Source organism: Malus domestica, chromosome 05, assembly GCF_042453785.1.
Source record: "Malus domestica chromosome 05, GDT2T_hap1".
Lineage (NCBI taxonomy): Eukaryota > Viridiplantae > Streptophyta > Magnoliopsida > Rosales > Rosaceae > Malus > Malus domestica.
The window spans coordinates 42,429,851-42,572,604 of NC_091665.1; the positions used below are offsets into that span (position 1 = coordinate 42,429,851).

General features: G+C 39.2%; 12 protein-coding genes and 1 long non-coding RNA gene across 18 annotated transcripts in view; 5 read left to right on the plus strand and 8 right to left on the minus strand.

Moving 5' to 3' along the window:
* Positions 1 to 7,759: 7,759 nt before the first annotated feature.
* LOC103435097 (pentatricopeptide repeat-containing protein At1g28690, mitochondrial-like) lies at positions 7,760 to 9,190 on the minus strand. Its single transcript, XM_029103591.1, has 2 exons — positions 8,885 to 9,190; positions 7,760 to 8,695 (listed from the first exon to the last, which is right to left on the minus strand). Exons 1-2 carry the CDS (start codon positions 9,188 to 9,190, stop codon positions 7,760 to 7,762), a joined length of 1,242 nt encoding a protein of 413 aa, XP_028959424.1.
* Positions 9,191 to 14,858: 5,668 nt separating this feature from the next.
* Positions 14,859 to 18,479, plus strand: LOC103434861 (GDSL esterase/lipase At5g45920). The gene is made up of 5 exons (XM_008373226.4): positions 14,859 to 15,284; positions 15,386 to 15,619; positions 17,615 to 17,682; positions 17,818 to 17,982; positions 18,194 to 18,479. Exons 1-5 carry the CDS (start codon positions 15,186 to 15,188, stop codon positions 18,351 to 18,353), a joined length of 726 nt encoding a protein of 241 aa, XP_008371448.1. The 5' UTR covers positions 14,859 to 15,185; the 3' UTR covers positions 18,354 to 18,479.
* Positions 18,480 to 28,255: 9,776 nt separating this feature from the next.
* LOC103434859 (uncharacterized protein At4g18490) lies at positions 28,256 to 95,495 on the minus strand. 2 transcript variants are annotated; one of them, XR_011580845.1, is made up of 5 exons: positions 94,259 to 95,494; positions 93,682 to 93,870; positions 93,496 to 93,597; positions 93,146 to 93,277; positions 79,378 to 79,428 (listed from the first exon to the last, which is right to left on the minus strand). XR_011580845.1 is itself a non-coding variant. In XM_070821476.1 (4 exons), the coding sequence occupies exons 1-3, from the start codon at positions 95,350 to 95,352 to the stop codon at positions 93,498 to 93,500; spliced, it is 1,383 nt and encodes a 460-aa protein (XP_070677577.1). In that variant the 5' UTR covers positions 95,353 to 95,495; the 3' UTR covers positions 28,256 to 28,310; positions 93,496 to 93,497. The 2 variants fall into 2 exon arrangements, 1 of the variants encoding a protein (XP_070677577.1); XM_070821476.1 differs by lacking the exons at positions 79,378 to 79,428; positions 93,146 to 93,277 and adding an exon at positions 28,256 to 28,310 and having other exon boundaries at positions 94,259 to 95,495.
* On the plus strand, positions 64,343 to 65,533 carry LOC139196275 (uncharacterized). The gene has a single exon (XM_070821961.1). The coding sequence runs from the start codon at positions 64,343 to 64,345 to the stop codon at positions 65,531 to 65,533; it is 1,191 nt and encodes a 396-aa protein (XP_070678062.1).
* On the plus strand, positions 65,870 to 66,302 carry LOC139195985 (uncharacterized). The gene is made up of 2 exons (XR_011581078.1): positions 65,870 to 66,028; positions 66,208 to 66,302. It is a non-coding gene; the product is annotated as an uncharacterized lncRNA (long non-coding RNA).
* Positions 95,496 to 96,700: 1,205 nt separating the features above from the next.
* On the plus strand, positions 96,701 to 98,897 carry LOC103434858 (magnesium-chelatase subunit ChlI, chloroplastic-like). Its single transcript, XM_008373223.4, has 3 exons — positions 96,701 to 97,079; positions 97,288 to 97,394; positions 97,659 to 98,897. Exons 1-3 carry the CDS (start codon positions 96,974 to 96,976, stop codon positions 98,709 to 98,711), a joined length of 1,266 nt encoding a protein of 421 aa, XP_008371445.2. The 5' UTR covers positions 96,701 to 96,973; the 3' UTR covers positions 98,712 to 98,897.
* A 241-nt stretch (positions 98,898 to 99,138) lies between these two features.
* Positions 99,139 to 101,079, minus strand: LOC103434857 (nudix hydrolase 15, mitochondrial). Its single transcript, XM_008373222.4, has 4 exons — positions 100,635 to 101,079; positions 100,389 to 100,531; positions 99,531 to 99,650; positions 99,139 to 99,439 (listed from the first exon to the last, which is right to left on the minus strand). The coding sequence occupies exons 1-4, from the start codon at positions 100,978 to 100,980 to the stop codon at positions 99,215 to 99,217; spliced, it is 834 nt and encodes a 277-aa protein (XP_008371444.2). The 5' UTR covers positions 100,981 to 101,079; the 3' UTR covers positions 99,139 to 99,214.
* Positions 101,080 to 104,936: 3,857 nt separating this feature from the next.
* LOC103435096 (transcription factor TCP5-like) lies at positions 104,937 to 105,659 on the plus strand. The gene has a single exon (XM_008373487.1). The coding sequence runs from the start codon at positions 104,937 to 104,939 to the stop codon at positions 105,657 to 105,659; it is 723 nt and encodes a 240-aa protein (XP_008371709.1).
* A 233-nt stretch (positions 105,660 to 105,892) lies between these two features.
* On the minus strand, positions 105,893 to 109,026 carry LOC103408863 (protein IQ-DOMAIN 9). 2 transcript variants are annotated; one of them, XM_008347682.4, is made up of 6 exons: positions 108,831 to 109,026; positions 108,178 to 108,290; positions 107,619 to 107,750; positions 107,040 to 107,267; positions 106,737 to 106,850; positions 105,893 to 106,608 (listed from the first exon to the last, which is right to left on the minus strand). In XM_008347682.4, the coding sequence occupies exons 2-6, from the start codon at positions 108,250 to 108,252 to the stop codon at positions 106,273 to 106,275; spliced, it is 885 nt and encodes a 294-aa protein (XP_008345904.2). In that variant the 5' UTR covers positions 108,253 to 108,290; positions 108,831 to 109,026; the 3' UTR covers positions 105,893 to 106,272. The 2 variants fall into 2 exon arrangements, with proteins under 2 accessions (XP_008345904.2, XP_017180610.2); XM_017325121.3 differs by lacking the exon at positions 108,831 to 109,026 and adding an exon at positions 108,482 to 108,688.
* A 1,518-nt stretch (positions 109,027 to 110,544) lies between these two features.
* On the minus strand, positions 110,545 to 111,030 carry LOC103435095 (aspartyl protease family protein 2-like). Its single transcript, XM_008373486.2, has one exon. The coding sequence runs from the start codon at positions 111,028 to 111,030 to the stop codon at positions 110,545 to 110,547; it is 486 nt and encodes a 161-aa protein (XP_008371708.2).
* An 873-nt stretch (positions 111,031 to 111,903) lies between these two features.
* LOC103435094 (aspartic proteinase nepenthesin-2-like) lies at positions 111,904 to 113,535 on the minus strand. Its single transcript, XM_008373485.3, has 2 exons — positions 113,065 to 113,535; positions 111,904 to 112,659 (listed from the first exon to the last, which is right to left on the minus strand). Exons 1-2 carry the CDS (start codon positions 113,533 to 113,535, stop codon positions 111,904 to 111,906), a joined length of 1,227 nt encoding a protein of 408 aa, XP_008371707.2.
* Positions 113,536 to 121,112: 7,577 nt separating this feature from the next.
* Positions 121,113 to 124,216, minus strand: LOC103434855 (sodium/calcium exchanger NCL2-like). Its single transcript, XM_008373220.4, has 7 exons — positions 123,661 to 124,216; positions 123,052 to 123,240; positions 122,766 to 122,947; positions 122,476 to 122,597; positions 122,112 to 122,382; positions 121,592 to 121,900; positions 121,113 to 121,399 (listed from the first exon to the last, which is right to left on the minus strand). Exons 1-7 carry the CDS (start codon positions 124,031 to 124,033, stop codon positions 121,151 to 121,153), a joined length of 1,695 nt encoding a protein of 564 aa, XP_008371442.2. The 5' UTR covers positions 124,034 to 124,216; the 3' UTR covers positions 121,113 to 121,150.
* Positions 124,217 to 130,562: 6,346 nt separating this feature from the next.
* The window catches only part of LOC103435092 (probable pre-mRNA-splicing factor ATP-dependent RNA helicase DEAH9), a 12,971-nt gene continuing 779 nt past the window's right edge, over positions 130,563 to 142,754 (minus strand). The window contains exons 3-23 of one of the 4 annotated variants that reach the window (XM_070821477.1): positions 142,292 to 142,376; positions 142,054 to 142,138; positions 135,742 to 135,811; positions 135,543 to 135,628; positions 135,201 to 135,270; positions 134,921 to 135,016; positions 134,671 to 134,776; positions 134,447 to 134,493; positions 134,263 to 134,346; positions 134,104 to 134,157; positions 133,712 to 133,812; positions 133,574 to 133,624; positions 133,218 to 133,308; positions 132,761 to 132,925; positions 132,357 to 132,446; positions 132,040 to 132,111; positions 131,844 to 131,942; positions 131,675 to 131,761; positions 131,387 to 131,440; positions 131,181 to 131,260; positions 130,563 to 130,965 (exon numbers count right to left, since the gene is read on the minus strand). In XM_070821477.1, coding sequence (XP_070677578.1) covers positions 130,818 to 130,965; positions 131,181 to 131,260; positions 131,387 to 131,440; positions 131,675 to 131,761; positions 131,844 to 131,942; positions 132,040 to 132,111; positions 132,357 to 132,446; positions 132,761 to 132,925; positions 133,218 to 133,308; positions 133,574 to 133,624; positions 133,712 to 133,812; positions 134,104 to 134,157; positions 134,263 to 134,346; positions 134,447 to 134,493; positions 134,671 to 134,776; positions 134,921 to 135,016; positions 135,201 to 135,270; positions 135,543 to 135,628; positions 135,742 to 135,811; positions 142,054 to 142,138; positions 142,292 to 142,376 — 1,821 coding nt within the window. In that variant the 3' untranslated portion in view covers positions 130,563 to 130,817. The remainder of the gene's footprint in view (positions 130,966 to 131,180; positions 131,261 to 131,386; positions 131,441 to 131,674; positions 131,762 to 131,843; positions 131,943 to 132,039; positions 132,112 to 132,356; positions 132,447 to 132,760; positions 132,926 to 133,217; positions 133,309 to 133,573; positions 133,625 to 133,711; positions 133,813 to 134,103; positions 134,158 to 134,262; positions 134,347 to 134,446; positions 134,494 to 134,670; positions 134,777 to 134,920; positions 135,017 to 135,200; positions 135,271 to 135,542; positions 135,629 to 135,741; positions 135,812 to 142,053; positions 142,139 to 142,291; positions 142,377 to 142,754) is intronic. The other 3 variants (XM_070821478.1, XM_029103165.2, XM_029103166.2) reach the window with 3 other exon arrangements.

The window sequence follows — 142,754 nt, forward strand, 5'->3', positions numbered from 1 at the left end:
TAGAGTTCATGCTCCCGAAGGGTCTTGAACACTATGCGCAAGTGCTTGACGTGCTCCTCCAATGTCTTGCTATAGACAACGATATCATCAATGTAAACCACGACAAACTTGTCAAGATAAGGATGGAATACCTTATTCATCAATGTGCAGAATGTTGCGGGGGCATTGGTTAGACCAAATGGCATGACTTTATACTCGAACGCTCCATATCTGGTCACCATCGCCGTCTTCGATTCGTCTCCAGGGGCTATCCTCACTTGGTAGTATCCCGATCGAAGATCTAATTTTGTGAAGTACCTTGCTTCACCAAGTTGATCGAATAAGTCGGCGATCAACGGAAGTGGGTACTTGTTCTTGATGGTAATCTTGTTCAATGCTCTATAGTCGATGCACAACCTTAGGCTACCTTCTTTCTTGCGTTGGAACAAGACGGGTGCACCATATGGGGACTTGGAGGGTTGGATGTAGCCAGCATCAAGCAGCTCGTTGAGTTGCTTCCTCAATTCCTCCAACTCGGGTGGCGACATCCTATAAGGTGATTTGGAGGGAGGCTTAGCACCAGGCTCCAACTCAATTGCATGGTCGACCTCTCTCCTTGGTGGCAACTTCTTTGGCAGTTCCTTAGGAATCACGTCCGCAAACTCCACAAGGACGTCTTCCACTTGTTTCGGCAAAGGCCCGTGCTTCTCCTCCCCTTCATTCAACATTAGGGTTGCAAGAAATGTGGCCTCGCCTTTCTTCCAAGACTTGGCAAATTGAATTGCCGACAAGTGCTGGGTACACTTCTTGGCTTGCCTTTCCAATGGCACCAGGCAAGGTTGTCTTCCGTCGGCTAGGATACAGAAAATATTGTAGAAGGGAATGGGAAAGGCTCGTACCTTGTCCATGAACTCTAACCCAATGACTACGCCATAGTCGTCCATCTTGACTACGGTGAAGTCGATCGTTCCCTTCCATGTGCCAATGTCTACGTGCACATTACGCGCAACTCCAACAATGGGGGTGGCAGCGGAATTTACCGTCTTCACGCTACCGGGCTCCTTTGTGACTCGGAGGCCAAGCCTTGTGGCTTCCTCCGACGTCATGAAGTTGTGTGTTGCTCCCGTGTCCACCAACACACGCGTCGTCTTGTCACCAGTCTTGACGTCGACGAACAATGATCCTCCCCCAACTTGAGCCTTAGGTTGTGGGAGGGTTGTCTGGATGGCATTCAGTAGACGAATGCATCCCATCGTTGCATCGTTACTCTCCTCGGCCTTGTCCTCCTTGAAGGCCATGGCCTTAAGGGCCTTCTTTTGTGGGCAATCTCGCATCATGTGAGGGCCGTCGCATAGGTAACAAGTGGGTTGCCAAGACTTACCCTTGCCTTTGTCATGCTTATCGGCTTTCTTCTCCTTTGGTTTGCTTGTCTCGGCCTTGTCCTTCGGCTTATGTTCTCCCCCACTTCTCTCATGGTTACCCCTCTTCCCCGTGGACTTGGAATCACCTTGGTGGCTTGATTTAAACTCAATCAAGGATTCAGCGGCGGCAATGGCATCAGACAATGTTTGCACGTGCCTCCTTTGTAGTTCGAGTTTTGCCCAATTTTGCAGTCCACTCATGAAGTACATGAGCTTGTCTTCCTCTAACATGTTGGGCACCTCGAATAACAAGCTCACGAAGGCGTTGACATAGTCTTTGACGCTCCCCGTTTGCTTGAGCCACCTTAGTTTCTCCTTGGCTTCGTACTTGGCATTTTGGGGATAGAAGTGCAACATAAGATCTTTCTTAAATTCATCCCAAGTGGTGAGAGAGAACGTACCTTGCTCAATCTCCATGCTTCGGCGACGCCACCACATAAGGGCATTGTCAGCTAAGAACATGGTTGCCGTTGAGATTTTGGACTCGTCATCTTCAAGCTTTAGGTACTTGAAGTATCGCTCCACGTTCCACACGAATGTGTCGAGCTCCTTTGCTTCCCTCTTCCCATTATAGGATTTGGGTTTAAAGGAGTCTATTACCTTGGAGTCCAACGCCTTGATTTCCCTCGGCCCTTGCACGAATTGCTTCACGACTGCTTCTTTACAAAACGCCACATCTCCCTTAAGTTCCCTTGTGTCCTTTATCTCTTCTTGAAGCGCCACAAACCTTGCCTCTATGTTGTCAAGGTGAACTTGGACTTCCCTCCGCATCTTGTCTGCCATGGTGTTGAGAGCGCCAAGGAGCTCATCTCGTAGCCCTTCCACCAAGCCACGCAGTTCATCCTTACCATTGTCCACCATGGTTTGGATTTCCTCCTTGTCGACAACGTCCTCATCGAGTCGAGTATCGAACTCGAGTATGGTTCGTTCCACCTTCTCGAGTCGCTCTTCCATGGTCTCCATCGATGCTTGCAAGTCTTTTAACTTTGGCTTGCTCTTGGCAACGTCTTGGACCTCTGCAGTACGCTCCCTTAGGTCGGAGACTCCGGACACCATCTCTCCACTTGCCATATCCTACTTTCCTTCAAGTGATTCACGAGCTTGGCTCTGATACCAGCTGTCACGGGATGACTCTTTAAGCCTTCCGCCCGTGCGGCACTTAGACTTGAATACCTCGATGAACAAGCTAAGTAAGCCTTCGAAGCCTCGCTTCCCCGGATCGAATCACAAAGAAAGCTAAGATAGCTTGGAGAATGCTAAGATCACTTAGAAGATGGGAGAAAGGAAGCTTTGTATTGAAACTTAAGAGAACTTTACAATTGCTTACAATTCTTGGATGGTTTGGCCAAATGGCCTTACCTCCTATTTATAGGCCTAAGTCACCTCCTCAATGGAGGGTTCTAGAATCCCCTACTTACATCCAAAAATATCTAGCATAGTTCTAGATACAACTTGCCTAATCTAGATTATTCTAGGTGAGGCTTAAATATGTACACTTGTGTGGAATGTTCCGGAATGCCCTAGATTATCTTGAATGCTCCGCCACGTTCTTGATTTCTCCGGGACGTTCCAGAAGCTTCCATGAAGACATGGCTTCATGGGCTTAGATATATGATGTCTTGGGCATTTTCTTTGTTTTTAACATGCGGCCCGTGACACTTGGCAGCTATATTTTGTTGGAATTAAATAGAAAAGTGTATGTGTAGTCTCATAAGACAAGTGTATGCTTTAGATCTTTGTTTGTGAATCAAGGGCTGAGATTGCTCTAGATTAGCTTGTAAGGAAATATCCTATGAGTTGATATTTAATGAAATATCTGTGGTTACTTCACAGATAAGAAACCTTTCACATTCCTCTAATTTTTGCTCTCTGTTTCTTTATTCCTGTCTGCCTTCAGAAATACACCATCCGGGAACCAACTAACTCACCGGAATTCATCATGGCCTCAGAGCTTAGGTTCTGATCAAATTCAGGACTGGGCGTTTTGTGTGTGCTTCGTATCTCTAAAAAGGAAAGGGGGAAAAACATACCCAGATCGTGAAAATCTCATCTGTTCTTACAAAGCCTCACATGGTTACTTCGGGCAGTGGAGGAGATCTGAGGGCTCCTATTTTCAATGGGATCAACTACGATTTTTGGTCCATCAAGATGAAGACCATATTCAAATCACATGATCTTTGGAATTTGGTGGACAAGGGTTATGAAACCGCAGAAACTGAAGATGATTCTAGCGATGAAGATCAATAGTCTGTGAGGAAGATAGCAATGAAAGTTAATGAAACCAGAGATGCAAAAGCTCTTGGTATCATTCAAGGGGCAGTGTCTGATGAGATTTTTCCTCGAATCTCAAACTTTGAAACCTCCAAGACTGCATGGGATGTTCTTCAACAAGAATTTCGTGGTGATAAAAAGGTTAGGTCTGTCAAACTACAATGTTTAAGAAGAGATTTTGAGTACACTAGGATGAATGATGGTGAAGCTCTATCTGTTTATTTAACAAGATTGACTGACATTGTGAATCAAATGAAAACTCTTGGTGAAGAACTGACAAACCAAAGATTAGTACAAAAGATACTTATTAGCTTGCCTAAATCCTATGATTCCATCGCATCTATTATAGAAGAAACTAAGGACCTTGACTCCATTGAGGTTCAGGAGGTGATTGGTACATTGAAAGGCTATGAGCAGAGGTTAAATAGGCACTCTGAAAACTTAGCTGAAAAGGCTTTTACTAGCCTAAGTGTGACTGAGAGAGATAGCAGTTACAGGGCTCAGGGAAACAACTCAAATCAAAAGAAATTATGGAAATGAAAAGGGAAGAAATGGGACAACAACCATACTTCACAATCAAAATCAGAAACTAGCAGTGAATCTACCAAAACCAAGTGTAAAATTTGTGACAAATTACACTATGGTGTTTGCTGGTTCAAGGGAAAACCCAAATGCACCAAGTGTGACAGATTTGGCCATCTAGCAAAAGATTGTAATCCAAGAAGGAACCAAGCTGTCAATTATGCACATAGAGCAGAAGAAGAGGAAGTAAATGTCTTTTATGCTTGTAGTGTTGCAAAAACTGAAAACAAGAGAGGAATCTGGTATATTGACAGTGGATGCAGTAATCATATGATTGCATATGAATCCTTGTTAATCAACATTGACAGAAGCTTTAATTACAGAGTTAAAATGGGGAATGGACAGCTAGTGGAAGCTACTGGAAAAGGAACTCTTGTTCTAGAGACAAAGGGTGGAAGAAGATTCATCAAGGATGTAATACTTGTACCAGGTCTTGATGAGAATCTCCTTAGTGTGGGACAGATGATTGCTCATGGTTACTTCTTACTTTTTGGAGACAATATGGTGGAGATCTTTGATGACAGAAGCCTCTAAAACTTGGTAACACAAGTTGGCATGACAGAAAACAAAAGCTTTCCACTTATGCTAGATTACAATGATTCAATTGCTCTAAAAGCAAGTGTTGCAGAAAACTCTTGGTTATGGCATAAGAGGTTTGGACATCTCAACTTTCACAGTTTAAAGAGATTGGAGAAACTACAAATGGTGACTGGTCTTCCTGAGTTACAAGAGACTAAAGAACCGTGTGAAGGTTGCATATTGGGGAAGCATCACAGGGACTCTTTTGAAACTGGAAGTGCATGGAGAGCAAGTCAACCTCTAGAACTCATACACACAGATGTGTGTGGTCCAATGAAGACACCTACACTCAGTGGGAACAGATATTTTCTGCTATTCATTGATGACTGCACCAGGATGGTTTGGGTATATCTTATGAGAAACAAGAGTGAAGTTTTTTCAATCTTCAAGAAATTCAAAATGATGGTTGAACTTCAGAGTGGTCTCAAGATCAAAAGACTAAGAAGCGACAGAGGTGGTGAATTCACTTCACTTGAGTTCCAAGAATTCTGTGAAGGAGCAGGATTACAGAAGCAATTGACAGTGGCCTACACACCACAGCAGAATGGTGTGGCTGAGAGGAAGAACATGATCGTGGTTGAAATGACCAAGTCAATGCTTCATGATAAGAAAATGCCATTTTCTTTTTGGGGTGAAGCTGTCAATACATCTGTGTATCTCCTAAACAGGTGTCCAACTAAAGCACTTGAGAAGAAAACACCGTTTGAGGCATTTAGTGGCAGAAAACCAAGTGTGAAGCACTTGAAGGTGTTCGGATCAATCTGCTATGCACAGATACCATCTCAATTAAGACACAAGCTTGAGATCAATAGTGTCAAGTGTGTCCTTGTAGGTTATGGAAGCTGTGAAAAGGGTTATAGGCTCTACAATATTGAGTCACATAAAGTGATTCTCTTAAGGGATATGGTGTTCAAGGAGAATGAAGCATGGAATTGGGAAACCAATAACATAGACACTATCTCATTTCCACTAGCAATGGAAGAAACACAAGCGGAAGTGCAAAATGTGAATGAACCTGTTATACAAGATGGGAGTCAAACTGACTTTTCAACTCCAACACAAGGATCTCAGTCCTCTACTTCAAATGCAGAAGGACAAGAATTACAGGATTCCTCCCCTGAAACAACTCCATTGAGAATGAGGAGTTTAAATGAGATCTATGCAGTGTGTAACTATTGTGTTGTTGAACCAGAGAGTTTTGAAGAAGCTGAGAATGATCAATCCTGGCAGAAAGCTGCCATGATTGAGAAAAACTCTACTTGGAAATTGGTAAATAGACCAAGTGATAAACCTGTGATAGGTGTGAAATGGATCTACAAGACCAAACTGAATTTGGATGGATCAATACAGAAGAACAAAGCAAGATTAGTTGCCAAAGGCTACTCACAACAACCTGGGGTAGATTTCAATGAAACCTTTGCCCCAGTGGCAAGGTTAGATACCATTAGAACCTTGATTGCTCTTGCTGCCCAAAAGGGATGGAAACTTCACCAGTTAGATGTTAAATCAGCTTTTCTAAATGGCATTCTGGAGGAAGAAGTGTATGTGGATCAACCACAAGGATTTGAAGTGCTAAATAAAGAAGAGAAGGTTTATAAGTTAAACAAAGCACTGTATGGACTCAAACAAGCCCCCAGGGCTTGGTACAGTGAGATAGACTCCTATTTCAGCAAGAGTGGATTTAACAAAAGTCCTAGTGAAGCTACATTATATACAAAAACTGGTGAGAACTCTGAGATGCTTATTGTGTCTATATATGTTGATGATGTGGTCTTTTTGGTAATTGTGAAGAAATGATTGAAGAATTCAGAAGGGACATGATGAGACAATATGAGATGTCGGATCTTGGGTTGTTGCATCACTTCTTGGGAATTTGAGTAATACAAGAAATTACTGGGATTTTCATACATCAACAGAAGTATGCCCAATCATTGCTTGAAAGATTCAATCTGAAAGGATGCAAATCTGTGGCAACACCATTGATCACGAATGAGAAACTTTGTAAAGTGGATGGTTCTGAATCTGCTGATGAATGCTTATACCGAAGAATGGTTGGAAGTCTGCTTTATTTGACTGCTACAAGACCTGACATTATGTATGCAGCCATTCTCTTATCAAGGTTCATGCATAATCCCACAAGAATTCACATGGGAACTGCTAAGAGAGTACTAAGGTATATCTCAGGGACCTTGGACTATGGAATCAAATATGAAAAGGGAGAAAAAGCAATACTGGTAAGCTTCTGTGACAGCGATTGGGGTGGCAGTGAAGATGACATGAGAAGTACCTCTGGATAAACATTTACATTTGGTTCTGGGATATTTTCTTGGGCCTCTGTCAAGCAACAAAGTGTTGCATTGTCTACGGCTGAAGCAGAATATGTGAGTGCTGCAATGGCTACCTCTCAAGCTATATGGTTGAGGTTTGTGTTAAAGGATTTTGGTGAAATGCAAGTGGATGCTTCACCACTTATGTGTGACAACACATCAGCAATAGCTATGACCAAAAATCCTATTTTTCATCAGAAAACCAAGCATATCAAAAGGAAGTTTCACTTCATAAGGGAAGCCTTACAGGAGAATACCATTGAATTGATCTACTGCAAATCACAGGATCAAATGGTCGACATCTTTACCAAAGCTCTACCAAGGGAAAGATTTGTCTATCTCAGAGGAATGCTTGGGATCAAAACCAGAATTCATTTAAAGGGGAGTGTTGGAATTAAATAGAATTTAGTTTTGTTCAAGTGGTTAAGAAGGAAGAAACCAATAGAAAAGTGTATGTCTAGTCTCATAAGACAAGTGTATGCTTTAGATCTTTGTTTGTGAATCAAGGGTTGAGATTGCTCTAGATTAGCTTGTAAGGAAATATCCTATGAGTTGATATTTAATGAAATATCTGTGGTTACTTCACAGATAAGAAACCTTTCACATTCCTCTGATTTTTGCTCTCTGTTTCTTTATTCCTGTCTGCCTCCAGAAATACACCATCCGGGAACCAACTAACTCACCGGAATTCATCATATTTGCCATATCAACATCACCATGTAGTGTGCTTGAACTAAGAAGAGCAGCCCAAACATCGGAGTTGGGCTTCTCAGGCATCTCCATTGCAAACTCCCACGCTTGACACAAACTTCCTGCACGTCCCAAGAGATCAACCATGCAAGCATAATGCTCCATCCTTGGTTTTAAGGAGTAGTCCCTATCCATGCTTTCAAAGATCTCCATGCCTTTGTCTACTAGCCCAGCGTGTCTGCAAGCTGAGAGAGCACTGAGGAATGTTACAAAATTGGGTTCAATTTGGTGTTTTCTTTGCATCATACGAAAGAGCTCAAGTGCTTTGTCAGGATATCCGTTCTTCCCATAACCATCGATCATTGAAGTCCATGAAAACACATTTTTTTCAGGCATGTGGTCAAAAACTCTCCGAGCATCCTCAACTCTTCCGCATTTTGAGTACATGTCAATAAGAGCACAGCCCATCTTTATATCCAAAAACAATCCAGCCTTCATAAGATGACTTTGGAATTGTTGGCCAACTTCAAACGATGCCAACACTGAGCAAGCTCCAATAACACTAGCAAATGTAGAGAGATTAGGTAGGAAATTCAACCGTTGCATGTCAATATAAACCTCAAGTGATATCCTCGCATATTCAACCAATTTGCTGTAACCTTCAATCATTGCGTTAAATACCACCACATCTTTTTCAACCGTTTTCCTAAATATATCTTCAGCATCTTCCACAGAGCCCCAATTCATGTATCCAGAAATCATGGACGTCGAACATATCACATTCTTTTCCAACGTCATATCAAACAGTCCTCGCATACTGGACCTTCCCATTCTTAACGTAAGAGTCTACAAGCGCAGTATAAAGTACATCATCAGGCTCAACGTCTTTTCTAATCATCTGGCCATGAACTACTCGTCCTAAACTACACGGCAATGCAACAGTACCAGCACAAGTAGAGGCTCTCAAAACGTATACCCATCAGGCTTTTCACCAGATAAAATCAGTCTCCGAACCAAACTAAGCGATTCTTCTACCTTCGCACGTTTGAGGTAACCACCAATCAAGTAATTATAAGCGGAAAGAGTTTGTGCAGGCAATTCATCAAACACTTTGCGTGCATAAGCCAATGAACCGCATTTGAGGTGGAGGATAAGGAGTTTGATGGAAATATTGACATTGGGTCGGAACCCAGATTTGAGAATATGGGTATGGATCTTTTGGCCATGGGAAGGGTTATCTGAGTTGATGAAGTGTTGCAGAGCAGATGATAGAGTGGTGGCAATTGACTGAGAGACGGAGCCTTGTGGTGGCGGGAGAACTTGATTTGGTGGGGGAGGCATTTTCTGGTAAATCGACGGTCTGATTGTGAGTAGTATTCCCCTTTTCATTTACACCGTTGGATCTGATATCAGGTGTTCATGGAACACTGAGTAGGATATTCTCGCCATGTCGATCTTGTTATGTAATTTTTGGGTCAAAAGTTATGGCCAATAGGCCCATCAACTTCAAAGGGTGCATGTCATTTATGAGAAATACTGGGCTCCTTAAGAATAGATGACCAACTTTTCTTTAAATATTTCATGGTTTATTTACAAAATTTTGTGTTTATGATCAATACAGTTCATATTATAAATTATTATGTAAAGATTATCTCTACATAAAATCAATTAAAACTAAGATCATTTAATCATTGAACTATTTAAACAGATTGACGGATTCGGTAAAAGTATTATGAATTGTCTATTTATTTGCTACAATTCAGTAACTAAACAATCTTGGTTTTAATTGATTTTTTGTAAAGATGATCTTTACAAAGTAAATTATAATATAAATAGTTCCCATCATAAACAAGATATTGTGTATATAGGCCACAAAGTGTTTTTAGGAGAAACTCCTCCTTAACCTTAAGGAGCCAAACTTTTCTCTTTCTCAAATATGAAAAAGAAAAGTTGTTTATACAAATATAATCTCCCCTTGTTCAGGCGTATGTGGATTTAAGAGTAAATTTGATATAAGTTTAATTTCATAAAATAGAAAAACTGAACTAAATCCACTAACTCCTCAAAATTTTTGACCTGAATCAAAGTACCCCTTAAAATACCAAAAACAATTAACACAAATTTTTTTATGAAGCGGTTACAATGTTAAAAGGGATGGCTTTAGTGTGGTGAATTCTATCGTGGTTGATAATGGGTTATAAATGCCCCACTCCTGGCACTAATATTTCGTCCGGCCAACAATCATTGACCCATGCTTCGAGTCCGCCTCTTTTCGAGAATTCATGTAAGACTTTTCGTTGACATTCTTCAGAGTGAAACACTATTTTGGCAACGTTTTGGGCATCGCTCCTATTTATTCCACTTATTGTTTAGTTTTCGACTTAAATATTCTATTAAAAATACATTTTGGGCTCCATATATGGTAAAATAAATTCCATGTGCCTTATAAAGTTTTCTTTAATGCTTGAGAAAAATATTTCGTGAAAATAAAAATTTGGATTTTTTCCCAAAAAAAATGCGTGTGTTAACTCTCACGATTTTTAGTCGAGTTTACAATTTTGTACAAAGTTCATCATAATTACCCATTTGCTTTCACCTCCGCCTCACCGTGAGATTTTGAGAATTCATGTAAGATGGAAGTGACAACTTTAGTGTGAATTATATCGTGGTTGACACCAGCTTATAAATTCCCCAATCTCCGCACCAATGCTTCGTCCTACCAACCATGGTTGACCCGTGCACCGAGCCCGCCTCGCATTCCATGCGTTGACCCTCCTCGTTTTGCATGCAATTTTTTGGTGCATGGAGCCCGTCTCTTTTTGCGTGAACAAATTTGCCTCGTTTATGTGCCACCTCGCCTCATTTTGCATGCGCGGAGCCCACCTTGTTTTGCATGCGTAGACTCAGCCTCATTTCTCATGCTAGAAGCCCACCTCGTTTTCTATGAGCAAACTCAACCTCGTTTTGCATGCACATAGCCCACCAAATATCCGCTTTGGTGGCTACTCTGCCTCTTTCTACTTCGGTACTAGACAAATAAATAGAAGTGTGCAAAAAAAAAAAAAAAGTGCTAAATTCATTTTTATAAAATGTATCTAGGTATAATTTGTTCTTGATGATTCTATTACTTCTTCTTCTTTTTTTTCTTTTTTTCTATGTTCTTTTTTTTAAACAACTTTAGGAGTGCGGGAGTCCAAACATATAATGCTGACCCAATGGCCCCATATTCAAAAGAATTAGCATATTATGGAGTGGTTTAAGAGTTCTTGGCCATCACTTCTTCCAACCCAGTTTTTAGGTGCAAAATCTATAAATCGACTCCTATCAAAACCTTGTTTCACCATGCGAGTTCTACAATCGAGTCATTGAGCACTACTAGAGGACTGAAACCACCTCAAAGGGAAGGAAATGGCTACCACTAAGTCAGTGCCGATAGAGATGAACCAATATTGATGTTGGGTACGTTAGCAACTTAGCATGGTGGAGTATTAATATTCAATTGCTCACATCTAAATAATTAGCATAATTTGAGGTAGCTTTTGGAGACCCTTCTTTTACAAGTAAGTTTTTGAGAAAAAATCTACTCATGATCTCAAAAATCGAATACATATTCTTAACCAACTGAGTCACAAACATGTTATCATAATTTTATAGCTTTAACGCCACTGGTGTAGCTACTTTGGCGCAACCCCACTTGCAAGTTGCAACTGTCATTTTAAGAAGAAAAGTGACTACGCATGAGGAACTTTTCTTCATTGTGGGGATAGGGAAAACAACTTCCATTTTGATTCTAGATCATTCACACACAAACCCTTATTGAGTGGATTGGTTGGATTTCAAGAACCTTTTGCTTTCCCACATTTAAAAAAGAGTAATGTTAAGTAAATCAATTTTTTAGACCAAATTTAAGAGAGATTTTTTAGTATGATTGGTACACGAGATGATACACCACATGTTACTATACAAATGATGGGATTTGTGTGTCAAAAAGTTAATAACTTAAAAAATAAAAAATTTCACCACTTACATAAAAACACGTGGTGTACCACTCGTGTTCCCGTTACAATTAAAAATTTCTCTAAATTTACAAATCATGTGAACTTTCACCAATAAAAAATCAGCACTTTAATCAACACGTAAGTAATAATCAAATTATCAACAATCACGTCATATATTTTTATAAAATTTAATCTAAATAATTTATCTCCTTAACATTACCCTTTATATTACGTTACATTACAAAGCTACGTAAATTACAAACCAATTGGCCGGTTTTGCTTTACTCAAACTTTTGGGATTGCACTAACCAATAATTATAGCTCTGCTGATCATTGATATTAAACAAGTGGGGCTGTTGTGGACTTTCTTTCATAAAACCTAACAAATGAAAACGAGATCCACGAATCGACATTGGAGTAAAATATCATATTCAAACAAAGCTATCACTCTTGAGTCCCACTTGTGCGCCACAAACTTGCATGTATTTGTTGATATTTCAACTCTACATATGTCGATAATTGTTGATATGCAATATTCATTTACTTAGCAATGCATTACGACCATTCATTTATGCTTACATACACTTGAGTAATAGAGATGTGATGCCATAATTACAGTGGCTTTGTGGGCGTGCAAATTAGTAAATCCTAAAACTAGACAAAAGGGCATTCGTTAATCATGCTACTGAATCATTGATATGTGCATGTTAATAGTATGATGGGAAAGGCATATAAGAGGAAAGGAAACTTTAGAATCTTGCAAAAAGGCCGTTGATCTCCACACGTTCAACAGATGGTTAAACACTTTTTTCAATTGGAAATGATGAATATTAACACAGATTATTTTAACATCAAATTTAATCGTTCTTTCAATTAGTAATCATACTTTCAAGGTGTGCAGAGCTTCATCACCTGTTATTAAATTCTTATACACCTTTTGTGTAAAAAGACAGTGCCAATTCTAAATATTAAATCCATTTTGATTTATCTGCATGTATCTACTGTGATTCATGCATATGATAATTTTCTTTTTGCAGATTGTATTTCCAATCCCTGGCTTCTAAACCCTAGTATGGCTTTACGCAGTGTGTCAGTAGGTTTACTAAAATAGGTCAAGAGAGTTATTCTTGCCTCTGCAGATGCCTCAATAGACAAATACATATTGAACTTGACGATGGCATAACCATATCGATCAGTTTTTTCATCAACATGGGAGCATGGAGTCGAGCTGGAGACCTTTTTCTACGTTGGGAAGAGAAATATCACTAAATAATTAAGAGATAATTGACCATCTCGATCAATATTAGTATTAGTACTGCTAGATGTAGAATGAATGTATGTATTAATTGTTTGGTAGATCTTACCTACCTTTGCTTGCTAGCATTTGAGTTGCTCTCTTTAAAGTTGATGCATGGTCCTTCAGTTCATTCCCAAGTCGATGAGTTGAAGTCATTGATAAAGTTCTTAATTTTGCCGCCGGGGGGGTGGGGAGAGAGAGAGGACAGGAGGAGAGGCCAAAGGACCCACGAATGACACCACGCATTACAAACAATTTAATGTAAAGTCAAGCAGGGTCATGTCACCAATCCATCAGTAGCAGTTCAGAAAATATATCATCTCTGAAGACTGTTTAACTATCCAGATTGGAACACAAGACTTCAGTGCAAGAATAAATAATCATGTTTACTTGAGCTATAAATTCTTTGTAAGAAAAAGACAAAGCTTTTGACTTCTTGATGTAAGTCTTAAAAAGCTAAATAAACAAAATAGAGAGATTGAGCGAGTCGTAGTGAAAAATATGTTGATAATTTGGTCAGAGATCGATAACGTGCTAGATATTGTAGATTAAAACTGTTAACTTTGACACACTTGTTTAATTCTATCCACTCCTTTTGTAAGTGCATAGAGAAAATAGTAAGGTTTTTAATTTGAAATGTAGACTAAATTTGTAGATTATATTTATAGGATAAGAAAATATAGGAGGGTCTCGATTTGTATACGCTTAAACTAGCAATCGTATACAATAATCTTTCTAAAAGATGAGCACCGAGATCGTTACTCTAATACTTGTTGAGAGTGGAAGACCACCAACAGAGAATTAAGGGATTTTGTGTGTTATAAGAAATTGGGATGTTCTTCATATTGTCAATTGATTTTATGATAAAAACTCAATTTTTTTTCTTCATGGTAACAAAGCATGTTACCTGATTGTTGAGCCAACGTACGACTCACGTGTTCCCACATCATTTAATATAAGTGTGTGTTGTCGACATTAAGTTTAAATGACTCTACATCTCTGATAGAGAGTGCAAATTCCACATTTAAAATCATGACTCTACATATAAAAAATCACGTTGAGAACATAAACCTCACGCCGAGAATTACTAAATCTTATGAACTCGTTTGGATGTACTTTTAAAATGATTGAAAACACTTTTGGTGAAAATGTTTTTTATACCAATTTTTAGTAAAAATCCAAGTTGATCCTAAAAAAAACACCTTAAGTGTTTCCTGTAAAAAGTACATAACTGGTGTTTATTCCAAAAAAACACTTAATTAGTGCTTTTGGAACTCAAATCAATTTAACCAAAAATGCTTTAAGTCATTTTAAAAGCAATTCCAAACGAGCCTTATATGTTCTTATTACTATTAGTTGATTTTAGTGGTACCAAAGCATCCTTTGATACCATCAGTATCAATCACTCCACAAACGAAAATGCTAGAAAAATTATGTTTTTAGATCAAATTTTGTAGACCGCATGATGTGATTGTTGATGATTGAATTTTTTTTTATTAACTTAAAAAAAATAACTCAACCAACTATCATATTATGTGATTTACATAATATAATTCAAATAGTGAGACCAAAATTTAAACTAAATTTACAAACTAGATGTTACCAATAGAAAATAAATATGTTAATTAATATTTAAGTAATAATCTAATCATTAACAATCACATTATTAACTTATAAATTTAATTTAAAAATTTGACCTACTTAACATTTTTCTAATTCGAATAAATCCACAAATAATGTTGTTTCCTCTTTCTCTCCCACCCCTCCATACCAAACTTTTTGGTTTGGGTGCGTTGCAATTTATTAAAAAGTCTATCGATCTATGAGAGAAGAGCTAGGAGGCTAACGCATCAACAGTCAGTCATCACAAATGGATGTAGCTGAGGTTTGAGCTGTCGTCTTGCATGCCACATGAAACTTGACATCAACAAGTACTAGCTATCGTCATATTTCTACATATAATATAACATCCCCTTGGAAACTACAAACTTCGCAAAAACGAAGGTTTCAATTTTGGTCCGCGATCGACTCTTCCCAAAATATGAGGCCAAAGATTTACCTTTTCGGCGACTCCATCACCGAGGAGTCCTTCGGCGACGGCGGCTGGGGGGCCTCTCTCGCCCACCACTTTTCCCGCACGGTATTTCTGACTCGTCAAATTTACATCTGGCACTGCAGTTTTGATCCGAAGTCGGAGCCTTTGACTTTTCTTGTGCGATTTGTGAATTGGGTTTTGATTAGGTGGACGTGGTGCTGAGAGGGTACAGTGGGTACAACACCAGGTGGCCCTTGAAAGTTTTGGAGAGGGTGTTTCCAGGTGGCGGTGTAGAAGGAGGTGAGGAGGAGCCGCCGCTTGCTGTCACCATTTTCTTTGGCGCGAATGACGCTTGCCTTCCCGACAGATGCTCTGCTTTTCAACACGTGCCTCTCGACGAGTACAAGCAGAATCTCCTCTCGATCGTCTCATTTCTCAAGGTACCCTCTTTTTGTCTCTTCACACACTCAAAACATAATAAGGGTGCAGATTTTCAGTTGAATCATATTATAGCAGAGTATATTGATTAGTTTCCTTAAAAAGGGTTTACAAAATCCTCATTTTCGGAGTTGAAGATGTATATTGGCTTAGAATATTGTTACAGTACCATTCAGTTTTTTTCGGATTTTTTGGGATAAGAGAAATGGACACGAGAAAGCAATCATTGTTTGTTAAAGTGATAATATTTGTAGAATCAAGGTTTTGCCCTTGACTAATAAAATGGGATCATGAATTTGTTATAGAATCAAACATAATGATCCGAAGAGGTGGTATAAATTGTATAAGGTTATCGAAAGATGTATGGTTGTGTCTTTTGCCTTCTAGCCACTTGGCCGTTGTTGCACAGAAAAATGGATCCTTTGCTGCTGAGTTTACTTCTTCCTCTAGATGGTTTTCTTTTTGGAAAATAATTTCCGTCCCAAGTTCCCAACACTCGTTTTTTTTTTCTTTCCTTTTTTCCTGACATTTGGATTGCATACACTAAAAAAAAAAATTGACAAAAACAAAAGAAAAAGGCCAAGAGAGAAAACGAGAAGGCGAAAATAGTTTTTCTTTTTCTATTTAAATAAAAGGAGGAGGTCATTGCTGATTGCGCCAACAGGAGCAATGGATTGGTGGCCTTTCTTAATTTCTGCCACGTTAATAATAGTATACGTATTGTATAGTATAGGGGGGAGTATTATATTTTGTTTCAAGGATTGGAAACTGGGGACCCTAAAGTTTACCTTTTTATTTATTATTTCTTATCTAAGTTTGGGACCCTAAAAGTTGGCACATAATTCAAAAAGGACTTGAATGGTATTTCAATGTTGTTTTAGCTTTAAGACCCTCAGTTCCACAAGTTCCGTGGTTGTTGGGTTTTGTATGCCTTTAGTTTCCTCCCCATTTGCCTGGTTGTTTCTTCATTTTTTTTTTTTTCAATTCTTGTGTACCTTATTGATTTCTCATATGGCATAACCTTTGATATTATACTTTCAATGGGTCACTTCCAGCATGCTTAAACGAATTCACCCGGTCCTCGGGGTGCTAACCTTGCGGGGAAGTTCTTAGAATCGTGGGTTGTTTGGATGGAGACGTCAGAAACTTGACAACCAACATTCGTGAGGCTTTTGTTTCTCATGCTCAAAATCCTCTATTATAAAATCTAGTCTGGGAGTACTAGATTTTTTCGATTCGGTGATGCATATTGTTCATTGACTCATCGCATGTGGTCCATGTGAATCTGATGCCTAATAGGTGTAACCTTAGCAGAAGTCCTGCTGTTAGGTATTGCTTTTGCATGATCTATCTGAGAAATGAAGAAAAAAAGGGAGAAAAAAAGGTATTGATTTCTATTTCATATTTTAGGCCAATAGGGATCGTTTATATGTAGGTGGTGGTTGCAATCATAAAGTGGAAATGATAGAAGAAACGAAGGCTGCAAGCCTGCAAGTTATGAATAAATTCTCGCAGGATTAGGTTGAATCTGATCCTTTTCTTTAGGTTTCCTTCTTAGTCACAAATAATGAACCTAATATCCACATCAGTGTAGGCACCTTTCGATTTCGTACCGTAAGGCAACTTAAACATGGTTGATAGTGATGGTGGGATCATCGATTTACTCAAATGTGGTTTTCATTTTCTTGTATGACATTTGAGGACGTTTGTGTAAGTTTAAGACCGTTACATGAGAAACAATTGGAAGCTAAGTTGTATATTTTTGTATGATTGCTATCGTACGAGTGCACCTGCACTCGTATGGAGTGACCATTATTCAGAACTTGTGAAGCACGTGTATATTGAAGCTTCTCTACTTCGACCACACAAAATTGTGTTTTTCTTTTTCTTTTACATGAAACAGAGGTTGTTTGCTGTTGGTGTCAGCACATAAAACTACCCTTTTGTTCATGCTTTGTACATATGTATATATTTTCTTCATATCTATTCTCTTTCAGAAGCGATGGCCTTCAACTCACATTCTCCTTATCACCCCTCCTCCAATCGATGAAGATGGGCGCCTCCGGTATGGTTTTACTATTTATGGCTTTCGTAATATTCTCTCATTCTTGAACCAAATGTAAATAACTTTGCTATACATTAAGATATGAAATTTGTTGACAATAGAAGAGTTTGATTTCAGTTTGTGTTTATGGTCCAGATTTCCCTATATTGATAATCCATTGAATCAGCCTGAGAGGACAAATAAAGCTGCTGGGGCTTATTCAGAAGCATGTATTTCTGTAGCTCGAGAAAGTGGGATCCCGGTAATAGATCTCTGGACCAAAATGCAGCAGTTTCCTGACTGGGAAAAAGCTTTCCTGAGGTCTCTCTCTCTCAGCCGTGATATTGGTCTACATGCAGTTTTATATGCATCAACACACAGCAATTTCATGTATACACATCTAAGTATCTATGATAGGTCTACATCAAATATGCCATCACATTTTAGCATCTGATCTTGCTTACATACAAATCGTAAACTGTAATTTTGTGCATTACGAACATGTAATTTGTTTTGGTGATTGGAATTGCAGGGACGGTTTGCACCTCTGCCCGCGGGGCAACAGGGTTGTGTTTGACGAGGTGGTCCTAAAGCTGAAGGGTGAAGGCTTGAGTCTAGAAACATTGCCAGTAGATCTCCCGCTTATAGCAGACATCGACACTAAAGACCCTCTTAAGGCTTTCCAAATGTGAAAGAAAAATATTGTGTATCATGGCTAGGATCTTCTATTTTGAGTCTTATTTTGGCTCTGGTTGTTTCAAATCCGGTTCTGTTGGTGTAAAAACACGCTTTCGTTGAATTAATTTTAGTTTCAGTTATGTTAGTTTTATACAATAACAACTTATCTTTCTTTTTCCGCCAAATCTTGTTTCAGTCTACAGTTTAGAGTCTTACCTGCAAACATTTCGATATTCAATGAATCCATGGCGAGAAATATCGATAAATATACTTCCTAAAAATAAAGTAATCAAATAAGTTGCATGTTAAAACTTGAAAGAAAGCAAACTCCCTTTATTCATGCAAGATTAGCACACAAGGGAATACAAGAACTGAAAGAAGCAGAAAATGAAAAAGCTCTAACACCAGGTTTCTTTTGTCGCACACGTTCTTCTCTCCCAATACCACCACAACTCTTTTTAACTGAAAAACTCTAGAGAAGGTGCCATCCAACGCAAGTAGTCCGTCAAGCCATAATCCTTGACGAGCTTCGGAGAGCATTTGGATAGTACCTTAAGATGCTTGAGACTAGGTAATGGTGGGGAGAGTTCCTCTCTCATGCTATCCGGAAAGATGGGAGCCTACATCAATTTCACAACCACAGCAAGAAGATTAACAAGAAATACACAATTAGGATTGATAAATACATATACTGTTAGTAATTATAGATACCTCAGGGTCAGTCACATATACTGTTTGTAACTTTTCGCAGCAACTAAAATTTGCTAGGAACTTTCTTATACAAGAACTCGCTTGGAAGCTGCTAGTGGTGTATCGATCCCAGTCCTTCTCGAGCATGATTGTAGCCTTCGATAAATTTGGAGCATTTATACAAATTTTGCACTCTGAAATAGTTACCTTGCCCCTGAACCAAAAATAGCGTAGATTTGGGAGTATCGATTGTGCCATTCCCAAGGGGACACTGCCTTAATTTAAAACATTTCATATTTTGACTAGTGAAGCTATATGTCCCCAGATGCAGCATTTTTTTTAAGGTCAAACTCTCAAGGAGGGTAATCCTGAAGCAAAGCCTTCAAACCATTGGCCTTCAAACTCGGTGTAAACGAAGTCTAGATTCTTAAGTGCTCCAAAACAAGCAAACATGTTGACATTTTTGCACCTCAGAAGACCAATATATGGAATGCAACTGAATCTACAAGGTTCAAGATTCATGGCTTCAACTTCAGTATCAGTTCAAGGTTCATGGGTTCAACTTCGATATCAGTTCAAGATTCATGGCTTCAACTTCAATGTCATACTCTACAGAAATCAGTTACCTTCAAGGATTTGAGATGCTGACTCTTGATGCCCATATGTCTCGAGGCATGGCATGCATTTAAGATCAAAATCTCAAGGAGGGGAAATTTTTGAATCGAATCAAAGCATCCGTGTACAAACTTTGTGTGCATGAAATCAAGATATCTAAGAGCCCCACAAGAAGGAAAATCGATATTGTTGCAGCTCACACTAAGATAATAACTAGCACTTTCCAATCTAAAAGATTCAAGATTCACAGCTTCAACTTTATGAGTCACCTTATCACCTATACTCAAGGTCTTAAATATCGATATTATCGGCGATATTTCGTCGATAATATCGTTTTTTTGGGAGGGGGATATTTTCACACGTATCCACCTTATTTTCGTCAATATATCAGGATAATATCGATAAAATAAACATAATAATTCATTGTGTGTGTCAGTGTGTGTGTGTGTGTGTGGTGGTGTGTGTGTGTTATGCTAAGTTACATAATATAATATATAATATATATATAATATAAATCCTCCAAATGGCCAACTTTTGACAACTTTTGACAAGACAAAAAGTAGTGGTGGTTGGTTTCATACTCAAAACCGTGTGCCACTTCCAACTCTTTCATATTCGAAGTATCAGATCATCACACCTCTATTACACCTTTTCGTTTCTTCTTCTTCCCTTAGCCCTTTTAGAGCCTTTCCATAGCCCTTTTAGAGCCTTTCCAGAGCCATTTCAAAGCTTCAACACAAAAGGTTCCATATTTAAGGTAAGTTTACAAACTTATATTTATATTATTGTAATTTATACAACAACAAAAAATTTGTGTGGACCCGTACATGTGATCTAAGAACCAAATAATACTTGCATGTTAATTTTTTGAAGTAATTAAGTAATGTTGTATAATTATTCCCTAGGATAATTTTAATATGTTTAATGTTATTTATTATTTTATTAATATTAGGTTTTATTATCAAATTGGATTATTATTCATTAATATTAGGTTTTTTTATTATCAAATTGGATTATTATTCATTAAATTGGATTATTATCAAATTGGATTATTCATTAAATTGGATTATTCATTAAATTGGATTATTATCAAATTGGATTATTATCAAATTGGATTATTATTCATTAATATGTTTAATATTAGGATTATTTTATTATCAAATTGGATTATTATTCATTAATATTAGGTTTTATTATTCCATATTATTTTTATAATTACTTAAATTCTTTCAATCATTTTTTTTACTTCGTATTTAATTCTTATGTAGAATAACTTTATTATTTAGGTTCTCTTATATAACCGTCATCACTACTATATTTTTTGGCCAAAAAATAATTGCTTAATTTCCATGAAAAATAAATATAGGTACGTTTAAGATGTCTAGTGGAGTTACTAAATGTGATCCAGCTTGGGAACATGGAGACCCAATAGACGGAAACAAACATGGCATAATTTGCAAATATTGTGGTCGGGTAATGAAGAGTGGCAGAGTGACACGACTTAAGTACCATCTTAGTGGATTAAATCCAGGAAATAATGTCCAATGATGCGATAATGTCCCCCCAGAAGTAGTAACTATGGTTATACTCATAACCAACCATTTCCCTACCCTTCATATCCCATTCCTGTTGGGATGGAATCGAGCGACTCATGGAAAGAATCCGATATTCAATCTTCAAATGATTTTGCTTATAGACATCATCAACCAATCTCGGATCCATATGGGTGGCATATTAACAATTACATGCAAAACTATTTTGGGGATTTATCATTTGATGACTACTCTTCACAATACACTTACTATACACATAGAGATGATGAATATAGTGAAAATTTTGAACCTCACAGGAACTCTATGTGGTACTAAGTCACTCATGTATCTTACCATGCAATGTATAAAGTGTAAAATATTGTACTAATTCATTATATATAAATGATTATGGTGTGTTTAAACTTCTTTCATTAATTACTACATATTTTCTACACTCACAATGTTTGCCAGCTCGCTATATAATCAACTTAAATCAGTTAAATCCATCATGCAATGCATTTCCTTCCAATTTTTTGTGATAAACTAATAGATAATTGACTAAATAAACATCCTGCAAAGTTTCAATAAAAATTTCCAAGTTTTTCTTACAATTTCCGTGGTTTTTATTCAATTTTTATTGATATCGATAATATCCCAATATTTCCATCGAAATTTCCATGTTTTTGGACTACCGATATTTCCTATATCAGCGATATTTTAGACCTTGCCTATACTATAACATTGGAAAGACCAGAACCTACTTTTCTATGGGGCATAGACTTTAAATACGGAAGGCTCGCTGATTCATCCAAATTCCAAAGATTTGAGGAAGGAACTTGAAACTGTATGATTAGAAAAGCCAAAGCATGAACTTACCGAAATATTATCAATGGAAGGGCACCGAAAAAAAATGAAAGAATCCCAAGTCACTCAACTGTACTTTGTCCAGGGACAGAGATTTCAAGGATGGAAGCCATATTGAATCATCTGACGTCGTTGTCACATACTCCAGATTTAAAATAGTTAAAGACTCGGCGTTGAGAACGGTATCGGATAAGCAGGAGCGACAACCCCAATAATCCCACGAGGAGTGGTCCACTGAAAGCATGCTTAAGTGTTACGTTTCTCTCAAATGAAAATTTTAAACACGGATCGACGAGATTAGGGTCGACAAGGTATCTTATACGAAGCCTGAATTTATCTATGAGATCATCTGTATTGCGGCGCTTCAAACACTTCTGTCACAAAGTCGATAAAATCTTTATGATAAAGCTTGTCGAGGGGGTCGTGCTCTTCCTCGTCGAAATCTAATGCATGAACAAAAGACCACCCGCATTCCCATTGCTTGGAAAGAATGCTGGCTCCAATTGCATCCCTAGTGGAAAGGAATTTGACGATGTGGTGGCTAGCGATGTCGGGTAAGTGGGCGGCCATGACATTTTCTTTTGATCTTCTTGTGGTTTCTTTTTGTATGTCATTGTTCCACCGGCCACTTCTTTCCTAGACATAAGGGTCTAGAAACTCTCAATTTCTGCGATGTTTATGGAGACGGAGAAACCTGACGAAGATGAAGAGGTGAAATACGAAGAACACAAAGAAAGGCCTAGAATATCTAACGGACAAAGTTATTCACACATCCATTTTTTATTTTTCACACACCCTAGTTAAGTTTTAGTCATTGATCTTTTTTAATTCATTAATTCGACGATCAAAATTTGAGAAGAGTGTGTGAGAAGTAAAAATAAATATCTAGATAGCATTACACTGTATAATATTCTTCCGTTCCTGCCCTATTAATTAACCCTAGCTTACCTTAGCCTCTAATTCTATGAGAAGGAGGATTCTCTTCCCTCTTATTTCTCTCTCCTTCCCTCCCCTTCCCTCCCATCTTCTCACATAAACCACAACTTTTCTACCACGCCAACGTAAATTGGGCTATTGTACCGAGGATGAAATATGGATACTGAATGGTGAGTAGTCACCTTTTGATTTGTTCAGTGATATTTAACACATGTTTTATTATTTTAAAAATTAATGGGCGTGTCATTAATTTTTCTTAGGATTTAAAAAACAAATCACTTGGTATTACGGTCTAGAAGTATTTATCTTTACTTGTAAATAAGATGTCTTATGTTCAATTTTCACCAAAGGCGAATACGAACCACATTATTGCTAGTCTATTGTGATGATGAGCCCACCCTCTCTTCTTTAGTATAGATAATAAGGAAACTAATGAAAAGTAAAAAAAAAAAACTTTAATTTTAATGAAAAATGACAAATGTGTAGTGAATGGCATCAGAGAAAGATAAAAATATAGTTTTTCGTTAAAAGTGAACAATACTATAAGTGTTTCGTTAAAACTCCCTAAATAATATAGTTTGTTCAAATATATATATAAAAGAAACACGCGATATTTTTTTATTAGGCCAAATCAGATAGTGAATACATAGCATACTCACTATTTTCCTTTTAATTATTACTTCTAATCAGGCTCTACAAACATATTACAGGCATACCGGTCGACTGATTAGTACATATAGTGTATTTTATTTTCTCTTACACATGCAGGCACTGCACTTAAGATAACAAACTCATAGGATCTCTCATTGAAAAAAAAAAACAAAAACAAAACAAACAAACATGAAAACGTTCCCTCGTTTACCATATGATCTTGTACTCAAATAAGTTGCACCTAACACATATCAATTGGTCCAGTGAACTTCATGAATGATCTGGAATCAGCACCTACGAGTAATAAACTTCCCTTGAAGATCATCTTTGCAGTCCAGTGCCGGAGGACTACTGTTGTGCTGGTGGTCTGGGCCTCCTGGTGAGACTCTGTCAGTCAAATTCCTCATCCTCTTTTTATATTGCTGCTGATTCATTTTAGACAAATCATAGCGTAATCCACGTAATATATAAGCGCTATTCATCCTAGTTCTCTGCATCGACTTGCGCCCGCCATAATATTGTGTCGCTTCCAAGCCGCTGACATGCAATGACCAAATAAGTATGATCATCAGCACTGATGCTCTCATGAAGACACTTGAATCTGCAGACATTATATTAGCTAGCAACGACTGTGATAAGCGATTTAGCTGATCAAGTGCTTGTGAACAGAAGTGGTGGAACTCCTTGCTTCACAAGCCCAAATTTATAGCACTACTTGACAAGCTGACAAGCTGACAAGCCCAAATCTATAGCACTACTTGACAAGCTGACAAGCTGACAAGCCCAAATCTATAGCAATACTCGGATGTGGATTAGACTATTTTGCCAATGTGGAACTTTGTCTTTCTCTGCCCTTTTGCTTCTAATTTGACCCCACTTTTCGAGAATCTATCACGATCATGTTGAAACATTTCTTTTATCATGTTGCATATCCAGTTGAACCATACTCATTAATTTTGGTCTAGTCACCTCGAATATTTACAACCGCAGTTTAATAATGGAAATCTTCCTTTTAATAATCCAACGGTTCTTGACAATAATCATGGATGAAAGTTTACCATAGACCTAAAACAAAGTGAAGGAGAGTCTTGAGTTTATAAGTTGTTACATCTTGGGCCTGCTCCACCACCGTAGCATGATATTGTTCGCTTTGGGCCCCGACTACACCCTTACGGTTTTGTTTCTAGGAACTCACACAAGAACTTCCCAGTAGGTCACCCATCATGGGATTGCTCTCGCGCGCTACTCGCTTAACTTCAGAGTTCCGATGGAACCTGAAGCCAGTGAGCTCCCAAAAAGCCTTGTGCTAGGTAGGGATGAGAATATACATTTAAGGATCACTCTCTTGGACGATGTGGGATGTTACAATCCACCCCCCCTTAGGGGCCCAACGTCCTCGTCAGCACACCACAACTAAGGTTAGGCTCTGATATCATTTGTCACATCCCGGGCCCGCTCCACCACCGTAGCACGATATTGTCCGATTTGGGCCCCGACTACGCCCTCACGGTTTTGTTTATGAGAACTCACACGAGAACTTCCCAATGAATCACCCATCATGGGATTGCTTTCGCGCGCTACTCGCTTAACTTCGGAGTTTCGATGGAACCCAAAGCCAGTGAGCTCCCAAAAGGCCTCGTGCTAGGTAGGGATGAGAATATACATTTAAGGATCACTCATCTGGGCGATGTGAGATGTTACATAAGTTGACTTATTTTTTGTGTTGTCAATTGATTTTATGGTGGAACTTTAACTTTCTTCATAGTAATAGAGTAGGTTATCCCATGTGCGAAACTCAACGCTACATGTGCTCCATGTCACCCATTTTGTGTTGTCAACGGTTTGAAAATTGGCCACACGTGAGGGGGTCTGTTGAGAATGTATTACATATTGGTAAGAATAGAGATCCTGCATGAATTTGTAAGTAAATTAAGTTACATCTTGTATTGCCAATTGTATAATATAAACTCGATTTTCTTCGTGAAGTACACTTGGAGTAAAAACAGATAAGCATATACCAATTTGTCAAGGCTCTTATTTGAATTGATAATGTGTTTAAATGTTTTAGATAATTGGCATTGCCTTCTAAGGTCTTTGGGTAGATATCTACCAATTCCCACTTTGGATGTTGCAAATTTTCTTTCCACGTGGTTATTAATAAACAAGTACCATCTGCTTTTCTTAAAATTGGCATTATACGTCTTTATGTCGTTTTATGATATGGTGCTCAATTTCATTTTTCAGCTCTTCCTCAATCTTAACAGTTCTCTTTTGATTATTTTAGAATATATTTCTCTATCAAAAGTGTACAGATAAATCTTCTTAGGATGATTTATAAACAATGCGCACTAGCTAAAATGCCACTTGCACTTGACAAAAAAATAAAAATAAAGGATAAGACCTTTGGCTCTTTCTTTCCCTTCTTTTCGTGGGGTTGAGGTTAGGAATATATTAGGTGTGATATTCACACATTTTTTAAAAAAAGTTTTATAGATTTTTTATTTTATTTTTTATCTTTGAATCGGATGAATTGAAAAAGATTAAATGACAAAAATTAATAAATAGTGTGAAAAGTAAAAAAATGATGTGTGGATAGCACATCCCTATTTTTATCAGGCTTTAGTTTATGGTACCTTTTGAAAAAAATGTACTGGTATCCTTTAATTTGAACGATTGTTTTATAATGGAACCATGTCTGCGCGTAATAACTTATTTGATAGTGTGAGAGTTATTTTTGTTCACGCACTAAAGTGGTGAAAATGCTCATCACTTTATTAATTATTGTTAGATTAATTTAAATTTTAAATTTTATGTAATAGATAGATTAAATCAAACTCATTAAACGGTAATAAATAGGGATATTTAGAATCACCATTAATTTAAAGTGGTGAACAAAAATATTTCCTAGGACACCCACAACATAAACACTAACCTTGTTACACTAATAACAATATCATTCTTTGTTATTAACTACTATTTTCCATTATTATAATATAACATGACCTTTCTTGTAAAGTTTCGAGGTTGAATGTTAATGCTATGTTGTAATACTGCCAAAATGAGGTAGTGAGTCCAATAATTTTTTTTAATTTTTTATATTCTATATATAGTGATTTATTGTGAGGCTAAACCCCCATCCTTTTGATTAGTGTAAATATCATTTGCTAAAAAAAATTTATTTAGTGAGTCATGATTCTTTTGACCACGGATTAAGAAAATAGATTAACCCTTTTCATAAAGGTCCTTTTGCCATGCGTGTAGTGGTTCTTTTAATTAATACAAGTGAGGCGCCGCATATTAACGTATCTTGGCCACTGTTTCTCTCCGCTTTTAGGGTTTCGGAAGATTTTATGTCTTTCCGCCACTCTTTATTTGCCGTCGTGTCCACAAGTTCGTAAAAATATAAAACTCATTTTTGACGTTCAACATTTGGCAGTTTGCTGTCATCATTCGTCTTCAAGTCCACGGGTAGCCTTGTGCACGATCCTACACAAATTTCGTAAAATATTCAGCTAGTGATCCGAGACATAAAAGCAAACCTCATTCGTTAACCAAAACTTAAAGTCGCTTTACTTTTCTTTTCAACCATAAGCTATTCACTTCTTGCACCACATTTCTAGTCGGATTCTTCAACTGGTTCACCGAGTATCTAATTTAAGCCCTTTTCTCTTCTTGATGCCGATCGAGAAAGAACATCAAGGAATTTGACTTCTGTCCACCAAGCATCAAGCATCCAAAGTCCTTCCAAGTGGTGACATATCGGTTTATTTGACAACACATCTTCTGCACATTTGAAATTAACTAACATTGATCAAAATTTGACTAGCCTCTTGTGCATGAATTTCCACATCTCCCACCATGAGAGTTTGCCATTCCTCTTTCAACGATGACGTGATATTATTTCACCGTACAAATACATAAGTGGAACAATTTACTCTGTTTTATTATGTAAAGATAATAACTAGAAAATTTCATTTCATATGAATTAAACAAATTAACAGCTTATCAAGAGGGTGCTACTTTTATCATAATCTGTGATTTGTTCCACACATGTAGATGACAATGCCATCTTCAAATTGAATGATTTATTTTACAAATAATATTCAAATAATAATAAAGAAAATTAACAGTTCCACCCATGAACTTAGTATGGTAACATGATATCATGTTGTCATTAAATAAAAAATCATTACTCACATGTACGAAGCCAAACCCAAATTATACATAAGGATACATTGTACAAATTAAAAAGTATAAAGAAATAACTTGGGTAACCGTAACCGAATGCAAACCCAACCTGAACTTGGGCCAACTCAGCGTCTAGTTTCAGATTTTGTCGGATTACAAAGGACCCATGCCAAAATTAGGTAGTCAACGCAAGCCCAATAATACACAGTTCTTTGCTAATTAAGTTGCTAACTTTTAATAATTTTCCAACACTCCAGGGAAAACATTAACAAAAGAGACAAAACCAAGACTAATATTGGCTCCATATGAAATATAGAGGGATATTGTATGTGCTTATAAGTAATTAGACTATTTCTCATATTGTTAATTGATTTTCTGGTGGAACCTCAACTTTCTTCATGGTTTTAGAGCATAGTATCTCATGTGTATTAGTCGTACCCAGTGCACAAGGCTCCCGCTTTACGCAGGGTCTGGGAGAGGTGAATGTCGGCTAGCCTTACCCCCATTTATGGAGAGGCTGCTCCCAAATAGTATCTCATGTGTGAAGCCCAAAAATCATACATATTCTACGTCATCTGATGAGGTGGTGGATAGATATAGTGAATTTTTGTTTTTATCTGATTAAGGGCTGGTTTGGTATTGCTGTGCTTTGAAAAAAAGCTGCTGTGAGAATAAGCGGCTATGAAATAAATCAGCAAAGTATTTGGTAAACTTTTTTGTAAAAGTGCTTTTGGAAAAAAAAAGCAGTTTGATAGTGGGTCTTTTTATTAAAGGAGCATTGTAGCTCCGTGTGCTTTGAAAAAAAAACCAGTTTTCCAAAACTGCAAATAGCAGCTTCAGCTTTTTCCTTTGATTTCAGCTTATTCTCACAACAGCTTCCAAAATAAGCCTATTTTTTTAGTTTACCAAACACCTAAAACCCTCACAGCTTTTTTTCATGAGTGCTTTTTTTTTAAGCACCTCACTCCTAAACCACCCCTAACTCAGTGGATGAGGTGGTGGACATATCATTGTTATGTAATCAGTTGTCGTGTTATCTGATTAATTTTTTCAGTTGCCTGGATATCACTACATATCATATAAATCCAAGCCTGCCATACATATTTGGCCATGCAGATGATGAGGCTTAATTTAATTAAAAAACCAGGGATCCAAAAAGTAACAGCTCCCTTCTGATCTTAATGACGATTGGTGGATCTAAATCCAATGCAATAGTGATGTGGTTGCCATTCTAATCCCATGCAAATTAAGTAGAACTGCCACCGTCTCTGACAGTTGATGTCAGCTGAGGTAAACTAGAAAGATTATTGGGTGGAGTCTTTTGCTAGCTAACTAGGTGATGCTGCTGATTGCATTCGTTATCTGTCCAATGGACTCCACTTTGGATGAATTAACCTAAGGTGGATTTGGGATAAGCCATAAGATCAATTAGACATAGATTGAGTACTTAAAGGCGGTGTATTCACTTGGAACTTTTATAGGATGTAGAAAAGCTGAAAAATTCAAGAGCATTCAGTCAAAAATTTTAAAGAGTTTATAGAAGTATATAAAAATTCAGGTGTATTTAATTGTAATTTTTAAACGAATGTATAAAAACTACATATTTATTAAATTAAAGGGTGTAGTATATTAAGATTTATATGGACTATTGTTGATAGCACCAAAATAATGGGTTGGAATGTTATGTGGAGGGCCAATGCCATAAGCCCAAAATAGCACTAACCAAATGACCAAAAGTACGTCCAGTACTACAAAAAATTATTCAGCACCCTGCCGTTATTATCACCAACCAAGTGACCAAAAGTACGCCCAATACTACAAAAAATTATTCGGCACCCCGCCTCTATTATTGCCAACCAAGTGATTAAAAGTACGCCCAGTACTCCAAATTATTCGGCAGCCTGCCGCTATTATCACCAACCAGGTGATCAAAAGTACGCCCAGTACTTCAAATTATATATGAGCATTACTCATATCAATCATACATAAACATTCATGAGCATTACTCATATCAATCATATATAAAAATTCATGAGCATCACTCATGTCAACGTCCATGAGCATTACTCATGTCAACGTCCTTGAGCATCACTCATGTCAATCAACATGAACATTCATGAGCATCACTCATGTCAATAAGCTTCAAAAGCTTCATTTACAAAGCTCCAGCTTCAAAAGCTTCATTTACAAAAGCTCTAGTTTCAAAAGCTTCAGTTGCAAAGCTTCACCTACAAAGCTTCAGTGCAGGGTATACAAATACTGCCTCCGAACAACCGCCACTTCGGCCCATACATGGATTCAATTTGAAGTCTCCAGCCAACAGACTCTATTGACCGAAGACTTGGAGGACTACATTATGTACCATATATTGGGCCTCATGAAAAATACTTGGGGGACTTAGCCCATTATTTATGTACCGAGGAACGAGCCCTTATTTTATAAAAGGGACTCCCTCATTTTCATTAAAGAGCACCCATTCTTTATGTACTAAATGTACTGAGGAGCGAACCTTTATTTTATAAAAGGGACTCCCTCACCATCATTAGAGAAGCATCACCGCTTACCGAGCAACCGCCTCGCCACGAGCATCAACTCTAGCCCATCACTTATGTATTGAGGAGCGAACCCTTATTCTATAAAAGGGACTCATTTACTTTCATTAGAGAGCACACATTCTTCATGTACTGAGGAGTGAACCCTTATTCTATAAAAGGGACTCCCTCACCATCATTAGAGAAGCATCGTCGCCTATCGAGCAACCGTCTCGCCGTGAACATCAACTCTAGCCCATCACTTATGTATTGAGGAACGAACCCTTATAAAAGTGACTCCCTCACCTTTATTAGAGAGCATCGCCGCCTACAGAGCAACCGCCTCACCGCAAGCATCAACTCTAGCCCATCATTTATGTATTGAGGAGCGAGCCCTTATTCTATAAAAGTGACTCCCTCACCTTCAACGTCACAAGTCGAGCTAACCAAGGCAACATAAGCCACAAGCCATGCAACCTCGCAACATGTGTTACTTTTAGTTAAGCATCATTTCAGATTGAGCACCGCCTTATATCGAGTATTAGTCTTAGACGACATCTAGTTACTTCGGCCTTATATCGAGTATTAGTCTTAGACGACTTTTAGTTTGATGCTAGAACGTTTTAAAATTCTATACATTTTAATGACCAATTTAGTAATAAGCATTATTATTTTACTATTGAAATGTGGTGAGGACAAAAGTGGTCTGGTGATGGAAGTGTCACATGGTGATTGTCAGCAAGATGGTGGTATTAAAGTCCATGTCTTTAGTGGCAGCAATAATACTAGGGGTCGTGATTAATTGTGGTGGTGGGGTGTTGGAGTGGTGGAAGAGTATGATGGGGGAGGTGGTGACGATGGTGGTAAATGTGACTTTTAGGTGGTGTCAGTGGTGGTCATAGTAAGGTTGGTGCTGTATGCCCATTGCAGTGATGGTGGTGGCCATGGTGACAACAGAGGTTGTGGGGATGAAGGGTAGTCATGGTAAGGCAGTGGTGGTAGCTTGATGATGAAAGTGATAATAATAATAATAATAGTTATTGCGTAATGGTGAGTAGTGTAGTTTATGATTGGAGAATTGAGAAACAATGAAATCCATCAAAATCTTACATTGAAAGCAATACAAGTTTATCAAAATCCATGACATATTAAAATCCTTAAATTCAATAAAATTTTGAATACACCTAGATTTTTGTAGGAAAAAAAAAACATAATTGAATACCACAAGATTTTCATAGACTTTTTAGAAGGGATAATGCTAAAGAGACTAAATTTGTAAACAAAATTTGCAAACTAAATGATGTGTCACCAATAGGAATGTGCACGTTTATCAACACTTAACTAATAAACTAATTATCAACTTCCATATCCTTTAATTTTCCAAATTTTATTTACAAATTTAGTCTCCCTATCATTATACTTTTAGAAGTCATAAAAACTCTTTATTTAATATTAGGTGATTTTTTTTTTAACAAACGATATTATCTACACTATAGAGTGGGGAGTGGGCTAAGCCTAGCAATAATGTTGTTCAAATTTTCTTTTGGCAATAATCAAATATAAGACTTCTCACTTACAAGTGAAGAGGAATACAATTAGACCATAGTACAAAGCGGCTATACAAGGTAATTTTTATTGTCTTCTTAAATGTATATATTGAATACACTTGAATTTCAGAGTCAAGCAAAGTCCATCAAACTCTATATCCAATACATCACCCTAAAATTTGCTTTTAAAGAATTTTGGTAAGAATTTTAAAATGTACTTTATGTTTTAACAAATTCAGCTTCTCTGAATTTTAAATTGTAGTTTACTCCAGTCCTTGCAAATAGGATAAAAGAAGCCCATGAGAATAAGATGGTTTGAATATTCTTCCCCCAATTAAGGTTTGTTTAAAGTATGAATAGTTATGGTATTTATAGATTTTTCATCTTCATTAGAGCAAGTCCATCCATGACCCAAAAGGCAGGTGAAGGCTTTGATATTTATAACCGTCCTTGTCATTGTCGAAGCTCAATGGTGGAGTTGCATAAATGCAATCACATTTCAGAAGGCAATTACATGCCATTTCCCTTGTTTTGCCTTTACAATCCTAAAATGAGTGGACTTTCTTTTAGAGTAGTTCCAATGTAGCAAGGCCCCTCTGGACAATAGGCAACTCAATCCTCTTGAATGAATATAAACTGCATGTAGTGAACAGTAACTACATAAGTGCATCTCTACCCCTAGACATAATAGTCTAGACAATTCGTATTAAAATATTAGTAATTTTTATTTTATAAAATAATTTAAAATAATTTTATTTTTAATTTTGGATATGATATTTTAACCAAAGGCAGATGAGCATGGTTAGGTATTTTTCTGTATTTTTATAATTTTTTAAATAGTTTTTTTTTTTTAAATTTAAATTGAGGCTGACGTCAATTACATGGATTAGGTGCCAGGCCCGTGGAATTTCGCTTGATTGAGTCCTCGGGCTCACCTTGAGCCCAATTACCCGAATGAGCTAGAGTGTTTTAGAGGGAGAGGGAGTGGATTGGGTTGCCTATCAATAGGGCTATAGACTATAGTGAAAGTGTTCTTAGAAGGGTAATGACAAGGCAAATGCAAGAGCATTTAAATTTCCCTCTAAAAGTTGAGTCCTTTTGTGCAACTCCACCTATTGGGTTTGGGCAAAGGTGAGTACTATTCACAAATATCTTTTTTTATGCCTTGTAAGTGTGTTTAAGCAGGGCCAGCCCAGGCCCAGTGCAGGCAGGGCGACCGTCCAGGGCCCAAAAAAATTAGGGGCACCGAAATTATTAGGGTGGTATATTTATATATGTTTTTATAAGAGTATAAATTTATAAAGTTTGGTTCAAATACACAAAAATTGAACTAGAAGTGGTGGTTTGTCATTTGAAAATAATGAGGAGGTCTTGGGTTCAAAACACCCCATGTGTGCTTATTTACTTTCCATTTTTCAATGATTTTTGTTGTTTAAAATTAACAAGAGGTCCTAAGTTCGAAATGCTATGTGCATGTTTATTTTTTTCAATTTTTACAAATTTTTGTTTGGTTGTTAATTTATTTTTAGTTACTATCTAGTAGCTATGTGGGTTGTTATTTTTAAATATTCGTTTTAATTCAAGTCTAATCTTCAACAAAAAATAATACGTAGACCAAATTTGCAAATTATATGATGTGTCATCAAAATGTTTAATTTAGTGCCCATTCATTAATAAGACATATCAATTAAAGACTCAAAAACATCATTATTGTTTAGTCCCATATTGACAAGGTTATTAAATAAGAAAAAAACATCTCACGATTTATTCAAAAACACATTCAAAGTTCAGATGGAAAACAAAACTCATCATCTATCTACTTGTAAGCCCGAAGGTTTTTTGTTTCCCTCTCTCAATACAAAATAAATTAGTCTTTCAGTGTTTCTAAATTATTGAGTTTGAAGTGTTTTTCTAAGTATAATTTTTTCGATGTCTTATGTGTGAAAATAAATAATTTTCTTACATGAAGTTAGGGCACTTTTTTTTACGTCGCCCCTGGCCTCAAAAATCTCTGGACCGGCATTGTGTTTAAGTATGAACTTTATAAAGTTTGTTCTTTGAAAATAAAGCTCTATGTTTACCTATGATAGTTTGATTTTAAATACAAAACAAAGCACCACATTACATCAAGCATAATTAAAATGTGAATGAAAAAGATGATTGGATATTATTAGGGGTGGGTTCGGTACAGTTACCGTACCAAAACCCTCGTACCACTTACTGTACTAAACTTTCGGTTTGCTAAAATCTATTACTATTACCATACCAAACTTTCGGTATACTAAAGTTCGGTATTGCAAAATAGTTTGGTTGACATGGTATGGCAATGGTAATTGCCACTTTTTTTTGGGATAAAATCTGTTTTTGCTTTTTCAACCCAATTCAAGGGCAAAACTTTTTTATTGTACCTTTATCTCATACATTGTAGCATAAATTCATCTATTATTGATCATTCACAATTCACACACACAATAATTCAAATGATGCATCAAGATTTATGATTATTTATGATGAAAATTAAGCTTACAATCCAAATAGAAGTTACGAACCAAAACAAATAGAAGTTAATAATCCAAATAGAAGTTAAAGTTTCAAATCAAATGAAAATTGAAACTAAACTTCAAAAAGTAAAATTCATTGATCAATTCTTCAAGTTTGAGATGTCGAAGCTTTTGGAGGAGACATTGAACTTGTAGAAGATTGAGCTTGTGTCAAGCCTACATTACAAACAAAGAAAACATATTAGTAGCAAGAAGAATTAAAGTTAAAAACCATTTAACAACAAATTTACTAAAAAAATTAAAGCATATCTTACTTGTTTCCACTTCTTTCATTTCCTTGTAAAATTGAAGCATATATTCCGTTGGTTCCTTTTAGAAGTTTACTTCATCCACCTTAAGCCAATCACTAGTACACACTAGTGCCTCTACCATTTTAGGAGTCAAAGATGCCCTAAAAGGGTCCACAACCCTCCTCCCTAGGCTAAATGCATTTTCACTAGCAACGGTGGAAGTGGGGATTGCAAAGATATCCTTAGCTATTTGTGAAAGAATTGGGAACTCTTTTGTGTTTGATTTCCACCAATTCAAGAGATCAAAGCCACCAACAACAATGCTAATATAAAGAGCGGCGAAGTACTTATCAACTTCATTGGATATCTCCAAAAGGCTTTGCGCCCTCCTTTCTTGTATAAGCTCCTTCATTATTTCAATTTTGTTCTCATCACCCCCACAAGCTTGAATTATGTACTCCTCATTTAGTTCCACATCTCCCAATGGAGCCCCAATGGTAGTAGAAGAACCCTTCCTATACTCATTATACAAATCAAGCAAGCATTTTTTAATCTCCTTAAGCATCCAAGCTATCTTTCTATCATCCCATCCAAGTGTTTTGAGGCTAATGGTAATCATTTGAAGTTTATAACAAGGGTCTAGAACTTGGCCAAGAAACATAAGTGGGTTCACATTCTCAAAACTTCCCTAATACTTGTAAATTTATACATCATTATAGTAGCCACCCTTTGCAATGTAGGATTGATAGGATCTTTCCTTTTCTTCTCAATCTCTATTTGTAAAGAAACCACTTGATCCATAGCAAAGTTGATGTAACATTTTTTTGTTGCATTAAGCTTCAAAGTAGAATCATGAAACTTCTTAAGAAAGTGCGTAAAGGCTAGTGATTTCTCCCAATCCTCCTCATCCGGAGACCCCACTTTCTTTCCCAAATTCTTCTTTGAATCAATCTCCATTTCTTCAAAATAATCACGAAATTGCACATTCCCTCCGCCATCCTAAGAAGCATCTTCCTAAACTTGTATGCAACGTCAAGCATTTTATATGTTGCATTCCACCTTGTAGACACATCAAAAGGCACATTTGACATCTTGTCCATCTGGAATAAGATAGTAAAATCCCTAAACTTATCCAATCTAGCTTGTGAAGAATGAATGTACTTGACACAATTTCGAATCCCCTCAACCGACTTAGCAAGCTCCTTTAACCTACTATTGACAACTAAATTTAAGATGTGACAAAAACACCTCATATGTATGTACTTCCCACCAACCAAGAGAGAATTCATTTCCCCTAGCCTCTTTTTCATGTAGTCAACCGCAACATCATTGGCGGAAGCATTATTAACCGTAATGCTAAAAATCTTCTCTATCCCCCATTGGTTTAAACACACATCTAGAACTTTCCCAATGTCTTCTCCCTTATGACCCGTGATTTTATGAAGTTTATGATCCGTTTGTGCAACTTCTATTCATTACCCATGAAGTGAGCTACCATATAGTTAATGTTTTGTACTGATGTCCAAGTATCGGTTGTGATACTTACCCTTTGATTATGCATTGCTTTAAATAACTTATATTTCTTCAACACATATAAATCCTACACACTGGCTGCAATCTTCTTCCTATTTGGAATCTTGAACCGAGGTTGAGCCTCTTTCATCATATCAATGTACCCACTACCTTCAACCACCTTAAATGGTTGTCTATCCTTAATGACAAACATCACAACCTTTAACTCAAGTTTTTTTTTTGGTTAAAGTGTGGGGGGCCAATCCACTGCCCATAGACTCATTTATTAAGACTAGCTGATTATTATCCGCTTTCATATAAAGAGGTGAGTCTTTATAAGCTTTTCTAAGGTGATGTCCTATGCTTGATGTCCCATTTTTCTCAAGATCGGCCAGAACCTCTTTTTTGCAATATGAGCAAATTGCAAGGTGAATGTATTTCCCTTTACTCAAGGTTCTTTTCACTCTCTAAGCATGTAACCAACACTCTGATCGCAACCTACTTACATCTTCATATTCATCAGACACATCTCTCTTACCGCTTCCAACACTTTCATCCCTTTCTCCTTGATTTTGTTGTTGTGGTTGTGTTTCCAGTGTTTGGGGTTAAGGTTGAGGTTGGGGTTGGGGTTGGGTTGAGTGGTGGAAGGTGTACTAGTAGTAGAGCCACACAAAGATTGGCTTGTCCTAGACTTCATCTTGATCTAATACCGAAAATAAAACACAACATTATATCGTATACACATCATATCCAAATATAGTAGAAGCTAATTCGTATACACATCATACCAAAAACAGCACCCATTCCAATTGTATCAATTAAAAAGAAAATAAAAAAACAAGTCATGATCAAAGTAATTAATTAAAGTTGTTCGAAGTAAGCAGAATCATACATCACCTTTAAAAAAGTCATGATCAAAGTAAGCAATTGGATTATGGAAAAAAGAAACTCCCTTTCCCTATATTTATCTCACTTTTATATATGAAATGATAGTAGGCATGATGCATGCATCCCACACAGCTCCAAATCTCACACCTTTCTATCACACACGGACACACCCAGCTAAAGCTAATCCCTCATCCCTTCACATTTCACACCCAAAACCTCGAAACTAAACCCAACAAAGCAAATTATACAAACCCAACAACCCAAAAGCAGAAAAGCATAAAAGAAAAAAAGATATGCATCATTGACAAGTGATAACTCAATCAAAAGGTCATGCAATTCCTAATTGATTGAGTCTAATTCCATTTAACAAATCAATTACAAATCCTCAATTTATCAATTTAGGGTTTCTAAATTTTTTTTATCTAACTCTAGAGAACTAACCTTGATAGACGAAGTGTTGGGAGAGACGAAGATGAAATGGATGAGACTGTTCGACGGGAAGTGTTCAATGGTAGAATCTGAGATGGGTGGGTGAGTTTTTGTCTTCAGCATAGAGAATAGAAGTAGAACGGCTGAAATGAGAGAGAGTGAGTAGTTTGTGACTCTGTGTCTGTACGGTTTTATTTTCAAATTATTAGAATATTATAAATATATATTATAAATATGTGTTATATAATTTATAATTTATATATTATATTATATTATATTTTCGATACGGTACGGTAATACCTTGGTAATCGTATCCATTACCAATACCGTACCATGAAATTTCGATACGGTGCAATACCATACCATTACCGATTGACACAAAATCGGTATGGCACGGCAATTTGGCAAAAAAATTCACCCCTAAATATTATAGAATAAAAAAAATATCAAATTTCTTTTTTTTTCCCCAACTTTTTTTTGCATTTTAACGATTGGATTTATCATGAGTCCCATTTGATTTTCCTTATTATTGAATATGATGCTCTAGAATGCTGAAAATCCAACGGCTCTCGGCGTGCCACGTCAAGCAGCCATTGGGATTTCTTTTGGGAATTGGATCCTCGCCGGATCTAAATGCTGGGATCCTAGGGATCAACCCACGTGGGCCGTTGATAAAAAATCGTGCGGTCACAATTAAATATTTTAAAAGTAAAATAATTTCATTTTACGTGAAAAATATAAAAAAGAAAAAATTATGACCGCACGATTTTTTATCAACGGTCCACATGGGTTGATCCCTAGGATCCCAATGAATTAGATCCGGCGAGGATCAAATTCCTTTCTTTTGCACTTGCAACAGCTAAGGCCCACGATATTAGGAGCCACCAACCCACTCGCCCAATTCCTGTGTGTATTACCCGCACGAGATAAGAAAAATAAAATAAAAGACGTGACTGATGTCATGAAGATGTTGGTCTTGCACGCTGGCACAAAACCAACCTCAAATTCCGACATTTGTTGGCCATCAATTACCCTACAAAAAAAGACCTGTGGAAGTAGTTTTTTGGAGTAAAGGGTAATTTCAGTCTTTGTTCTGCCTTTTGGGTCATGGGTGAACTTGCTCCTATGAACACCCATATATGATGATGGTGCTTCAACTTATTGTTATCGTACGTGGACTGGATCGTCTGTGTCGTTGGCCTCATGCACTGTCTACATTGTTAATTGTAACCTAATAACCTTTTCTCTGCTGCCAATCAAAATATGGTTTGTTTATCCTTTGTTCTGTCATCACCTATTGTTTACATGCAATTTTGTCTGCAGATGACTTTCGATCGAGGTAATTGTTAATTTTTTGTCCTTTTCCTTGTCTTAATACGTTTTGGGCATGTTAATTAATACTTAGCCTATTATGGAATCAAGTGGCGCTAACCTTTTCCTAGAAAGGGCAATGGGGGCTCAAACTAGGAGGGAAAATTTTGGATATGATTAAGAGTATATTGTTTGATAATAGAAAGGCTTTTTTATTCACCACGGTGACCATAATATATGTTTACTCTTCTTTCGATTTTGAATTCAAAGAGAGGCAACCATATGAATTTTTGGTCATTAGGTGACCAAGAGAACAAGATTATGTATAATAAATGTCGAGTTTATTTTTCTTTTAAGTCTAGCATGTTATATTGTTAAAGTTGTGAATTTTATGTTAAATTTGTGAATATATGATTTCCAGCTAAAATTAGATCTTCAATAACATGGTATGTGCCCTTGCCATGCACGCGTGCTAGTAATGAAGTGGTGATAACGATGGTGGTGGAAGTACCACGCGGTGATTGTAAGCAAGATGGTGGTATTATAGTTGTTGTCTTTAGTGGCAGCGATAATAGTAGGGGTGGTGATTCATTCTGGTGCATGGCGGGGCATTGTTGGGGTGGTGGAGGAGTAGGGATGGGGGAGGTGGTGACAGTGGTGGTAAAGGTAACGGTCATGGTGATGGTGGCGTTGGTGGTGGTCATAGTAAGGTTGACAGTTATGCCCATGGAAATGATGTGGTGGCCATAGTGACAATGGGGGTTGTGGGGTTGGAGGGTGGTCATGGTAAGGCAATGGTGGAGACATGGTGATGAAAGTGATAAAAACAATAGTAATTGGATAATCGTGGGTGGTGGAGGTTTTTTTGTTTTTTTGTTTTTTTGTTTTTTTGTTTTTTTGTTAAGCAATGGATTTTGTTAGATTATGTGTTAGTTTAGCTATCGACAGGGTTCAAACCCACGCCATCATGCAATAACTCAACTTTTTTCCACCAATGTGGTAAAGGGCCATCTACGGTGGTGGAGTTTATCATTGGAGAATTGAGACACATTGAAATCCATCAAAATCTTAGGGAAGAGGTTGGTTTTGATATGACAAAAAAATTACCATAAAAGCAGTAAAAATTCATCAAAATCGATGAAATATTAAAATCTTTTAAATTCAATGAAATTTTGAATACACTGGAGTTTTTGTAGACACACAAAAAATCATAATTGAATACCACAAGATTTTCATAGACTTTTTAAAAGTCATAAAAACTTTTTGTTCAATGCATGGTGATTTTTATTAACTCCTTAAAAGTATATATTGAATACACCTGAATTTCAGAGTCAAGCAAAGTCCATTAAACCTCATATACAATACATCATCCTAAGATTTGATTTTAAAGAATTTTGGTAAGAATTTATAAAATGTACTTTAAGTTTTAACAAATTCAACTTCTCCCAATTTTGGAGAAAATTCACTCAAAAATGTCTCTAGAACCAATGAAAACTCCATCAAACTCCAATAACCAATAGTAATAAATTCCTAATAATCTATATAGCTTTCAAATTTTCAACACTGTCCCTTGATCCAATTTTCAGTCAACGGTAACCTATGGATAGGATCAGAGGGTTCTCTCTGCAGCCTTTTGCTGCAAACCATTGTACAACTTTAACCCTATTATTCAAAGGGATAAAACATCAATCGCTCCATTTTCAGCATTACACTTTCTACGCGACTTTCTCAGATTATTTTCATTTGAGTTAATAATTATGGGGTGAGACTCAGTTGAAATCGACTCCATTGAGTTAAAATAGGGATGATCAGGGCAAGAAAAGGAATGCCCTAGTCTTGAGTTTAGGGCCAAAACCCTTACCTTAGGCCTAGGTGTTTCTGTTTACTGAAAATTTGATATTAGCCATTGAAACTATATTTTCCTCTACTAAAACCCATCTCTTTTTGTTTTTTTGAATAAAGCTCATTGACTAGCCTCCAATTAAAGAAATTCTTTAATTATGTTTGACTTTTTAAATTGTATATTTTTTGAATGCCTAAACTACCCCTATTAATACTTGGATGGGGTTTTTGGATCAGTTACTTGTTTTATCCATTTAATTAATTTTATATATTTTACAAAATAATTCATGTCATTCATTGTATATTCAATGTATTAACTTTCAAATTGTTATAATGTGCCAATTGAAAAATAATAATATTAATTTCATAATTTTGTGCATTAAATATATAAGTTAATTTACCTACCAACACAAGAATAAACCTAAAACAGCTTCGCTAATACTCCAATCCCTAATACACAAAACAAAAGCGATATGTTCTACGCAATTTTTACCCACAAAATAGTCTAATTTACCTATTCTATCAAACCAAAATTTAAAGGGTCTAATTTACTTCCAAAATGGTCTAATTTACCTACATGATTTATGTGCATTAGATTAAAAGTTTATTTAATTGCCTACAAGCACAAACCCACAACATTCGAACATTATCTAATATCACTAATTTTTTTGTTGGAATAGGTAAATTAATTTAAATGTAGGTAAATTAGTATAATATTAATAAGTAGGTAAATTAATTTAAATGTAGGTAAATTAGTATAATATTTGTATGTAGGTAATTACATGATTCAAAATGCAGGTAAATTAGTATAATATTTTATAAGTAGGTAAATTAATTTGTATGTAGGTAATTACATGATTAAAAAAATATTAATTTTTCCATACAAGATATGCCTTTTCTTTTTTAATTTGGTAAATTAATTTATATATGTTGCTAATATTTATGATACAAGAAAGGTAAAATATCCATATGGATTTAATTGCTCATCATAATTAGGATGAGTAATAACATTTATTGACCAAATTAGGATTTTGTGGCATAAGTTGTAAATGTATTGTAATAGTTGGTCATATATTTGTATACATGGTAGGCTATTTGAAATTTGGGTTTTATTTGAATGTTTAAATTTGGGTGGGTTTTTATTTAAAAAATAGGAGTTTCAAGGGCCTATATCTAAAGAACCCATTCTAAATTTACACGTTATTAACAATATGACTGGCACTTAGCAATCGCCTTGGTCAGTTTTTATTTTTTATTTTTTTTGTACTTTCTGTTTTTTATAATTACTTGCTTCCGTAATGAACAACGTTGGCAATAAACTATCATAACAAAACAAACACCATAAAACTGATCCATAAATAATTACATGTGGGATGGCGTCCTCCATCAAAGGACAAAAAAGCATTGGGGGCTAACGTTCGAGTGCATTCTATTGATTCCTCAATGGTGTGGTTAGACTAAGCCTCGTGCACATAAACAGTAATCTAATCTTGTCCTCAGGAGATTTTGGTTTGCCCTTTCGCGTTTCTTAAATTGCTCCAGCTAATGAAACGGAGGCTTAAAGCTTTCTCCTCTTAAATCTTAATGTTTCCCTATCTGTTATGGGGCATGACAGAGACTTTGTAGTTTTGGTTTCTTTCCATCTCCACGCGAGCTCTGTCTCATACATATACTTTGCACAAGCTTTAAAATTTGTTCATATATGTGTTTTGCTTTTAAGCTCCTTGACAAATTCTTGCGGACCTACCATGCATGCTTGGGTTTCACAAGTTATAGCATTTAAACATTTGAGACTGAGAGTTTTGACCATACAGATGTAACACGCAAGAATGTGCGGCGTGCACATGCATGCATGTCCATGTAGGAGAAGGCTTGCATACATTATATATATTTGATAGCTGGTACTTAGGGCAATTTAGAAGGGTCTTAGAAAGACTGTAAATGTGATGTAGATCATATATTGCGGAATAGACCGTTGATCAAGTTAAAAGATATAAATTTGACAGCAAGAAGAAAACTTTGTAAATTTGAATTCTGATGTCTGATTTGGGTCATAACCTGTTGTTTTGAAGCCAACAGCGTCACTGGTCCAAATCCATCTCAGCCACAAGTCTTCTAGTGGATTAATGATTCCATATACACATGTATCATGCATTCGAACTTCAAAAGGACAAATATATATATATATATGCTTTTTTTTGTGTGTGTGTGTTATTGATGGCCACTTACTATATAGTTTAAAAGTAGAAAAGAGTTTTGACTTTTGTTAATTTATACATGATGGTTGCATTTTCCCTGTATAACACTTGCAGCTTAATTTAATATATAAAGGTGCTTCAAGCATAAACACAAATAAAAAAATGACTACTGAACACAATAACATATATGAGCGTACCTACTTGCATTTCATATGGACTGAGAAACGACAAAGAAAACAGATAAACCCTGCAACCCAGAACGAGTTCAACTTCAAGCTTTGTAATTGTACGTAGAAATTAGAAGACTTTGATCATTGATCAAACCCTAATGCCTTGACTTTCTAACTGTGATGTGACTTCAAAATCTATGTGAAGTCAATGTGAGGAAATTAATATTTGGTTTGATAAGAGAAACATTCCACTTGGGAAAAGCTAAATACCTTTTTAAATATAATTAGTACATTTTATCTTAGGGTATTTTAACAAAAAACTCCCGGTACTATTTATTTTAATGAAAAATCATATTTTTACATTAAAAAGTCAATCCTAATACTATTCATTTTACTATTTATTTTATCTTTATCGGTAAAACTCAAAATTTTTAAATTTTTTCAATAGTTTTCCTTTTATCTCCTAATATAAGAGCATTAGCTATCATTTTTTGTTCACCAATATAAAACTTAAAAAGTGCATGTTGCATGTGAGCCAATCATGTATCCAACTACTTTTCAACCCTTCCGGTTTTTTTAATTTCTTTCCCATCATCATGATTTTGTGGAAAATGATACTCCTTTTACTCTTTTCCGTACCGTTACAACTGAAAAAGATATATTTATCGACCTGCTTCTGGATCATGAGCACGTTACATTATATGTCATTATATGAATGAAGGGACATTTCAAATAAAAAAAAATTCCTCAACTTGATGAAAAACATATAACGTACCGTCCGTATTCTTGTTGCATTAAAAAAAAAAATCCTGAATAATGAACAAAATTAGGTAAATATATTGCTCAACTGCTGGTATATTTTTATTTCAAAAACCAGAATTATGGTTACATATAGTACTAGTAACTTCTCCATGCCACGATCGATAACTAACGATCATAACAAGTTCCTCGAGGTTTCAAGGTTCTGAGTACATGCACTCATGTAAAATACACTCAAAACCGAAACATACTTATGCTAGTGTAGATACTGATTTTTTTAATGATGTCTGGGATCAGGACCTCCGGGACTCAATCGCTTCGGGTGGTAACGAGTTTGGTTCGCGTCTTTTCTCAACCAAACGTTTAGTAGTTCCCTAGCATTTCCGGCCAATGCTTGTCTCGACCTGGTTAAATTCCTTTTCTCCCGACTCGGACTGAGACGCCGAGTTTCAGCACTAGAAAATAGCAGCAGCATTAGTACGATGCAGGCACAACATCTCCAGTTAATGAGCATTTTTCTGGAAGGGGTTACATAAAAATGCTAGGCTTGTAGAGACTCCCCAAGTGAGTATGGTATATATATAGATTAGACACCATCAAAGTTTTCGATTTTTGCTATAATATTATTCAAAGTGGGTGGAAATGGGACCTCACAAAGCCCATAATATAATGCTTTTTTTGTTGTGTCTTGTAGTTTTTTTTTTTTGGTCATAGGTTGTGTCTTGTAGTTGAGTTCTTGTACCTTTTGACCCCTTTTTCACTAATCGAAAATAACAAATACCGACCCCCCCCCCCCCCCCCCCCCCACCACAACCACCACCACCCCCTCTACCCTCTACTATTAGATGAAGTCTATAACCTGGGACATTTAAACTGAATAAAATTTCATCTCTTACAACCTCTCAGGCTGTTTGTTTAAGTGAGCATTTGCCTTGGGTGCTCCAATGATAACATTGATTAGGGTTTCAAGGCACCTTTTGAAAATCAAAGGGGAGTAGGTTAATAGTTTGGCCGGCTTTAGTCGGCTAAAAATTATAAGTGTGGCCCGCCGGATTTCTTTCTCTATACTTGAAGTAACATAGAGTTATAAGATCTCCATGTCCATATTCTCCTTGTAGCTTTCCATCAACGAAGGAATAGACTAAGGAAAGCAAAGGTCCATAGGTAGTTACCAATTGATGCCACCGAAAGTCCTCTAAATATTCGTAAGATGTTATGATGTCGAGCGGCATTGAGATCTCCAGTGTCGTCATTTTATTTTGGGAATTCACAGGTTTGGAGAGGAGTTCACGAGCTTAAACAATCGATGTTCTGAGTATTGTACTATATTTTTCAATAATAGGTAGATTATGAGCATCTTGGATAAGTTGGATAGGTGATTTTAGTTACATGAATTTTAAATTATGTAGTGGGTGTTTTCGGCAGAGGGTGCCTTCAAATCAATTGGGGGTGGCAGTGAAGCCTTTTAGAATAGAAAGAAGACAATACCATTTACTTTAAGAATGGGGATAGAAGGAAGCTATGATTTACTAAGTCATCAATCTTTCATGACTATCATTCAGATGACGATGGTTAATCAGAAGCAACTTGGACGAAATCTAACCAGAACACCCGTATATACGATCTTTAGACGTGAAATTTATTACAGAATCGAGTTAGAAACCTGATTGCGTCCTAATAAGAACGTAGTATATGTATTTAGGAAGGAAAATATGAAAGACAGATGCCCAACTAGATTACGAACGAGGTTATTGACTAATTATTTACATCACTATGAGTCGGACCATTCATATATAAAGCTTATGCTAGATTACGAACGAGCTTCTGAAGATCACTCAGTCCAACTTTGGAATAAGAGAGAGCGTAAACTCAAGGCCTGATTCAACTCTGAAGCATCACATTTAGGTTTCAGATGATCCTTCGATTAGCAGGTTCTCGTTGTCTGAATGAAAGCAGGAAACAGAAAGCGTAACACGATTCTGACATTCAGACAACATAGTAAATCATGACTATAACAGTACAACCGGAGTTCTACATGCATTACTTTAAGTTTGTAAAGAAAAATTAAGGCAACCCAACCTGTCATTGCATATAAGAAGCTTTTTTATATAACAACTGTCGGCAATCTTGAACATGTCTGAAGCTCCTTGAACACCAGTTTTGCGGCAAATTTCTGAACTTTATGAATGTGATTAATTAATTATTAAGGAAAATGAAACTTTATCTCAACGAACAAAACGGTAGACAGAAAAACAGGAAATTAACATCTAAAACAGTCTGAAGGATATCTTTGCTTCGTAAATGGGATGGTTAAGCATCAGTAGATTATTGTTGTTATTGTTGTTCACAATAGCTCTAACTAGCAATTTCTTGGCTTCCTCGTGTTTCTTTCTCAGCACGTTGAATATCTGCAAGGAAGACAATTAGCGATGCACAATCACTCGAAATGGCGCTATATACTCAAATTATGACAGAAGATCATGATGCCTTGCAGTCCTATTTCTCTTTATAATGCACACTCAATGTTACAGTAAAAGTAATGATAATTTACTCACATCTTCAAGCTCCTTAGCGTACGCTTCAGCCTTTTCAACATTTCCATCATTTTCCATTACTGAAGGAATATCAAGTTCCATCACATTGATCACACAAGGCCTACCGAGTTCAGAGGTCTGATGGTCACCAAAAGTGCTGTTAGTCTTGCTCTCCATATGACTCTCATGAATGCGAACCTAGCGAAAACGTAAAGAATATTTTAGTAAGTTTATCTAGTACAGGCTCCCACCTATAATTCACTTAATAGATACACATAGCATTCATTATAAATCATTAATTCTAAGGAAAACTAATGAAAAGGGCTTGAAAACTTTGAGTTTTAATGATAAAGACAAAATAAAGGGTAAAGTGAATAGTACCAGGATTGACTTTTTAGTGTAAAAATATGGTTTTTCGTTAAAGTGAACAGTACCAGGTGCTTTTCGTTAAAGTTCCCTTAATTCTATAGAGTTAGTTGAGAACCTGTTCTGCAACAACTTCTTTTGAAGTTTCTGCACGTATTATTTGAAAAAGAAAGTGAGATGTCAGCAGATTCCCAGTAAACCACTTTAGAACACGTAAATAGGTATAGGTTGGAAAAAGATTTAGAACAATAAGTTAAACACATATCCGCTAGTAAAAGAGGACCTGGATTCCTGACTGAGAAAGGCGCTTTAGAGGCTTTAAGGATGCTAAACCTGAAGCAGATCCCTGCAAAATAGCTTCGTGTAAGAAATCGAGAAAGTTTAAGAAATTTTTCACAAATCATTTGAATAGAATAGAACAGAGCTTCAAATAAGAATGCTAAAGTCATGATATCATTCCAAAGAGAACTCAGGAGTTAAAGGAATGGGTTAATAATAGAAGACCTCAAATGTTTTTCGCTTCAAGGAAAAGTTTGGTGGCTTTTGTTTCGCACTGGGATCAACAATCTGGGCAGTCTTTGATTCCACATTTCGTTGCACTTCCATGTTTTGCTGTGGACTCCTCAGGGAAGCATTCGATGAAACTTTACTACCACCAATATTCCTACATTTAGAAACATCATAACATTCAAAATCACAATGAAAACATTTCTGCACAGAAAAGAACTGAAGAATAGGAATAATTACACTCGCACCACACTTTGAAATGTTCAAGGTAGTAAGGTGGGTTTTCTTCAGGGCAGGTTTATCAGGACAAAGTTTACTCCCTTCAGCTGTAATGATCTTTGAGTTTCTCATAGACTCCAGGCTTGAAAGCATGGATTTAGGATTTACACATGTCTGAGCACTAGGTTTAATTGTCATTTTAAATAAATGTATAAAAACCACATATTTATTACATTAAAGGGTGTAGTACATTAAGATTTATATGGACTATTGTTGAGTTTTTAAAGTGATAGAACTTTAATAACTTAGTAAACTTTTACTGACTATTATGAACTTTATAAAAATTTAATGTTATAACTTTGCAGAATTCTAGAGAGTTTGATGCTAGAACGTTTTGTTTGTACCATACTTGACCAATCCCGAAACTACCAAGCACCGGTCAACATTATACCGTCAATGACCCAGAAGAGTTTCCCTCCAACCAGGAGACCAATCACAACACGACATGTGTCAATGTCAGAACAAAACTAGAAACCCTCTTCTATAAAAGGAGATCATTCTCCCACAATAATCCCTAATGTCATTTGTACTAAATCATTCACTAGTACTCACTAAAGGAGATCTTGAACCTATGTACTTGTATAAACCATTCACAATTAATGAGAACTTCTCTACTTCATGGACGTAGCCAATCTGGGTGAACTACGTACATCTTGTGTTTGCTTCCCTGTTTCTATCAATTTACATACTTATCCACATTAGTGACTGGAGCGAAGGTCACAAACTCGACATTTTCTGTTGTACCAAAGTCCTCACTGATTTTGTGCATCAACATTTGGCGCCGTCTGTGGGAACGACACTTATTCCTACTCTCTTTAGCTTTGTCAAGCTGGTTTCCACCATTGGTACACTCTCTTTTGACCAGACATCCCTGTCCAACATGAGGAGCGAAGGAAGCCACATCACACAGAATGATACCCATCTTGCACCTAGTGCGAAGCAACGAAAGAATGAAGGAAAGAGGGTTACTCTTCAAGCTAAAGTTGATGAGCTAGAAACTCAGAACAACAAGATAGCAATGAAGAATGAGGTCCTCTAGGAGCAATATGAGAAGCTCTTCGAGACGCTCCACGAAGCTAGGCATACTCAAACATATGAGCTCGTTGCCCCTGTGGAAGTTAATCATCAACTGGGTGCCCACCAACATAGAGGGTCACCTGCCTTCGACATAGATATCCCTGATAGGGAGCGAGTTACCTATCGATGTGATAATCAACATGAGACTTCTCTCAACCCAATTGCTTTAACTCAAGCAGAAGAAGTGGAGGAAGACACCTCCTTGCGGAAGGGGAGGAAGGATCGAAAGCTGTTTATAGCGACTATCGGAACTTCCTGAAGCAACGTCGAGAGAACTCCATCCCTTACCACAGTCCAGGCCGGTTACCAATTTGGGGAAGGGGCAACAAGTCCTAGAGAAACACGAAGGTAAAAGGGACTCAGAGATGTTCAGACAGACATACCTTGGAAGTCAGTATAGCGAGTCTAGGGAAAAATCACATGCTCTTGATTAAACCTTCCTACTTCTAAGAAGAGATGGAGATTTACGAAAGAAAGTTCCAGTGGTACATGACTTCACTCAGGACCATCTTGTCCTACAGCTCCTTAAGGAAGTAAACAAGTTGAAGGCCAAACGACAAGCTAAGATACCTGATTGGAACCAACCTAGGTTTGGCCCTCTTACAAGGAGGATCTTCGACACCCTCTTCCAAGCAAAGACAAAGCAGAAGCTTGGCTTGCAACTCTACACTAGAAATGAGTACCCGATTGAACACATTAACCTCTTCGAGTCCACCATGGCATACCAGATGTACACCAACGAAGAACGATGTCTTCTCTTCCCCTCCACCCTTTCTGGCGGAGCTCTAAACTGGTATTGATGTATTCCACCTAAGACAGTAGACTCATTTGAAGAACTGAGGAAACTGTTTGTCTTTCAACATATCTTCCAGACCGATCGTTTGCATTCTACAGATGACTTGTACACTATTCGCCAGAAGTCAGACGAGTCACTACGAGAGTATGCCGGTCGTTTTAGCCATGAGTATTTTCACTGCCCTGAGGTAAATGACAAGACCGCCCTTAAGACCTTCACGGCAGGCCTACGTGATTGTTTCTTCAAGTACATGATCAATGTCAACACTTGGAAGACTTACTCTGAGGTGATGGCACAGGCTTACAACCATGCCTCTACCGAAGCAAGGACATTCCAAGGGAACCCCCATATGGTTAACCCCTATCAACAAGTGGGAAGTGGAAATCAAGTTCTACCAAGTGAGGAGATCTAGGCCATTTAGACACCCATTGCATCATCTCCTGCCTCATTTAGCTACTCGCTAAGTCACCAAACGTATTTGTCTCTTGGTAAGAGGAAGAATTTTTACTCTCAGCAAGCCCCTTACAACAAAAGGGATAAAAGTTCATATCAAGACAACCAGGGGTGAACGTACCGTCGACTATTATGACTATGGGGCCAAGCCTTACTCTTTCAAAGTGGATGACTAGGTACTGAAGGAAATGCTATTATAAGAAGGCATACACATTACAAATGTTTTGACTCTCAACCGCTTGAGATCTTTTGTCACATAAGACATTCGGCAAATATTTAAAGAAGAGGGAATTCAGACAACTTCTTCTGAGTCTTTTGCATTCCTAGCATTAGAACACTTGGTCTACGCTGACCTACCTCTATACTCCAACTCAGAGCTTCAACATGTGTACTTTGACACAAAGTATGTTATACTAAGTGTTACAACCACCATGGTTCACATATCGAAAGCATGGATCCCTTCATGAATAGAAAAACATTCATAAGCATCACTCATGTCAATCAACATAAACATCATACATTCTAACACATTCATACATAAGCCAACTGTGCTTCGAAAGAGTTCAACATACTTTGTGTCATTTGACACTTGCTACAATATGCCTCGGCACCTTGCCCTTATTCTCACCAACTAGGTGATGAAGGAACTCATCTTCATGCCACCAACCAGGTTATGAAATGTACAACTCATACTCTCCTTCATGCCACCAACCAGGTGATGAAATGTACAACCCGTACTCTAATATTATTTGGTAACTTGCTACTCTTATCACCAACCAGGTGAAGAAGGAACTTACCTTCGTGCCACCAACCAGGTGAGAAGGAACTCATTTTCATGCCACTAACTAGGTGATCAAATGTACAATTCGTAATTTCCTTCATGACACCAACCAGATGATGAAATGTGAAGAAAGAACTCATCTTCGTGCCACCAACCAGGTGATGACATGTGATGAAAGGTGATGAAGGAACTCACCTTCGTACCACCAACCAAGTGATGAAAGCAATTCACCATTCATTCCACCAACCAGAAGACAAGTGGTACAAATTGTACATGTGAACTCCTAGTATTCACAAATAATAAAAAACCCTACAACTCAACTAAGGGAGCACTTATGCCTAACAAGAGTTATAGTCACTAACAAAGTCATATTTAAAGCCAACAACGGCTTCAGTACATGGTATACGAAGATCAAGCTCTTCAGCCCTTTTGCATCTGCTTCAGACATTTCTCCTCTGTAACAATGCAAACACTACAACTCGTAGAAAGCTTCACACACTCTTGATCAAGACTGTTTGAAGCAAATTCAATTTATATGGTTCATCCAAACCTTCGACTACAACAAGGTGTGGCTTGCATCACAATCTCTTACTCAACAGTGAGGAAACAAAGTTTGTATATGTTGTCTCTCCCACATTTTCAAATTTCTAGTTTTCCCAAAAAAAAAAAGGAAATTGGGAAATTCAACAACTTCAACAAATGGAGGGCAACTACAAATGTCAATAGCTTCACACACTTTTGATCAAGATAGTGTGAAGCAAAATCAATTCATGGTACCCAACAAAGCTTCAACCTCAAAACTTCACCTACAAAGCTTCAACACAAAAGCTTCACCACAAAAGCTTCACCAACAAAAGCTTCAACAAATGGAGGGCAACTACAATTCTCAAAAGCTTCACACACTCTTGATCAAGATAATGTGAAGCAAAATCAATTCATGGTATCCAACAAAGCTTCACCACAAAAGCTTCACCTACAAAAGCTTTAACAAATGGAGGGCAACTACAATTCTCAAAAGTTTCACACACTCTTGATCAAGATAGTATGAAGCAAAATCAATTCATGGTACCCAACAAAGCTTTAACCTCAAAGTTTCACCTACAAAAGCTTCAACTCCAAAGTTTCACCTACAAAAGCTTCAACACAAAAGCTTCACCAACAAAAGCTTCAACAAATAGAGGGCAACTACAAATGCCAAAAACTTCACACACTCTTGATCAAGATAGTGTGAAGCAAAATCAATTTATGGTGTCAACAAAGCTTCACCTACAAAGCTTCACCTACAAAAGCTTCAACACCAAAGCTTCACCTACAAAGCTTCACCTACAAAGCTTCAACATCAAAGCTTCACCTACAAAAGCTTCACCTACAAAAGCTTCACCTACAAAGCTTCAACACCAAAGCTTAACCTACAAAGCTTCAACTCCAAAGTTTCACCTACAAAAGCTTCAACTCCAAAGCTTCACCTACAAAGCTTCACCTACAAAGCTTCAACACAAAAGCTTCAACTTCAAAGTTTCATTTACAAAGCTTCAACATCAAAGCTTCACCTACAAAGCTTCAACACAAAAGTTTCACCTACAAAGCTTCAACTCCAAAGCGACACCTACAAAAACTTCAACACCAAAGCTTCACTTACAAAAACGTCACCTACAAAGCTTCAAAAAAAAAAAAAATATATATATATATATATTAAAAAATTCGAAGAAAAAAAAAATTTCAACAATTCGAAAATTCGAAAATTCAAAAAAAAAAAAAAAAACCTAGGCCTCCCATTCTTTGGGACTAACAACTTTCATAACAAATGTACATGAAAGAGGAGTTTTGAGTTACCACTTATAAAGGAAAATGGTGAAGTTTTGTTACTTTGAAAACTTGGCTACTAGCATGACACCTCATTCGTCAATTCCATTGACCGGAGACTTGGGGGACTCCTACCATATGCTACTACACATCGGTACTTGGAAGTTTCACGACTACTCAGTGACTTGGATCTTTCAAGTCTCCAATCGAGAATTTTTCCTCACTCGAGAAATTAAGGGAGCATCACTTCAACCTACATGCTTCACTCACCAAGCTTCAACAAAAGAAAAAAAAATTCAAAGAACTTAGTGAATGAGGCTTGGTGTATTTAACACAATATGTTGAAATAAAGCAAAGCTTATTTATTGATATCTCCGATAAGTTACAAATATGTACATATACATGAATCAAAATAAACAAACAAGATGGAGCCTTCACAAAGGTTGCTCAGGAGAAGTCTCAGCAGTCGGCAGAGCCCCAGAAAGAGGAGGCACCAAAGGGTGATCATTCGAAGCCTCAGTACTGGGCAGAACCCCAGAAGGAGGAGGCACCAAAGGTTGATCATTTGGAGCTTCATTACACGGTACATCCCCAGAAGACGAAGGCAATAAATGTCTTTGGAACAAACCCACAAACCTCTGATGATCAAGTAAAATCTGACCATCAGATTCCTGCAGCTGGTCAAGCTTCATCTTCATGTTTATAGCATAGTCATGTGTGAGCCTGTGCAACCGTTTATTCTCATGCTTGAGCCATCTGATCTCCTGTTTGAGACTTATCACTTCAGCCCCCAATGATTTAACTTGGCGGGTTTGAGCAAATAGGTGTTGGGCCATATTAGACACAAAACCTGCACACTGAACACTGAAAGCTAGAGAATCCTTAACAGCCAACTCATCATACCGTTTGGAATATAGTCTGTTATCTTTGAGAGTGAGAAAGTTCCTGGCCACCAGCGGTCATATCATTTTTCATCACAGAGTCCCCAACGGTAAGAGGACCAGTAGGGGATAAGAAGTTCAAGTCAAAATGATAGTCGAATGGGCCAGACATTTTCAGAAATGATGAAGGAGAAATGAAGTCCAATAAATCTCTAAAGTACAAAAATAAGGGGAAAATTCCTACAAGCAATAACTCTTTGAACGTACTTCTTCCACATAATTGGTGCCCCTATAAAAAAAAGGGCAACATGGTCATTGGTTCAAAAATCGAAGAGGCACCACTCTCCAGATTTCGAGAAATGGATTTTCCTGAGTAAAATCTGTCGACAATCTCCACACGCAACATCATCTCCTCGAGTACCATAAATAACTTTGCCAAAGATCTCTGACAAGTTTAGACACATAAATTTTGAAGGTTCAGCTACCCTACTATTACCCACAAGGGTAAAAGAACAGCACCACTACTTGATAATTGGAAAGTCCCTATGTGTGTCAACCTCAATGCTCCGTGGCAAGGCAGACTGGCAAAAATGCCCAACCTTTACTCACATTCGAGAAAACACTCCCAATAGGATTGCTTGTTCAAAAATCGAAGAGGCACCGCTCTCCGAATCTTGAGAGCCATACTCCAAACAGGATTACTTACTCAAAAATCAAAGAAGCACCGCTTTCTGAATCTCGAGAGCTAGACTCCCAACATGATTGTTTTCTCAAAATTTGAAAAGGCACCGCTCTTTGAATCTCGAAAGCCAGACTCCCAACATGATTGCTTTCTCAAAAATCGAAGAGGTATCGTTATCCGAATCTCGAAAGCCAGATCCCCGACATGAATGCTTGTTTGAAAACCGAAGAGGCATCGCTCTCCTAACTTTGAGAGCCAGATTTCCTTGGATAAAGCTTGTCTGTAATCTTCACACGCAACATCAGCTTTCTAGATACCACAGACGACTTTTTCAAAGTGCTTTGACAAAGTTAAAACACGTGAATCTTGCAGCCCCCACTACATTGCTATGACCTAGAAGAGTAAAAGAATAACGTTACTACTCACTGTTGAGACAATTCCTATATATGTCGACTTTCATCCTCCACAGCCAGGCAAATAAAAAAATGCTTAACTTTTCTTCATATCTGAGATGGCACTCTCAGCAAAGTCTCTCGAAATACTCAGCTTCTTTTCCCCCCGATAATATCTCTGCAAATAAGCCACACCAGAGCAAGAGTATGTCATATCATAAGGGTTAAAAGCAAGAGTATCTCATATCATGCCTTTTCCATGTCTTTTCCTTTGCCATTGTTCTTACCTGCAAGATAAAGAGAAATAGATCAATCAATCAACACTTGGAATCAAGCTTCCAGTCAGGAACTGACTGCCTGGAACTCATTGCCTGATTACTTACCTAGAATTGCTCTCGAGTAATCATCTTCAACATTTTATGTTTCCAGAAAAGATACCATATTTGCCTAAGGAACATATAGGGCAAGTGAGAATAATACAAGGAATCATGTGGAGACAAGCGCAACAGAACACGTGCCGATTCATCTATTACTTTGTCAACAGCAAAAGTATCTCATATTATCAAGGTCGAACGCACTCTTGATTTGATGGACTTGTTTTGACCCTCAAATTCTTGAGTCGGCCTTATACTCTGGAGGAAACCATAAAACCCTCTAGCCCAATTCAAGAATAAGCCTGTGGAAAGTTACTTCTTCAAAAGCAAAAGTATCGCATAACATCTCATCTCATTTTTCTTCTCTTTATCATTCTTGCTGCCTGCAAGATAAGGAGAATGAGAACAATCAGCCGGAATTTGAAATCAAACTGCTAATCTGAGACTGATTGTTTGGAACTCAGATTGCTTACCTTGTTCGTCACCTCTTTCGGCAGATCTTTTCACTCAGAGACTTGGAGGACTCCTACTATAGAGTTTGTATCACGCTTGACCAAGCCCGAAACTACAAGTAAGCTTCAAGTGAAATTGAAAAATTACCTTGTGAATCTCCATTGGTTAAAAATACCACCCCTGGATGGAGGAAAAGTACTTCCAGAGAAGATGTCACATCTACCTATAAGACAGATAAAGCAAGTGAAAATGATATCACATTTCGGTACTTAGAAGTTTCGTGATTACTCAATGGCTTGGATCTTGCAAGTCCCCAACCGAAGAGTTTCCCTCACTCGGGAACTTAGGGGAGCACTGTTTGTACCATACTTGACCAATCTCAAAACTACAAAGCACTGGTCAACGTTATACCGTCAATGACCCAGAAGAATTTCCCTCCAACCAGAAGGTCAATCACAGCGCGACACGTGTCAACATCAGAGGCCAATCACAACACGACACGTGTCAATGTCAGAACAAAGCTAGAAACTCTCTTCTATAAAAGGAGATCATTCTTCCACAATAATCCCTAATGTCATTTGTACTAAATCATTCACTAGTACTCACTAAAGGAGAGCTTGAACCTATGTACTTGTGTAAACCTTTCACAATTAATGAGAACTCTTCTACTCTGTGGACGTAGCCAATCTGGATGAACCACGTACATCTTATGTTTGCTTCCCTATTTCTATCCATTTACATACTTATCCACACTAATGACTGGAGCAATCTAGCAAAGATCACAAACTTGACACTTTGTGTTGTACCAAAGTCCTCACTGATTTTGTGCATCAACACGTTTTAAAATTTTATACATTTTAATGACCAATTTATTAATAAGCATTATTATTTTACTATTGAAATGTGGTGAGGTCGAAAGTGGTCTGGTGGTGACAACAATGGTAGTGGAAGTGTCACATGGTGATTGTCAACAAGATGGTGGTATTAAAGTCGATGTCTTTAGTGGCAGCAATAATACTAGGGGTCGTGATTAATTGTGGTGGTAGGGTGTTGTTGGGGTGGTGGAGTACGGATGAGGGAGGTGGTGACGGTCATGTGGTGTTAGTGGTGGTCATAGTAAGGTTGGCACTTATGCCCATGGCAGTGATGATGGTGGCCATGGTGACAACGGAGGTTGTGGTGATGGAGGGTAGTCATGGTAAGGTGGTGGTGGTGACATGGTGATGAAAGTGATACTAATAATAATAGATATTGAGTAATGGTGAGTAGTGGAGTTTATCATTGGAGAATTGAGAAACAATGAAATCCATCAAAATCTTACCATAAAAGCAATAAAAGTTTATCAAAATCCATGACATATTAAAATCCTTAAATTCAATGAAATTTTGAATACACCTAGATTTTTTTAGACACAAAAAGGAAAAAACATAATTGAAGAACACAAGATTTTCATAGACTTTTTAGAAGGGATAATGCTAAGGAGACTAAATTTTTAAACAAAATTTGCAAACTAAATGATGTGTCACTAATAGGAATGAGCACGTTTATCAACACTTAAGTAATAAACTAATCATCAACTTTCATATCATTTAGTTTTCCAAATTTTGTCTACAAATATAGTCTCCCTAGCATTATCCTTTTAGAAGTCCTAAAAACTCTTTATTAATACTGGGTATTTTTTATTATTTTTTTAACAAATGATATTATCTATACTAAGGAGTGGGAAGTGGGCTAAGCCTCACAATGAGCTAGCAATAATGTGGTTCAAATTCACCTTTGGCAAGAATCAAACCTAAGACATCTCACTTACAAGTGAAGAGGAATACAATTAGATCATAGTACAAAGCGGCAATACAAGGTGATTTTTATTGTCTTCTTAAATGTATATATTGAATACACTTGAGTTTCAGAGCCAAGCAAAGTCCATCAAGCTCCATATACAATACATCAACCTAAGATTTGATTTTAAAGAATTTTGGAAAGATTTTTAAAATGTACTTTATGTTTTAACAAATTCAGCTTCTCTCAATTTTTAAAATGTAGTTTACTTCAATCCTTGCAAATATAGGATAAAAGAAGCCCATGATAATAAGATGGTTTGAATATTCTTCACCCAATTAAGGTTGGTTTAAAGTATGAATTGTTGTGGTATTTATAGATTTTTCATCTTCATTAGAGCAAGTTTATCCTGACCCAAAAGGCAGGGTGAGGGCTTTGGTATTTATAATTGTCCTTGTCATTGTCCAAGCTCAACGGTGGAGTTGCACAAATGCAATCATATTTCAGAAGGCAATTTGCATGCCCTATCCCTTGTTTTGCCCTTACAATCCTAAAATGAGTGGACAAGCTTTTAGAGTAGTTCCAGTGTAGCAAGGCTCCTCTTGGCAATAGGCAACTCAATCTTCTTGAATGAATATAAATTGTTTGTAGTGAATAGTAACTACCTAAGTGCATCTTCACCCCTAGACAGAATAGCCCATACAATTCGTATTAAAATATTAGTAATTTTTTTTTAATTATTTTAAAAAAAAATTAAATTAAGACTGACGTCAATTACATGGATTAGGTGCCAGGCCCGTGGAATTTTACCTGATTGAGTCCTCGGGCTTGCCTTGAGCCCAATTACTTGAATAGGCTGGAGTGTTTTAGGGGGAGGGGGGGAGGGAGTGGATTGGGTTGCCTATCAATAGGGCTATAGCCCATAGTGAAAGTGCTCTTAGAAGGGTAATGACAAGGCAAAGGTAAGAGCATTTAAATTGCCCTCTAAAAGGTGAGTCCCTTTGTGCAACTCCACCTACTGAGTTTGGGCAAGGGTGAGTACTATTCACAAATATATTTTTTTATGTCTTGTAAGTGTGTTTAAGTATGAACTTTATAAGTTTGTTCTTTGAAAATAAATCTCTATGTTTAACTATGATAGTTTAATTTCAAATACAAAACAAAGCATCAAATTACAACAAGCATAATAGAAATGTGAATGAAAAAGATGATTGGATATTATAGAATAAAAAATTATCAATTTTTTTTTTTTTTTTTTTTTGCATTTTAACGATTGGATTTATCATGACCATTGATTTTCCTTATTAATGAATATGACGCTCCAGAACGTTGAAAATCCAACGGCTCTCGTCGCACCACATTATACAGCCATTGGGATTTCTTTTGCACCTGCAACAGCGAGGCCCACGATATTAGGAGCCATCGGCCCACTCACCCAATTCAAGCGTGTACTACCCACACTAGACAAAAAAAAAAAAAAAAACAAACAAAAGAAAAGAAGACGTGATTAATGTCATGATGATGTTAGTCTTGCCCACTGGCACAAAACCAACCTAAAATTCCGACATGTGTGTTGGCCCATCAATTACCCTAAAAATTAGACCCGTGGAAGTAGTTTTTTTGGAGTAAAGGGTAATTTCAGTCTTTGCTCTGCCTTTTGGGTCATGGGTGAACTTGCTCCTATGAATACCCATATATGATGACAGTGCTTCAACTTATTGTTATCTTACGTGGACTGGATCGTCTGTGTCGTTGGCCTCATGCACTTACATTGTTAAATTGAAACCTAATAACCTTTTCTCTGCTGCCAATCATACTATGGTTTATTAATCCTTTGTTCTGTCATCCCCTATTGTTTACATGCAATTTTGTCTGCAGATGACTTTCGATCGATGGTGGAATTACATCAAATATGTCATTCCCCAAGTCATCCCATTCTACATAATAAAGGTGATTGTTAATTTTTGTCCTTTTCCCCTTGTCTTAATACGTTTTAGGCATGTTAATTAATACTTAGCCTATTAATGAATCAAGTGGCGCTAACCTTTTCCTATAAAGGGCAATGGGGGCTCAAACTAGGGGAAAATTTTGGATATGATTATAAGTATGTTGTTTGATAATAGAAAGGCTTTTTTATTCACCACGGTGACCATAATATTTGTTTACTCTTCCTTCGATTTTGAATTCAAAGAGAGGCAGAGAGGCAGAGAGGCAACAATATGAATTTTTGGTCATCAGGTGATCAAGAGAACAACATTATGTATAATAAATGTCGAGTTTAGTTTTCTTTTAAGTCTAGCATGTTATATTGTTAAAGTTGTGAATTTTGTGTTAAAGTTGTGAATTTTGTGTTAAATTTGTGAATATATGATTTCCAGCTAAAATTAGATATTCAATAACATGGTATGTGCACTCGCCATGCACGCGTGCTGGTAATGAAGTGGTGATAATGATGGTGGTGGAAGTGTCACGCTGTGATTGTAAGCAAAATGGTGGTATTAGAGTTGTTGTCTTTAGTGGCAACAATAATAGTAGGGGTGGTGATTCATTGTGGTGCATGGCGGGGTGTTGTTGGGGGTGGTGGAGTAGGGATGGGGGAGGTGGTGACGACGGTGGTAGAGGTAACGGTCATAGTGATGGTGGTGGTCATAGTAAGGTTGACGGTTATGCCCATGGCAACGATGTGGTGGCCATAGTGACAATGGAGGTTGTGGGGGTGGAGGGTGGTCATGGTAAGGTGATGGTGGCGATATGGTGGTGAAAGTGATAAAAACAATAGTAATTGGATAATGGTGGGTGGTGGAGGTTTTTTATTTTTTATTTTTTGTTAAGCGATGGATTTTGTTAGATTAGGTGTTAGTTTAGCCACCGACAAACTCACGTTGTCATGCAATGACTCAACTCATTTCCACCACTATGGTAAAGGGCCACCTACGGTGGTGGAGTTTATCATTGGATAATTGAGACACATTGAAATCCATCAAAATTTTAGAGAAGAGGTTGGTTTGGATATGACAAAAAGATTACCATAAAAGCAGTAAAAGTTCATCAAAATCAATGAAATATTAAAATATTTTAAATTCAATGAAATTTTGAATACACTGGAGTTTTTGTAGACACACAAAAAATCATAATTGAATACCACAAGATTTTCATAGACTTTTTAAAAGTCATAAAAACTTTTTATTCAATGCATGATGATTTTTATTGACTCTTTAAAAGTTTATATTGAATACACTTAAATTTCAAAGTCAAGTAAAATCCATGAAGCCCCATATATACAATACATCACCCTAAAATTTGATTTTAAAAAATTTTAAAATGTATATCATGTTTTAACAAATTCAGCCTGTCCCAATTTTTGAGAAAATTCACTCAAAATATGTCACTGTGGAATCAAGGAAAACTCTATCAAACTCCAATAACCAATAGTAATAAATTCCTAATAATCTAATATAGCTTTAATTTTATTTTCTACATTGTCCTTTGATCCAACTTTCAGTCAACGGTAACCTGTGGATAGGATCAGAGGGTTCTCTCCGCAGCCTTTTGCTGCAAACCATTGTACAACTTTAACCCTATTGTTCAAAGGGATAAATCATCAATCGCTCCATTTTCAGCATTACACTTTCTACGCAACTTTCTCAATTATTTTCATTTGAGTTGATAGCCCTGGGGTGAGACTCAATTGAAATCGACTCCATTAAGTTAAAATAGGGATGATCAGGGGAAGAAAAGGAATGCCCTAGTCTTGAGTTTAGGGCCAAAACCCTTACCTTAGGCCTAGGTGTTTCTGTTTATGAGAAATTAGGTTCACATCTTTCTGTTTACCACTCTATTGATTAAAATCTTATTAATTTTTAATTTTTGATCAAGGTCCTTGGTATTAATAACATCATTAATTATTTGAATAATATATTCCTTTAGACCATCTCCAACCCTTGGGCTAAAAGCCAAATTTTTTAGCCCGGAAAATTTAGCTTTTAGCCCAGAAACATCTTTTCTGCTCCAACCCTTCTGCCCTAAAATTTTAGCGCGGAATTATTAAAGAATGAACTTAGGCTAATTTTTTTCTTAAATCAATTTTTTTTTAAAATAAATATGTAGATTATTGTAAATTAATTTTATGAACATTTTAATCTAAAAAAATTTAAATTCCGATAAACATTTGGCATTTAGCCCGGGGGGAAAGCTGGGGGGTATTTGGCACAGAAATAACATTTGGCATTTAGCCTAAAATTTTAACATGGGTTGGAGAGTGTTTGGGGGGGGGGTAATTTGGCTTTTACCCCAAGTTTGGAGATGGTCTTAGTGTTAAAAATGTTACAATTAGTATATTTATATTTATGGCTAAATTTTTTATCATATATTTTTATTTTTAGTTTGTACCTATTTTTAATTTGTACCAATTTTTTTTTTCATTTTTAATTTGTATCCATATATTAGTTTCTTTTTGTGCCCATATTTTTTAAAGTTTTGTTTGTGTTTGTACCCATGTGTATACCATCACGTGACATTGTATTTTTAAACAATGATAGAAAAATTACATATGGTATATTTATATTTTATGCCTAAACTTTGTATCATATATTTATATTTTTAGTTTGTACCCACTTTTAATTTGCAACATTTTTTTAAATTTGTAGTATTTTCTTTTTAGTTTTATTTTGTACCCATGTATTAATTTATTTTAGCGCCTATATTTTTTTAAAATTCATTTGTACTAATAATTTTTTAATCTTTTATCTGTACCCTAATTTATTTATAATGTACACATTTTTCTTTATTAATGTACCACTTTGTTATATGTGAAATGTACTAATTTTTTTGTAAAATGTACCAATTTTTTTAACACTATATGAATACATTCTTTTGCCATTTATTATTTCTTATTTTTACATAGTTTTTATCCATTTATTCAATCAAAATGTTTGAATTTTTTTATTGTAACCGTTTCTAATAATATTATAATGAGGGATTTTAAATTTATATGATTATAAATCTCATAAAATATCAAACAATTAATGTCAAAACTATAAAAATATAAATATTAATTGTAATATAATGAGGTGTACAAAGTCAAGGAATTTTGATCAAACTTTGAATACCATTAAGGTTTTAGTCAAAGAATGTTAAGAATTAGGACCCACATCTAAAGTATCCCTTATGCGTATTAGCAACAATGCCAATGCTAGAACTTTTTGTAGGAGTTTCCGTTTTGTAGCAATATATTCAGTTTGTTCTAAATTTACACTTTATTAACAATATGACTGGCACTTAACAATCGCCTTGGTCAGTTTTTTTTTTTAACTGTCTGTTTTTTGTAATCACTTGCTTCCGTAATGAACAACGTTGGCAATAAATTATCATAACAAAACAAACACCTAAAAACTGTTCCATATATAAATAAAGAAAAACTAATGAAAATAACTTGAAAACTTAGAGTTTTAACGATAAGGACAAAATAAAGGGTGAAGTGAATAGTACCATGATTGACTTTTTAGTGTAAAAATGTAGTTTTTCTTTAAAGTGAATAGTACCAGGAACATTTCGTTAAAGTTCCCTATAGATAATTACATGTGGGATGGCGTCCTCCATCAAACGACAAAAAAGCATTGGGGGCTAACGTTTGAGTGCATTCTGTTGATTCCTCAATGGTGTGGTTAGACTATGCCTCGTGCACATAAACAGTAATCTAATCTTGTCCTCAGGAGATTTTGGTTTGCCCTTTCGCGTTTCTTAAATTGCTCCAGCTAATGAAACGGAGGCTTAAGCTTTCTCCTCTTAAATCTTAATGTTTCCCTATCTGTTATGGGGCATGACAGAGACTTCGTAGTTTTGGTTCTTTCCATCTCCACGCGAGCTCTATCTCATATATATACTTTGCACAAGCTTTAAAATTTGTTCATATATGTGTTTTGCTTTTAAGGTCCTTGACAAATTCTTGCTGACCTAGCATGCATGCTTGGGTTTCACAAATTATAGCATTTGAACATTTGAGACTGCGAGTTTTGACCATACAGATGTAACACGCAAGAATGTGCGGCGTGCACATGCATGCATGCAGTGGCGGATCCACAGTGGGGTCAATGGGATCGCACGACCCCTTGGAAGCCATGGAAACAACCTTAGAGACCCCTTGGAGCTGCTGGTGCGACCCCTTTGGCTGCACACCAAGTGTTCGACGAAAGGTCTGAAAGAAGGAAGGGAAATCCTCGGCTGGGCTTGAAGACAAAGACGAAGGCGCGCCTTTTTTTTTTAAAAAACAACCTGGGCAAAACGACGTCGTTTTGGCCCAGGTCTGAACAAAAAAAAAATGCCCAGCGTGTACTGGGCAGGTCTGAACAAAAAAAAAATACCTACCGTGTCCTTTTCAGCCTATTTCTCACAGAACCGAAGCCCTTCATTCCAAAACCCCCAAATTTCTTTTGTTTTCTCCTCCTCCAACCCTAAGTTCCAAACTCAATCCCCCCCAAACCCTCAACTCCATCTCCTCCCTTGTTGCCGCCATTAAGGTGCCCTTGTGCTGCCGTCGTCGTCACCGTGGTGGTGGTGCCACCAGCTTTGCTCTTTGTATTTGCTCATTGTTATTGTGAAATTTCACAATTGAAGTAAGTTCTAAACCTTATGTATGATATATTTAATTTAATTGAAACCTAATTCATATTTATTTTGATTATATTGGTGGTTTGTTTATATTGTGAGTATTTATTTTGAATATTTTGTATATGTAGAATATATTGATGGTTTGTTTATATTGTATTATTGTGAGTTTTTATTTTCATTATTTTGTATATGTAGAATGCAAGATGAGATATTTAATTTAATTGAAATCCAATTCATACTTATTTTGATTATGTTGATGGTTTGTTTATATTGTGAGTATTTATTTTGAATATTTTGTATATGTAGAATATATTTAATTTAATTGAAATTAAATTCATATTTATTTTGATTATATTGATGGTTTGTTTATATTGTGAGTTTTTATTTTCATTATTTTGTATATGTAGAATGCAAGATGAGATATTTAATTTAATTGAAATCCAATTCATATTTATTTTGACTATGTTGATGGTTTGTTTATATTGTGAGTATTTATTTTGAATATTTTGTATATGTAGAATTATTATGGAACGGTTTTTTAAGAGAAAGTCATCATCGGGTTCGGGTAGTTCGAATAATGTTGATAGTTCAAATACTGTTGGTAGTTCAAGAACTCCAAGTTCAAGACAAAGTCAGTTAGATGGTGTTTTGGGTAATCTTGAAGCGGATCCTGGATTGAGAACTCGAATAATAGATTATGATGCTAATATGAGAGATGAGGTCCGATGATCATATCTACAAAAAGGACCTTGTCAACCTAGAGGTCATAATTTCCCAATAACTAATATGTCGGGAATTAATCGACGCTTCATTCCCCAATGGTTTGATGAGTTTGATTGGTTGGAGTATAGTATATCTAAAGATGCAGCATTTTGTCTCTATTGCTATCTCTTTAAAACCAATTTTGCACAAGTGGGTAGTGAAGCTTTCACTGGAGATGGATTTAAGACTTGGAAGAAAGGGAGAGAAAGATTTAAGATGCATGTTGGACCGGTTGGGAGTGTTCATAATAAGGCTAGAGAAGCTGCTACAAATTTGATGAATCAAGCTACACATATTGAAACGGCAGTGAGCAAACACTCTGACCAAGCTCGTAAGGCTTATCGCACATGCTTGAATGCATCAATCAAGTGCACTAAGTTTTTATTGCGACAAGGTCTTCCTTTTCGTGGCCATGATGAAAGTGCCATTTCAAGCAATAGGGGAAATTACTTGGAGCTATTGCAATTCCTTGCAGATAATAATGATAAAGTTAGAGAAGTTGTGATGGAAAATGCTCTGGGGAATCTTAGATTAGTAGCTCCTAGCATTCAAAAAGAAATTGTGAATTCATGTGCCCTTGAAACACTTGATGCTATCATAGATGATCTAAAAGATAGATTCTTTTCAATATTGGTGGATGAAGCACGTGATGTGTCGGTGAAAGAGCAAATGGCTATGGTGTTGCGTTATGTGGATGAAGCACGTGATGTGTCGGTGAAAGAGCAAATGGCTATGGTGTTGCGTTATGTGGATGACAACGGGCATGTAATTGAAAGATTTGTGGGTATCCAACATGTTACCAACACTACTTCAAGTTCACTAAATGATGCTATTGACACATTATTTTCTCGCAACGATTTGAGCATTTCCAAGCTACGAGGACAAGGTTATGATGGTGCTAGCAATATGAGAGGTGAGTTGAATGGCCTTAAAACAAAGATATTGAGAGAACAACCTTGTGCATATTATGTTCATTGCTTTGCTCATCAACTTCAACTCGCTCTTGTTGCCGTAGCAAAGAAAAATATAGACATTGCCTCTTTTTTTGCAACGGCTAATAGTGTGGTTAATCATGTTGGAGCATCTTGTAAGCGGCGTGATTTACTTAGAGAGCAACTTCAAGAAGAGCTTGTGATAGCTTTTGAAAATGATTGTCTTATAACGGGGCGAGGCTTAAATCAAGAAACAAGTCTCAAACGTGCCGGTGACACATGATGGAACTCACACTATGGTACCTTGATTAGCATCATTTCCATGTTTTCATCTGTGGTTCATGTGCTTCAAATGGTTATTGATGATAATCCCAATGACAGTGCGGGTGATGCAAATAAGTTAATGAGAGATATACGTACTTTTGAGTTTGTGTTTCACCTTTTCTTGATGAAAGTCATATTAGGACTCACAAATGATTTGTCACAAGCATTGCAAAGGAAAGATCAAGAAATTGTGAATGCAATGGCTTTAGTGAAATCATGCAAGAAAAAGCTACATTGGATGAGGAATAATGGGTTTGATGCATTGGTTGATGAAGTATCTTCTTTTTGTGAAAAACATTATATTGATGTTCCTAACATGGAAGAGGCATTTATACTTCCAGTGAGGTCAAGGCGTAATGCTCCAATAAAGACAAATCGTCATCATTATCGTGTGGAGCTCTTTATTTATGTCATTGATGAGCAAATTACGGAGTTAGAGGATCGCTTTAATGAGGTAAATACCGAGTTGCTTATTTGTTTGGCATGTTTGAGTCCGAAAGATTCATTTGTAGCTTTTGATAAACCAAAGTTACTTCGTCTTGCTCAATTTGATCCTCAAGACTTTTCGGATGAGGATCGTTTGGCACTTGAAGATCAACTTGAGATTTATATTCATTATGTGCGTTCCAGTAGTGATTTCTCTCAATTGGAAGGGATTGGTGATCTTGCAAAAAAAATGGTGGAGACAAGGATGCATCAAGTATTCAATTATGTATATTTGCTCATTACATTGTCTTTAGTTTTACCAGTTGCAACCAAGGAAGAAAATATCGGTAATATCGGAAATATCGGTAGTCCGAAAACACGGAAATATCGATGGAAATATCGGGATAATATCGATATCGATAAAAATTACATGGAAACCACGGAAATTGTAAGAAAAACTTGGAAATTTTTAATGAAACTTTGCAGGATGTTTATTTAGTCAATTATCTATTAGTTTATCACAAAAAATTGGAAGGAAATGCATTGCATGATGGATTTAACTGATTTAAGTTGATTATATAGCGAGCTGGCACATTTTTCACTCTTTAAGGTTCAAATTTTTCACTCTTTCCCTGAAATTATATATTTTCACTTTTTCCCTGAAATTGAGTCCTTTATCCTAATCTAATCTGGACCCCCAGATTAATTTATATTTTCACTCTTTCCCTAAAATTATATAAATTGTACAATTGAGTCTTTTATCCTAATCTAATCTGGACCCTCCATCTTGATTCTCACTCTCTGTCACGCTGCCACGTGGCAGACCACTAACCCTCACCCTATCTCTCTCTCTCTTTTCCCGAGTCCCTCTCGGACCCTTCACTCTCTCTCAGTTCTCAACTCTATCTCTCTCTCGAACTCTCATTCTCTCACCCCATTTTCTCCGGCGCCGACTCTGGCTTCGGCTGGAGTCGGTTGCCCTTTCCCCTTTCCTCCTCCTGTTTTTCTCTTGTTTTTCCCTTCTCGGTCTGTTCCTCTGTCTTTTCTTCTTTCTCTTCTTCTTCTGTTTTTCTTTTTGCTTTCTCCTCTGTTTTTTCTTTTCCCCCTGCGTCCTTTCCCGATCCGGCCATGTCCTCCTACCCACCCTCAGCGACGATCATCCTCCTTCATCTTTCAGATCCGGCATGCAGCTGCTTTCAAACCGCGTTTTGTTGCGGTATTTCGAAAGGGTGCGTTGAGATCCGGCATGCAGCTGCTTTCAAACCCAGCCATCGACACCACTCCATAACCGCCTTCTAAACCACCTTGTTCCATGGAGAAGTCGTGTCGTTAGTCCCAGTCGTCGAGTCGTAACTGTCGCGTCATAGCAAATCAACGGTTGTGGAGAAACTGAGCGGAGGCAGCAGACATCGGACGATGGACCGGAATTCATCGTAGTCGTCGGTGAGGAGCACAACGTTGTCCCAGCCGTCTTGGATTCGTGAGGAAGACGACGTTCCCAGGCTCCTACTTCTCTTCTTCTCGGTTTGTAATTTAATTTTTGTACAGATTTCGAATTTTCTGCATGTAATTTCATTTTTGTACTGAATTCGATTTTAGGGATTTAGGAATTAGGGATTCAGTTCATTTGCTTTGAATTTGAATTTGGGGATTTAGAGATTCAGTTCATTTGCTTTGAATTCGAATTTGGGGATTTAGGGATTCGGTTAATTTGCTCCGGCGTTCTTCTCCGATTTGAACAGTTCCAAAATATCGCGATAGTTTCGAAAATATCACGATATTATCGATAATATCGCGATATTTTGCCGAATCGGACCCCCAAAAAAACGATAATATCGGCGAAATATCGCCGATATTATCAATATTTTCTTCATTAGTTGCAACTGCTTCAGTGGAGAGAGCATTTTCTGTCATGAATATTGTTAAAGGTCCACTTAGGAACAAAATGGGAGATCAATGGTTGAGTGATAGCTTGCTTGTTTATATTGAGAGAGATATTTTTGCTTGTATTGAAAATGAAGCTATAATGCTTCGTTTTCAAAATATGAAACCTCGTCGTGGACAATTATAGCTTGTAATATTGTTTCCGTTATGAATTATGAATGAAAATACTATGATTTCATTTTCAACATGTTTTTCCTGTTGGTATTTAGACAATTTTTCATCATTAATAAAACTTGAATAAAATGATAAAGATTGAAAATCAAAGAAACAGAGTGCAGAGAGCTTTGGAAACAGAGGGATGATGTTTTTTCTTAAAACAGAGATCTTATCTTTTCATTAAGATATTTCTGATATATATGGCTCAATACATAAGCCGACTGAAGTAATTAGGTCGACTGATAAATAGAATGGGTCGACTGATAAAGACAACAGTCAGCCCTTTTACACAGAATCAGTTTAAGTAAAGCATTAACTTTACCATTTCCATCCTAAATTTTTTTTTTGGACTTTTACACTACGACCCCTTGTGGTAAGATTCCTGGCTCCGCCACTACATGCATGTCCCATGTAGGAGAAGGCTTGCATACATTATATATATTTGATGTATAGCTGGTACTTGGGGCAATTTAGAAGGGTCTCAGGAAGACTGTAAATGTGATGTAGATCATATATTGCGGAATAGATCGACGATCAAGTTAAAAGACATAAATTTAGCAATAAGAATAAAACTTTGTAAATTTGAATTCTGATGTTTGATTTGGATCATAACCTGCCGTTTTGAAGTCAATGGCATCACAAGTCCAAATCAATCTCAGCCACTAGTCTTCTAGTGGATTAATACAGATGTATCCTGCATTCGAACTTCAAAAGGACAAATATAATATATATATATATATATATATATATATATATATATATATATGCTGTTTTTTTTTTGTGTGTGTTATTGATGGCCACTTACTATATACTTTCAAAGTAGAAAAGAGTTTTGACTTTTGTTAATTTATACATGATGATTCCATTTTCCCTGTATAACACTTGCAGCTTAATTTAATATATGAAGGTGCTTCAAGCATAAACACAAATTAAAAAATGACTACTGAACACGATAACATATACGAGCCTACCTACTTGCAGTTCATATGGACTGAGAAAAGAAAAAGAAAACAGATAAACCCTGCAACCCAGAACGAGTTCAACTTCAAACTTTGTAATTGTATGTAGAAATTAGAAGACTTTGATCATTGATCAAACCCTAATGCCTTGACTTTCTAACTGTGATGTGACTTCAAAATCTATGTGAAGTCAATGTGAGGAAATTTATATTTGGTTTGATAAGAGAAACATTCCACTTGGGAAAGCTAAATATCTTTTTAAATATAATTAGTACATTTTATCTTATCCCTTGTCACTTCCTAATATAAGAGCATTAGTTATCATTTTCTGTTCACCAATATAAAACTTAAAATGTGCACGTTGCATGTGAGCCAATCATGTATCCAACTAAATTTCAACCCTTCCGTTTTTCACATTTCTTTCCCATCATCATGATTTTGTGTAAATGATACTCTTTTTACTCTTTTCCCTACCATAACAACTGAAAACGATATATTTATCAGCGTGTCCAGATCACGAGTACAGACTCTATATGTCATTATACAAATGAAAAGATATTTTAAAAAAATAAAAAATATTTCCTCCACTTGATGAAAAACATATGGCGTACCGTCTGTATTCTGATTATATGAAAAAAAATCCTGAATAATAAAAAAAATTAAGTAAATATATTGCTCAACTGCTGGTACATTTTTATTTCAAAAACCAGAATTATTATTACATATGATACAGTACTAGTAACTTCTCTATGCCACGATCGATAACTAACGATCATAATAAGTTCCTCGAGGTTTCAACAGATTTCTGGTTCTGAGTACATGCACTCATGTAAAATACACTCAAAACCGAAACATACGTATGCTAGTGTAGACACTGATTTTTTTTAATGATGTATGGGATCAGGACCTCCGGGACTCGATCGCTTCGGATAGTAACGAGTTTGGTTCGCGTCTTTTCTCAACCAAACGTTTAGTAGTTCCCTAGCATTTCCGGCCAATGCTTGTCTCGACCTGGTTAAATTCCTCTTCTCCCGACTCGGACTGAGACGCCGAGTTTCAGCACTAGAAAATAGCAGCAGCATTAGTACGATGCAGGCACAACATCTCCAGTTAATGAGCATTTTTCTGGAAAGGGTTACATAAAAATGCTAGGCTTGTAGAGACTCCCCAAGTGAGTATGTTATATATATAGATTAGACACCATCAAAGTGTTCGATTTTTGCTATAATATTATTCAAAGTGGGTGGAAATGGGACCTCACAAAGCCCATATTATAATGCTTTTTTTGTTGTGTCTTGTAGTTGAGTTCTTGTACCTTTTGACCCTTTTTTCACTAATCGAAAATAACAAATACCGACCAACTCTTTGTACTCAAACAATACGCTACATCCCCCCACCACCACCACCACCCCCTCTCCCTCCCTCCCCCTCTACCCTCTACTATTAGATGAAGTCTATAAGCTGGGACACTTAAACTGAATAAAATTTCATCTCTTACAACCTCTCAGGCTGTTTGTTTAAGTGAGCATTTGCCTTGGGTGCTCCAATGATAACATTGATTAGGGTTTCAAGGCACCTTTTGAAAATCAAGGGGAGTAGGTTAATAGTTTGGCCGGCTTTTGTCGGCTAAAAATTATAAGTGTGGCCGGCCGGATTTCTTTCTCTATACTTGAAGTAAAATAGAGTTATAAGCTCTCCATGTCCATATTCTCCCTGTAGCTTTCCATCAACGAAGGAATAGACTAAGGAAAGCAAAGGTCCATAGGTAGTTACCAATTGATGCCACCGAAAGTCCTCTAAATATTCGTAAGATGTTATGATGTCGAGCGCCATTGAGATCTCCAGTGTCGTCGTTTTATTTTGGGAATTCACAGGTTTGGAGAGGAGTTCACAAGCTTAAACAATCAATGTGCTGAGTATTGTACTATATTTTTCAATAATAGGTAGATTATTACTACGAGCATCTTGGATAAGTTGGGTAGGTGATTTTAGTTGTTACATGAATTTTAAATTATGTAGTGGGTGTTTTCGGCATAGGGTGCCTTCAAATCAATTTGGGGGGGGGGGGGGGGTGTGGGGGGTGCGGTGAAGCCTTTTAGATTAGAAAGAAGACAATACCATTAACTTTAAGAATGGGGATAGAAGGAAGCTATGATTTACAAAGTCATCGATATCATTCAGATGCCAATGGTTAATCAGAAGCAACTTGCACGAAATCTAACCAGAACACCCGTATATATGATCTTTAGACGCGAAATTTATTACAGAATCGAGTCAGAAACCTGATTGCGTCCTAATAAGAACGTAGTATATGTATTTAGGAAGGAAAATATGAAAGACAGATGCCCAACGAGATTACGAACGAGGTTATTGACTAATTATTTACATCACTATGAGTCGGACCATTCATATATAAAGCTTATGCTATATTACGAACGAGCTTCTGAAGATCCGGCAGTCCAACTTTGGAATAAGAGAGAGCGTAAACTCAAGGCCTGATTCAACTCTGAAGCATCACATTTAGGTTTCAGATGAACCTTCGATTAGCAGGTTCTCGTTGTCTGAATGAAAGCAGGAAACAGAAAGCGTAACACGATCCTGACATTCAGACAACATAGTAAATCATGACTATAACAGTATAACCAGAGTTTTACATGCACTACTTGAAGTTTGTAAAGAAAAATAAGGCAACCCAACCTGTCATTGCTTATAAGAAGCCTTTTTTATATAACAACTGTCGGCGATCTTGAACATGTCTGAAGCTCCTTGAACACCAGTTTTGAGGCAAATTTATGAACTTTATGAATGTGATTAATTAATTATTAAGGAAAATGCAACTTTATCTCAACGATCAAAACGGTAGACAGAAAAACAGGAAATTAACATCTAAAACAGTCTGAAGGATATCTTTGCTTCGTAAATGGGATGGTTAAGCATCAGTAGACTGTAGTTGTTCACAATAGCTCTAACTAGCAATTCCTTGGCTTCCACGTGTTTCTTTCTCAGCACGTTGCATATCTGCAAGGAAGATAATTAGCGATGCACAATCACTCGAAATGGCGCTATATACTCAAATTATGACAGAAGATCATGATACCTTGCGGTCCTATTTCTCTTTATAATGCACATACAATGTTACAGTAAAAGTAATGATAATTTACTCACATCTTCAAGCTCCTTAGCGTACGCTTCAGCCTTTTCAACATTTCCATCATTTTCCATCACTGAAGGAATATCAAGTTCCATCACATTGATCACACAAGGACTACCGAGTTCAGAGGTCTGATGGTCACCAAAAGTGCTGTTAGTCTTGCTCTCCACATGACTCATGAATGCGAACCTAGCGAAAACGTAAAGAATATTTTAGTCAGTTTATCTAGTACAGGCTCCCACCTATAATTCACTTAATAGCATTCATTATAAATCATTAATTCTATAGAGTTAGTTGAGAACCTGTTCTGCAACAACTTCTTTTGAAGGTTCTTTGAAGTTTCTGCACGTATTATTGGAAAAAGAATGTGAGATGTCAGCAGATTCCCAGTAAACCACTTTAGAACACGTAATTAATAATAGGCCGGAAAAGGGTTCAGAACAATAAGTTAAACACATAGCTGCTAGTAAAAGAGGACCTGGATTCTTTAGGTGACTGAGAAAGGCGCTATAGAGGCTTTAAGGATGTTAAACCTGAAGCAGATCCCTGCAAAATAGCTTCGTGTAAGAAATTGAGAATGTTAACTCAGAAGAGTGTAGAAACTACTCATTTTATCGTCGAATCAGGAAAGAAGAAGTGGTTGTAGCTTTGAAGAAGATGAAGCATAGAAAAGCAGTGGGCCCAAACGATATACCGATTGAAGTGTGGAAAGCCTTGGGAGAGACAGGTATAGCATGGCTCACTGACCTTTTCAATAGGATTTTGAAAACGAAGAAGATGCCAAACGAGTGGCGAAAGAGCACCTTGGTGCCTATTTACAAGAATAAGGGCGACGTACAAAATTGCATGAACTATAGGGGTATTAAGCTAATGAGTCATACAATGAAGCTCTGGGAGAGAGTCATTGAGCATAGATTGAGGCAAGAGACACGGGTTTCGGACAACCAATTCGGGTTCATGCCAGGGCGCTCAACCATGGAGGCAATCTATCTCTTACGAAGATTGATGGAAAGATATAGAGATGGGAAAAAGGATTTACACATGGTCTTTATAGATTTGGAAAAAGCGTATGATAGGGTCCCAAGAGACATTCTTTGGAGGATTTTAGAGAATAAAGGAGTACGAGTAGCATATATCCAAGCTATAAAGGATATGTATGAAGGAGCAAAGACTGCCGTAAGAACTCATGACGGACAAACCGAAAGCTTCCCCATAACTGTAGGATTACATCAAGGCTCATCCTTAAGTCCTTACCTTTTTGCGTTGGTAATGGATGAGTTAACAGGACATATTCAAGATGATATTCCTTGGTGTATGCTTTTTGCAGACGATAAAGTGTTGATAGATGAAACTCAGGAAGGGGTAAATGCGAAGCTTAACCTTTGGAGAGAAGTGTTGGAATCTAAAGGTCTTCGCCTAAGCCGATCAAAGACAGAATATATGGGTGCAAATTCAGCGCAAATGGAGGTCAAAATGAGTTAGGGGTGAGGATCGGAGATCAGGAAATACCAAAGAGCGACCGTTTTCGCTACCTAGGATCTATCTTGCAAAAGAACGGAGAATTAGATGGAGATCTCAACCATAGAATACAAGCTGGATGGATGAAGTGGAAGAGTGCATCCGGCGTGTTGTGTGATCGTCGTATGCCACTGAAGCTTAAGGGAAAATTTTATAGGACGGCAATAAGGCCGGCGATGCTGTATGGCACAGAATGTTGGGCGGTGAAGCACCAACACGTACACAAAATGGGTGTAGCGGAGATGAGGATGCTTCGTTGGATGTGTGGGCACACGAGAAAGGATAAGATTAGGAATGAGGATATCCGAGGTAAAGTAGGAGTAGCCGAAATTGAAGGAAAACTGAGAGAAAATCGGTTACGGTGGTTTGGACATGTGCAAAGAAGGCCTATTGACGCTCCGGTTAGAAGATGCGACTACGGGACAGGTTCAGGGCCGAAGGGGTAGAGGAAGACCTAGGAAAACTTTGGAAGAGACTCTAAGAAAAGACTTAGAGTACTTGGATCTAACGGAGGACATGACACAGGATCGAGCACAATGGCGTTCTAAGATTCATATAGCCGACCCGACTCAATGACTTGGATTTTTCAAGTCTCCAATCGAGAAGTTTTCCCCACTTGGGAAATTAAGGGAACACTACCTCAACCTACATGCTCCACTCACAAAGCTTCAACATACAAGCTTCAACAAAAGAAAAATTCAAAGAACTTAGTGAAGAAGGCTTTGGTGTATTTCACACAATACGTTGAAATGAAACAAAGCTTATTTATCGATATCTCTAAGAAGTTACAAATATGTACATATACACGAGTCAAAATAAACAAACAAGAGGGAGCCTTCACAAAGGTTGCTTAGGAGAAGTCTCAGCAGTCGGCAGAGCCCCAGAAAGAGAAGGTACCGGAGGGGGATCATTCGGAGCCTCAGTACTGGACAGCACCCTAGAAGGAGGAAGCATCGGAGGTTGATCATTTAGAGCTTCATTACGCGGTACAGCCCCAGAAGACGAAGGCAATAAATGCCTTTGGAACAAACCCACAAACCTCTGATGATCATGTAAAATCTGACCATCAAATTCCTTCATCTGGTCAAGCTTCATCTTCATGTTTGTAGCATAGTCATGAGCGAGCCGGTGCAACTGTTTATTCTCATGCTTGAGCCCTCTAATCTCCTGTTTGAGACTCATCACTTCAGCTGCCAATGATTCAACTTTGCGGGTTCGAGCAAATAGGTGTTGGGTCGTATTAGACACAGAACCTGCACACTAAACACTGAGAGCCAGAGAATCCTTAACAGCCAACTCATCAGACCGTTTGGAAAGTAGTCTGTTATCTTTGGGAGTGAGAAGGTTCCTGGCCACCACCGCAGCGGTCATATCATTCTTCATCACGGAATCCCCAACGGTAAGAGGGCCAGTAGGGGATAAGAAGGATGGGCGTCATATGTTGTCTGGAGAAGGCGTGGCTGCCTCTTCAACAAGATTCAAGTCAAAACGACGGTCGGAGGGGCCAGACATTTTCAAAAGTGTTGAAGAGAAAAGAGGTCGGACAAATCAAGATCTTAGAAATGCAAGAAGGGAGCTTCTACTGGTGGAGATTCAAGTGTGCTTTGGAACTTAATACCAACCTCTATAAAAATCCGCACTCGATGGAGCTTCAGAAATCGAAGAGGCGCCTGCTCAGAAATCGAAAAGGCGTTTGCTTTCTCAAAAGCTGGGCTGCTCAGAGACCACGAGGGTCAATCTCAGGAATCGAAGAGGCGTTTTGCTTTCTCAAAAGCTGGGCTGCTCAAAGACCACGAAGGTCGATCGCAGAAATCGAAGAGGCGCTTGCTTTCTCAAAAGCTGGGCTGCTCAGAGACCACGAGGGCCGATCTTAGAAATCGAAAAGGCACCTGCTTTTTCAGCCTTGTCAGCACCTGTCACATGCACACTCAACTTTGCGGAAATTACGGGCATTCTGTCGAAGATTTCTAGTGAAGTAGAAAGCCCGTGAATGTTATTGTTCAATCATTCACTTTCCACACGCAACATCAGCTCACGGGTACCACAGATAACTTTGCCAAAAATCTCTGACAAAGTTTAGACACGTGAAGCTTGCAGCTCCCATTACATCGCTATGACCAAGAAGGGTAAAAGAATAGCAAAGAAACAGCACTAACAAAGTTTAAACACATAAATTTTGAAGGTCTAGCTACCATATTATTACCCACAAGGGTAAAGGAACAGGACCATTGCTGGATAATTGGAAAGTCCTTGTGGGTCAACCTCTGTGCTCTGTGGCAAGGTAGACTAGCAAACAGGCCTAACCTTTACTCACATTTGAGAAAACACTCCCAACAAGATTGCTTGCTTCAAGATCGAAGAGGCACCGTCCTCCGAATCTCGAGAGCCAGACTCCCAACATGATTACTTTCTCAAAAAACGACGAGACACCGCTCTCTGAATCTCGAGAGCCAGACTCCTAGCAGGATTGCTTTCTCAAAAATCGAAGAGGCACCGTTCTCCGAATCTCGAGAGACAGATCCCCGACAGGATTGCTTGTTCGAAAACCGAAGAGGCACCGCTTTCTCAACTTCGAGAGCCCCTTAGATAAAGCTTGTCTGTAATCCTCACACCGTTTTCTCAACTTCGAAAGCCAGATCTCTTTGGATAAATCTTGTCTGTAATCTTCACACGTAACATCAGCTTTCCAGATACCACAGACCACTTTTTCAAAGTGCTCTGACAGAGTTAAAACACGTGAAGCTGGCAGCTCCCACTACCGTGCTATGACCAAGCAGGGTAAAAGAATAGTATTACTCCTTGTTAGGGAGACTCCTATATATGTCGACCTCCATTCTCAACGGACAGGCAGACCTGCAAAAATGCTCAACCCTTCCTCATATCTGAGAGGGCACTCCCAACGAAGCCTCTCGAAATACTCAGCTTTCTTTCCCTCCGAGAATACCTCTGCAAACAAGCTACACTAGAGCAAGAATATCTCATATCATCAGGGTTAAAAGTAAAAGTATCCCATATCATGCTTTTTTCCCTATCTTTTCCTTTGGCCTTGTTCTTACCTGCAAGACAAGGAGAAAGAGAGCAATCAGTCAGCACTTGGAATCAAGCTTCCAGTCCGGAACTGACTGCCTGGAACCCCATTGCTCTCGAGTACTCATCTTCAACATCTTATGCTTCCCGAGAAGATACCACATCTGCCTGAGGAACAAATAGGGCAAGTGAGAAGGATACAAGGAAGCATGTGGAGACAAGCGCAACAGAACATGTGCCGATACATCCACTACTTTGTCAACAGCAAAAGTATCACATATCAGCAGGGTCGAACGTACTCTAGATTTGATGAACTTGTTTTGACCCTCAAATTCTTCAGTCGGCCTTATACTCTGGCGGAAACAAGAAAACCCTCCAGCCCAGTTCAAGAATAAGCCTGTGGAAAGTTACTTCTTCAAAAGCAAAAGTATCTCATATCACCTTTTCTCCTTTTCTTCTCTTTATCCTTCATGCTACCTGCAAGATAAGGAGAAGGATAACAATCAGCCGGAACTCGAAATCAAACTTCTGATCTGAGACTGATTGCTTGGAGCTCTGATTGCTTACCTTGTCTGTCACCTCTTTCAGCAGATCCCCTAGCTCGGCGACTTGGGAGACTCCTACTACATGGTTTGTATCGCGCTTGACCAAGCCTGAAACTACAAGTAAGCGTCAAGTGAAATTGATACATTACCTTGTGCATCTCCACCAGTTAAAGATACCACCCCTGGAGGGAGGAAGAGTACTTCCAAAGAAGATGCCACATCTACCTATGAGACAGATAAGGCAAGTGAAGACGATACCACACTTCGGTACTTAAAAGTTTCGTGATTACGAGATCATTCTTCCACAATATTTCCTAATGTCATTTGTACTAAATCATTCATTTGTACTCACTAAAGGAGAGTTTGAACCTATATACTGTGTAAACCCTTCACAATTAATGAGAACTCATTTACTCCGTAGACGTAGCCAATCTGGGTGAACCACGTACATCTTGTGTTTGTTTCCTGTCTCTATCCATTTACATACTTATCCACACTAATGACCGAAGCAATCTAGCGAAGATCACAAACTTAATATTTAAGATGATATTCTTTGGTGTATGCTTTTCGCAAACGAAATAGTGTTGATAGATGAAACGCAGGAAGGGGTAAACGCGAAGCTTAACCTTTGGAGAGAAGTGTTGGAATCTAAAGGTCCTCGCCTAAGCCGATCAAAGACAGAATATATGGAGTGCAAGTTCAGTGCAAACGGAGGCCAAAATGAGTTAGGGGTGAAGATCGGAGATCAGGAAATACCAAAGAGCGACCGTTTTCGCTACCTAGGATCTATCTTGCAAAAGAACGGAGAATTTGATGAAGATCTCACCCATAGAATACAAGCTGGATGGATGAAGTGGAAGAGTGCATCCGGCGTGTTGTGTGACCGTCGTAGGCCACTGAAGCTCAAGGGAAAATTTTATAGGACGGCAATAAGGCCAGCAATGCTGTATGGCATAGAATGTTGGACGGTGAAGCATCAACACGTAGGTGTAGTGGAGATGAGGATGCTTCGTTGGATGTGTGGGCACACGAGAAAGGATAAGATTAGGAATGAGGATATCCGAGGTAAAGTAGGAGTAGCCGAAATTGAAGGAAAGAGGAGAGAAAATCGGTTACGGTGGTTTGGACATGTGCAAAGAAGGCCTACTGACGCTCCGGTTCGAAGATTTGACCACGGGACAGAGGTTCAGGGCCGAAGGGGTAGAGGAAGACCTAGGAAAACTTTGGAAGAGACCCTAAGAAAAGACTTAAGAGTACTTGGATCTAACGGAGGACATGACACAAAACCGAGCGCAATGGCGTTCTAGGATTCATATAGCCGACCCCACTTAGTGGGAAAAGGCTTTGTTGTTGTTGTTGTTGTATTTGGATAGAATATAACAGAGCTTCAATTAAGAATGCTAAAGTCATGATATCATTCCAAAGAGAACTCAGGAGTTAAAGGAATGGGTTAATAATATAAGACCTCAAATGTTTTTCGCTTCAAGGAAAAGTTTGGTGGCTTTTGTTTCGCACTGGGATCAACAATCTGGGCAGTCTTTGATTCCACATTTCGTTGCACTTCCATGTTTTGCTGTGGACTCCTCAGGGAAGCATTCGATGAAACTTTACTGCCACCAATATTCCTACATTTAGAAACATCAAAACATTCAACATCACAATCAAAACATTTCTGCACAGAAAGGAACTGAAGAATAGGAATAATTACACTCGCACCATACTTTGAAATGTTCAAGGTAGAACCAATGAAGGTTGGTCAGAGTGGAAGGGGCTCTGGTCGCTTAAGCAAGTGGTCTCGGTTTCGAGCCCTTGTGGATGCAGAAAACTTTCTTGGGAGAGGTCCCCGCATATGCGCCCGACAGTACCTCGAAGGATTAGTCCTGGGCTTTGCCTGGGGATACCTTGGGAAACCAAAAAAAAAATGTTCAAGGTAGAAAGGTCGGTTTTCTTCTGGGCAGGTTTATCAGGACAAAGTTTACTCCCTTCAGCTGTAATGATCTTTGAGTTCCTCATAGACTACAGGCTTGAAAGCATGGCTTTAGGATTTACACATGTCTGAGCACTAGGTTTTATAGTCTTCTCGATTGCGTTGGAAGGATTTGCTTGACCGCTAGAAATATTCACATGCCTGAGTACATATATTGACAATCAGATGTTTCACTAGAAGATCCTGTGGACCATTGATAATGTTGCTGAACAATGTACAAAATAAATTGTCATGTTGTTGACCCTAGAAATTACAAAACCTACGTGGCGCGCAGGCCGAATATATTCTAAGCTAACTACGTCCTTCGGTGATTGCGGGGCGTGCCAACTCGTCGGCCGAGGCTCGGCCGAGGAGTAAATTTGTTGATGTTGCGTTGAGCGCGCTGCTGACTTCTGTGTCTTGCAATTGCGGCCGAGGAAGGAACAATTCTCGGCCTCTTGGGCTCTCGAGCCTGAAGACAAGGCTGCTAATTTGCGAAGTTCACGAACCGAATTCGGCTTACAATGTGCCGAATGTAATAACTGTAACACCCCACCTCGCCGAGAAGGCTAATGAGATGACCTCGACCAACAAGGATTCGAAAACCCTTCTCGACCGAGACTTGGATAGGCAGTCGACCGTTCTCGCCGCAGTGCTGTTGATGCCAACGGAAGATACTGCGAGACCGACCGACTCTACGGTGACAGAGCTATCTATGCCGACTTAAGATATCACCGGTTGCTTCCACAGTGCTGTTGATGCCAACGGAAGATGTGTCAGCGAAAAAGGAAAAGAAAAAGATCTCAAGTTGTGAGAGTTTGCGCAGGGCAATTTTGTATTGATTTTTGTGGGGCTTTTCCATTGCTGAATGTCTTGTATTTATAGAAGCAGAACACCGAGCCCGAGTTCTAATCCTATTCGAACTAGGTTTCCTTCTCCGGATTAACGTTACCTCAATCAGTCCTACCTCTGCTAGGACTACGAATCTAGTCCTTAACTGAGCCGGATTCGCCTTCTAGTTTTACTGATCTCGTCGAGGGTCCCTATTGTATTAGGACTCGACTTGCACTCTGATTTAACCGATCTAGGCCTAGAAGCCCATGAGCTGAAGCCCCCATGACTTTCTCGCCGTAGTCTTCCCGGGCCGAAAGTGATACCTCCCTCGGCCCAAACTGCTATTTTGGGCCCAAACATTGCCCCCTCGCTTTTGAGGTCCTCGGCCTGAAACCTTCGGCCGAGTTTCGGCCTTGAAGAAGCGAATCTACCACTCAGGATCCCAATACCCGAGTTCCAAGGCGCATTTATTGAACATGATCGCACGATCTTGATCCTGCTAAACCACTCGCCACGTGGCATCCCCTAACATGGCCAATCCCCGATAATGACGTCTGAAGCGTGCGCCTGCCCGAACCGTCTCGTCATTATGACCACTATCTCAATCCGCGAGCCATTTCATCAGTCCGTGAGCCCTCCTGTCATCGTGCAGGCGTCGAACCGTCTTTCGTCATTAACTTCGCCGTCACACGCGATCGTGCGCCCCCAAAACCTAAAACCGTCGGTCTTCTCAACCGCATTCCCCAAATGCTCATCATGATCAACGATTCCTCCGGTCGATTTTGCCCTTTGTTTTGAATTTCGAACGATTGCTCTTCCTCCCATTACTCTATAAATACCGAAATTTCCTCATTTGTACTTTACGTTCTCAAACTTCCTGAAATCCCCTACTCTTGCTCTCAAGTGCATTCCTCCATTCCAAGCTTTCGTCCTCAAATCCCCAACCCAAAAAACCTCCTTACGCTGTGCTTTTACAATGGCCTCCTTCATCTCCAAGCTTTCCCGGGAATGCGACCAGCATCAGAAGATCCTTGATCGGAGCTCGATCAAGAATATACGGTTCGAGAACGACATGAGCACCGTCCACCAAATCCTGGGTCCTCTCTTCAAGGCAACAATCCCGCCGACCATCACTGGTCTTCTCCAGGAACACTGCCTTACACCCTTGCTCCAAGGGTTTGAATGGTCGAGATGGGAGGCGGCAAAGCCCCAAGGCTCCTGGCCCTCGACGACCACCACCTGGGCGACCTGGGTTGTCCGAATGGAACGGCTCTTCGGCGAAAAATGGAAAATCCTGGGCATCTACGACGCCATCCTCCTTTCGTCGATGGACATTGTCCCTGACAAGGAGCTGCTCCTAGCCGCTCTATGCTTCTGGTGCTCAGCCACCAACACAATGGTCCTTCCCCTTGGTCCCATTGGTCCCACCATCCTGGACATCACCGCCATTTTGGGGACCTCGGCCACCGGGATCCCTATCGACGCGACCCTCTCCGGGCACCCGTCGAATATCGATCTGAAGACGCTCTTCGACCGTCGAGCCTTCGAGACCCTGAATAGTGACGGTCACATCCCGTCGAGGGATGAAATACAGAAGCTCCACAAGAACTTTCTCAACTACAACACCCTCTACCTTCACTTCGCCGGTCGAGGGGAAGAGGACCTGCGAGAAGGAGAGCATGAAGCCTTCCTCTTCTACTGGTACAATAAATACATTTGTTGTACCAAATCAAACAAATGTTTGGTCGAGAATATGCCAGTGGCCGAAGCCCTGGCCAGTGGTCGCGTCCTGGCGCTGAGTTCTAATATTCTTGCCCACCTCTTCCGTTGCCTGGCCGAGGAGACTCTCCACACGGTGGACCCCCACCAGAATGGCCCTCTCTGGGTCTTCCAGCTCTGGTTGCAGGTGTACTTCGCCTCCCTTCGGCCGGCTATAGCTGATTTCTCAGCAACAGAGGCTCTTGGTCCTCAGCTAGCCTCCCGACCAACGCCTCCTCATCAGGCCGAAGAGGTGTTTAGGTACCTCTTTGCCCTTGACGATCTCACAAGCGACGAATTCCTGATTTGTCGTCGTCGTGATTACCCCCCCTCCATCAAACTGCCTACCTCTACGTGGGCAGCAGAGGAGGACGCCGCTCTTCGCCGAACCTGGGGGTCGTTCGTGCTTGCTCGTGACCTTCCTCTCGGCTGCGACAGGAAACGGTCGGGGTGGGAAGTGTACCATCCGAACTTCCTTGCCCGTCAGCTCGGCTATCTTCAGGGCTGTCCCGTCCCCCTTCTCTCTTCCCGCACAGTATTGAGCCGCGGACGCGAGCCTCGCTCTTCAGAGAACGAGTGCAGGACTGCCGCGAAGGAGTTTCAAGAGTACTGCCAAAGATTTCGCCTACGACCGGCCACCCCAGAAACCCATTGCACTGACACCTTCGGTGAGTGGTGGGAAAATTATACTCAAGAGTTCTTCGGTGCGCCGGTCGAGGATGTACTAAACAGGCTCTTCGGTAACCGACCTAAGAAAGCCCCGGCCCCCCATTCTCAAGGTAGTTGTTCAATTCCCCCTTTTTCTTCAACCTTGCCTGTTGTACGCCTTACTGAATTGTCTTTATCCTTTTAGGTAGTCGGCCTTTGAGAAAGACAGAGGTAGTTGCCGCTGCTATGGCCGGGAAAAAATCGGTCGTGGCCAAAAAGGACAAACCTGCTGGTAGGGCCGGGCTGACCAAACGGCCTCGCCAAGAGGCCGGGCCGGCTATCAAGCCTTCCCCGCCTGCCAAGCGGGTCAAGCAACTGGCGAAGAAAGGTGCACGGGAGATCCACGTTATTTCCAGCCACACGACGACTCCCAGTGCTTCCCCTTCTCCCGCCGCCGGCCATTCTGGGGTCAAGAAACAGCCGGCTTCGGCCATAGAGACGATCCCAGCGCGGCCTGCTTCTGTGGCCGGCGAATCAGTCGTACCTCCCTCTGTCGAGAAGGCACCTGTCTCACACCAGGCGGTTCCTACGACCGAGGAAACCTCTCCCAAGAATCCAAAGCCCACGGTCTTCGTGCTGGAAGAGAGTGAGGGGAGCGACGAGGTCCCGCTGGCGCGTCGTCCTCCTACTCGTCAACGAACTCCTCCAGTATCCGAGATGGCGGTTCAACCCGGCCCCTCCTCGGCTAATCGTGGCAAGCACACGGTCGAGGAACCGACCCCGGCGGCCGAACCTCTCGTTCCTTCTCAAGACCAGGACGTCCCTGCCTCCACTGAAGCAGCTGCGCCAATCGGCCCATCGGCAGCCGACCGTGGCAAACGCCTGCTCGAGGAACCCGAGGCCACGGCGGAATCGCCGATCCATCCTCAAGACCAAGGCTTCCACATCCCTCCACAAGAGGTTACCTCGGCTTTTGTAAGTACCTTCAATTTTCCTCCTGATTGCTTTTCTGCTTTAGAATTCTAAACAAGGAAAAACTAAATGTCAGGTGCCTGTACATTCTTTTCACCGTCAATTCTATGCGCCGAAGGGCGTTATCTATATTTCCTGGCCGCCTCAGTGGCCATCAAACGTAGATAACTTCCATCGGCCTCGTGAAGTGAGAAGCAATCTGAGACACTGGGCTCGGCCATTGAGTTCTTTAGGTTCGAGCAACGACCCTGGGGACATGGCCGAGGTCTCCTCTCAGCAGGTTAAAAAAAACGACACCTTCTTGCTATTCTTGTCATGACTTCCTTTAAGCTTAACCTTGTTTATTCGTGCAGGCTTCATGGGAGGTTGAATTCAAAGCTCTCCTCTCCAGTACGACTGCAGAGTCCGGCCCTTCGGCCGCTCCAACTGAGGCTGCCGATCCAACTGAGGCTGCCGACCCAGTTGCGAGAAGTCCTGTCGCTCTCTTCATCGCAAGTACTTGAGCGCAACGGTCTTGATCTGCTCGGCGTGTGTCTGAACGACCTTGGGGCCGACGGTCGCCTAAGCGGAGATGCCATTGTTCGGGCATCGTCTGCTTTGGAGCGCGTTCGGGAGACATTTGGCATCTTCCAGACTGCTCTGAAGGCCGAACAGGACCTGCAAGCCGCCACGGCCGTTCAAGACACCCTCCGTCCGAAGATTGACGATCTACGGGCAAAAGGAGAAGCGTTAGCCGAGCTCGACCGTCAGATGGCCGAACTAACAAAACGCCGGTCGGTCATTGCTTCTGAACTTGCGAGGGACTTCGAGTCAGGCGGGAAGGATCGCCTAACTGAGTATGCGGCGGCCAAAAAGCGGGTCGAGCGCCTGAGGCTAGACAAAAAGAATCGGCAAGCCGAAGTCATCATGGCCGACGTGCGGTGGTTGGAATTGAAAGCTCTGCTCAGCACTCTTCTTCCCTCGTCTCCTTGAATGTATTAGACCTACTCATTTTTGTAATACCTGTCAATTTTAATGGAATGACTTTTCCTACAACAAACTTTTTATGCACGCATTTCCCATGTGACCGGATAGTATTTCTTCAAGAACTTCCCATTAATTGGTAATTTGTGAACTACTCCAGTCCGGTCTTAGAGATGATACGCCCCTTTACCGTATACCTTATGCACAATGAACGGCCCTTCCCAATTCGGCGACCACTTGCCGAACCTAGGATCTTTTATTCCTACGGGCAACACCGTTTGCCACACCAATTCACCTTCGCCGAACGTTTTCTGTCGTACCTTTTGGTTATAGGCTCGCTCGGCAATCTGTTTCTGTGCCACCAGTAAGTTATAAGCGTCAAGTCGCGCTTCTTCCAAATCTTCTAGTTCCTGTCTCATGGACTGATTATATTCGGCGCTAAACAAACTACTTTGTTCAATTAATCGCAACGAATTTATGCTCAACTCGACTGGTAGCACCGCATCGTGTCCGTAAGTCAATGCGTACGGGGTTGTTGCAGTCGCCGATCGGGACGACGTTCGGTATGCCCATAATGCCTCGTTCAACTTCAAATGCCACATGCCAGGCCTCTCTTTTATTATTTTTTCGAGGATGCCAATCAACACTTTATTACTTGCCTCGGCCTGCCCATTCGCCTGTGGATAATACGGTGTGGACTGTTCCAGCCGAATTTTCAAATTGGCCGTGTATTCCTTAAACCTTTCGGCTGTGAAGATTGTTCCATTGTCGGTTATGATCGTTTCTGGCACACCGAACCGGGTCACAATGTGTTCCTCCACGAAATCGCAAACTTCTTTAGACGTTAATTCGGCATATGATTTTGCTTCGACCCACTTAGTAAAGTAATCAGTTGCGACTATTATCCATGCATGCTTAGCAGCTCCAGAAGTCGGCGTGATTTTGCCGATTACGTCCATGGCCCATCCTCTAAACGGCCACGGCTTAATGACCGAATGTAGCGATTCGGCCGGGACCCTTTGTATAGGCCCATGGATTTGGCACTGCACGCATCCTCGTGCAAACTCGATACAATCTTTCAGTATTCTCGGCCAAAAATAACCGTGTCGTCGGAGTAGCCATCGCATTTTTCGTCCAGACTGGTGAGCTCCGCATACCCCTTCATGAACCTCTGCGATCGCTCGAGCACTCTCTTGAGGGCCGAGGCATAGCAATAACAAACCATCTTCGCCCTTTCGGTACAACTCGCTCTGGTACGTGACATAGTTCGTGGCGTGAGCCCGTGTCCTGCGACTGTGTTTTCCGTTAGGATTGTCAAGGTACTGCATAATGGGCTTTCTCCAATCATCTGGTACTGCCTCGGCCGCGCAAATTTCTATAGAGTCCTGGTCCTGCCGATCCAACAACGAAGGCAAGGACATGACCCTGGTGCGTATCACATTGTCTCGACGGAGGATTTGCTGATCAACCAAGGCCGGGTATAATTGTTGTAATATTGGTATCTCCCGGCCTAGCTTGCCCCCCAGGAGTTGTGCACCGGAGGCAATTTGAGCCAACTCGTCTGCGTCGGTATTATGAACCCGAGAAATATGCTCGAATGTAATGCCGTCAAAGGACTCGGCCAAATAGCTGGCGATCATGTGGTAAGGCGCCAGAGTACAACTCATGCAGCGAAAAGACCCATTAATTTGGTTAATTACTAGTTCAGAATCCCCGCGGACGAGGACACGAGTGGCATGTAGGTCAAGAAGGAGGCCTAGACCAATGACCAGAGCCTCGTACTCGGCCTGATTATTGGTACAGTCAAAATCCAATTTGAGCGAAAAATACCAACGATCGTTGTGAGGAGACTGAATGACGATGCCTGCACCGGCCGAGGACGAAGTACTGGAACCATCGAAATACATCGTCCAATAGTTGTCGCGGGTCACCACCATGCCAATCTCAACATCAGCACCCCCGAAATCATAAGGCGAAGGGTGCTGGGCAAGGAAATCGGCCAACGCCTGTCCCTTCACAGCTTTTTGCGGCACGTATTGCAAACTAAACTCGGACAACGCCATCGTCCATTTCCCAATTCGGCCCTTCACAATTGGCCGGGTAAGCATGTACCGGATAACGTCGGTCTGGGCAATGACTTGGGTGACCGACGGGAGCATGTAATGCCTAAGCTTGGATGCAGCGAAGAACACGGCGAGACAGAGCTTCTCAACGGCGGAATAATTGATCTCCGGAGGACTCAGATTACGGCTGAGGTAGAAGATAGCATGTTCCCGGCCGGCATCATTGTCTTGCGCGAGGAGGCAACCGATGGACTCGGCGGCCGCCGAAATGTACAGCTTGAGAGGCTTACCGCGCTGAGGAGGGACCAGGACAGGTGGGTTTGTAAGGGAAACCTTGATCTGTGTGAACGCCGCCTGGTGCTCCTCATTCCACATGAACTTATCGGAGTCCTTGAGCTTCAACAGTGTGGAAAAGGCTTTCATTTTACCTGCCGAATTAGCAATAAATCGGCGTAAAAAATTGATCTGGCCGAGTAAGGACTGTAATTGTTTCTTCGTTGTTGGGGGTGGGGCGGTGATGATTGCGCGGGCCTTGTTCTCATCGACTTCAATCCCACGATGATGTACGAGGAAACCAAGAAAATTCCCGGCCGATACACCGAAGGCACACTTGGCAGGATTCATCTTGAGGTTGTGCTGACGCATACGGAGAAAAGCCTGTCTGAGATCGTCCAGATGTGTCTGTCGGCGTTTAGATTTGACGACAACATCGTCGATATAAACTTCGACGATGGTGCCAATTAAATCATGGAAGATGGTGTTCATCGCCCGTTGGTACGTGGCGCCGGCATTCTTGAGGCCGAATGGCATGACAACCCATTCGTAAGTGCCGAGTGCCCCCGGGCACCGGAAAGCAGTTTTGTGCACATCGGCTTCGGCAATAAATATTTGGTTATATCCGGCATGTCCATCCAGAAAAGATAAGATCGCATGATTCGCCGCGGCATCGATTAACAGATCTGAAATCGGCATTGTATACTCATCTTTGCGCGTTGCCAGATTCAGATTGCGAAAATCGGTACAGATGCGCAGTGCACCACTTTTCTTTAATACAGGAACAATATTCGCCAACCATTCGACATATCGAGCTGTCCGAATGAACCCGGCTTTCAAAAGCCGAACTAATTCGTCCTTAACACTGAGTTGTACTTCGGTCGAGAATCGACGAGGTGGCTGACGGAAAGGCTTGAATCCGGGCTTAATACGTAATTCATGCTCGACCAAAGCACGATCTAAGCCGGGCATTTCATGATAACTCCAAGCAAAACAATCTTTGAATTCCGTAAGCAAAGCCCGCAACTCGTCCTTCATTTGTTGAGGAAGTAACGCACTAATAAACAAAAGTCGTGGGTCATCGGCCGTCCCAACATTAATCTCTTCCAAAGGGTCCTTGACAAGGGGCCGATGATCTTCGAGCTTGGCCGGGGCGGCTCGAATTTTATCAAAAGATAATACAGGCCCATTATCTCCCTCAGCAAGGAACTCGACGAGGTTGACACCCGAATTTGGTTGTTTGGATATCGTATACCAATGGGCCAGCAGTCGTTCCATAGTAGATGAAACCGCGGCCCTACGTGCTTCCCGATCGGCGTCAAACATCGGATTCGGGGAGAAAGTTAGCTAATCCGAGTCTCGCCGAATCCTGCTGGACAGTCTCGGCGCCAACCTCGATAGCTTTCTGAACGGAAATCCGAGTCGGCCGTCCTTCTTCATTGAAGCCTTGCAACGTAATATAGCCGACGTGATCGTCATAATACCGTGCTTGAATCATGTTGGCTTCGAAGGGCTGGCTATCGGCCGGATGAACAGTGACCGATTTGCCGTCCCAAAAGACAAGCACTTGGTACAATGAGGAAGGAATACAGCTGGTTTGATGAATCCAATCTCGGCCGAGCAATGCATTATACTCGGTTTTGGAATCAACCACAAAAAAGGCGGTCATATGGGTGCGACCGGCAATATTCACAGTCAACGGAAGCACACCTTTGGTGTGGGACTTGTCGCCGACAAAACTGCTCATTGTGATCCCTGACGGAATAAGTTCGTCATTGGAACGGCGTAAGGCCTTCATGATGTTCAGGGGCATGATATTGACAGTAGCTCCACAATCGACAAAAACCTTAGAAACCGGATATCCCTCGATGTGTGCCGTTACATACAATGGCTTTAAATGGTGAAGCTTGGCCGATGATAAACGAGGGAACAATTCGGCCAAAGCGGCCTTTAGGCTATCATCTCTTGCTGTTGACTCGCCTTCAGCAATCGATATAAAATCAACATGGCCAGGTTCCTCGACAACCACATCTCCATCGAGGAAATTTGGTTGAGCCGTGCTTGATTGAAAATCGGCAGGTAATACATGAACCATACTAATTTCCATATTATCCAGGACGGACGGGCCCATCAGGTCGAGACCCTCCTCGTTCGGTTGGTTAGCGACTACGGACTTGGTTGTCGTCAGAGTCGGACAACGAGATTCTTCCGTCCCTTCAACAATGTCACCCGGCGGAGCTGCTTCGGCCACTTGTTGGCTCCGCGTGACCGCCTCAGGTAAGGTCGAGATTGACAATGAGCTTGGGGTCAAGTCCTGAACCTGCTCCTGGTAGTGTAGCCGAGCATCCCTAGTGTCGAGATAAGCATCAAGACGGGCAATACGGGCGATTTCATCGGTCGTAAGGCCGAAGAGAGAAACTGCTGAAAATACTTCAAAGTGATACCGTAAATACTGAAGGTCCTCTAGCGAGAAAGGAAGGTCAGCGACATCGATATCGGTATACGGGTCAACTTCAAATCCAAAGACACGAGCTTCTCGTATGTGCTGGAACCTTGCTTTCAATCCTGGATCTGAGGTCTTCTGGATGATCCGCTCAGCATCCGGACAAGCCAAGACAAGATCAATGGTGTCCTGACATGCCTTCGGCAAACCATACAAATCGTTGGCCGAATGTTCCTTATGAAATTCTCGCATATATTCCAAAGACTCCCCAAGGAACGGGGGGTGCAAATTCCGTCGAATTTTGACCAAAGGCTCTTGTATAGCTATCGGGGATAATTTGCTTTCGGCCTTTTGCCTGAAATGTTCAACACGTGCCTTCATTTCCCCTGGTCGAATGAGAAGTTTGATCCGCTTATCAGCTTCTTCAAACATGGTCTCGACGTCTTGACCGACCAGCCGTTTTCCCTGAGCCAACTCTGTCATAATTGGTGGAGGTGGTCGCTTTTCATTAGTGGCAACTATATCCTTCGGTCGCCACTTAGGGGCCGAAGTTTCTTGGGCTGCTTGTCGGCGAGCCATGCAATCCATCCGTTGATGCCGGCGTTTCTGAGATTTGGACAACGCGGTATAGACGCCCTTCGAAGAATGGTACGTATACCAACGTTGATCTCTAGGCTCAGGAGGCTTGAAGGTCTTTTGACTCCGTGATGATCCTGAACTGCTAGAATTACGCTTATAGTAATCATCGTCATAAAATGAAGCATCAAAATCGAGGCGCCGCCTGACCGGGGGTGTCTCTTCCATCCGTACTTTAGGACCGAGCCTCCCAAAAACCCCATGATGTTGGTCTTCATTGGCTATCTTTTGCCGAGTTACGGCCACGGGTTGCGAAGAAGGTTTCTCTTCTGGTTCACTGTCGACCTTCGCTTTACATTTCCTGCACAGAACCGCTGTCCCACTATCTTCATCGGCGCTATACTCCGTCAAAGATTTGACAATAGCGGGCCCCGTTAAGGCCGCAGATAGTTTATTTGAACGCGAATCGGCCATGAACCGTGGCCGAACATTCTGATTCCGCGGGCGTTGTGTCTCAACCACTTCAGCCTTGCCTTTCCCTTTGTCCTTGGGTAGGTACGCGTCGACCATATTTACTGTTGCCGTGGGGAACGGATCAGTATCAACACTCATCCTCTTCTCGGGGAACTTCAGTTTGCCATTATCAATCCAGCTTTGGACGTTATCACGAAATACGACGCAATTGTTTGTCGTGTGTTTGCTCGAATTGTGGTATTTGCAATACACCTTTCCTTTAAGCTCCTCGGCCTTAGGAATGTTATGACCAAGCCGAAGCTTAATGATTCTTGCTGATAACAGTTGGTCAAAAATTGCGTCAGCCTTGGTAATATCAAAAGTATAAACCTTTGACGGTTTCGATGTTCCTTCAGTGGCCGAGCGACTTTTGGCTTCTCTAGAATCAACCTGAGTTAATGCCTTGCAAATGTATGGTTTATCTATTACTATCTCAGCCGCATCCACACTAACACATTCATCCTCGGTTGATGCATAATTGACAGTAGGGTTCTTGTAAATCGTTCCCCGAGTTGGAGTCTTCGAAGTCTTTTCCTCGCGGAGCAAATAATCGTACTGCTCGACATGCTGGGCCAATTCGTACATGTCCCGAAAATTTGCCCCCAAGAATTTCTTTTTGTATTCGACGTCAAGACCATTCAAAGCAAGTCTGACAAATTCGACTTCGGGTAAGGGCACTCGGCACCAATTCCTAGCCGATTTAAACCTAGTAAGATAATCCATTGGTGACTCATCAGACGCTTGAGCCATCCGTGCTAATGAAGAAACTGACATCTCCATCCCCGGCCGATAAAATTGCTCGTGGAACTTCTCGACCAACTCCTCCCAGTTTTGGACGGAATTAGGCGGGAGATTGATGTACCAGGCAAATGCCGAGCCGGTCAATGAAAAATTGAACAGCCGTAACTTGTGGAAATCACTATTCACATCTCCACATTGCGCGGTGAAACGAGCCACGTGCTCCAACGAAGACAGGGACGATTCACCAGCAAAAAGACTAAAATCTGGGATCTTGAAGCCCTTCGGGTATCCAAACGTCTCAACGTAAGCTGGGTATGGATGAATAAACTTGGGAAACTTCGGCCCTTTCTTCATAGCGGAGTCGATCATCCGCTGAACTTCGGTCATATCAACAGATGCTGCTTCGACCCTTTGGTCGGTCCCGTCTGACCTACTGTTCGACCCTCCTCCCTTCTCTAAGTTAATTGTTTTGAGCGGGGCCAGAATAGGCCCGGCCGGTACAATCGGTGCCGGGTTGTTTTCTGGTAAGCAAGTTTGGCGAAGATCGAAAGGCCTGCTGCCACCAACTTGGCTAACCAGCATTTCGAGCAGTTTGGTTTGCCGATCATTGGCACTGAGTATCGCGTCCTGCAGCTTGTCAATGCCTCGACTGAACGTCTGCTCGACTGACCGAGACTGCTCGTCCAGTCGCTTTCGGAGGAACGACCTCGTTGGTGGGTCTGTTCCTTCACCACCATCCTCATCACATTCCTCTATTATCCCTTCATTGAGAACGCATGTGTTTCTGTTTGGGATCTCTAAACCACGGAGTTGACCGCCGAGATTAAGTTCTCTCTCTCGGCGAGTCGCGCTCGTGGACTCAGGTGTACCAACGCTAAGGGGATTCTGCGCCTGTGGCACACTCTGTCCTATGCTCTGACTCGGTAAATCGGCTGTCGACTTTCCCATAGCTGTTTTTTTTTTTACCGATCGTGTTTCAATTGGCATGAACTTCGTAGTTTAGCACTGGGTCCCACTGGGCGTGCCAAAATGTTGACCCTAGAAATTACAAAACCTACGTGGCGCGCAGGCCGAATATATTCTAAGCTAACTACGTCCTTCGGTGATTGCGGGGCGTGCCAACTCGTCGGCCGAGGCTCGGCCGAGGAGTAAATTTGTTGATGTTGCGTTGAGCGCGCTGCTGACTTCTGTGTCTTGCGATTGCGGCCGAGGAAGGAACAATTCTCGGCCTCTTGGGCTCTCGAGCCTGAAGACAAGGCTGCTAATTTGCGAAGTTCACGAACCGAATTCGGCTTACAATGTGCCGAATGTAATAACTGTAACACCCCACCTCGCCGAGAAGGCTAATGAGATGACCTCGACCAACAAGGATTCGAAAACCCTTCTCGACCGAGACTTGGATAGGCAGTCGACCGTTCTCGCCGCAGTGCTGTTGATGCCAACGGAAGATACTGCGAGACCGACCGACTCTACGGTGACAGAGCTATCTATGCCGACTTAAGATATCACCGGTTGCTTCCACAGTGCTGTTGATGCCAACGGAAGATGTGTCAGCGAAAAAGGAAAAGAAAAAGATCTCAAGTTGTGAGAGTTTGCGCAGGGCAATTTTGTATTGATTTTTGTGGGGCTTTTCCATTGCTGAATGTCTTGTATTTATAGAAGCAGAACACCGAGCCCGAGTTCTAATCCTATTCGAACTAGGTTTCCTTCTCCGGATTAACGTTACCTCAATCAGTCCTACCTCTGCTAGGACTACGAATCTAGTCCTTAACTGAGCCGGATTCGCCTTCTAGTTTTACTGATCTCGTCGAGGGTCCCTATTGTATTAGGACTCGACTTGCACTCTGATTTAACCGATCTAGGCCTAGAAGCCCATGAGCTGAAGCCCCCATGACTTTCTCGCCGTAGTCTTCCCGGGCCGAAAGTGATACCTCCCTCGGCCCAAACTGCTATTTTGGGCCCAAACACATGTGCATGAGAAATAAGCAGAGTCACATCTTTGCATGAGAACATCAGTCAAAAGAGCCACATTCTTAATGATAAGATATGCAAAGTAAAGTACAAGATGGAACAAGGTCTTTTATAAATGCCTTACCTTGGATCATGAAGACTTTTTCCCAGTCCACTTCCCAGGACAGGTTCCCTTTCTGTTACTTCTTTGTCAGACAGCCGTGAATTGCGAACCAGTTTGGCCCTGTTTGGTACACCATCAGACTTGAGGTCCTCTCTGTTGATGATTACAAAGGAAGGGACACTGCTATTTAGCATCATCAATAGCTTTATAGTATTTTCTACGAACTAAAATGACATCATTTATTGTTTGAGTGATTCAAATTAATACGATATCAGTGTAAAAAGTTTACAAATCTATGTATTCAAAACAAAAAGATTACTGGAATATTGTGCCTAGAGTCGTCAGCTGATAATACTAAATTTATACAATACCTTCACGATATTACATGTTTGGCTTTTGTTTCTTTATCAACTAACAGGGGAGTATCAGGCAATTTACTTCCAATTTGTGCACCATGAGCATTAGTAACCACCCTGTTGAAGATTATCCAAAACAGCTTATAACTTAAATGCCTAATATTCAATTTGTTAAGGGAAAAGTATCACTGTATCACTCACCTTTCCTCAATTGCAGGACGTAGACGCATGGTATCAATCCCGTTGAAACCAGATGAGAGAGATTTTGCTCCTATTAATGATGGCTGACACATTTGAGATCCAACTTCCTCCAATCTCTTAGAAATCTTTGAGTGGAATTCTCCACTTTTGCTTTCATTTGCCAGCGTAACTTTATCAACTGCAGATTCACTGCATCAAAAGACGGAAAATGTAAATGACGCGTTGATACTAATGCTCACATGTTTGCTCCCTATCAGATCTATCTGCTCCAAGAGGATACCCGTTATACATACAGATTAGAGTCTGTTAGTTATAAGCAATTTTTTTTCTTCTTCCGATTACATTATCGTAAGCATTTGCATGTATCAACTCAAAAATTAAATGGTTCTATGCATTCCTCATTGTTTCAGTAACAGATGCACCTGAGTTTCTGGTTATTGTTAGTTTCTGTATTCAAAACCATTATGACTCATGACAGTTTCTACTTCTTATAGTTCCAAACATATGTCAGTGACTTGAAGGATGGAATCAATGAAACAAAGGTGGCAGCTATCAATATGCTCAGAGATTTTCTGACCTGCTCTCTGCAGACAAAGGAAGCTTTGAAGTCAAATTTTGGTCGTCCTTGATACCTTTGATGTTAAGCAGCGTCTTCCTTGAGACGAATGTATTGGAATTGTCTTCAAGATCTAAATCATCTATAGCTGATTCAGTGTTTTCAGTCGAGATATCACTGCCTAACTTTGGTTCAGTGTTTTGTGTAGATATATCACTGCCTGACTTACACCCATCACCATTCTTGCTATCTGAACTATCAACGTTTACTGGTGATGAATCCCTCAAGGGCAAGTCTTCACTATTAGGACCGTCTCCTGCTGACATTTTCTCATCAATATCTTCTTTTCCACTTGAAGTGGTATTAAAATCTGTCTGAAGACAACCATCATTCTCTCCTTCAAAAACGGTACCTCCATTTGAATCAACTCCTCCTACAAGTTGACCAGACAAGTCATCTGTTGCCGGCTTAGCATATGGTTCTGTGGCCGACTCCTTCTCAGATAAATGACTTCGCTGATCTGATTCTTCAACACTCTTAGTCATTACTTTTACTGGAGACCTTGGACCATGTGGAGGTTCCAGATTTTCTGATCTAGATTTTGATGGGCAATTATCATTGATAGAATTAACCTTTCGTAAAACAACTAACGAAGTATCAATCTTTGAAGGGTCCACTCTCTCAGAACCACCATCAAGTGTACCAATATCTTCAGCCAGGTCAATTTTAGAGCCTTGAGGTCCTCTTCTATCAGAAAGAACCTCTTTTCTGCTATCTTGATTCTTATTTGAACTCCTTTCACTTTTCTTTAAGCTTGGATCAAGATCAAAATCATCCAACCCACTTCCAAGAAAGAAAGTGTCAGGTACAAGTACACTTACATCGCTTACGTAATTCAAATAAGGAAACGAAAAGAAAATACAGAGCTTACTAATTGAAATTAAAAGAGAATTTAAAGGGTCTTGTTTCCCCTGACGGTTTCCTTTGGAAGATTCTTCTTCAGATCTCTCCTTGGTTTTTGCAGCTTTTCTGGGCGGGCTTGAGAAATCAAGGTCTGGCATGTCCATTTTGAAATACGATATCTTGCCAAAGTCACCATCCAGATTGAAATCCATATCCTTGAACAGAAAAGACAAAAGGATTCTTATAAGAGTTGTCTGGGATTTCTAGACTCAAACTAGCATACTTGAATCCCAAATTCTATCCTCCTTTCAAAACAATTTGCCACATATTGCCGCGAGTACCAGATACACCAACTAAACGCATAATGGTAGACAATTTACCCATGATACCATACAGAAGTGAATCTACAGAATGGAGTTCAAACAGCGAGCTACAAGATGAACAGAATGGAGTTCAAAATCTACAACCTACCAGAAGCTCAACATTAGGCTCAGCAAACAAACAAAATCGATTCCATTCTACTTACATAAAATTTTCCGGAAAAATAAGCAAAATTTCCCGGAAAATAAAGAAACGCGCGAAACGACATCAACTAGTTCAAAAATTCAAACGGATTTTCTCGGTCCAGAAAGCATTGTACTGCTCACGAATCCGAAACTTCCTAGTACGAAAAAGAAACTCACCAATTTCAGAGCCGAAACTTGAGAGATAGAGACTCGCACATTTGGTCAGATATCATTTTACCAAGCAATGAGCTCTCTAACTCACAACTCGCACCTCCACAATCTCCATCTCTCAATTTTCGGCTCTGAAATCGGTGAGTTTCTCAATCCCTAATCGTTTCGTACTACGTAAAGTTTCGGATTCGTGAGCAGTACAATGCTTTCTGGACCGAGAAAATTCATTTGAATTTTTGAACTAGTTGACGTCGTTTCGTGCATTTCTTGATCGATTCCGTGTATTTTCCTTGGGAAAGCTGCTTAATTTCCTGTGAATTTGAATGCAAGTAGCCAACAGTGGTTTTGGTCCAATTAAATTTGCAATTACACTAATCCTGGATTAGTGTAATTGCAAATTGATTAGGCTTGAGCGTAATAGGCCAACAGTGGTTTAATTTTCCAAATGTGGATTTTGGCCCAATAAAAAAGGCCCACAGTAATAAGAGTGATTGGGTTTTTTGTTTTCCTTCTAATTTTACTTTAGAAAATAAGGGTGGTTGAAAGTGTCACACTTAGTTTCGGTTCCTATCTTCGTGATTAATACAATGGTGGTTAGATGAATCTTTAACGTCTATGTGAGTCTTTACCAGTTCCCAAAAAGGTGAATATCGCGATTCTATTGTTTGAAAATGGCATTAAAGCGACTGAAAGCATTTTTGCTAAAAATATTTTTGAAATCAATCCTTACTAAAAATTCAAATGGATTCTAGAAAAACACTTGAAGTGCTTCATGCAATTCTTTCAAAAAGCACATGCAGTGATTTTGAAACCCAAAATCAATCCCATCAAAAACATTTTCAATAATTTTAAAAGCAAATCCAACGAGTCATAAGTCTAACCAATTGTCCATACAAAAGTTCTGAATAACCCTTGAATTAAACGACAGTCTGAATAAAGCACTCTACTTTCTTTTTCTTTCTTTTTCTTGTTTGTTGGTATACGACAACACAAAGAGTCCCGAACTAAACGTACAACTGAAAATCTATCCACATACCCTCAGCCTCACAAACCTATAGGAAGTCGGAAACCATGCCTACCTCAGAAGCTCAAGAATTATACTTACACTCGAATACAGAGTTGTAGTCCCACTCCCTATTCCCTAAACACTTCTTCCATGGCGTCCGTACTCGGAAGTTGCTCGACAGCAGCAACTTTGGCCCCTCGACGTCTCTCATCTCGCACTTCCAGGACTTCAATTCCCTCTCTCTCTACATGCCCAGGTAATCATTCCCCACCAAACAGAAGAAAACCCACTTCTTCTTCCAGCATCTGAACCATGATTTGGGATTGTTTTCTGCAATTTGATTGAATATATGAAATACCCAGTTCGTAATTTGGTGTTTTGATGGGAGATTTGATGTGGGTTTTGGCTGGACAATAGTAGTGGATTGCTGTTAATTTGAATGGAATTGTGTTTTTGCATTGCAGGGAAGAGTTTTGGGAGCAAGTTTTATGGAGGGATTGGGATTCATGGAAAGAAAAGGTCTCAATTCCATGTGACCAATGTTGCTACTGAAATCAGCCCTTCTGAGCAGGTCTGAATTTTCTTCATCTAATTGCAGTATTTAACAACAAATTTTTTATTGGTTTTGATTGATAAGTTCTATTACTAATAGATGAGGTTTAATTTGAATTGGTGGTTCAGTTTTTCTGTAATGTTGGAGAAAGAAAGATTTTTGCACTCTTGATGTTTGTTGAACCGAAAATTTCGAGAATTAGTTTGTAGTTTATTATTGGGAATTATACATGTTATGTAAAGATTTGGGTTGTGGAATTCATGTGTGATTAATTGTATTCAGGCGCAGCGGGTTGCTGCTAAGGAAAACCAGAGGCCAGTATATCCATTTGCTGCTATTGTAGGACAAGACGAGATGAAACTGTGTCTTCTGCTGAATGTGATTGATCCCAAGATTGGTGGTGTCATGATCATGGGAGATAGGGGAACTGGAAAATCCACAACCGTTAGGTCTTTGGTCGATTTGCTTCCTGAAATTAAGGTAGTTTCTGGTGACCCTTATAACTCAGACCCAGAAGATCCGGAGTCCATGGGTGCGGAAGTTAGAGAGAGCATTGTGAAGGGGGAGCAGCTTCCTGTTATCAAGACTAAGATCAACATGGTTGATTTACCCTTGGGTGCTACAGAAGATAGAGTCTGCGGGACAATTGACATTGAGAAAGCGCTCACTGAGGGAGTCAAGGCATTTGAGCCTGGCCTTCTTGCAAAAGCTAATAGAGGAATTCTGTATGTGGACGAAGTTAATCTTTTGGATGATCATTTAGTGGATGTTTTACTGGATTCTGCTGCATCGGGATGGAACACGGTGGAGAGAGAGGGTATTTCAATTTCACATCCTGCCCGGTTTATTTTGATTGGCTCGGGCAATCCAGAAGAAGGAGAGCTCAGGCCACAGTTGCTTGACCGTTTTGGAATGCACGCACAAGTTGGGACTGTGAGGGATGCGGAGCTCAGAGTGAAGATTGTTGAGGAGAGAGCTCGGTTTGACAAAAACCCTAAAGAATTTCGGGTTTCTTACGAAGCTGAGCAAGAAAAGCTTCAGGAGCAAATCGGCTCAGCTAGAAGTTATCTTCCATCTGTTCAGATTGATCAGGACCTCAAGGTGAAAATCTCCAAGGTTTGCGCAGAGTTGAATGTCGATGGATTGAGAGGAGACATAGTGACTAACAGAGCTGCAAAAGCCTTGGCTGCTCTAAAGGGAAGCGATAAGGTGTCTCCAGAGGATATTGCCACTGTCATCCCTAACTGCTTAAGACATCGTCTTCGGAAGGATCCTTTAGAGTCGATTGACTCCGGTTTACTTGTCATGGAGAAGTTCTATGAGGTGTTTAGCTGAAGGAGATACTGAAAGGCCCCTTTCTTTTTTAATTTTGTTGGCAAGATTGTTTTTGTTTAAATTCTTTTCCGGGTTTTAACCCATCCCGCTTTTACACGAGCACATTTAGGTTTCACCGTCATTATGTTCCGACTACTGTGTTATATTATGGTTATTTTTCAAGAAGCATGAAGCTCAGTTGAACTATCTGTATATGGATCCAATTTTTTGCCTATGGTTTCTCCTAAAGTATTTATCGTTGCACGTTGACCTTTTGGTTCATAAACTTGGTTATTATAATCGGCTTTGTACCTTGTATAAGGCGAATTTTCATGCAACGGGATGCTATTATGGTGGGATGTCAAACCAATCATGCAATGTCTTTGCCCTTCAACATTTTCACACAGCATTGCGTGATTGGAGGAATGATGATCTTTTCCAATACAAATGGACAGCAAAGTAAATATTATTGCAGGAATGATGATCGTTTCCAATACAAATCGATACAATTCGTTGAAAATAATTTACGGGATTGTCGTATTTCTATCTACAACTCTAGGAACCTTAAAACGGGGATTCTGCTCCACAAAATCTGGTGGCCGTTTGTATACAATTGATGCGGCCCTAATCAAGATACCAGCAGTTAAACCCCAGATCATGTACTTCTTGTTCTTGGTTTCGTAGTCGAAGAAATGGATCAGAAACTTGTCTCCCATCCACTCTCTCTCCTCTGACGTCCGGTTTTCATCCTGAAGCAAATGCATACACAACGATCTTCAAGAGAATCAAAAGATAACTATATAATTTGTAATCGGAGTATGAAACTAAAACGAGAGAAACCTTGAGGAACATTTCCAGGGGAGCATCGAATATCGCTTCCACTTCAGCAGGATTTGGATCAGGCTTGAATGCTTCCTTCTCGTTAAGTATGCCAATAACCGGAACAACTCTTAGTAGGTGCTGTGCACAGAAACCCAATGGTTAGCGAAATCAAGTTCCTCATCCAAAATAGTCTTTCAAGTTACAAGTCCAACACCGAAATCTGCATTGTGTACATCGACCCTAACCACTATGTACCCTATTTTTGAAGTCAACAAAAGCACTTACTCAACCAATCAGACTACTACACTGCTCTTCCCCAAGACCAACTTCCGAAATTTTGGAACGCCTTATGTGAAAACTCAGGATTCAGATACACGCGATTAAGATTCGTAAATATTAAGGACATGTACTCAACAGAACAACACAAAGCACGAATGAATACAAACTAAATGGCCGTGTCAGCCAGACACTTCTTAAGAACACCTCCAATCTACCAATATGATTACTCATTTTTCCGGAAACTGATACTCTAAGCCGTAAACTCAAACTCATTTTGCAAACACAAAGTATAAGATAACTCGATCGTTAAAACTCAAAGTTTTCCCTTCATTCGTTAAAACTCAAACCGTTTGTACACAAAGTATAAGATAACTCGATGGTTAAAACTCAAAGTTTTCAAGCCATTTTCATTAGTTTTCTTTCTTTCTAGTCTCAAATCAAGTTCCCAACTTTCACCTTCCAATGCCGAGAAACTAAAGCATAAATTCGCAACTTCACAAACATAATTCAACTAACCAAGTTCTGTGTCCACTCAATTGCACACATTTGAGCTCAATGAAACCAAAATTTAGAACAAATCATGATCGAACTTTATACCTTTGATAGGAATGGTTCAAGAACAGTGACAACATTGACAAGCTTAGGATCCAAACCAATCTCTTCTTTCGCCTCCCTCGTCGCCGTGTCCCCGTCATCCTTATCCCCCTCCTCTGTTTTCCCACCCGGCAATGCAACTTCACCTGCAAAAACACACAACCAAAAATAAAATATGAAAAACCAATCTTTCACATTGTCTTTCAATTTTCTCGGGAAACAAGCAAAGGTAACGAAAAATGCACAAACCGGAGTGAGTGGACAGCTTCGATGACCGCTTAGTGAGAATGACGCGGAGATCGCCGGCGTCCCCTTCAAAGAGGCAGACCAAGACGGCGGCTCTCTTGGGTCTGAACTTTTCTGGGTCCCGCGCAACTGGGGTGTCGGATTCAGCAAACCCCACCTGGGACACGACCTTGCCGGCGGTTTCCTCGATTCTCTGCTCCTCAATGTCGTCGGAGGAGGGCAAAGGCGGCGGCTTGTAGAGGCGGAGCTGCTGGGCCAAGGCGATGAGTCTCTGTGAGCCTCCGCATGAATTTGGCGGCTCCATGAGTAGCGGAGGCGGTGGTGATAGCCTTCTGAGGATTGAGATCATGGGCTGCTCTTCTGCATATTAATTAGGGAGAGTTTGGATTCGTTCTTAGTCCTGGTTGGATTTTAATTTTTTGAACGAGATTTTTGAAATTAATGTAGTAATTTATTTCTATGGGCGTTACTATATTTTTTAAATTAAAAATTAGAAATTTTAATTGTTTATATAAATGAGATTTTAAATAAAAAATCATAATTTGTGAGATTAAAAATATTAAAATATAAATATACTATTGTGTGTGTATATATATAAACATGGGTACATTCATCAAAATTAACCAAAAAATTTATTGTTTCGAAATATGGGTACATTCTTCAAAATCACAAAAAAAAATAAAAAATATTAGGCTTAATAACATTAGTAAATTTCTTCGATTAAACTTGACATAGATACATTTTAAAATCAAAGAAAAAAGAATGTACCCATAAAAGTTTTAAAATGGATTAGAAAAAATTTGAATAAATTTTATATATATAAAAAGGGTACATTTTACATATAACAAATTGGTATATTTAAGAATGAGTACATTTTAAGATTAAAAAGTTTTACATGAATGGGTACATATAATTAGCATGGGTACATTTAGTAAAATAAAAAGTACAAATAAAAAATATATATGGGTACAAATACAAATAAACTTTAAAAAATATGGGCACAAAAAGAAATTAATATATGGGTACAAATTAAAATTAAAAAGAAAATTGGTACAAGTTAAAAAATAATTACAAATTAAAAATGGGTACAAAGTTACAAACTAAAAGTAAAAATATATGATAAAAAAATTTAGTCATAAATATAAATATACTAATTGTAACATTTTTAACATTAAATGAATATATTTAGAAATAAAAAAAAATTATTATTGAAATAATTAATGATGTTATTAATGCCCAATGACTTTGATAAAAATTTAAAAAAAAATAAATTTTAATCAATAGAGTAATAAAAGAATTTAATTTATCCTATTAATTATTAATAGGAGAAGTAGACGACTAGTAATTGCCGCGGCGGGATTTTGTTGCCTCGCAGTCAGCATAGGCTAATGGAGATGGTCCCAAAGTTCTCATTTGAGCTGAGCTAGGCCGGTTGACAATTTCACTCTCCCTTAACTTACAATATAATTTTCTTTTTTAATTCAAGTTACTTTAATTTACATTACAAAAAGGATAGTTTAATCTTAACCCAAAAAAAAAAAAAAAAAAAAAAACTTCCACCCCTTGTTATAATAATTCAATTTAGGGTCCTTGTTTCCATAAAATAAAAAAAAAATCAATTTAGGGTCCCTTAATTTATAGTATCATCTTCAAAAGAATTATATTGTATTTTGGAGAGCGATGTTAAAAGCACCTCTAACACGACTGGCTAGCATGATAGTTAAACCGTTGGAGCTTTAATTTTCTGAGTTCTCCGTTAAAATAACAATAAAAAGCTCATTTAACTAGCCAGTGTAATATTAGAAACGAACTAAACTGAAATTATTTGTTGTTGGCTGCCTAAATCATACAAGCCACCCCAACCTCCACCCTCCACAAAATATTATTTATATTTAAATACTAACTTAATAAACCATTGGAATTATGGTCTCTTAAAATTTCTCAAAAGATAAATGATCAAACCAAATGGATCATCAAATGAATTGGTCTGTTTCGTTAAATATAATTATTTATTCGTTTGATAATTATTTTGTTTCTAGTTTCTAATTTTTAGTTTTTCCAACATTAAAAACTGAAATTTATTTGGTTAGTTTAAGAAAAACAATAACTCATGATTAAAATTTTAAAATTCAAGTGAATATTTTTAATTTTTAATTAAACATTGAATGTCACATTCCGACCTGGGCTCCACCACATTCTGGGCTCGACTCCGCCGCAGCACGATATTATCCGTTTTGGGCACCGACCATGCCCTAACGGTTTTGTTTTTGGAAACTCACGTGAGTAGAACTTCTCAATGGGTCACCCATGCTGGGAATGCTCTGGCCCCTTTCTCACTTAACTTCGGAGTTCCTACGGAACCTGAAGTCAGTGAACTCCCAAAAAGCCTCGTGCTAATTGAAGGTGGGTATGTACATATAAGGCATAGATGATCCACTCCACTGGGCGATGTGGGATCTAACAATCCACCCCCCTTAGGGGCCTGAAGTCCTCGTCGGCACACTTCCGGTCAGGGATTGATTATGATACCAAATTGTTACATCCCAACCTAGGCTCCACCACATCCTGGGCTCGACTCCGCCGTAGCACAATATTGTCCTCTTTGGGCCCCGACCACGCCCTCACGGTTTTGTTTTTGGGAACTCACTTGAGCCGAACTTCCCAGTGGGTCATCCATCATGGGAATGTTCTGGCCCTTTTCTCGCTTAACTTCGAAGTTCCTACGGAACCTGAAGCCAGTGAGCTCCTAAAAAGCCTCGTGCTAATTGGAGGTGGGTATGTACATATAATGCATAGAGCATCTACTCTCCTGGACGATGTGGGATCTAACATTGAAAGTAGTCACTAAATAAAATTTTAGTTTTCAAAAAAATAAAAATAAAAAATAGAACGAAATAATTATCAACGCTCCCTTAATTACTTGTATGGATCAAAATCGTAAATTCTTAACGCTACATAGGTTCAATGTGCGGTTTGGGGCCCAAATCGAATCGGCCGCCCACTAACTAGCAGACCGAGCCCTAGTGCTTAAAATAATGGTTGAGAGCAGTAATACGAAGTGTGCTCCTCCCACATGCCATATACCGTCCAAAGTTGCAGCAGCAAGACAATAGTACCATTGTACCCAACTTCTTTTTCTTTAGTCCTCTCCTCTGTTGCAACTCAGCTGCTCGTGCTGTCCTTCGGTACAAACTTCTTCGGTGCAAACATTTGTACTCCTCGATCGCAAGAGCTCAACTTGGAACAGGTGGTCTTATACAAAACAAGCACTATACCTTCCAAACTTCTGTCGATATGCTAATATGGTGCAATATATTGATCTTAGTAGTTAGGGTTCACATCTTCTGGCGACTCACACTCTTGTATTGCACAGATACTGTCATGAACTTCACTACTTAGGTTTTGTAGATGATGTGATTAGGTAAATAATGGATGTGAAATTTTATCGCAAAAGACCTCATCTCAAGGAGAACTAGCAACCATTTGCATACTTTTTATGTATAATGATCTCTTCTCCGACGTGAGATAATTTGTACTTGATCGATATTTCCTAACTCTAATCTAGAGTTTAAAGGGTCCCATCGAAAAGGTGTTGTGTCTAGTTGACTAGCTTTTGAGGGTAATAGTTGCTTGTTTAATATGCAAATGAGACATGAACTCCTCCCAAGAAGCAACCAGACCAAACCAACACATATGATTGACAGTCACTGTCCCTTCCGTTTGTGGAATCTTTACTATATCTTGTCTATCTTTACCACTGTAGGGTTTTACTTGTGACCAGCTTTCTGAAAATCCACCAAGAAAAAAACAGTGACTCGAAGTCGATAGTGGCAGCAGAAAAGGGTTAATTAATTAAGAGGTGTGACATTTGCATCAAGTCAGAGAGTAACTAGAACTAGGGTTGGCGCCAATATTCCTGTTTCATAGAAGAGTTTGGAGCTGAACAAGAAAGAAGCAATTAGAAACCCTACTTGTCTGCATTAATGCTATGCTTAGCTTTTAGTAGGTGATCTTTATGACCTCTTTTGCTTCCTCAGACTGTGTCATCCCATCTCTATCAAACGCATCTCTCATTTCCTAAATTTTGGAGTACATGGATATTAATATACTGTATGTTGTGTGATGAGTTTAACGGCTGGATGTGTGTTGAAGATTCCGAGAAATCTCAACGGATGAACCTGAGCCACTTAAAAGACTCTGCATAATGTACATTGATGTAGAGTAGGACTCTTCATGCCTATAGTGATGGACTATTTGCACTAGTGTCTTCCTTAAGAGAGAGAGAGAGAGAGAGAGAGAGAGAGAATGTTACGACAAAGAGAATCAAAGAATAAGGAAGAACAGAATGAAGATTATCAGCATGTTCACTACTTGCTGCCTACTTCAAAATCGGCATTCAAGCAACCGCCGGTTGACAATGCGAGATATGAACATATTGTGAAAGTTCACGGAGGCCACATTGTCCGATCCCTGGCAAGAAAAGACCGGCACAGCAAGGTGTACACTTCGAAAGGTCCGAGAGACCGGAGGTTCCGGCTGTCAGCTCATACTGCTATACAGTTCTATGATGTCCAAGACCGCCTTGGCTACGACCGTCCGGGTAAGGCCATTGATTGGCTCATTAAGAAGTCCAAAGCAGCCATTGAAGCACTCTCTAAGTCTGAACAACCTTGCCAAGAGTACAATGATTGCACTAATACGAATGTTTTTGGTCAGCAGACTGAGCAAGAAATTGGAGAACAAAGTATGCATCAGTTTTGGAATCACCCGGAAAGCAATGGGGAACTGGAAACAATGAGCAATGTTAGTCCCATGAACAATGTCAACAATCTGAAAGAACCGGTTTTCGATCCTCACCAGTTAAGTTCATTGAACTATGCCGAAGAAGCCCTCGATTCTGCATCAAGTCTATCGGATTCCAAATTCAAGGAGATGGGATGGTTTCAAAGTTTGGTGGCTTGGAATTATAATGCAAGTGATGGAGGAGAAATCTGTCCTTACAATTCATCGCATGTATCTCTGCATTAGCCATATATCTTGTCACAATTTTTATTTGCTTCATGTCTTTTGAATTGTGTTTTTAGCTCGTGTTAAAAAAAAAAATTATTTCCATTGAAATTCTAGTCTAATCTAAATCGGATTGAGTTACATTTTTTTTTTTGGTGTCTTCTTCTTTTTATTTTCATTGAAAGTTTTGTCTAATCTAAACTACGAGAAGCGGAATTCGAAGTTGGGGCAGAGGGATAGAGCACACATCTAGATAAGAGAACAACCAGGAGTAACTTCTAATTACAGTGTGAAAAAGCACAGAATAATCCACTCCAACAAATATTTTGTGTATTTACAATATAAATACAATAATCTTTTTTCCTTTCACAATATACATTAATAAGAAGAAAGAGGGGAAAAAAGAATCATAGAAGGATGGTTCAGTCCTAAATCCAGGTCCTGCTCGATAACCCGCTACTGCACGCGCAAGCACATTACTTCCACACCACTACATGTACATGAATAAGAAACGACGCGTATTTAAACAAATGGCTCTTCCCTCATTTGTCTGCTGTTTGAGTCGATAAGATACTGAAGACATTCTTATTTAGTTTCTTTTCTACCATTGGATCGGAACCAACAAAGTCAATGTTCATTTCTGAGTGTTTTTTTCTTCAGTTTTAATGCTCTCAGCAGTTGCCGCTGATTTTTCTTCGACAGCTGAGTAAGACAATCTCCGAGCCTTTGTAGTTGGCTTCCCATTTGATGAAGGAGGTTTAACTACAACCGAAGCTTTTGGCGTTGGTGAATTTATGTTCTTACCAACTGGGCTTGTTTGCTTACTCTGCACTTTCCTTGGACTAGGTGACTGCACACGGCTTTCCCAAGGGCGAGCAGCAATCCAGCGCTCCTTCCAGCTCCATCCCCAATTAGCTTTACCGAGTTCATAATTACCCAAGCTTTGGCTTTGACTACAGTTGGCCCTCCACTACAAATCATGGAATATGTTTTCAATTTCAATTGATTCAAGGTCAAATTTACGGGTTCTACTTCCATGCTACGTAGAATTAAATGCTACGAGAACAAATAAAGTACAAATGTGAGAAAATAGTCTACCTGATGAGAAAATGCATATGCCATAGCCCGCTCACGCTTAACTGCTGCTTCTTCTCTTTGATATATCCTTGCAAGAATTTCATCCATTGTTTCAGAACCACCACACCACTCCGCCTGTCACCGAGTAAGAAAATTAATCAATGTTATTATGAAAACAAGCATGTGTAGTCACGAGGGTCCAAGGCTGATGAGGTGATGATTCTGTAGCACGAGCGCACCAAAATTGTAAAGAAACTTGCAGAATCCTATATAAATAAGTTTTAAGTCTGGCAAGCTCACAGATGTGGTAGCTGCTGGTCTCACCTCTATGTCATGAAGTTTTGCCTCAAGTTTTTGTTGACTCTCTATTTTCTTCTGCTTGATCCGTCCTTCTGTTACCATACAGAGTCGGCGGGCTTTAACCTCAGCCTGTATTTTGCTCCATGAATGAAGATAGCTCAATGTAGTTGTAGTTTGTTTTGCAACAGGATAAGCTTGGGTCATTATTTGCAATCTTACAATCCCTTTCAAACTCCGTAAAGATTTTCTAGCCTGCAATGGGTGAAAGAAAATCTTAGGAACACCAAAACCAGCGTAACAAGACGTGCTCCTTCATGCATAAATGTCTACAATGCTCCTCATCTATCACGAAACGGCAAGTATATTTAGAACAGTTTGAGTTTTCATTTGAATCAGAAAAGGAAAAAGCTGCTATGTAATAACGTCATTCAACTTTATTACCAAATCCTCATTGCTCATCAAGATTCAAACTAAACATCATTCACTGAATAAGAAGAATGCAAAACCAGAGATGTAAAACAAAATTCCACAGGATCACCGGGTAAAGAACGCAAACAGCGTTGAAATTTTATATTTTGGAGACTTTAGTGCACACATACATACCACATATGCACGGAAAGCAGTCTGAATCCGAATTGCAGCTATATCCTCAATTGGCAATCCAAGATTTTTACCATTCGCAAAAGTAGACTTTTTCAATTTTATGGAGTTTGATTTTCCATGAGCTGAAGATACCTGTCAGAAAATGTAATGAGGGGTGAGGAATGACAATTTCATACCAATATCAGTCTTGGAATGTTACATACAAATAACTCGCCTTTAGTACTAGTAGCAACCTACCGTTAAATCATAAACCACGCATTCACTAACATGACTAGGTTTGGTGTAAAAATCTCTGTTCATGAAGTAAAATGGTAATGTAACTCATGTATGTTACGACTGCAGCATGGATTTGTGATGCCTTCCAGTATTTATAAGATAAGCTAATTGCAGGATAGCTACGGCATAAATTAGAATTCTAAACCTCCATACACCTCATTTAAGATTTCCAAATTCCTAACCCGATTTCCTAACTTGATTTCAATTGCTGGTCACTTCACTGCTTCAAATTCATTTCGTTAACAAAAGCTAAACAATGTAAAACAATTTGGAGGCTCTATACCTTCAACTGTTTTGAACTGTCGTCCTTTGATTTCTTTGTGCCGAAACATACCTTAAACCAACACCCGGAACCCATACCTGATGGTGAAACTCTGTATCCAATTTAACATAATCCTGCCAGTTAAATAAAATCACCATCAACATTAAGCAACGAACAAGGAATTAACTTTTAAGCATTCAAAAATGGCTCTCTGTTTTTTCCTTCTGAAATCAATCCAACAGTTAAAGATTAAGCTACATTATCCAGTAACACACAGATAAAAATCACAATAAGCTAACTGTTGACCAAACTATATAATCCTCACAGTACAGCCTATTCAGCCTCATTTATTCTTCTGCACTCTGCTTCGTCCCTCGGTTCTCCTTCGATGTTTATTCAATCCGAAGGCTAGAACAAGAGGGAGGAGTGCAAGACGAGAAAAAGGAAGTGCGAAAATCACTTCTTCGAAGAAAACCAGTTGAAGTCAAACATTGTAAACTGACTTCCATACCAATCTGCATTCTATAAAAAAACCCTTGTGCATTTAGCAACCAGATCCCACCCATATCTCCCAAATGCACAAAAGGGTTATCTCCAAATCATGTTGTCAACTCAAAAACTAAGACAAACAATGAAAAACCAAAGAAGACAGCATATGGGTAAGTCTCACATACCAGAGAAGCAGCTTGAAAACTCCAAGAAATCAGTTTTGTTTTGAGAAATGGTTGCTCAAGATTTTGGAGGAAAAAGTCCGTGTGGGGGCAGCAGTTGTAAAGGCAGCAGAAAGGAAGAAGCAAAACCCCTGAGAAAGGTGGGGGAGATAGAGAGAGAGAGAATAAAAGGTGGGTGTGGTGGAATGTAGATTGCCATGGCCCCATCACCACCCTTTTTTCTCACCAAAAAACAAAACTTATAATTTAAAAATTAAATTAAAAATCTTGCAAAATACAAAATTACAAATCTTTTTCATATAATATCAAAATTGAATCTATTATTTTTGCCTTACTTTATTTTCTCACACCTCAATCACAGCACAGGCTCAACCAACGCTAATACAACTCAACGTGTGGGGGTGGTGGTGGTTTGGAGGATTGAGACTTCAACAAAAGCAGGCTACAGCGATTGCAGAACAAACCAACATTGGCAATTTGGCATTATCTGATCGAGATGTGCTGCCTTTTCTGTTGATCTGAAATTCGTCATCAAGCTTCAATCTTTACTAAAATAAGATACCAAATAATAATAATACTCCAAAATATCCAACGCATATTATATAATACACGTTGGTTAGGAAGTCAAGTTGGTTGTAGCTTCAATCTTAAAAAGTGTATATTGGTGATTTGGTGAATATATTGCAAAGAAGTCAAATGAGCATTCGTCCATGCACTTGAGATCCTGTGTTCGAATCTCTCTTCTCTTACTTTAGATGAATTTAATGTAGATTTTTCTAGAATGCTGCTATTCACACACCCAATTTTGTTTTTAATTCATTTGATCCGACGACCAAAAATTTAGAGAGATGTGTAAAAAGTAACATGCGTGTGTTGGTAGCACTACCCTTCTTCTATTGCTTGTAAAAAAAATAAAAAATAAAAAATTTACCTATTGAGGTTGTGGTGAATTTCTCATGGATTTCCAACTAAAGCTGGAGATTGGATGTGAAGTTGGAAAGTTTGGTAGGAGATGTGAACTTTTTTTTTCCCGGTGATTTCAGTAAGGTTGGAGAGAAACAAATGTAGATCCACATGCTTCTACAACCCCTTTTGTGGCTTAGCACTCTTCTAGTGTGTTAAACAAGTTTATGATCAAACTATAACTGAATTCATTTATCTTTTTATCGACAACAATTGTGTATAAAATTTGAATTTAGGATCTCTTTGTTTCAAATAAAGACTGAAAAAAGCTTAGACCAAATGGTCGTTTGCAATTACATACAACTATTAATCATCGTCAACCTCTTCTTAAAACTACAAAATGTTGATTGATTTAATCTTAATTAAACTTTTTTGTGAACTTAAATAAATTACCTTTCAAAAACATGAGATTGAAATTGAAGTATTTGAATTCCAAATCCTTTTAAAGTTTTACTCCAAATCACAAGCAAATGTACCCAAGCGATTAAAAAAATAATTAGGCAATAATGCTTGCTGTTGGGCTTTTGGCCTCTCTGCGTTTGTTGCTTTTTAAGTTTAGGCCTCTCTGTGTTTGTTGGTATCCTTCAATTTGTTGTTTTTGAATTTAATGAGTATTAGTTTAGCTGCATTCACCATTTTATAAACAACAATAATTAAGGTTTATTTCATTAAGTGAAGTCGGACGTATGAATTTTGGATCACAACTGCTAAACAAGCTCTAAAGCACTCATCTAACTATTTATCATCTCGAATATTAAGAAGTCTCAAAACAATTCTCATGACCAAACAACAGCTTGAATCCTTTTGTGTCATATATGAAGCGGTGATTAGTCTGTTGGAACGCTCCGATTGAGGTCATACCATGAGGATTATCGTCAGGAATCATTGCAAAGCAAAACTCGATGTTTCCAGCTTCATTCTTCACCATATAGAAAGCATTCAACGCATCCAAATTCAGATCGGCATTGTTGTCGAAATGGAAGGTGATCCATGGAAACCCCGTAAAAGCTTGCCGGTTCGCCACCTCGTGGCACGGCTCCAAAGGCTTAAAATCGCTAGGGATCCTCCTCACGGTCGCTTCACCCATCACCGAGAACGCTGCTTCTAAACCTGCTACTAATACATCGTAAGCAGGCCTTATAAGGATCGTGAACGGCGCGCCTGAGTGAATCATAGTTCTCCCTGTTCCGTCGGGTCGAACCATGAAAACCTCCGGCGGAATGTTAAGCCTTCCCCCCATGATGCTAATTGCTAGTAAGTTCAGGTAGTATATTGGGGCGTTGTTGAATCTCCCAAGGCGGTCACACTTAGGTCGGGTTTTTCCTCTATGTCTCCACTGCACCAAATTTTAGGAACGAACTGGTGGGGCCTGCTTGTTGTTCGCGTCTCAGGCTGTACGAGAACCGAACGTCGCCTTGGCTGGGGGAGCCTGGGCTGCAAACGAGCGCGGACCAAAACCAATGAAAATGAAAAATAACTTTAAAATAATTTGAAAACTTCGAGTTTTAATGGTAAGAACAAAATAAATGGTAAAATGAATAGTAACATGATTGATTTTTTACTGTAAAAATGTGGTTTTTCATTAAAGTAAACAGTACTATGAGCTTTTCGTTAAAGTTCCTAAAAAAAATTGAGGAAAAACATTTAATTTGTCAAAAAAAAAAAAAAAACAGAGGCTTATTGAATTGGGCCAGTCAATCTAGTTATTTTTTTTCTTTACCCAGTATTTATTTTGTTTTGATTGAAACCCTAATTTTTGCATTTATTTCTTTTTTAGTTGTATGATTATTACTTATTACCATTGGATAAGTATAATCACTACACAAGATTTTGTAATTTAAAAACATTCAACTGTGATGAATGGGGTAGAGCATCACCATCATTCATTTTCTCAATTATCAATTAAAGATTAGGTTTTTAATAAAGAAATCACTTGGGTATGTTATATATTGAGAGGTTACATATCTCCACATGATATATATGTGCGTGAGTTTACTGCTACTGCTAGGTCATGTATAATAGCGCTAAGCTATGCATGAAATAAAAGGGGGATATGATCACATTTATTTGCTTTCATTGTTTAAAATAGATAGCACATATATTGTCCGGCCGATTAAGAACTTGCAAAGCAATTCTCTGGACCAAAGTACAGTTTGAACTCTTTGGTGTCATATATGAAGCGGTAGTTTGTCTGTTGGAATGCTCCAATCGAGGTCGGCATAATAGGATTGCTTTCAGGAAGCATAGCCAAGCAGAACTTAAGATTTCCAGAAGCACCCGTCCCAGTAAGAAAAGCAGCCTCATGATCCACATGCATGTTAGCATTATTCTGGAGATTAAAAGTGATTATAGGGAAGCCCAAAAACGCTTCTGGCCTCAGCACCTCATAGCAAAGCTCAAAAGGTCCATACTCCCCAGCTGGGAGCCTTCGCAAAGTGCCTTCACCAGAAGCTGCAAAAACAGCTTCCAAAGCACTTACCAAAACATCGTGTGCATGTCTTGAGATTCGAGTGAATGTAGATCCTGAGTCGATCATGCTTCCTCCAGTCCCATCGTCTCGGATAGCAAACTCTTCCGGTGGTATGGGAAGCATGTGTCCATTCACACTTATACCTAGTAAATTTATGTAGTAGTATGCTATTGTGTTGAATCTCCTCAATCCTGTCACGCTTAGGTCAGGTCTTTGTTGTATGTCTGCTCCAAATTTTAGGTATGAGGTGATGGGCCCTACAATTCTTTCTCTTCTGAGGCAGTATGAGAAACGCCCGTTGCTTTGACCTAGAGGGTCTAATTGGCTGACAAACGTCCGGGGGCCAAATCCAAGACCTAGCACGCCGGATATCTGATTAGTATCGCCTGCGAAGGATACCTGAAATTAAGAATGAAAAATCAGTACCAATATCCAATTAATAAAAACAGGTTTAGGTTATAGATAAACACTCATCAATATAAATTAATTAAACAGTTTAGTTGACATTATGGTATAAGTCCAAATTTAATTACAAGCTATTATTTCCAAAAGAAGTAATCTTGTAACTAAAGCAATTTGGTCGTTCAGTACTGTCACATGACAAAAGAACTCATATAGCTTTTTTTGCAAACCAAACATAAGAAACTCGATCTTGGAGTAATTGTCTCTAAGAGGGAACAATTTGTCTATATTTTCTATATCTTTGTACAAATACCAAATAAATTGACCAAATTGTCAAGAGATTATGGACCAAATATACAATAAATTATTTATTGACAAGATACCAAAAGAATTTATCAATACCTGGTTGCTGTCAATGGCGCAACCAAAAACCAAACCTTGAATGGACTCCCTACCAGGGCCTGTGCTGCTGTCGAAACTGAAAGTTTCAGATGAAAGATAGCCAGCTACAAAGCTACGGTCAGCGTAGGTTCTCTCAAACGAACAGAAGTCTCCAATACAGAAGCCCTGACAAAGCGGGTGCGCATTACAAGGTAGATGCTGATAAGAAGTTGATCTGCTACTCGGAAATGGTTCATCTACCACCGCGAAACAGCGGTGCTGCTCACATTCTTCGCATTGCAGCCAAGTGAGATCGCTTGCAGTGTCCACTACAAGGTTGTACACTTTGAATTGCGGAGACGATGTTGGGATTGTGCCGATCCCAATTTTGACGCTGTAGAGAGCCACACCCATGTTAAGGTTCATGAGCATTCGGACAGTTTCAGGACTATACGAAAATGTTTGATTGTTTGCAGCTGCTAGGGTTGTCATGTTTTTAAGGTATTGAGCACGAGCGATGGACTGGTTAGTCAGGGCTTGGATTCTCTGTTTGTGGGTGAGGTTTGGTTGGTAGAATGGTGACTGTGGGTCGTTTCTATGGATGAGCTCAATGGTCAAGCCACCAGGTTTTGCAGTGATTATGTGACATTGTACTAGTAGTGCTAACAAGGATGATAGTAGGAACAGGAAAACAGGGGTCTTGGTTTCTGCCATGTACTAAAAGTATTAGAGAAAATGAGTCTGAAAGGATAGAGAGACTTACAAAGTATTGACGCCTTTTATAACGGAAGGTTGTTTGAATAGGCAGGAAATAATTAATTCACTCATTAAATTCAAGTTGTCTTTTACTTGATTTTTCTTTTATTACAAACTCCATCCTCATTAATTTCATCAGAGTATGCATTCATTTCCATTGGTTTGGGCTCACTTTCGATGATAATAATTGTTGTTATATATTTGTTTTTTTTTTAACCAGTGATATTATCTACATTAAGAAAAATGGATGGGTTTAGCATCACAATAAGGGAAGGTTGTTTGAATAGGCAGGAAATAATTAATTCACTAATTAAATTCAAGTTGTCTCTTACTTGATTTTTCCTTTATTACAAACTCCATCCTCATTAATTTCATCAGAGTATGCATTCATTAGTTACCGTGGAAGGAATCGAACTCTTGACCTTGCTTAATTCTGACTAATTTTTTACTGTATGTATATATTGTTAATGAGTAAACTAGATTAATTGAATGATCAAATCAAAATAGATTTTTTCGTTTTTTGGAAAACCTCGACGTCTATGGTACGAGGGAAATTAAAAAGTTACACCTAGGCAGGAGGATAAAAGTCTTACCTCTCATAAAGCAAGAAAAACAAAATAGATTAATTTCAGCGAATTCTTTGTTACAATATCAAATTAATAAGAATACCTAGAGTAAATATCATGGTAACTGTAATGGAATCCATTTAATTAGTATAAACAAAGTCAAACAAAAATGTCACACATAACACATTTCGTATATACCATATTTGTAGTTACTATTTAAATTGATGAACTCTATTTCTAGAGAAGTACAAATATGGTACCATAGTAGGAGAAACTAGTTAAGAGATTGTTTGATATCCTTCTTGGACCAAATTTTTTGTTTTAAAATCTAATGAGGTATTAAGTAATTAGCTGCATTTATCAATTTTAAAAACAAAACAAAAATTAAATCCGATAAACAAAACAAAACAAAACAAGCTCTGAAGCACTCATTTAATTATTAATCATCTCGAAAATTAAGAAACTCTAAAGCACTCGTCTGTTGGTACGCTCCAGTGGAGGTCATACCATGAGGATTATCGTCAGGAATCATTGCAAGGCAAAACTCGATATTTCCATCTTCATTCGTCACCATAAAGTAAGCATTCGACGCATCCAAATTCAGATCGGCATTGAGGTCGAAATGGAACATGATCCGCGGAAACGACGTAAAAGGTTGCCGATTATAAGTGGAAATTTGAAATGATGGAGTTGATAAATTAGAGCATCTCCAAATGAGATGTCAAATCTAATATGTCAAAATTTTATATGATGGCTGATGTGGCAAATTGAATAAAAGTGCTAAATTCTCTTATTTTTCAATGAATGTGTCAAATATTTATTTTATTATTTTATTGGGCCTAGAGTTGCATTAACTATTAAAAAATAATCAAAATTAATTGTCGTTTTTATTCTATTGATTGTTAATGGGATCCATGTATTAAAAAATTCAATTAAATATATTTGACTTCTTTGTTTGTTGTAAAAAAATGCAACTACAAAGTCCAATGACTCACATGCCACATATCATATATGACATATCCATTGGAGAACATCTAAATATCTTTTAATCCTATTTGACATATTTGACATCTCATTTGGAGATGGTCTTACAATCCAAAGAAAAAATAAATAACCACCGATTCTTACATGCCAATTTTAGACTGAATTAATTAACATGCATGTGTGGGTTTAAACAGCTTTTTTCAGTAACCTTGAGCAAACTGAAAATTGTCTATAACCACTCATTAAGTCAAAGCATTGACAATTCTCTGATATGGCATAAACGAGATGTGCAATACTAATGGATGCACGAAGAGGTATTTATCAACGAAGAAGAGAACAAACAGAAAGATGGAAAAGAAGTGGAGCCTCTTCATGTTTCCATCTCTAATTGTTTTTATTCATTAATCAATTTTGAATAACGAATATAAGTGAGGGATGAGGGTTTGGCGTTTTTATTTATAAACAAAAATCTCTTGAGAGAACACACTTTGATTTGGGAGACGTATGGGGACGGAGACGTATATACCAACTCCATCAATTAAAAGATAATATATAATTTCACACGAAAAAGTTATTTGGTGTAACTGATTCGTTTTGTTACCATATGTACTGGTGCCGTGGTGCGTAATGTCATTGCCTAGATTTTACTCTACAAATTTGCCAAATTAAGCATACCAAATGTCCATTCAAGAAGCCCAATATATGGCATGTTAAGAAGGAAGCCAATTAAGCTGTGCACAGACTTGCACCTTTCAGTCTTTCGTACGGAGCATGGATCAAGATTTAATTTGGTTCGAGGGGCCCAGAATTTTCATCTCCTTGTTGAGGATAGTCATATGTAATATATTCGGTTAAATAATAAAATATTTTGGTAATAACGCAGAACAGTGTACTAAGATAATAACCTCGCAAGTCTTAAAATCCATTAAGACCTGCGAATATGTAAAATAGTATCTGATGATATACAAGAGAAAATAACACAAAAAAACACATACTTAGGGAACTTTTTACTTAAAACTCCTATTTTCTCAATTCAGCTATTTCTCAAAATTTCTTTGTACCTAAACTAAACTGAACCTCATCTCTAATTTTTGCAACACACCACATTTGGTATATTTTTTTTCATTTTGTAGCAAGTAGCTAACCAAGGTTACAACTACTTGAAATGACTCTTTTGGAGAAACAGTTGGCAAAGCACAACGATCATCTGGATCTGGATCGTCTTTGGTAGGCGTATTCATTCTCGCTGTAATGATCTCTTTACGGACAGGCAATTCTTTCACTGTATCATTTACACTAGGAAGGTGCTCAACATCCATCACTTTTCTATACTGTAGACCATAAATGGCTTCACGCAAATCACACATGCCTTCATCTTCACCATTTTGTCTTAATATCTGACCAGATCTTGCAATGGTGAAAACAATTTACAATGGTTGTTGCCTTCGCATCAGTGTTCCAAGCCCGCATTAACAAAATTGATAGCATTCAATATGTTAAAAACCTGTACAAACTTTGTCGAGTTAGTTGTAGAAAAGTATAAATGGTAAATTTTTGTAATCCGTTCAACTTAATTTGAAGATATCTGTACAAGCTTTCGTTTACTTTTAATGATTTAGATAGTTTCATATTACACTTTTCAATGTAGTTAATATATATGTTACCGCATATGCAAAGCCACATGAAGACCAAGATGGGCACGAGCTCATCCTGAATTGTTTTTTATTTTATATCCGTTATCTGTTAGTTTTAAACAAAAGAGCATGTAGCTCATTAGTTATTGGGGTTTTAATGTTCCTGCGCTCCATGGGTTCAAAACTTGCTCCATGGGTTCAAAACTTACATCCTTAATATATTTTTGAACCATAAAACAAAAACACCTTATAAAAATTAACCCTTTTTTATGGCGGTTGATATAAAACAATCTTTTTTTGTTGCTTGATATTAAACAAGGTTAATTTAGAGGAAAACTCAATTAAATTAAAAAATATCTCATAATAATAGTATTAAATTATGATTTTAAATTTGTGTCCGAATCTAATGTTAACTTTTTATCAAAACTCGTAACAAGTTCTTTTTTTTTTACGATATAATTATCTCAATACTAAATTTTCATACATTTTAAAGGTCTACCACAAGACTAAATTTTTTGCTTACATTCAAAATCAACATATAGACATAGAAAAACATGAAGACCATCCACATCTTTTCTATCCTTGTAGTTGTTCTCTTCTTCAGTACTATTGGTAAATGTTTCTTCATCCATTACTTTGTATGTTAATTTCTGATTGGACATGTTAAACACGTAACTTATATTCTCTTGTCAAACTATTTACCAACGTAAATAAGAATTGGTCTGACATCATAAAAATGGATCGGGACGTGCAATTTATCTTAACGAAGAATATATAATCTATATTAATATGCGCGTGTGGCTTGCAATTGCAGGAGTTGAGGTTTTGGCAAATGAGTATACAGGTCATGCTTACGGGAGAGTAGAGGTGATGCCTAATTGCCAAGAAAAGATATGCAACGACTTGTGTCTTGAAAAATATGCAAAGGGTGTTGGTCTCGATGCTAAAGGCTATTGCAAAGGCGATAAATGTCTTTGCATTTTCCCCTGTTAGAAATAAATTTAGTGATTTATGATAATAAGGTTGATTCAATTAAAAAACCACCCGAGTATTGGTTTAATATTAATTATGTACTTTTTCCAAATATTAATAGAAAGAAAGGGCCACCATATTTTCCTATATATCTTTAAATTTTTAACTTTATAATCTTTCTTGTTAAACTATCTTCACGAGTTGTAAATAAAGTTATTCAGAAGCAGATGATGTTTTACCTCCACGACAGAAAGAAATCATTCTTATGCACAATGATGCTATTTCAATTCCTAATTCTCCTTTCTAATAACTAACTATTTAATTCATTAACGCTATTATTCTATTAAAAAATGAAGTTATTTATAAGAGTACGTAAATTGTAGTAATGGTCCATCAACTTTAACTCAATTGGAGAAATGGTCCATTAACTAAAAAACCGTGACCATTAGTCCCTTAACTTATCAAAACGTGCAGCTATGGTTATTTTTGTCAATTTCGTCAGAACTTCCGTCAAAATGAGTCAAGTGTGGGCACATGAGGCTGAATGAAGGGACAAAAATATAGAAAATTAAAGGAGAAAAATTGTAGCAATGGTCCCTCAATTAATTCAATTGGAGAAATAGTCCCTCAAATGGTCCCTCAAAGGCTAACTAGCTAGTTAAACCCTAGTAGGAGAAAATTTAGCACTCAACTAATTTTTAATCATCTCACATATATATTAGGAATTCTTGAAACAATTCTCCGGACCAAAAAACAATTTGAAACCTTTTGTGTCATATATGAAGCGGGAATTGATCTGTTGGAACGCTCCAATTGCGTTCAAACTATGATTATCTGGCTCAGGAAGTATTGCTAAGCAAAACTCCATGTTTCCAGACTCATTCTCAACAACAAAGAAAGTAGGCCCATACTCCAAATTCAGATCGGCATTGTTGTCGAAATGGAACGTGATCCACGGATACCTCGTAAAAGCTTGCTTATTCACCACCTCGTAGCACGGCTCCAAAGGCGGAAATCTGCTAGGGATCTTCCTCACGATTGCTTCCCCCATCGCTGAGAACACTGCTTCTATACCCTTCACTAACCTCCGGCGGAATGTTAAGCCTACCGCCCATGATGCTTATTCCTAGTAAGTTTACGTAGTGCAATGACGCGTCGTTGTATTTCCTCAATGCTGTCAAACTTAGGTCGGGTTTTTCCTCTATGTCCGCGCCAAATTTGAGGAATGAAGGGGTAGGGCCCGCTTGTGGTTCGAGTCTGAAGCAGTAAGAGAACCGGCCGTCGCTTTGACCGGCGGATTGCAATTGAGTTACAAATGACCGCGAACCAAAACCAAGACCCAGTATACCGGACATTTTATTGCCGTCTTTATCAAATGCAACCTGATAACTAGGATAAAATTAACATAGGCCCATACGCACTTGAAGCTGGAAACAAAAATAATTATCAAAACCCCTAAATAAATAAAAAATTGAGGTTCTGAATAACATACGTACCGGAAACGGTTCATCTACCGATTTAAAGCAATGGTGGGTGCGACATCCATCGGATTGGAGCCAAGTGAGATCGCTCCCTGTGTCCACCAAAAGGTTGTATGATTTGTATTGCGAAGCAGTAGAAAGTGTGCCTACCCCGATTCTGACGTGGTAGGATGCCAAGTCCTGAAAATTGTTAAAGATCATACGGACTGTTTAAGGAGTGAAGGGATCAAGTGTTTGATTTTTTTTAGATGCTAAGGTGGTCATGGCTTTTAGGTATTGGGCACGTGCTATAGACTGGTGAAGATTGACAGGGGCATTTCAACCTCCTCTGGCCATAAGTCTAGCTTCCACACCAGTAGCGGATTTCAAACCCAAGACCTCGAGTTTTTAGTTTGAAGTAAGTCTCGCAATCCACCATTTACCATTGGGCTACCAGTTCGTGGTTATTAATTTTCATGTGTTAACTTGGCATAATATCCCTTGTTTGGTTTTTTTTTTATTTTTATTTTTATTTTTTTTATAAATGTCTTAGGTAAGTTTTTATAATGAATAAAATAAAGGCATGTTGGAAACACAAAAGACATTTAAAGAAAGAAAAAACTTATATAAGTACTGTTGTAAACATATTTAACTGAAGAAGAACATGAGAGAGGTGCGGCAACAATAGAGAGTGAGAGATTCGGTAAATTTTGAGGTGTGTGTCTTATCCCACTCCTGTTGTTCCTTTATTAATAGTAGTAAGAAAGTAAATTCCTTACTTTTTAGGTATTACAACTGAATCAAATATCTAAAAGATACTGTAGAACCCTAATAAGATTCACACAATCACATTATTAACTTAATTAGAACTACAAGAAGTAAAAATTTGAATGGCGAAATAGGATCCAATTTTATACTGAATTAGGCAATAATCTGCAAATTCAATGAGAAAAATACCAATAATCTGTACAGAGCATTCTTATTGCCAAATTTCTAACTTTATTTGTGATCTAAGATTACTCTAAGCTTGCTTACTGGGTTTTGATTTGTTTTGTTTTTCTTTTTTCAATTAATAGGAATTTGCCGTCTATATGACAGAGAATAGAATATTAAGGGTTGAATGAAGCTTTTTGCAGTAAGCTTAGTGCCCAAATCATTACAAACAAAAAGTTTGGACCGTCGATTCTGTGAAGGGAAAAAAAAAAAAAAAAAACTTTCTATGTCACGGCACGTGTGATCGATGATGTAACGGGTAGGAGAACCTCAAATTTGCTACACTAAACTGTGACATTGTGACATTGGGCTTGGCCAGCAAGAAACCGAACCAAACAACTAATTTTGTGAGAGAAGATGTACTAGCCCCACGTTGGGGCAAATCGGTGCGTATCTTTTAGTTGGTGTTTCGATTTACAATCGAAATTATATTTGCTGTAACATTTAGTTATTTTTTCTTCTTTTTTAAAAGAGGGACAACTGGTGGCAAGCTACGGTTATCCACTCATTTCGAGGGCTGGAAAGATTCACAAAGGCATTTCAGCCTCCTCCTGTACACAAGTTTGGCTTCCACATTGTAACATTTAGTATAATAGTTATTGGCGACAACGAAAAGCAAATTTTTCTGCAATAATATTCGTACTTACCACCAACAACTATCTAATACAATGCATAGGTTATATGCTGAATTCAAATAGAGAACATGTAAAGTTTGTGTTTGATTAGCAACGAAACTGCTGGCTTAAGACCATCCGATAACAGCGACAAGAACATAAAGCAGAAGCAGTGATAGGGGGTACAGAGTGTATGCTAGAATGCTTGTCCAAAATGGGAACTTTCTGCTGAAGCTGGCAGAAAGACCAACCGCTGTCGAAATAAGTAAAACAACTAAAACTTCAGCAGAGACGTCCCATGATAAATTGCGTATGTAAACAAGGGCCAAAAATATGACCAACCCCAAAATGTTGTTCATGAACACCGCGTTGTAAATCTGCAGAGAACAATTCAAATGTTAGATAATGTTGATTATATGAGGTTGCAGTGTTGTGTTTTGGCTCACCGAAAGTGTTAGGGACGGATTTTTGGAGTAGAAATCGGTGAAAATAAGTATCTTACATCATCAGACGCTTAAGTGTGTAATAGTAGTAAAACAATATATTTGAGTTTATGGAGAGAAACAGACCTCAGAAAGTGTTAAAGAAATTGCATTCTCCGTTCTGTCTCTGGCAGACGTTACTGACGTTAGTGCCAGTCTGTAGTTCGTAGACAAGGGTATCACAACATAAGAGACCACGAAAGAAGGGATGCTTGCAGCTGTGGAGAACTCTTGGAGACTTACCATGAGCGGCATTGAAAGAAAGACCGTCATGGCAGTTCCTAGAATAATTAGAAAAACAGCCTTCAGGAGATTCATCCACGATTTATCAGCACCCTTAGTCTTCTTTTTCTTAGAGATCAGCGGCGTCTGCTGATCTTCCATAGTTTTCTCATTCTGCAAGTGCAATTTAATGACCCGGATGAAAATCTAGTTTTTCTAAGCATTGAAATATAGTCCTATCAGGAAAACTTGGGCATCAGAGCAAATGTGCTCCTCCCCTATGCAGGTAATTTCAAGTCCTCTTCCCACGGTTTTACATTAGTTTAAAGTAAAATATCGTTTGTCAAAAAATATATTTTCAGTCCTACTAGGGCTGAACTTATACCTTTGAATTATTTCTTCTGAAAAGCGATTTATGTTCATGACCTTTACTGTTGGCAGAGGGCATAACTGGATCAATCCATTTTGAGATTCCATTCACAAATTCCGTCTCAGCTATTTGAGCGTCGCCAGAGATATCAAATTGCTTCATCACTTCTGCTACATAATCATCGTCATCCAGACCAAATTCTTCTATTTGTATTCCTAGGATCAATGCTCTAAGTTCATCTGCTGATATGTATGTGTTATGATTCTTGTCTATTCTATGGAACAGCCTGCAAATAAATTTAGAAAACGACTAAATGATGAGATCATGGCATTTCAGTGGTTCAGGTGGAGTGAACTAAAAACAGAAACTGGGTACTTACCCTTTTATATTGGATACATTAGGGTTTCCGCGTACTGTCAGAAGACTTGGCAGTATGTTTTCCAGTCTGTATTTACGCATCAAATATTCATGCCTTCTGCTCTGAATCCATGGCTGAAAGAACTGCATAATTGTTTTCTATCAGTTAAGAAGTTCACAAATACAACATTTCTAACTTACAGTGAGTTCATCATTGCTTAAACAATCAAAAGTTTTCTTCGGATTCTTATTATTTCAGTCGTTCAACTAAGTATTGCCGAGGAATTTTATTTTCTTGAAATTTTGTGTTACCTGGTAGATGAAGTAATTGGCAAGGAATGCAGATGCAATCAGTAAAGAAACTAAGATCACAACTCGAACTGCTCTGGTTGAAGTCAAGATTTTTGCCAGTTGAAGAATGAGAAATGGGATCAACGAGAGCATCATGATTCTTGCAGTATCTCGGGTTTCGACATCAGTTCTGACACCAGACCCTGCACAGCCATGTTTACTTATACATCAAGTTATCATATTTTAGATCTTTTTGTCTCAGTGAGTGTGTTGATTAGTGTTTGTGGAAATCAGATAAGAAGTAAACCAGTTAAACTGAAGGGTTTCTTAGTTTCTGGATTTGATGAACTTTGAGAATCCGAGAGGTCGTAGCTGCCGAAAGCAACAACAGAACCCCAAATTAGGGTAAGAATCATGATTGTTGATCCTGCAAGCATGCCCATGTTCATTTCTGCCATTTCCTCCACAGTTGTTGTAGTTGCTGTAACTCCGGTTACTGGTGAACAAAATGTGAATTTTTGTTACGAATTTACAACACATATTACATGTCATCTGTATTTCTACTTTGATTTAAAACCAGAACTTCTGAACATCTATCATGAATCTTTGTCATGAATTTACAAGACATATTACATATCATTGTTGACTTTACATTTTCTTATAGTTGTAGTTCCCCAATTTAACACTTGTTAACGCAGTGGGAAATACTCGGACGATTTTTTTTTTCTTCTTCAAAATGGTGCTTTACTTGTCTATTACTATGAAACGAAGTTTGGCGGGACTTATTTTTTAATAGTATTCATACAAAAAATATAGCATAATAGATTTCATGGAGGAGAGGAAGACGATCGATGAACTAATATAATAAACAGTACATGCTGAGGCTTCAGAAGGAGCAAGAAATTAAGGAGCTTACCAAGAACCATTCCAACTTGTGGAATCAAGCCAAGCATGTGGAAAGCACTAGCACCAAAGATACCAGTCCCAAACAACTCAAAAAAGAATTCAGATCCTTTTGAAACATACTGATCTGCAAGGGAGAGCAAGACCTCGTAGACGATTATCAGGGAAAGCAGCCCCCAAACTGAAGTTGCACAAGGCAAGAAGCCATAAGTTGGTTCACAAGTCACAGAATCTGCTTTAAGATTCAGTGCTTCGAGGATCGAAGATTGGCTTATTACGTCGTTTATTCCATCGGATATAAGACCGGAGTCTCTAACAATCCGGCCACTTCCCAAATGGACTAGTTGGAGGACCAGGAAAATGATGAACAAAGCTTGTCTAGACATATCCTGAGACACTTAGCTCTGTAAATGAAAAAATGTGAACGAGAAGGAAAACTTGCTACTTGTTTAGGTTTGAATGGAGATCAATACCATGCAAATTGTGGCATCAGGAAAAATGGACAAAAACTCAAACAAGTTGTGTGACATGAGCAAAATCCGTCTTTTCCTTCCTATGGATTTTGAACAAGTAGGAACAAAAGTTGGTAATTTCTAGAATGTAGCTGGTTTGCAGAAAAAGCTACCAGCCTATTTGGATTTTAAAATAATTTTACCAAATATATTCTTCTATACTTACTCCACAATGCCATTAATTATTGCATAGTTTTGGATTAATAAGTAATGACTCACAGTAAATATAAATGCTATATAAGTTTAGGCTAGTTGGTCAGAACTAGGGGTGGGCAAACGGGTACAGGAACCGCGGGTCGGGGCGGGTACGGGCCGGTTCTTAATTTTTAAAAAGAGAAACGGGGCAGGGTGGGGCGGGGCTTTAGAATTTTAGGGGTGGGCCGAGTCCAGAATTATAAAAAAAAGGGTACCCGGGGACCCGTTTGTGTAACATCCCAATTTTGAAAAGATTACTGTCTCCCAGGCATCCCGTGACAGTTCTCAATCTTGAGAACATTGCCATCTTGTCTCACTCACTCTCTCTTATCTCGATACTTCTATCTCTGCAACTTTCCATTCATCTCCCATCTCTGCAACTTTCCATGCCTCTCATTGTTTATTATCCCCTCATCTCTGCAACTTTCCTTCCCGGAGCAGACACACCATACCCACACCCACACCCCACTGCAACCTCCACCACACCCATCTCTGCAACTCTTATTCCCGAAGCAGACATACCATACCCACACCCACACCTTATCGCGACCTCCACCACAGTGTCTCACACCTTCTTAGAGGCTCTCGTCACTCTTATCTCTTCAGTCTTCTCCCTCTCTCGCTCCCCCAGTCTCTCTCTCCCGACGCCTCTGTCTTTGATTTCACATTGGATCTGTCGATTCTCAACCTCCTCCCTCTCGATCTCTCTCTCCCTCAGTCTCTTTCTCTCCCGACGCATGTGTCTCCGATTTCTCACACCTTGGATTTGTCGATTCTCAGCCTTCTCCCTCTCGATCTCTCTCTCTCTCCCAGCCTTCTGATTTTTTTGATTTTTTTTGTTTGTTTGTTTGGTTTGAGAATCGTCGAAATGTCTGGGAGAGTGGTGGATGATGACTCAGGGGAAGATTTAAAAAGCCTCGGCAAACTTGCCCCCACGTAAGTCCTTGTGTAACATTCCACATTGCCTAGGGGAGTGATCCTTAAATGTATATTCCCATCCTTACCTAGCACGAGGCCTTTTGGGAGCTCACTGGCTTTGGGTTCCGTAGGAACTCCAAAGTTAAGCTAAAAGAAGGCCAGAGCATTTCCAGGATGGGTGACCCATTGGGAAGTTGCTCATGAGTTCCCAGAAACAAAACCGTGAGGGAATGGTAAGCCCAAAGCGGACAATATCGTGCTATGGTGGTAGAACGGGCCCGGGATGTGGTGGACCCAGGTCGGGATTTGACAAAATGATATCAGAGCCAATCCCTGGCTGAAAGTATGCCGATAAGGACGTCGGGCCCCTGAGGGGGGTGGATAGTGACATCCCACATCGCCCAGGGAAGTGATCTTTAAATGTATATTCCTATCCCTACCTAGCACGAGGTCTTTTTGGAGCTCACTGGCTTCGGGTTCCGTAGGAACTCCGACGTTAAGCGAGAATGAGGCCAGAGCACTCCTAGGATGGGTGACCCACTGGGAAGTTGCTCGTGAGTTCCCAAAAACAAAACTGTGAGGGAATGGTAAGCCCAAAGCGGACAATATCGTGCTACGGTGGTAGAGTGGGCCCGGGATGTGGTGGAACCGGGCCAGGATGTGACTGCGCTTGGTGAAAGTATTATGGAGAAATCATTCAATGGAAGAAGCTACTTGGGAGATAGAGGATCGAATGAGAGAGATGTACCCACACTTGTTTTATGATTACTAGTGGATGTATTGGTTGTATGTAATTTCGAGGATAAAATTTTATAAGGTGGGGAGATTGTCACAACTCGTCCCGGAAATGTGTGTTATTTATTTAACGACGGCGTGAAATTACCTAAATACCCTTAGACGTTGAGAATTATTATGGGATGTTGTGGTTTAGACTTAAGATTGTGGACCAATTAGCTATATTCCTCTATTATTGGACCCAATTAGAACTAAGTGTTCTCTTAGTTGTGATTGGTGGCTTTTGGACCACACACCCACCTATCTTCTCTCTCCTTCCCGTTTCATCTCTCTCTCACAGACTCTCTCTTTCTCTATCTCTTCTCTCTTGTACGGACAACTCTCAAGCACTATCTACCATTCACAGATTGAGGAATTTAAAGTCACTATCGTCTTCCTGGTGACTCCACGAGTCGAATAGTAAGCCCAAAACGGACAATATCGTGCAACGGTGGTGGAACGGGCCCGGGATGTGACAAATGGTATCAGAGTCAATCCCTGGCTAGAAGTGTGCCGATGAGGACGTCGGGCCCCTAAGGGGGTGGATTGTGACATCCCACATCGCCTAGGGGAGTGATCCTTAAATGTATATTCCCATCCCTACCTAGCACAAGGCCTTTTGGGAGCTCACTGACTTCGGGTTCCATAGGAACTTCGAAGTTAAGCGAGAAGGAGGCCAGAGCACTCCCAGGATGGGTGACCCACTAGGAAGTTGCTCGTGAGTTCCCAAAAGCAAAACCGTGAGAGAATGGTAAGCCTAAAGCAGACAATATCGTGCTACGGTGGTAGAGCGGGCGCGGGATGTGGTAAACTCGGGCCGGGATGTGACAAATCGAATGGTAAGCCCAAAGCGGACAATATCGTGCTACGGTGGTAGAACGGGCCTGCGATGTGGTGGACCCAAGCCGAGATGTGACAAATGGTATCAGAGCCAATCCCTGACCGGAAGTGTGTCGATGAGGACGTCGGGCCCCTAAGGGGGGTGGATTGTGACATCCCACATCGCCCAAGGGAGTGATCCTTAAATGTATATTCTCATCCCTACCTAGCACGAGGCCTTTTGGGAGGTCACTGGCTTCGGGTTCCGTAGGAACTCCGAAGTTAAGCGAGAAGGAGGCCAAAGCACTCCCAGGATGGGTGACCCATTAGGAAGTTGCTCGTGAGTTCCCAAAAACAAAACCGTGAGGGAATGGTAAGCCCAAAGCGGACAATATCGTGCTACGGTGGTAGAGCGGGCCCGGGATGTGGTGGACCCAGGCCGGGATGTGACAAATAGTATCAGAGCCAATCCCTGCCCGGAAGTGTGTCGACGAGGACGTCTGGCCCCTAAGGGGGGTGGATTGTAACATTCCACATCGCCCAGGAGGGGAGTGATCCTTAAATGTATATTCCCATCCCTACCTAGCACGAGGCTTTTTGGGAGCTTACTGGCTTCGAGTTCCGTAAGAACTCCGAAGTTAAGCGAGAAGGAGGCCAGAGCACTCCCAGGATGGATGACCCACTGGGAAGTTGCTCGTGAGTTCCCAAAAATAAAACCGTGAGGGAATGGTAAGCCTAAAGCCGACAATATCGTGCTACGGTGGTGGAACGAGCCCGGGGCCGGGATGTGACACCTTGTGCTTATATAAGTTTGATTACAGTGGCATGTTGATTACCGTCTTGTTGTTAAGATCCTACGTAAAGAGAATTGCTCGATCGATATCAAACAACTTAGCTTGATCCTTATGATAACCGTCATTTTCTTGCTTTGCGTTTGTTAATTTCTTTTCATTTATGATAACCACGATTTGGTAATATATCAACCTTCATAATTAATGATGTTTATGTATCAGCTTGTCTGATGGCTTATCATTTATTAATTTGTATTCGTATTGATTCATTCATGATCGTTGATGTTTTATTGGACAGAATTGAGAAGGCAAAGCTTGGATTTGGCATGAAGGTCCCCAGAATGGCTGTGTGAACATTCACTTTGCGATTTAAATCTTGTATGCTTCGAGTCTTTAAAGATGATAATGACATGTCAATCACCGTTTAAATTCTTGGCGTGTTCTTGGATCCTATGTGTTTGTTAGTTGTTCATATGTTTGCATCTCTGCGAATGTAGGTGATATGTACATTGTATCATCCAGTTGTGTCCAAGTCGAAGATCTAGGATTTTGGAGGATGGCGAGTCTGGGAGGGGTTCAAAACCGGAAAAAAAAAAGAAAAAAAAAAGAAGAACCCGTGGACCCGTCCTGAACCGGCCCGTTTGAAACGGGCTGGGTTAGGTCTGGTTCCAGTGATCAGATTTGCGATACCCGACCTGTGCCCACCCCTAGTCAAAACAATGTACATGTATTTTTGCATCTAAAGATCAAATCTCCTTCTTGATAAAATAGTTTAAAATAGAAGAAATTGTAGTAATGTTCCTTCAACTTTAACCCAATTAAAGCAATGGTGCCTCAACTTCCCCGTCGTTGATAGCCTCTTCCCTCATACCATTTCCCGCAATTCTCTTCCAGCAATCTCGCACGCACCGAGGAGGACAAGGAGCCATGGTGGATGGACTCCACAGACAAACTGATAATGTACCCCCACAACCATGACACACTTTGCTTAGCCTCCTCATCTGTGTGGCAGGTGACTTATTTTGATGAAATTGACGAAAATGACCATAGCTGCATGTTTTGATGAGTTAAGAGACCAATAATCATGGGTTTTTAATTGATAGACCATTGCTACAATTTGCTCTTTAAAATATATATCATCTTATAACTCTTATCAATTAAAATAACCACGTCGTAACTAAATACTTTATATGGATGACATGTTAAGTTGGATTGAAGATAAAGCAAAACAAGTATTCACCCGAGGAGAAGACTTACATACTAACATGTCATGATTCCAACGCATAGTATGTAGAAACGAATTAATAATATAGCCGAGCTACCAACACAAATCCATATGAAGCTTCATCAGTGAGCTGTAGTCCTAATTATCTACGGAATCTGAATTAAATAATCAAAGTACTGAGCATTTTCAATGCCAACTTGGTCTGCGGACTGCACAGTGGTACAAGTGGGTTGATTTATAAGAAATAGCTTGCTTTCTAGTTTTTTCTTTCTTCATCACTTTAAGGAGCTTTGTATCCCATGCATACGACAAGATCTGGACTAGTAGTTAAGATAATCAAGATATTTTTAAACAAAACGCTATTTTAAATTATCATGAATTACGAGAAAGTAAATTTGAACTCGAACGTAAAGTACATGCACACCACCCGACTAACTAGCCCAACACACATATCTTATAGTCATAATCTTATGGTCGAAGCAATGCTCTACAAGGACCAAGTAGCCGTCTAAATACCCATGTACGTCCACATGGTAATGGGTTTAATAAGCATTTAAGAAATTTTAGAGCAATAGCTCGTTTGTAAGTACTTTTAAAATGATTAAGAGTATCTTTGATTAAAGTGTATGTGGAATAAAAAATCGTTAGTAAAAATGTAAGCAAATTCTGAAAAAACATTTCAAGTGCTTTTAGAATCAAAAAACAATTTCACTAAATGTGTTTTCAGTCATTTTATAAGCAAACTCTAAATCATTTAATAAAAAATTTGGAGCAAAAGAAAATTTAGATGTCACAGCATATATGACAGAGTGAACTGTATCAATAAGCAAGCAAACCAAACACAAACAGCCAAATTAACTCCATCTGCCCTGTGTTCATTTGCAATTCGATGGCTTACCAAGAACCCTCCAAATTACCAATGGTGAAGCCGCAGTGAGAGGCGGTTGAGATATCGTCAAGGATGACTTCTCATTAAAATTTACTTTTACGTAATTTTTTGGAGAGTACACTATCTCAACAGTTTAGCGCTCGACTCTCGATTATTTTTATTTTGAAGAAAACTAACCAAAAGTAATTTTTCTTTTAGTTTTAATGAAAAATGATAAATAAAGGTGTAGTGAATAGTATCAAAGAAAGGTAAAAATATGATTTTTCGTTAAAAGTAAACAGTACCGAATGGAGTTTTAACGAAACACTTCCAATATTGTTTACTTTTAACGAAAAACCACATTTTTACCTTTTCCTAGTACCATTCACTATACCTTCATTTGTCATTTTTCATTAAAACTAAATTTTTTTTAAACTTTTCGTTAGTTTTCCTTTTTTAATATTGTGATGTTTTGATAAGAGCAAGATGAGATTTATTTTAAAAAATGAAAACAAATTTTTTGCCTCGTTTGGAAATGCTTTTAAAAGTGACTAAAAGTACTTTCATCAAGAGTGTTTTTTAATTCAATCATTAGTTAAAATGCAAGTAAATTCTAAAAAAGCACTTGAAATACTTCCTGCAAGAAGCACATAACTAGTGACTCTTGCACAAAGCATTTAAAGTATTTTTGAACCCAAAAATAATTTCATAAAAAACGCTTTCATTCAATTTAAAAGTACTTTCAAATGAGTCATTATAAAAATTAAATATTAAATGAATAAATAAAAGAACTGAAAATGAGCATGCAAGTGGTGAGGTAATAACACTCCAATTCAACCTAATCCATTAGTGAATGGTTTTGTTTGGAACAATTGGTCCATTTGGTTGCAACAAAGAATGAAACTTGTAAAAGATACAATTTACAGACAAATTTGAAATGGTGTTAATCCTTTTGGGTAAATTTTACTAATAAGAACATAAGCACGTTTTATTTACAACAAAACTCCGGAACCAAGTTATATCAAGGTCATTAGGTTATAATGAGCAACACCGACACCTACGGCAGGATTAGCGAACCATCGAGTTGAGTCGCTGGTGCTGGTAAAAATGTGGAGCTGCCTCTGTGAGCCAAGAAGGATCTATCGAAATCACATTCCGCATGTACTGCTTGTCGGTTGAGACAAGGGAATGGTACAGAACCCACTTGGGATTAACTCTGCAAGCAAAATGAATCAACACAGCTTAAGAACGTCTACGACTAAGCTCTAATAGAAAGATAGTGACTGAAAGGCGAAAAGAATCCGGCGAAGCATAATTTAAGAAACGTATATGCGATTAAAGTTAATAAAGGGGCGACTGATGGGAGAGGGGGGGGGGGGGGGGATTCAAATGAATAGCAAGCAGTCCCTGAGTAAATAATTCTTTACTTACCTGAATAACACGGATGATGGGTGAATATAAACTTCTTGAGAACCTCTAATAGTCTTGTACTTGCCGTCGTGACTTGATGCCTTCAGAGTTCAGACAACGGAACAGTTATCAAACAGTAAGAATTTAACCGGAAAGAAAATGGTTGAAACTCATAAAACCAAAAGAAATAAAGCATTAGTGCAAAAGTAACAAAGAAAATTACTCACATCTAATCGACATGCATTAGCGAAAAACCCACTAGTAATTGCCTTCCTCACTACCTGCAAGATGTAAACAGTAGAAACATTCAGATACCAGAAAAAAGAAAGCCCTTTACCACCCCCAAAAAAATTGAAAACGATAAAATTTCCAGGTTTCTAGAAAAGTATGCTCTCAAATGAGGACCATAAGAAAATGAATGAGTCGTACTTGGGTCGGGAACTTCGGATGCTTGATGCCAATTGAATTGTAAGAAAAACCGTTTCTTATTTTTATACTGAATGGCAAAAACTTACCACTGTGTCTCTTTCACAAGATATCAAGACAACGCCTAATCTCTGAGCCGTTCTTCTGAGTTGTCCTCTAATTTCAATAACCTTTTTCTGCACAAAAGAAATATGTCACTTAAAAAAGGTGCATCGACCACCGTCTGGGAAATTGATCAATCCAAATACTGATACAAACCATGGCTTGGTAGTTTACAAAGTTCCTATGGCACCACTGCGGTGATTTACCAGACTGAAGAAATCCTTTGTAGACATTTAGGAAACTCACGTGGTCGCCCTGCATGGAATCAAGAATATCAAACAGGACAGCACTGAGCATAAAAAGATTAGACAAGTTGAAAATATATTCCATTAAAAAATTTGAAATTTACTACCTCAGCAGCCGCAAAATTCAACTTGGCTTCATCCAGTTCCTTCTGCGATCCCCTACCCGAAACCCAGATAGTCTGCAGGACGAACATTTTAATTGTGAAGTACTGAATGGAAGATTTCTTTTCAAGTAGCATTTGTCTACAAAGTACAAATTGAGATATTTTCTGTAAAACTGAATGTGGTTCATTGTAACGAATGTGCAACCTAAATATATATGCATATTTAGGTCGTTCTTCAATAATTTGATTCTAATGGTGAGTTGGAGAGAAGAAAAATGTACAAAACATTCAGTAGTGTTAAGAGAATTAATGGGATTTACTTGAATGGAGAGAACAGCAGCAATGGTAATTATCTCTTCTGAACACCCCAGTTCACCTGAAGATAATATCATTTTTGCAATCATTGGTTCCTACAAAACATTTAATTTAACCAAATTAGTCAAATTCTTATTTACAGCAACCAGTACAGAAGTGTGAACATTAAAAAAAATATGAAGAATTTCAAACGACAAAAACGACATATGAAACCAGTATTTTCACAACTGCTTCACTAAATGCATTTGAGAAGGTGGTTCGCTCAAGAAAAGATATTAGTGGGAGATATAAAAAACGAATGCAACTGTCATCCTGCATTCCATTAATTGTGGCATACAAATCCAATATGACAACAAACTGGAATTATTGTGCGGAAGCAGAAAGATCACACATTTCATCTGCAACATACCAATGGAAACTCAGCAATTTGAAATCCAGTTGGCGAAGTAAGTTTTGCATCATCATCTAGGACTCCAAGTGAATAAAGCACTTCAAGCGCTCGAACCATTGCTTCGGAAGAAGGAGATGCTGGCCAATCGAAACCCAGGATATTATCTATTCCCAAGGCTTTTAACTGGAAGGCAAGAAGACACTATTAGCATCTACGTTCCAGAAGAAAGCTCTCAGCTCATAGTCAATTATTAAACATCAAAGTAATGCACACAAAAGAATCACCAAGTCTGGAGGCATGAGACTCATGGAAAATTTGATTAATTTGAAACGAATATTCTAACATTAAGTTCATAGACTATTGTATGTCCTAGAACTATGGGATAGCCGTATCACATATTTGAGACATATACACGGTGCTCTAGATGGAGGCCTACTGGCAATGAAAAGCATGGCCTTGCACCATAAGAGAATACCTGAATCACACAGGACACAAGATTTGACCTCTGTATCTCTGGAATCCCCTCATCAGACATTTCCTTTGCAAAATACTCTTCCGTATATAGCCTTGTTGTAACCATGGAAACATAAAGGGGAAAAGCAACTTTGTTAGGACTCAGAATTAGCTTAAAGAGAAATGGTTATTAGTTTATAAAGCATCCATCAAACTAGTCTTATCAGGACTTATTCTGTATCTGTTGCATATTACTTCTTATGGGAAGTATATCTCTGTCAGCGTTTATAATAACCTTGTAGGAGCATAAGATTGATAACTTGTCTATAAACTTAAACTCACAAGTGATTTTCTTTTTATCTTTTAATAATAATATACCTGTTCTCGAAAATTTTGAGGAGTGTCTTAGAACTAATTGCATCCGCAAAACTAACACATTACATAAGGTCTTTTCACAATATGGCACAAGTTCGTGGAACAACAAAGTGAAGTAAAATAACCATGAAGGGTGCAGACCTGTAACATTTCCCAGGCCGAACTCTTCCAGCCCTACCAGTCCTTTGTCTAGCAGATGCCTTGGATATTGGTGCCACCACCAGATTTTCAATATCTGTTATCTATGAAAAGTAGATATAGAGTAACAAAAAAATAAGAACAGTAAGATAGGCCTTGGATATCAATGTTCCAGTGTCAGCAAGAATCACCAGTTCAAAGATTCTTATTAAACCAAACAAATTACATAATCTTCAACATAGCAATTCTTATACGTAAGTGGCAGGAAGGCAAGTCCTGCAGTCAGTATATACATTAGGCAATGAACATACTCGCTTTAATAAATGTGTGCATGTGAGAGAGAGAGAGAGAGAGAGAGAGAGAGAGAGAGAGAGAGAGAGAGAGGATGAATATACCGGGTTGTAGAAACGCTGTTTCGAGAACCCACTGTCAACAACATAGACAACGCCCTGTACCAATTAAAGGAATATGGCCGCCAGATGATGCAGTGCCTAATTGCTTCAAAGTGAAAACTTAAGTCTTACAGCTATCATCCTATTTAGCTTATGCGTTACCTCCAAAGTTATTGACGTCTCTGCTATATTGGTTGATATCACTACTTTCCTCTTCCCTCTAGGGGTAGGAGTGAACACCAGCTCCTAAAAAGCAGAAAAATAGAGGCCAAAATCAGAATTTGAAAGAAATTCACAAGCCAGCAAGAATAGTCTACTTCATCTAAGCACACAAAGTGTAGCAAACCTGCTCAGCACGTGGAAGTCCTGAGTAGAGCGGCACAAGCATCAATCCTGAAACATGAAGACACAATCCTTATAAAAATTGATGCATGTAGCAGAATCTTAAAATTTACATTTTTAAACCCTAAACCCTACTATTCCAAATTACACTATTTGGAACTTGGATTTTAAAAAAAATTATTTACTATTAGTAATAAATTAATAATAAATCTGCTAAACATTCTGCACCTGATGAGTTCTTTCCGCGGTTTTGAGCTTCTTCAGTAATCAGCTGTACAGCAGCATCAATATCATCTTGACCAGTAAGAAAAACCAGAATATCTCCCATTGGTTCCTATACAAAAAATCAGTAAGGTTTGGTAGTAGAACTGAAAATATATGCATGTACACATGCAGGATGTTCATGAATGTAACAAACTGAAAACCTGTCATTTCGTTATACAAAGAAAAATTTTAGAGTCATCCAAATATCAGCTACCTGGTCATGGATCAATAATACAGTTGACACAGCAGCCCGAAGATAGTCAGAGACAGGCTCCTCCACATAATGAATTTGTACATTAAACCCTCTACCCTGAAAACAAAAAGAACTTGTTGATGTCTCAGTTTTTATATAACTAACTGACAGTAGAGTAAGCTCGAAACTTTTTGCACCGCCATATAAAGTTTCTTCTGCGATGAGTGAATGAGTGAGAGAGAGAGAGAGAGAGAGAGAGAGAGAGAGAGAGAGAGAGAACCATTATCTTACGGGAACTTACCTCAACTGATAGGACTGCAGGCTCCATATTTGGTCCAAGATCCTCTCCGTCTGGTCTGCGACGACTTTTTCTGGTTTACCATAAAACAAGATATCAACACTAACGTTTCAAGTTTATTATACACAAATGTTCATGATATACACAGACAAATGTAATGGCAGAATTTCTAGGTGTATTTTACCCCCGACAAAGAACAGTGTGAATATAAATTTGCCAACTTTTCACTTTTCAGGGCAGTGATTACAATCCACAGAAAACTAAGTAATCACAAGCAGGCAATTGTATACTAGTAACCCAAAGAACGAAAGAACAAAATCATGTGATCAAATGCTAAAAACAAACCTGGGCTGAAAGAAATCAGACATCGACTTTGCTTGAATTGTGGCAGATGAGATAATCAGACGCAGCTCAGGTCGGCGTCGTTGGATCTAGAATTTCAGGATTCAACAGACATATCATAAAAACGCCAAAAGAAAACACTAAAAACCCAAAATCTTTTGTTGTTTTGTAAGGCAACAGGATATGATTTTTTAGCTGATACCTTTTTCAGGAGACCCAATAAAATGTCAGTTGCGATAGACCTTTCATGAGCCTCATCAACCATTATGATGCTGACAACCAAATCAGAAGAGATTGTGAGGAAAATGAAAGTTAATAGAAAGATAGTAATAATATTAATAACCATCTTTTTCATGCAAATAACTCCCCCTTCACCAAAAACAAATACAACAACAACAACAACAACAACAAAGCCTTTTCCCACTAAGTGGGGTCGGCTATATGAATCCTAGAACGCCATTGCGCTCGGTTTTGTGTCATGTCCTCCGTTAGATCCAAGTACTCTAAGTCTTTTCTTAGAGTCTCTTCCAAAGTTTTCCTAGGTCTTCCTCTACCCCTTCGGCCCTGAACCTCTGTCCCGTAGTCACATCTTCGAACCGGAGCGTCATTCGGCCTTCTTTGCACATGTCCAAATCACCGGAGCCGATTTTCTCTCATCTTTCCTACAATTTCGGCTACTCCTACTTTACCTCGGATATCCTCATTCCCAATCTTATCCTTTCTCGTGTGCCCACACATCCCACGAAGCATCCTCATCTCCGCTACACCCATTTTGTGTACGTGTTGATGCTTCACCGCCCAACATTCTGTGCCATACAACATCGCTGGCTTTATTGCCGTCCTATAAAATTTTCCCTTGAGCTTCAGTGGCCTACGACGGTCACACAACACGCCGGATGCATTCTTACACTTCATTCATCCAGCTCGTATTCTATGGTTGAGATCTCCATCTAATTCTCCGTTCTCTTGCAAGATAGATCCTAGGTAGCGAAAACGGTCGCTTTTTGTGATCTTCGCTAGATTGCTCCGGTCATTAGCGTGGATAAGTATATAAATGGATAGAGATAGGAAAGCAAACACAAGATGTACGTGGTTCACCCAGATTGGCTACGTCCACGGAATAGAAGAGTTCTCATTAATTGTGAAGGGTTTACACAAGTACATAGGTTCAAGCTCTCCTTTAGTGAGTACAAGTGAAAGATTTAGTACAAATGACATTAGGAAATATTGTGGGAGAATGATCTCGTAATCACGAAACTTCTAAGTATCGGAGTGTGGTGTCGTCTTGACTTGCCTTATCTGTCTCATAGGTAGATGTGGCATCTTCTCTGGAAGTACTATTCCTCCATCCAGGGGTGGTATCTTTAACTGGTGGAGATGCACAAGGTAATGTATCAATTTCACTTGAAGCTTACTTGTAGTTTCAGGCTTGGTCAAGCGCGATACAAACCATGTAGTAGGAGTCCCCCAAGTCGCCGAGCTAGGGGGTCTGCTGAAAGAGGTGACAGACAAGGTAAGCAATCAGAGCTCCGACTGATTGTTCACCTTCTCCCCATCTTGCAGCAGCATGAAGGATAAAAAGAAGAAAAATGAGAAGAGATGATATGAGATACTTTTGCTTTTGAAGAAGTAACTTTCCACAGGCTTATTCTTGAACTGAGCTGGAGGGTTTTCTGGTTTCCTCCAGAGTATAAGGCCGACTGAAGAATTTGAGGGTCAAAACAAGTCCATCAAATCTAGAGTACGTTCCACCCTGCTGATATGGGATACTTTTGCTTTTGACAGAGTAATGGATGTATCGGCACGTGTGCTGTTACGCTTGTCTCCACATGCTTCCTTGTATCCTTCGCACTTGCCCTATCTGTTCCTCAAGCAGATGCGGAATCTTCCCTGGAAATATAAGATGTTGAAGATGAGTACTCGAGAGCAATGCCAGGTAAGTAATCAGGTAAGGGGTTCCAGGCAGTCAGTTCCTGGCTGGAAGCTTGATTCCAAGTGCTGACTGATTGCTCTCTTTCTCCTTGTCTTGCAGGTAAAAACAAGGCCAAAGGAAAAGACAGGGAAAAAGCATGATATGGGATACTCTTGCTTTTAACCCTGATGATATGAGATATTCTTGCTCTAGTATAGCTTGTTTGCAGAGGTGTTATCGGGGGGAAGGAAAGCTGAATATTTCGAAAGGCTTCGTTGGGAGTGCCCTCTCAGATATGATGAAGGGTTGAGCATTTTTGCAGGTCTGCCTGTCTGTTGGGGATGGAGGTCGACATATATAGGAGTCTCCCTAAGAAGTAGTAATGCTATTCCTTTACCCTGCTTGGTCATAGCACGGTAGTGGGAGCTGCCAGTTTCACATGTTTTAACTCTGTCAGAGCACTTTGAAAAAGTGGTCTGTGGTATCTGGCTCTCGAGATTCGGAGAACGATGCCTCTTCGATTTTTGAGAAAGCAATCATGCTGGGGGTCTGGCTCTCGAGATTCGGATAGCAGTGTCTCTTCGATTTTTGAGAAAGTAATCATGTTGGGAGTTTGGCTCTCGAGATTCGGAGGGCGGTGCCTCTTCGATTTTGGAGCAAGCAATCTGTTGGGAGTGTTGTCTCGAATGTGAGTAAAGGTTGGGCATGTTTGCTAGTCTACCTTGCCACGAAGCACAAAGGTTGACACACAGGGACTTTCCAATTATCCAGCAATGGTACTGTTCCTTTACCCTCTCTTCGATTTTGAGAAAGTAGTCATGTTGGGAGTCTGGCTCTCGAGATTCGGAGGACGGTGTCTCTTCGATTTTGGAGCAAGCAATCTTGTTGGGAGTGTTTTCTCGAATGTGAGTAAAGGTTGGGCATGTTTGCTAGTCTACCTTGCCACGAAACACATAGGTTGACAAACAGGGACTTGCCAATTATCCAGCAGTGGTACTGTTCCTTTACCCTTGTGGGTAATAATATGGTAGCTAGACCTTCAAAATTTATGTGTCTAAACTTTGTTAGTGCTGTTTCTTTGCTATTCTTTTACCTTTCTTGGTCAGAGCGATGTAGTGGGAGTTGCAAGCTTCACGTGCTCAACTTTGGCAGAGAACTTTGGCAAAGTTATCTGTGGTACCCATGAGCTATTGTTGCGTGTGGGAAGTGGGTGATTGAACAGTAAGATTCATGTGCTTTCTACTTCACCAGAAGTCTTCGACAGAATGCCCATAATTTCTGCAAAGCTGAGTGTGCGTGTGACAGGTGCTGACAAGGCTAGAAAAGTAGGTGCCTCTTCGATTTCTGAGATCGGCCCTCGTGGTCTCTAAGCAGCCCAGCTTTTGAGAAAGCGAGCGCCTCTTCGATTGATTCGGATAACGATGCCTCATCGATTTTTGAGAAAGCAATCATGCTGGGGGTCTGGCTCTCGAAGATTCGGGGAGCAGTGTCTCTTCGATTTGTGAGAAAGTAATCATGTTGGGAGTCTGGCTCTCGAGATTCGGAGGGCGGTGCCTCTTCGATTTTGGAGCAAGCAATCTTGTTGGGAGTATTTTCTCGAATGTGAGTAAAGGTTGGGCATGTTTGCTAGTCTACCTTGCCATGAAGCACAGAGGTTGACACACAGGGACTTTCCAATTATCCAGCAATGGTACTGTTCCTTTACCCTCTCTTCGATTTTTAAGAAAGTAGTCATGTTGGGAGTCTTGTGCACTGGGTACGACCTTTTAGTCATGTTGGGAGTCTGGCTCTCGAGATTCGGAGGACGGTGCCTCTTCGATTTTGGAGCAAGCAATCTTATTGGGAGTGTTTTCTCGAATGTGAGTAAAGGTTGGGCATGTTTGCTAGTCTACCTTACCACGAAGCACAGAGGTTGACACACAGGGACTTTCCAATTATCCAGCAGTGGTACTATTCCTTTACCCTTGTGGGTAATAATATGGTAGCTAGACCTTCAAAATTTATGGGTCTAAACTTTGTTAGTGCTGTTTCTTTGCTATTCTTTTACCCTTCTTGGTCAGAGCGATGTAGTGGGAGTTGCAAGCTTCACGTGCTCAACTTTGGCAGAGAACTTTGGCAAAGTTATCTGTGGTACCCATGAGCTATTGTTGCGTGTGGGAAGTGGGTGATTGAACAGTAAGATTCATGTGTTTTCTACTTCCCCAGAAGTCTTCGACATAATGCCCATAATTTCCGCAAAGCTGAGTGTGCGTGTGACAGGTGCTGACAAGGCTGGAAAAGTAGGTGCCTCTTCGATTTCTGAGATCGGCCCTCGTGGTCTCTGGGGAGCCCAGCTTTTGAGAAAGCAAGCGCCTCTTCGATTTCTGAGATCAGCCTTCGAGGTCTTTGAGCAGCCCAACTTTTGAGAAAGCAAACGCCTCTTCGATTTCTGAGATCAACCCTCGTGATCTCTAAGCAGCCCAGCTTTTGAGAAAGCAAACGCCTCTTCGATTTCTGAGCAGGCGCCTCTTCGATTTCTGAAGCTCCGTCGAGTGCAGATTTTTATAGGGGCTGGCATTAAGTTCCAAAGCACACTTGAATCTCCACCAGTAGAAGCTTCATTCTTGCACTTCTAAGATCTTGATTTGTCCGACCTTTTCTCTCTTCAACACCTTTGAAAATGTCTGGCCCCTCCGACCGTCGTTTTGACTTGAACCTTGTTGAAGAGGCAGCCCCGCCTTCTCCAGACAACATATGGCGCCCATCCTTCGTCTCCCCTACTGGTCCTCTTACCGTTGGGGATTCCGTGATGAAGAATGATATGACCGCTGCGGTGGTGGCCAGGAACCTTCTCACTCCCAAAGATAACAGACTACTTTCCAAACGGTCTGATGAGTTAGCTGTTAAGGATTCGCTGGCTCTCAGTGTTCAGTGTGCAGGTTCTGTGTCTAATATGGCCCAACGCCTATTTGCTCGAACCCGCCAAGTTGAATCATTGGCGGCTGAAGTGATGAGTCTCAAACAGGAGATTAGAGGGCTCAAGCATGAGAATAAACAGTTGCACCGGCTCGCACATGACTATGCTACAAACATGAAGAGGAAGCTTGACCAGATGAAGGAAACTGATGGTCAGGTTTTACTTGATCATCAGAGATTTGTGGGTTTGTTCCAAAGGCATTTATTGCCTTCGTCTTCTGGGGCTGTACCGCGTAATGAAGCTCCAAATGATCAACCTCTGATGCCTCCTCCTTCTAGGGTTCTGTCCAGTACTGAGGCTCCAAATGATCCCCCTCCGGTGCCTTCTCTTTCTGGGGCTCTACCGACTGCTGAGACTTCTCCTAAGCAACCTTTGTGAAGGCTCCCTCTTGTGTGTTTATTTTGACTCATGTATATGTACATATTTGTAGCTTATCGGGGATATCAATAAATAAGCTTTCCTTCATTTCAACGTATTGTGTTAAATACACCAAAGCCTTCTTCGCTAAGTTCTTTGAATTTTCTTTTGTTGAAGCTTGTATGTTGAAGCTTTCTGAGTGAAGCATGTAGGTTGGGGTAGTGTTCCCTTAATTTTCCGAGTGAGGAAAACTTCTCGGTTGGAGACTTGGAAAATCCAAGTCACTGAGTGGGATCGGCTATATGAATCTTAGAACGCCATTGTGCTCGATCCTGTGTCATGTCCTTCGTTAGATCCAAGTACTCTAAGTCTTTTCTTAGAGTCTCTTCCAAAGTTTTCCTAGGTCTTCCTCTACCCCTTCGGCCCTGAACCTCTGTCCCATAGTCGCATCTTCTAATCGGAGCGTCAGTAGGCCTTCTTTGCACATGTCCAAACCACCGTAACCGATTTTCTCTCATCTTTCCTTCAATTTCGGCTACTCCTACTTTACCCCGGATATCCTCATTCCTAATCTTATCCTTTCTCGTGTGCCCACACATCCAACGAAGCATCCTCATCTCCGCTACACCCATTTTGTGTACGTGTTGATGTTTCACCGCCCAACATTCTGTGCCATACAGCATCGCCGGCCTTATTGCCGTCCTATAAAATTTTCCCTTGAGCTTCAGTGGCATACGGCGGTCACATAACACGCCGGATGCACTCTTCCACTTCATCCATCCAGCTTGTATTCTATGGTTGAGATCTCCATCTAATTCTCCGTTCTTTTGCAAGATAGATCCTAGGTAACGAAAACGGTCGCTCTTTGGTATTTCTTGATCTCCGATCCTCACCCCTAACTCGTTTTGGCCTCCATTTGCACTGAACTTGCACTCCATATATTCTGTCTTTGATCGGCTTAGGCGAAGACCTTTAGATTCCAACACTTCTCTCCAAAGGTTAAGCTTTGCATTTACCCCTTCCTGAGTTTCATCTATCAACACTATATCATCTGCGAACAGCATACACCAAGGAATATCATCTTGAATATGTCCTGTTAACTCATCCATTACCAACGCAAAAAGGTAAGGACTTAAGGATGAGCCAACCTATCAATGTAAAAAGACATGGAATTTCACTTTGCACACCATAAGGAATGGGCAGCAAGTATGTCATATCTCATTATCAAAGACACTTTTGTATCAGTTCTAGGAAGGCAGTAAATACTTTACAAAAATGATAGCTAGTACCTATATTTAGTCAAAAGAGGATCATCCATCATTTCCCTGAGTAGCACACCATCAGTCAAAAACTTTATCATAGTTACACCCTGCGCTGCCAGAACAGGAAAACCATCATTCACGACATGGAACTACAAATCTGATAAATGGCATTGCAGACAATCCAACAAGAGATATGGTATGTGAAAAGGCAATCCATCAAGAGAAAGTCAGAGCTTAAAATGATTAATAATGGGTCTCATTGTACTTGTAACATCTTCAAATCTTATAGTGTAGCCAACTTCCTCCCCAAGCTTGACCCCCATTTCTTCCGCGACCCTTGCAGCAACTGCCTGCAGAACAGTACCACCATTTAGTTGTAAAAAAATGTGTTACTCAAAGGAAACCTTAAGAATCAGCTTTAGTTAACGCCATCAATATTAGTCCATAACATTTACTGTCAGTTGTGTAAATTCATAAAGTTTTTATCTTTAATGTCTACCGGGTTCGGATGTAAGTTTAAATAAATAAAGCGGCCAAAAGTTTCACTTTTTCCTTAGGAGAGGAGAACCAGTAACTTTCTACCAAGACATCTCTATAAAAGTATTTACAAACTAAAAGCTGCATAACAAGAAAGATAAAGAGGGTTCGATGAAGCATTTAATTCAACATTGAAATTCAGGCAATAAGAAATCTTCAATGCAAAGATTTTCAAGCACGGTTTGAACATT

Coding starts and splice junctions, on each gene's coding strand:
- LOC103434855 (XM_008373220.4), bottom strand. CDS start 124,033: ATGTCTAGACAAGCTTTGTTCATCATTTTCCTGGTCCTCCAACTAGTC. Junction 122,948..123,051: donor GAAACCCTTCAGTTTAACTG/GTTTACTTCTTA, acceptor ATGGCTGTGCAG/GGTCTGGTGTCAGAACTGAT. Junction 122,598..122,765: donor CCAATTACTTCATCTACCAG/GTAACACAAAAT, acceptor ACAATTATGCAG/TTCTTTCAGCCATGGATTCA.
- LOC103435095 (XM_008373486.2), bottom strand. CDS start 111,030: ATGGGGGGAAGGCTTAACATTCCGCCGGAGGTTTTCATGGTTCGACCC.
- LOC103434861 (XM_008373226.4), top strand. CDS start 15,186: ATGAGGCCAAAGATTTACCTTTTCGGCGACTCCATCACCGAGGAGTCC. Junction 17,683..17,817: donor GATGAAGATGGGCGCCTCCG/GTATGGTTTTAC, acceptor TTTATGGTCCAG/ATTTCCCTATATTGATAATC. Junction 17,983..18,193: donor TGGGAAAAAGCTTTCCTGAG/GTCTCTCTCTCT, acceptor TTGGAATTGCAG/GGACGGTTTGCACCTCTGCC.
- LOC103408863 (XM_008347682.4), bottom strand. CDS start 108,252: ATGGGTTCCGGGTGTTGGTTTAAGGTATGTTTCGGCACAAAGAAATCA. Junction 107,751..108,177: donor ACAGTTCAAAACAGTTGAAG/GTATAGAGCCTC, acceptor ATTTTCTGACAG/GTATCTTCAGCTCATGGAAA. Junction 106,609..106,736: donor CATATGCATTTTCTCATCAG/GTAGACTATTTT, acceptor CATGATTTGTAG/TGGAGGGCCAACTGTAGTCA.
- LOC103434857 (XM_008373222.4), bottom strand. CDS start 100,980: ATGATCTCAATCCTCAGAAGGCTATCACCACCGCCTCCGCTACTCATG. Junction 100,532..100,634: donor GAAGCTGTCCACTCACTCCG/GTTTGTGCATTT, acceptor GTGTTTTTGCAG/GTGAAGTTGCATTGCCGGGT. Junction 99,651..100,388: donor TTGAACCATTCCTATCAAAG/GTATAAAGTTCG, acceptor TTCTGTGCACAG/CACCTACTAAGAGTTGTTCC.
- LOC103435096 (XM_008373487.1), top strand. CDS start 104,937: ATGTTACGACAAAGAGAATCAAAGAATAAGGAAGAACAGAATGAAGAT.
- LOC103435094 (XM_008373485.3), bottom strand. CDS start 113,535: ATGACAACCCTAGCAGCTGCAAACAATCAAACATTTTCGTATAGTCCT. Junction 112,660..113,064: donor GCGCCATTGACAGCAACCAG/GTATTGATAAAT, acceptor TCTTAATTTCAG/GTATCCTTCGCAGGCGATAC.
- LOC103434858 (XM_008373223.4), top strand. CDS start 96,974: ATGGCGTCCGTACTCGGAAGTTGCTCGACAGCAGCAACTTTGGCCCCT. Junction 97,080..97,287: donor CTCTCTCTCTACATGCCCAG/GTAATCATTCCC, acceptor TTTGCATTGCAG/GGAAGAGTTTTGGGAGCAAG. Junction 97,395..97,658: donor AAATCAGCCCTTCTGAGCAG/GTCTGAATTTTC, acceptor AATTGTATTCAG/GCGCAGCGGGTTGCTGCTAA.
- LOC103434859 (XM_070821476.1), bottom strand. CDS start 95,352: ATGGATTTCAATCTGGATGGTGACTTTGGCAAGATATCGTATTTCAAA. Junction 93,871..94,258: donor CCTTTGTCTGCAGAGAGCAG/GTCAGAAAATCT, acceptor CTTTTGATGCAG/TGAATCTGCAGTTGATAAAG. Junction 93,598..93,681: donor CGTCCTGCAATTGAGGAAAG/GTGAGTGATACA, acceptor AATCTTCAACAG/GGTGGTTACTAATGCTCATG.
- LOC139196275 (XM_070821961.1), top strand. CDS start 64,343: ATGTCGGGAATTAATCGACGCTTCATTCCCCAATGGTTTGATGAGTTT.
- LOC103435097 (XM_029103591.1), bottom strand. CDS start 9,190: ATGCCTCCCCCACCAAATCAAGTTCTCCCGCCACCACAAGGCTCCGTC. Junction 8,696..8,884: donor GTTACCTCAAACGTGCGAAG/GTAGAAGAATCG, acceptor CTGCGCTTGTAG/ACTCTTACGTTAAGAATGGG.